Genomic DNA, 104,649 nt, shown 5'->3' on the forward strand with positions numbered 1-104,649 from the left:
TGTCTTTTATACAGGTAACAAGCTGAGATTAGGAGCACTCCCTTTAAGAGTGTGCTCCTAATCTCAGCTCGTTACCTGTATAAAAGACACCTGGGAGCCAGAAATCTTTCTGATTGAGAAGGGGTCAAATACTTATTTCCCTCATTAAAATGCAAATCAATTTATAACATTTTTGACATGCGTTTTTCTGGATTTTGTTGTTGTTATTCTGTCTCTCACTGTTCAAATAAACCTACCATTAAAATTATAGACTAATCATGTATTTGTCAGTGGGCAAACGTACAAAATCAGCAGGGGATCAAAAACTTTTTTCCCTCACTGTATTTCATACACTACACATTAGGTGCCATTTAAGGCTGAGTTGACCTGGGGCTTGTGATTAAACAGAGCACGCCACTCAACTTATGGCTTTATCAGGGCTTGGCTCAAGCAAAGCAGGAACCTAGCGTAAATTCTTATTATGTTCTAGGAAGACGGGTGTTGACATTTGGCGCAAGTAGAATCAAGTCTATGCTAGGAACCAGAAACATCCGAATTACCGTGTATATTTTTTTTTTATTTTGGCTTCCCCAAATTGCAATGCTGAGTTTCAAAACACGAAAATAGTGCTGTTGGTGTCCACGGCGTAAGTCCAAGAATCCATTCGGATATCTTGCTGGACCTTTCGCCAGGCTGTCGGGCAGCAGCAGAAATTATCCGGAAAAAATCCTGCAAGCGGCCTTTTACCAAAAACGCAGTTGTGTAGAGAGTAGTTTTTTTTGTTTTTGATCTGTTCAAGTTACATTTGTTTTAACCAGGGCAGAAGTCGAGAGGCATGGAATGTGTGATGATAAAGACTTGTAATTGATGGCCAATGACACACAAGGAGTATGTATTAGTAATAATGTATTATCCAAGACGCGTTTTCATTCGTTGGAAGGACATTTGGAGTACCTGGAGAAATCCTTCCACCAATGCGGGTATCAACACGTTGGTGAAAAAAATAAGAATAAAAAATAGAAATAATAAAATCTATTTTTTATTTTTATTCTTATTTTTATTTATTTTTTCACCTACGTGACTTTACCGAAATAACCAAAGAGTATGGATCCTTGCAGTCACGAAAACTTCAAATCTAGGATCAACACGTCGTTGACTAATGAACCCACTTGCTAAATTTCGATTTAAAGCTTTCGTGACTGCAAGGATTCATCTTCTTTGGTTCTTTCGGTAAAGTCACGTAGAATGAGAATAAAATAATAAATTGATAAAATAACACAATAATATTCTCACGACATTTCGGCCACAACACAAGCGGCCTTCATCAGGTGAAGGGGACGAGACTGTCTGGAGGACAGCGCTGGAGTGAGAAAGCCACGCTGAGATCACGACCTTTAAGCTGTGTGAGAAGAAACAAATGCTAATTCCTTTGTCAAGGCGCTTTGTTTCTTCTCACACAGCTTTAAAGGTCGTGATCTCAGCGTGGCTTTCTCACTCCAGCGCTGTCCTCCAGACAGTCTCGTCCCCTTCACCTGATGAAGGCCGCTTGTGTTGTGGCCGAAACGTCGTGAGAATATTATTGTGTTATTTTATTTTATCAATTTATTATTTTATACTCATTCTACGTGACTTTACCGAAAGAACCAAAGAAGATGAACCCACTTGCTGTACTGCCATATCTTGGGAACCTCCACAAGAAGACAATTGTTTTTCATATCGCGTCGTTCGTGCAAATTGCATCTCGAAACGTTACACATTTTGACCCGAACAAACATCCAAAGCTCCCAACAACAAAAAAACACGGGCATCTGAACAAAAGATACAGATAGCACGGTTACGTAAGACGGCGTTGTCTTTCATTGCCCCTGAAGTTTGTAACGCAAAGCAATCCAGAACCTGGGAGAAAACTCGTCTCGGGTGGCGGGGTGGGGGGGGGCAGGGGGGGTGGGGGGGGCGGGGTGGGGGGGCGGGGTTGGGGGGGGTGGGCGGGGTGGGGGCCAACGGTGGGCGGGAGGGGGGAGGGCGGCCCCTGCCCAAGGCCGCGGGAAACCCCGTCTCGCACTTCCGCCATCTTGGACCGATCCGGAAGAAGCCGCGTCCCCGGGCCCAGCGCCTCGGCTCCTCCTCCTCCTCTTCGTCTCCTGCTCCTCTTCGCTACCTCCTCCTCCTCCTCCACCACCCTCCTCCTCCTCGCTAATTGCTCGTCAACCCAAATTAGCTCCTTCACTACCTCGTCGCCCTCGTCAGCTCCCTCTTCATCGTCACTTTGGCCCGGTGAGCGCCGGTGCTGAGGTCAACCCTTCGCGGCTCCCCACAACCTCCCGTCTCGGGCTATGGTTCACACCACCTCATAGCCCCCGCCGCCGCCGCTGTTGTTGCTGCTGCTGTTGTTTTTATTGCGACTTCAGTTTCATTTCTCGAGGTATTAGTAGCGGCAGCTAACGCTAAGCGTCACGTTTTGATGGTGTTTCTGGGTTTGTTTGGTTTTTTGGGGGGAACATTTCCTCTGCGTCGTGTTTCTCCGCCCTGTTTTTGTGTTGGGTGCAGTCGGCCTCAGGCCGCTGACGGGCGCAGCTGAGGGCCTGGTGGCAACTGGCGTGGGGTTCGCCTCTGGTGTTAGGGAGCTGCCGATTTGGTTGGCGACGGTGAACAACAAACACATTTGTCGCGAGGTTGTGCCGTTCAGCGTTTGTCTGGATTGATGAGTCGGGTTCGGTTGGGTTTGTATTTGGGTCGGGCTGGATTGTTATCCGGTTCGGTCGGGGTCGAGTTCGGGTAGGTTGGGTCTGGGTCTGGTTCATTTGGGGCCAGGTTGAGCCCTCATTTGGTTCGGTTGTGGGGTGGTTTTTTTTGGTCTGGCTCAGTTCGGCCGGGACTGGTTCGTTTGAGACCCGGGTAGGTTCGGTTGGGGCCCGGGTTGGTTCGGTTGGGGCCCGGGTTGGTTCGTTTGAGGCCCGGGTTGGTTTGGTTGGGGCTCGGGTTGGTTCGGTTGGGACCCGGGTTGGTTCGGTTGGGGCCCGGGTTGGTTCGGTTGGGACCCGGGTTGGTTCGGTTGGGACCCGGGTTGGTTCGGTTGGAGCCCGGGTTGGTTCGGTTGAGGCCCGGGTTGGTTCGGTTGGGGCCCGGGTTGGTTCGGTTGAAGCCCGGGTTGGTTCGGTTAGGGCCCGGGTTGGTTCGGTTGAGGCCCGGGTTGGTTCGGTTGGGACCCGGGTTGGTTCGGTTGGGGCCCGGGTTGGCTCGGTTGGGGCCCGGGTTGGTTCTGTTGGGGCCCGGGTTGGTTCTGTTGGGGCCCGGGTTGGTTCGGTTGGGGCCGGTCCGGCTCTATTAGGACCGCTTCGGCTGGGTCGTTGTGGTTTGTTTTGTCGGATCTGGCCCAGTTGGAGTGGGTCGTGTTTTGATTGGTTTAATGTTACACTATTTGCAGACTGCTTTGTTGTGGACCGTATTGGTTTTAGTCACTTTCAGTTTTATCTGGGCAAGGTTGAGCCACTTTGTTGGGTCTGGATGGTTCGGGTCTGTACAGGTTACATTAGAGTAGGACTGGTTACAGGTCTGGTGCTAGTGGAAGTATTTTATCATCACGTTTGCAGAGCATAGGTTCACAGGCCTACAACGCAAAGCGGCCAGCATAAAACAGCACCCATTTGGCGAGACACATGGGAAAGAGGCGTATTGTCTGCTTATGTATATCGTCGGCTAAGATCAGGTTACCTAGTGGTTCAGGCAAGATAGGTTCCACCCTGAACAACCTGTTTCACCACTTGTCGTACTCGGGGTAGAAGGCTTGTCCATGGATGGGGCGGGGGGTAACAAGGGAAGGTGGTGATTCTTGGCAGTCATTCTCATAGTTTAGCAAATTTAAAGAACAGTCCCATTTTCTATAGCCTCGCAATGCAGCCATTTGTGGTTTTTTCAAGCACTGCCTGACAATTGATTGGCACACAGCTGCAGGTTAAAGGTGAAATGTTGGTTGTGGTGGTAACCCTGTGGTCTGGCAAAAAAAAGTGACACCAGCCATGTTGTTGTCACATGAGAATAGGCGGTGATTGAGCTTTCCGGTGCGATTTCAACTCTTCCCCCTTGTACAGTAGAATTTGGCTGAGGACTTACGTACGTGTTTATGGTGGACCCTGTGGTTTTTGGTGGTGTTCTGTTTGTGGTGTGTGTACAAGCGTGTTTCATTTTCATCAAAATGTGAGAAGTGACAGGCACGTGATAACTGTTCCATGGCTTAGTTTGTGATTTCCTATGTGTGTATTTGAGCGAGCGTGTGAGTGCGCTATCCTAGTTGCATTTTGCCAGATGGTCTTTTGTGTAAACAGCTTCTCTGTGGCTGAGCACAGCATATCGCCCGTCATGCGGCCACTGTAATTAGATTTCTGTTAGAGCGACACGCCCTGACAGTAGCTGCTGCTTCTTCCTCCTGCGCCATGGCGCCTTCAACAATGACTCAAACCGATTGTTTTAAGTTCTTGCCTTGAAAAAGTATCAATAAACGGAGGCATCGGGTGACTGATCAGGTGACTCCGTGGAAACCGTTGGATGAGCACGAAAAAACGCTCGCAGAATGAAAGGTCCCACTCCAATCATCGCCGTGGCCACTAACGACTTGACACACCGTGACTGTTGCAACACAATTGAAAATTATCTGTTAAGGTCTCCTAGTGGCACCGCGTTTCCATCAAATTCCATCCACTTGACACCACCACCTCTTCCTCGTCGTGCATGAATGTGTGTTCCTTTCACAAGCGCACTGCTACAAACCCAGCGACCCGAGTTCGATTTCCGCTCGTGGCCGATACCAATGATGAATATTTGAACTGGTCCTGGGCATTTCCTAGGTCGACTCAGCATGAAATGAATGGCGAGTGATATCTGAACCAGGCCTGGGTCCTCGCATTCACCAACTCGCACTGACCTGCCTGGTGAAGTATGGTCAGACTACCCCTGTGACCGACGTGACATGAGGCTGCTTTCATCCAGCAGTGAATTATTAAAGGGCTGTAAATAAAGTTGTGAGCACTGCAAACTTTGAAATGGTGCCAATTGTATAAATTTTCATTGAACATAACGTCCTCGTGCATTCTTCCTTGATGGTTAGTGATTGAATATCCTCGCGTACGTGGTTAATACGACTACATTTCGCCAAAGGCGATAAACACCACAAATGCCTGAGTGTGCAAGTTGTAGCACCCATTTTCCACAATGTGCAGCTGATCTGTAATGTTGCCCAGGCCTTGTTTCCTGTGGATGTGAAATCCTTATCCATTGTTAAATAATTTAGTTTTTTTCCCAGGTAACTTAAAGCGTCGCTAAAGAAAATGTACACACACACACGCGTCCTGTCATTTATGCTACAGTGTAATAGAACGTATATTTTAAGACCCAATTCGCATCTTAACATAGCCGACACATGTCACTTGGGCAGTTTGTCTCATTGTATTGGAAATTATGGCAATTTTTGTTTCCAAATTTCTAGCACATAGCACATTTTTGGCCCTGTAATAGGTACTTTTAAAAGTAGGGGAATTGTAACCGGGCTTTTGTGTTGTGCTAAAAGTGAAGTGAGTTTTGTGTCTGTGCTTTACAACACCGCCAATACGATCTCCCTTGTTTACTTTGTGGGCGCTTAATTTAAAACTCCCCACTGCTGCTTTACCCAATCGTGGAGGCGGTCGTAGTATGTGAGTGTGCGGTCGCCAAAATCCGGGTCGGTGTCAGGAGCCCCCTCTCCGCTGTAGCCCACTCGTGTTGTGAGTGTCACTGCTGTCTCCTCGCCTCGCCTAAACACGGCGAGGTGAACAGCTGTTACCGCAAGACATGACCCAGAAAAACAAACAGCGCCCGTAGCTACACACCTTAACTTGTTCAGGCCTGTGCGGCGTGAGCTTGAAGCTTCATTCACAAGAAAAAAATACTTAGTTTCGGACGTTTGTGAATTAAAATGTCATCCCAAGTTTCAGCATTTCGTTGAAATCGTAGATTAAGTCCATGTAGAGCCCATTTATCAGTTCACTGTTGGATGAGAGCCTTATACCATGCATACAGTGAGAGAGTTACCTGACCGTAACTTCTTCACGTTGGGCAGTGTGGGTTGGGGGTAGTTACAAAACAGCAGTGGATTTTGTTGCACTGCCCCCTACTGCCCACAATGCCTATTACACTTGTTTTTTTAGCTTTTTGGTAGCTTACCCCAAGCACCATGTAGGCCCATGTCTGCTTAGCTTCTGAGTGATCGGACAAATACCGTATGATTTGGCCAGAGAACAAATGTATATTTTTCGCAAACTGCTTTGTCAAGCTGAAAGGTACGGACAAGCAAGAATTATGTGTGTGTGGATATACACTGTGTCAGAAAGAGGATCAAATGAAATGGAGCTCACACACAAGCGTGTCCAAGGACGTTTTGCTCGGAGGGATGTTGTCCGGTGGTGGATATTAGTGATGGCGATAGCCAAAGGAAGGAATATGCCCGAGAGGATGTCCATTGGAAAGAGGGAGCGATTAAATTGGCACGTGCTCATGTACATGGAAAGATGGTGAAATCAGAGTCCGATGAGCTTTAAAGGCCTTTTTCACAGATGTCCAGTAGGGGCGGGTCAGAAAGTTACAATAGTAAACGATACAAAAACGAGTGCAAAATAGAGAAAAGGTGAGCAAGTCACTATTCATAATTAAATATAAATAAAGTATATCGAGTACAGTGGTCCCGCGGCCAACGGTATTGATTGGTTCCACAAAAACCATCGTTAATTGAAATTATTGTTAATGGAATATAGTAAATGCACGTTAAAGTCTTCATTTGTTCCAAGTCAATCGGAAGTTGATCCTTTTCACCCTAAAACATATTTAATCATATTTAAGCACGCAATTTTAATGAATAAACGTAACATATTGAACCATTAATATTATTAGAAACATGGATACATAATGAATAGAGCATAAAATATTTTTTTACCTTAGGGTAAGATGTGTGAATTAATTTCCTGCTTAATTTGCACAATAATTGTTTTCCTCACTTTCTCGTCTTTCTTCACCTTCAGTTTTTAGCGATCTTATTTAGCTTTTAAGTAAAAAAAACACGAAATATTCAAGAGCTGTTTCCATAAGCAACGAACGTCAAACATTGAAAAGCTAGCAGCCAGTTGCTCTCAAAACGCGAAAAAGGGCCTCGTTGATTGGCTGAGGTCTGCTGAGTCCTCTTAGGAGCGCTCCGATTGGCATAAATTGGCAGCCTCGTGATATTGTAAACATCGTTAATAGATACTCTTTTGTTCTTTCGGTAAAGTCACGTAGGTATAAAATTAAAATATATCACGTTTCGGGCGCAACACAAGCGTCTGTCATCAGGTGGGAAAGCATCGTCTGCTGCTGAGTCTACTGCTGAGGCAGCAGACTCAGCAGCAGACGATGCTTTCCCACCTGATGACAGACGCTTGTGTTGCGCCCGAAACGTCGTGTTTATTTGTATTTTATTTTCTACCTACGTGTCTTTACCGAAAGAACCAAAGAGTATGGATTCCTGCAGTCACGAAAGCTTCAAATCAAGATCGTTAATTGAGACAATTGGGACCCCTATGGGAGGCGGATCGTTAATCGAAATTTCGTGAATCGATAGGAGCGTAAACCGAGTTCACTGTGTACAATTCCCACAATCGATACTGCCACCTCCTGGTCGCCTCGCAGCACAGCAGGTTTGGGAGTTTTACAACTCTGTAATCAACCAACGCTTGCCAGGGGCGTAGCTATCGAGCATGCGAGCAGTGCATCTTCACTTGAGATCCATAGGCTGGAGGGGCACAAGCGCCGGCTACGAAAAGAGTGGGGCCCCATTTCATTCCCTGCACCAAAGGCCATACCTGCTATGCTACTCGCAAATTACTTATAATTATAATAACCAATAGCAACACTGCCCCCTACTGACAAACTAATGCAGACTTCCAGGCCGGTGCTGCGTCACCTTGTGCCGCACAGGGACAGCTGTCATCATTCGGTCTTCAAAAGAATGACAACTGAGCTTTGAAATTATTGAGATGAGATATAAGGCTCCCTGACATAAATGTAATTCAAATTTAATTGCTTAAAAAAATGCAAATATTTTATTAACTGTCTGCGCCACACTGTTGGTCCCGCTGTTCACGCTGCATGTCGGGCTGAACTTTGTGTGCTTGTGAACTTTCTCTGCATCAGGGTTGCAAGCGCCCCGTGCAAGCCAGGAGCAGTCATGGCCGCCGCTCCTTACAACTACTCGTACATCTTCAAGTACATCATCATCGGTGAGTGCCGTGCGGGCTCCCGCCGGCTCTGGCCTTATGGCGCCAGCGTTTATCGCACAGTAGCCCCCCCGCCCGCCTCTGTGTGATGATTAACTTTTTCCGCTGAGGTGCACGCGTTTCTCTAGGTGAGTAAACCGTGAGTGAATGCCTCTTGCTGTGCAAACAGGTGGCGATATTTAAACGGTGGGTTTCAAAAGTGACTCATTTTCATCACTTTCGTTTCCCTTAAACACTTTAGGCCATGCTTCATTCACGTTTGGCTGTAGCTGAATTGAGCCGACTCAAAGCCACACTAAACTTGAGCTGGTTCTGAGCTGGTCCCATGCATGCTTAGGATTTTCATGAGTTGAGCCTGAGCCACGCCATGGCTGGACCGCTCACTCGTTTTTCGTTCAAATGTACTCGGCGGCCAAGCCAGAGATGAGCCGTCACTAAGGATATGGCCCTTAAGTTTTGCAAGTAACTATGGATGAATTTCGCACGGAACATTTTCCTGGTCGCTGGTAGACTGGAGTAGGTGGAATGTGACCAGTAAGCCATGGCCATAGTGAGAGGAAGTCTACTGAATATTGTGTGCCTGGGTGTGGAAATATTTTCTGCGTTGCCTACCCGGACAGAGCTGTCAAATTCATCCTTGCATATTCCTGAAAACTCGACAGTGATTTTGTCAAAGCGAGGCTCAGGTTGATTGGACTTCCTTCCCATCTTGCGCCATGCCGTTACCGACGCTTGTTTGTTTTTACGACATAAAGTGCACGTGATTATCGTGATGTCACGGTCATACAAAAGCAGGAAAATTCTGTTTTTTTTGTTGGGCGCAAGTCGCACATTAAATCGGGACTCTTGCCTGGGTTTATAAAGCCCTCTGCCCTCGGGTAGGGGGAGTAGGAGCCAGCCTCTGGCGTCACGCCGCAACTTGGTGTATTTATAACACGCGGTAAAATTGCAGTGACTCATAACGACACGATTGAGTTATTTCCGCTGTTATTTCAGGGGAAGTGGGAACGGGGGCTGGAGACGAGGACGGTCGTGTTTGTCGCTCGTGTAAATTACAACAATCACGGACAGACTTTCTTGCGAATCGTTGACATGGCCGGGCGGTAGCGCCTTCGCCGCTCCTTGCAAAGATTCGCGATGCGAGTCCCACCGCCGCCCTGGTTAACGCTGCGGGTGGAATAACCATCAAGTGCCTCCGTGCCATTTGCTTCACAATGGACAATCAAAGATCCTTCAACGTTATATGAAAGAGCAGTGCCACGTGTGCTGGTGTCACGGTCTTTTCAAATCTCAATAGAGTTAGCCTACTTTGAAAAATGTATCCGCAGATTAATGAATTGGGATTGCACAAATAAACGTCGTCCCGTACTGAAAAACTACTGCAGACTGGGAAACGGTGCCTTTGTGATGGCTTTGCACAATAAGAAGGGCACAAATACCAAATCTACTCTTGATTTAAACCGATCTGAGCGCCACGCAGTCGCCTTGTGAAATCCGCAAATATGCCGTCGCCTTTAGTGCTGCTCCAGGCATTTTTGTAGTGCAGGCTTTGCCAGAGTGTGCGTCGTTGCTGACATTGCATCACCCTGGTTAATTTGCATGATTAGCAGTCGTCAGCGCTGGCAGTGATGTCATAGAATGTGTGCATCGTACACTGTAAGATTATCTGGGGTGCGAGTCTTCCGTGAAAGGTGCTGTATAAATATTGGGCTGTAACGATTTGTTGAATGTAATTTATCCCTGCATTCATGCTTCATGCAGTGAACCGCGTGTGCCCTTGTCCCCCATCCCCCCTCCTCCCGCACGTTTCAGGTGACATGGGAGTGGGGAAGTCCTGCTTGCTCCATCAGTTCACAGAGAAGAAATGTGAGTTCTGGGCTTAGCGATGGGATCACGAATGAGTACATGTAAACACACAACCTGGAGTTTATTCCCAGCTCTTCAGGACTACTAACATTTCATGTTGGCGTGCAACTGACATCTCTATAGCAAGGGGAGTCAGAATGTGTAATGAACCTTGTGTGGGTAAAAGGCAAATGAATGGCTCTTCTGTCAATGTTAAAGTGATTTCCAGCTCAAATCAGCATTGCGTTGGTGCGAATCTCATGTTTGCAGCCCCAGACCCAGTGGTGTAAATTCCACATTCCTGTGGCAGAAGAGAGTCTATCCATAGCAAAGCAATTGCTGACCTCCCCACAAACTGCTACTTATTCTATCAACTCCCTCGGGATGATGGGCTGAGGCAACCCCCAACCAGGATTTGAACTCTCAACCTACCGACTGTGAGCCGCTCACTCTACCTCTAAGCCCCCTGACTGGTCTGACCTTCCGCAAAACCCCCTTGAGTGGCTGTTGACAAGATAAGAACAGTTTGATAACAACATGAGTCTCCAGACTATTTTTCAGAAGCGTCCTGCGTTATGCTGTTTGGCCCATTCCATCAATGAGTTTCATGTAGGCGGAGAACCCGGGGGAAACTCGCACGCACAAGATGGTAGCACACGCACATAGATTCGGGAATCCACTGCTGTACTGCCATCTGCTTGACATCTTGTCAGCCCGAGCCTGGTACTCTCGTGTGCTTGTGCACATGTGTGATTGGATTTGTTTCGTTTATACTTGTACAAGACAAATATAACTTGTATAAACATCTATAAGGGCGCCAAGGTGGCTTGATGTTAACTACCTCGTCTGGAATACAGGAGGTCGTGGGTTCAATCTCGACCCTTGAGGCCTGTATATTTGGAGTTTGCATGTTCTCCCCGTGGTCATGTGGATTTTTCTCCGGGTTCTCCGGTTTTTCCCTCCACATTTTGAAAAAGAGCTACGTAGCTCAGTGGGCCTTACCTGGTCAAATAAAAAAGAGTTTTTAAAATAGTTTAAATGCTACCACAACTAAAGACGCTCGAAAAAGCTCTGCTTAAGACTAAAATAAGTAACGAAACATCGTGTTGAAAACCTCTTTTAATACAACCAGCTGTAAAAATCCCTGGATTAAGATGCTAAAAAGGGAATAAATCCACATATGTGCTTACGTGTGTTCGCAATGTGTATGTAGCGGTTAGCGCACTGCGGTATGAACCTGTGTCCCGAGTTCGATTCTTGCTTGGCCAACATCAGTGACAAACATCTAAACCGATTCTGGGCCTCTCCTTGGTCAACTCTGCCTTAAATGAGTACCTCGTGTGGTGTGTATGTATCACCACTTGTGAGGCAAAGGCAGCTGGACGTGGTGCCGGCCACAAACCCCCCCACGTGCGCCGTGTTGGCCTTCATAGTTGCTCGTTAACAGCACTTGCCCCCAACCACCTGTATAGGCTATCTGGGGGCTATTTGCATTTTGTCTCTGCTTGCACGTGTGCGTGCTCGTGTGCGTGCTCGCACGCGTGTGTACACGCGTGCGCTTGCATGCGTATGCTCGCTACATGCGCACGTGTGAATGTTTACCCTGCCGTGCGGCGCTCTCTCGTGCAGTCATGGCGGACTGTCCCCACACGATCGGCGTGGAGTTTGGCACGCGGATCATCGAGGTGTCCGGGCAGAAGGTGAAGCTGCAGATCTGGGACACGGCCGGCCAGGAGCGGTTCCGCGCCGTCACGCGCAGCTACTACCGCGGCGCCGCCGGCGCCCTCATGGTCTACGACATCACCAGGTGTGAGGCGTTTGAGACGGTGCCCCCAAATATGCCTTTATCGGATTTGATTGGAGCAGTTTGCTTCTAAGTCACAAATGTGTTTAGTGGCAAAGTCATTGTGGCAACTGTTTATGAGAAAATGGTAGTTGAAGGTTTATTGTCGTATGTTCGATAGAGAATGTTTTTGGGGGGGAAATAGAAACGAATGTGATATGAAACAGCTGCAGAGCATTATAATAAATATGACGAATGTCTATAATACAGTGTATTCACATGATGGATACTGCTCATGGTAGATATTTGGTGGTATTTGGCACCCAAGGTTGGTACTGAAACAATTCTCTTTGCTCATGAGCTAAGTGGGAGACATCTCATCAAGGTCAGGGGAGATGGGAGGGATGGTCGTGGAACTAACTGTCACAATAATTGTCATCATTGCCACTCACTGGAATTGCAGCCATCGTCACAGTCAGTGTCACCGCAGCTACCACCACCATAATTCTTGCCATCAACAACATGCCACCATCAACACCATTATCACCTGAACCACCATCGCAACTGTCACTAGACCATTGCTGCCATCATGTCCATCTTTACCAACATTGCCACCACTGCTTTCATCATCAGCACCACTGCGCTGCTCATCGTTATCAACAACATCGCCATCATTGTCATCACTATCAGCGTTTTCGCCACAAAAGATCACCACCGTCACCAATAAAATCGTATGTTTGTTCATTTTAATCGGCTAACAGTAATGATCTGTATCTGCTGTCAAAAAATTGTGATGGTTGCGTATCCAGCTTGCCGCTGTGCCATCACGAGTGTGTCGGTAGCTTTTGGTTTTTGATGAGCGCCGTCGTTGCAGGAGGAGCACCTACAACCACCTCAGCAGCTGGCTCACGGACGCTCGGAACCTCACCAACCCGAACACGGTACAGCATATGGCACACTCACCACTACTCACTTGCCAGCCCCAAACCTATACAGCGCACACCACTACTCGCTCACCAACCCCAAAACTATACAGCGTACATCACACATACACACCTCTCTCTCCCCTCACCAGCCCCGAAATGATAAAGCATACACCACACTCAACTCTCAACTCCATTCAGATATCTGAGCAGTGCATGAACCCCACATCGGTGTGGATCTGGCTTCTCTGCCCGCCCAGGTGATCTTCCTCATCGGCAACAAGGCAGACCTGGAGGCGCAGAGGGACGTCACGTACGAGGAGGCGAAGCAGTTTGCGGAGGAGAATGGTGTGGAAAGGCCGCTCAGCCACAAGCGAATCGCCACGATCGGACACTTGCAATCGACACACCGCCTACCGTTTGCTCGGCCATCGATCTCATTCCAATCGGCCGGGTGTTGGTTGCATAAAACAACTTGCATGCGATGGATGCACTTAGCTCTTGTATATATCGGGGTCGGCTAAGGGAAATTTTTCACTCGGTGTTTTCCGCAACTGGCCGCGGTGCGTAAGTTGTCACTGAATATTTACAGGGTAGTGTGAAGCCTGCAGTAGGTGGCGCATGACTAGTAGCCGCAGCCATCGTGAGAGGAACACCGGGTGTGGTTTTATGAGTGCGGAAGTATTTTCTGGGTCTCTGACTCTGACATTATTTGTTTTGGGGGAGAGGCAGAGTGCGTATCTGTTTAGTGGTTAAAAGCAAACTCGTCAGAACTACCTGTTCCCTGTTGAATAGGAATTTAGATACAACTGGTTAATAATATAAACTCATTATAATCATGTATTGATGTTGCACCTCGCACAAGTATTAAACACGGCCCAGAGGGCCAATGGAATTCAGAAGCACAATTGAACAGAGCACTGCACACAGTAGCATGGACAAACTCGGAATCTAAAGTAGTTTCCAAGACTAACCAACAACGTCATATAATGAACTAACACATTGTACAACTCCTGTATTATAGTGACATCCTTGTATGCAGTGTAGTATTGGTTAATAGTGTCTCTGTGTGCTGTCTCCGTGTGGTCCTCACAGGCCTGCTGTTCCTGGAAGCCAGCGCCAAGACGTAAGTGATGCCCTCACTTGGGGTTGTTTGTGAATGAGTATGAAGCGAGCTAAGTTCATTTCAATGAATGCCCAACCTAATAAACCTAACGACTGTTGTAGCTACACACTTACCGTATTTCCCAATGCTGGTGATCTGGATTCGAGTATGTGTTTTTTGTCACCTGAGATTAAAGGACGATGCGCTGCTTGCAGCCAGAATTCCAAATTAAAAGGTTCTTCATTTCCCGACATGTTGGATAGCACAATTGGAATGTAATTTGGTTGAAAGGCATTTTAAAAGGACAGCCTGTGACATGACCGAGATTTATCTACATGATAAAAGCTGTTTATAATTGTTAATTCCATTACTTGAAAAGAATGATATGCATTCCATAGGTCACCAATTCAATCTGCCCCGCAGCAGTTGAAACAAGTTTTTATTTTTTTAAATGCCTCCACCAGCAGTATAAAAGGGTGCACCGCATTTGATACAAATATGTACATTCGGCAGACTGTCCATTCCTCAATCAGGGACGATGGTCACTGCCTGAGACGTCAACCTATGGTATCTGCAATTGTTTTGTGGTTGGGAAAATTATGGGTGCTTCTACCTCTTCAAATTCATCTTTTGAACGTGGAAGGGTAGGCCAAAGTAGCCTGATTGAAAAGGCCATCTCGAGCTTCCTGTCGCGAGGAGGCCCTTAAAGCAGCAGTGGCGTGAACAAAAAAATGCAGAGCTGCACATTTTTTTTACATCATTATTTTAAACACTATCTTTTAAATTTTGATTTAAAGCTTTCGTGACTGCAGGGATTCATATTCTTGGTTCTTTCAGTAAAGTCACGTAGAAGGGAAACAATAAAATAATAAAAATATAAAACAATACAATTCTCACGACGATTCGACTGCAACACAAGCAATCATCATCAGGTGCGTTTACAGGGAACACAAGCAATCATCATCAGGTGCGTTTACAGGGAACACAAGCAAGCATCATCAGGTGTGGTTTTCACACCTGATGATGATTGCCTGTGTTGCAGTCGAAACGTCGTGAGAATTGTATTGTTTTATGTTATTATTTAATTGTTTCCCTTCTACGTGACTTTACCGAAAGAACCAAGAATACTATCTTTTAACACAACAATTTACAGTGACAGCTTCTGTTACTTATGGTGTTTTCGAGTAAGATTGGTATTTTGAGCGATGTGGTTGTGCTCCTGGAAGGTAATTATTTTACTCAAAGGCACAATAATTATTAAATATTTTTACAAAGCACCTTTCAAAAATGTCACACAGCGCCGAATTAAATGCCTGTAAACGCTCACGCAAGCCCATACCAGAACTCGTTTTGTAAGTGTCGACCTATTGGCCAGGTAAAAAAAAATCTGTTCTTCATTGTTTACAAAAAAATTTGATTCATTTACCAAGCTCCTTCTAGGTCCACCCGTTGGCTCGTCATCTCGAAAGTGGGGACCTTAGCCCCAGTGGCATGTCGGTATCCAACCTTGTCTTGAGTTCTACTGGCAATGAGACCAGACAAAGGACAGAAGGCCACCTCATTCAAACTGAATGATATCTTTCAGCCGGCAGGACTCACCGTTCACTCCAAACATAGTTTGTTATTGATCGAGCGACAAACCCTGTCCTTTGTAGGTTCATATACAGTGCAATATCACCATTTGAAATACACATTCGTTTACCTAACATGGCTGATTTCTCAGTAAAATTGGACAGCAACTTGTAAAAAGACACTCAAATCAGACCCCGTGGTGTCAAGTGCATTCTCCAACTCTTATCCACTGTCTCTCTGGCTATGCTATGAGGAAGGGCCATTGCCAGAAACGTCTCCAATTATATATTTTTGTTTATTTTAAGGCCACGGTGTTATTGAGTTTTTTGTAATAGATTGCGACCATCGGGGAAGATGAAACGACCCGAACATCGCAAATTCCTTGAGTTCTTCAGCAGTGGTATTTGTGATAGTGCCTTGGGCTCAGAATGTCACACGTTTACGTTTGCGTCAGAAGATTTATGTAGCACGCATTGCAACGCTAATGTGTTGCGTTCAAGCGGCTTAAAGGAAGATGCACCTCAAATAAACAAAGAAACCATACTTTCACAGATACCTTTTTATGCTGCGTCTCCTAAGTTTCCAGCTTTGTATTGGAGAGACTAATACTTGAGAATAACAGCCAGGATCTGTCTGTGGCTGCACACTGCGGGCGTCTTGTCCTACAGCTGATGTAGATGCAGAGCAACAACTACAACTTCACGTTCAGTTGGTTGAAGCCAGACAACCACGTCGGGAGGAGCAGCAGAGTCTCGTCGCTGTGATGGCTTCTGAAATTGTGCACTCCCAGAAGTCTGGCTGATGGAATGTGTAAAAAAATTATTTTTGTGGAAGGACAGAAATGGGAAGGCGGCCTATTGGCTGTGTATTAATATTATTGAGACAGGATAGTCTTTTATAAATACGATGACACTGCCTGAAAGAGGAAGACGTAGTATTAGACGGTGTTTGGAGCAATAAACCTCTGTCACAGCAGAGAGGAATCAATGGATCCGTCGAGCGTACACCACTGCCTGCACTTTATCGGACATTTTTGTTCCTCAGAATGGAGGGCAGAGTGGAGTGGTCTTACTAGTCGTGTGTATTGACAATACCTCTAAAAGTGAATGTTAAGGTTTTTTTTTAAATCAACGAAACTTGTGCATATCTATGAAATAGACAGCTATTTGTTGCTTGAGTTGCATCGTTTTTAACGCTTTAACACTAGGTTAACGGCGTTAACGCGTTAGCTCTGTAACTTGTAGTCAAGATAACTCGCGTAAAGATGACCTGATTGCTGTTAGGGACTCTGGAGAGAACCGGCCAAAAAGTGTCACCCAACACTTTCAGAAACAAACCAGTGCTGAAAAGGACTTTGTACAATTGTGGAAATGCATGGCGACCCCCTACGCTTCTGTACTTATAGTAAATATATCCGAGGAAAAACACACGTTTGGAAGTGTTGCACAATCACAAGTATGCACCATTTGTCTTCGCTGTTTGATAGAGCGTCGAGTGTTAACGTTTTCACGCTGTTTTTGCCCTTCCCACGCACCCCACCACCGCCTGTCCCAGGGGCGACAACGTTGAGGAGGCCTTCCTAGAGACGGCAAAGAAAATCTACCAGAACATCCAGGACGGAAGCCTGGACCTGAACGCGGCCGAGTCGGGCGTGCAGCACAAGCCGGCCACACCACAGCCCGGCCGCCTCGCCAGCGACGCTCAGCCTGCTAAGGACAGCTGCTCCTGCTAGGCCGGGGCCCCGCCCCTCCTCGCACTTGCCCTGGCCCCTGACTCCCACTCGTCCTGCCACGCCCCCCCCTCCCCCAGATCAACCCGGGCCCACCCGGCCGCCCGGGACCAAAGCTAGCTGCTCACATGCCACCTCCGCCATTCCCCCCCACCTGCCAGGCTTCAACGTGCATTCCATATCACCTCAGCATCTCTGGCCTCCCCACCCACCTCGGGTCTTCATCTCATCCCCCACTGTCTCCTCTGTGCTTCACTTCATCATTTCAAACGTCACCCGGAGGGACGTGCCTTGTGCGTGTCACCTACCGCGCTCTGGTCACCCGCTCTTCCTCCTCCCGCTCCTGCCTCACTTCTCCCCCCCCGTCATGCCCCCTCCCCCCCCCGTGCCCCTGACTCAAACAGCAGCTCCCTCTACTTCCTGTGTGCGAGGGCTGAAGGGACCACGGCTGGTTGTTGCTTGTCGGGGAGCTTTAATTCCCCCCTCGTTCCGTTTCCGCGGTAGGCCAACTCCCGCCGTTGCGTGTTCGCGTGCACACGCGAATCTGGATTGACAACAAGCGGCCGACTTTTATTTTCGTCCTTTAATCCGCGGCACTGCCGTCCGTCCCATCTGACGGACTCGCCGGCCGTGTACTCCCTCCCCCTCCGCTCGTGGTGCCTTGCACCAGCGCTCGTCTGCCGACACGCCGTCGTTACCGCACGAGCGTTGCCAGCGTCAGACCTTGAGCGAGTACGGGCGGCAGTTGCCGGTTCTGCGAGGTGACCGAGCCAGTGGGGGTTGGGGGGGGGTCATCACTGTTGTGTGCTGCGCATGTACATTACCGCCCTGGGTGAAAGTTACTGTGTCGATGAGTGTTTGCTTTCTGGGGTGGGGTACCCCTTTGGCGTGTAGCTGCGAGGTGGAAGAGTGTTTGTTGGTTAGCACCTTTGAAGCGAGTGGCTCGTCCACTGGTGGGGGTAGACCACACACGTATGTTGTACGCTAGCTGTACTAAAGAGCGTTAACTGCTTGCAATATGCTTGGCGCGGCGTGACACGTTTTAAATGAGTCCAAAATAATAGTACCGTTATTTTTCCGTTGTTGCACTGGAGGTGTTCTTGATGATTTGTATTTTTATTTTTTTGTTTAAATTTTTTTGGTGTTGTGTGTATGTTGTTTTTTTCCTCTCTCTCACCGTGCTCTGCTTTTAAAAAAAAAAAGAAAATGCGTTACGAATCTGCGAGAGAGGCATTGTGCAGAGGGAGGAGGAGGAGGTGTACTCAGTGTCTGCGGCAGCAGCGCCACCGCTGGGGCGATGCCCTGCGTATACCGGGGCCTCTTGTCCGTCGCCGTGTGGGGCCGGCCCGTACGGGTTTGATGTTGCGCCGTCGCCCGCTGGGCCCTCCGCACCATCCCCACCGCCGCCGCCGATGTAAAATTTACTCAAAACACTACGGCGCGGTTCACTTCCGCCCACGGCAATGAGCGCACGTTGCTGTCCGCATGTCTCGGGTTCCCAAAAGCTGGATGACTTCCTGCTCCCCACCACTTCCACCACTCCGTGTAATTGAGTCTAGTTCGAGCAATCCACTATTTTGTGAAGATTGATTGGCAGTCTCCTCGTCTCATGGCGCTGCCTTGTTAGCACTTCAATCGGCCCGGTTTTTGTGAGGTTTTGCGAGCCTCGATAGATCTATAATGTAAACTCCGCATGAGGCTCTGTTGTTCAAAGATGGCTTCGCATGGCGACATCGCGTTTACAGCATAAAAGCCACACCTTTTGCTTCCTGTGTACTGTTGTGTCAAGTAAAAAAAATATATTGCATACACGCACGACCGGCGGTCAAAAAGTTCTGAGATCCACACTGTCGAGACCAGAAATAAAATGCGGCCAAAAGCTGAAATGTTACGATTGTGCGGAAGGGCAAGGCAACATTTTTATAACATTTTCCAAGCAATAGCCAGCTCTCCTCAACCAGTCATATCTCTACCCATAATTGTAACGAACTGGCCAATCAGCAGCGAGTACGAGTCCCACCTATAAGCCCAACCACTCCATACTTTGCCAGACCCCCCCCCCCTTGTCAATGTGACCCTCGCTTTTCAGTTTTGGTGTCCCCAGCTCATGCACCTCGCCCACCGCGCAAACGCTAGGGATATATTTTTTAAGAGCCGGCCTTCACCGGATTAACTTGCAAGTTGAGGTGGAATTTATAGGTGGAGAAGGTTGGTCAATTAAATTACAATACGGAAATAAAATTAATATATATCGACCAAAGTTTATCATCTGGTTTCGATTCTTTAGACTTTTTGACGGCCTCGTTCGCAAGGGTGCTGCTCTTTATTGGATTGCTTTGGTCGCCGCCCTCTTACCCCCTCTCCTGGTCCCCCTCCCCTTTGTCTTTCTGTTCCCGGGTTACAGTGTCTTAAGATTTGCACCCGTGTACCACTGTACAAAACTTGAGGCGTGTTCCGCTGTACATTGTTATCTTTTAAGGAAGTGGTCTATAGTAGAACGATAATGACGATTATATTCATAATTTCCCATAACCCCACATGTTTTGAGTTTAACAGACCGTGCACATATATATGACACGTGCCCTGAAGGTGATTAGACATGTGCCTGTTGTGTTTCTCTGCGACTTTATTCATTAAACCAGGAATTATATTTAGCGGATATTTGTACAAAATGCAATCTACAGGGAGGCGCGATTGTGTGTTCCCCTTCCCCGGGTCATTTTGGCTATCGTTAAAGGCCGGAGCTGATGTCACACTAAAGAGTGGTGGTGGGGGGGACATAGGTTTGAGTCCACACCGTGGTGAGTGCGCGCCACGGAACGGCGCACGTGAGCGCCGCCGGTCGTGTCCGCGGTATGGCTCTTTAAACATCCAACAGTGGAGTGGAAAAGGTCGTACTGTGAAATAAGGTGGTCGTGTTGCGTTGCATTTCTGTCTGTGCTTCATGTTAATGTGACTTGTTCTGTGTGACATTGAGAGTTACTCCTTTATAAATTCCGGAAGATTACATTGTTCAGAGGTCGAGGTTAGTTGGGGAGCGGAGCACACTGGTCACCCAATACGAGCCCTAACCAACCATCTCGACTCCAACCCCAGCGACGAGTCGACAAGGCGGCAGGCATCGATGTGTTTATCAAAGTAATTTATTACGCTCGTGTTATCCGCATCGTACCGTGTTTGCATCAACCATTTTTTTCTGCGACGAAGGTTGTGCGGAACGCTTTCACGTGACCCCTGCAGCCCCTCGAGGTGCTACATTCACCGCAGAATTACCCCCAAAACTATTCCTAAAGCACCACCGAGAAGCGTGACAAGTCTCTTTTCAAGTTTGATGGAAATTAATGCTCTCCTACCGATCCAACACGAGTACTCGCCTTGGCTCACTCACAACCTCACCAGACGTGGCCCCTAACCCAAATCTAGTCCACCAGACCGTGGTGCTGTTCCCGATCCGATTCCCACCGCTAGCTCTTCACACCGTCCCATATTATCACTCTCTTTACTTTTTGGTGTTCACACCTCTTGCATGCGTGAGGTGGCTTTTTATCGTGCAAAATACTACCGCTCTGGAGAATAGTGGCGCAGTCAATCGATAGAGCTGCCCATTTTTAAGCGCCGTCGGTCATTATCCTTCCGTGGTTGCGCAACGTCTATCACCATTGCTGTGCAAGTCACGCGAACAATAATGATTGGTTGCTGCTGCTTTATTATTCGGAGCAGCAGTAATTTGCCACGGCAGATCCTGATTTAATAGCAGTGGCTTAGCGCCTTTGCCCCCCCTTCCCATCCCCGGTGGTGATTCGTACAAGAACGGTGGCGTTTTATATTAACGCGCGATTACGACAAAGGCTGGGAGGATCGGGGCGTGTCGTGGGGGTGCACGGCACGTTCCACATTGGGGGGGGGGGGGGGTTAAATGCTGCACGATGTGTGGGTGGTTGGGAGAGACGGGAACTCCTTTGTCTCGTGAGAATGAAAAAGTGAGCGTGGTATGTAAACGCGTGGCGTCAGGGCTCGGGACGTCGCCGGGGCTCAAGAGGGCCATCGCCACCCTGGCCCAAATTAACTTGTGCAGGAAGAAACTCATGTTGATGGGGCACCCGAAAGTCGTCGGGCTAGCCGAGTTTGCCCCCCTCTTCCCCTCCCACATATGGTTGGTGATGGAGACATTTGTACTCGTTACAAAAACTGACAATAATGAAAGTTCTTCGAAATTGATCTACCCATTTTACCTATTTTTTTTCCCACTGCACAACCGAGCCGTGGCAAGCCAGCGCAGCTCAGGAGGGGCCAGGTTTTTCCACTGCAGAAACCGAGCTGTGCCGATGACGGTATGGCTAATCCCTGGTAATGGTCCTGCTTGGATTCGAGACAAATTTAGGTGTCTTGTGGGGCCAGATTATCACGGTTTGGTTCTGGCTTAGCCTGGCAAAAAAACAGTGGAAAATTCCCCGATCGTTTTGGTCCCATGCTGGTGTGGCTTTGTTGCGCTAGTGGATAAATGGGTATTACGTCTCGATGGGCTCTTGCCTGGTTACATTTCACACGCGGGCTTTACGCCTCATGCTGATGCCACCAAAACTCGCACGCGTGTCTGCGCCCCGGGATCTCGACTCTCGTTAACGCTCTGGCTCATCGTCCTGAAGGAGACAGGACCCCGCAGTGTTTTTTTCTCCCGAACAAGGCAGTGGCTGAACAGGTCGGGGCTGGAGCCGTGGCCCCAAGCCTCGTATTGGGCTGGTCATCGTGCCCAGGGCCAATGTTCGCTCGCATAAAAACCAGTGACGTCGTTTTCAAGCGTGCAGGCGGTCCAATAGCACTGGCTCATGGGCGCGAAGGTATCAAAGGAGGGGAGGGGGGCTATTGGACAGGGAGATGGTGGTCGGGGCTCATTTCATTCTTTTCACCAGGGCCCGTTCCACGACGCTACATTACTGCATAGAACCTATCGAGTAGACTTCAGTTTGCCATCTTAAGCAGAGAAAAAAACACACTTTTATGCAACCGGCCACAGTACAACAGCCTTGGTTCTGAGCATGTTAAGCCGCCTGTTTAGCTGTGTCACAGGACTATGATTTAGTCTGGTTTTGAGCTGTGTTCAGGTTAGAGGCACGGTTCGTGGCTATTGGTCTCACCTGAAGTTGTGCTGAATTTTCCCAGAGATCAGCCCTGGACAACTCAACTCAGCCTTCATGTCAGGGTCAGAGCTGTAGCTGGAGTTGTCACCCTGGCATGGTTCATGACAACGGTCATGGGGGGTTTTGGGGGGTTTTAAAGAACATCTTAAAAACCATCGGATTTAAGCTCGTTAAATATTGCTGCTGTCAGTGCTCATGGGGCATTAGCTTGCCTCCGGTGTCGGCAGGACTTGGCTGTATCAGCTCGGGAGGGAAAGGCGATGTGGATAGACGCTGCCATTGCTGTCAACACGAGACTTAAACACTGCGTTGATGGACATGTGTACAAGAGGCTGCCCTGCCGACCCACCAGTCCTTCGGGAGCAGAGATGGGCAACGGTTAAACGTTTTGACAATGGGGTTATTTGGGAGTACTCCCCGTATCTTCCAAGCCATCTTGGTCCGTGTGGAAGAGTTGACCGATTACCTTCCTGTAGGAGCTCTCGATTGAAGGTCCGTCGGGCCAGGAGTGACACGAGCAAGCAATGCATCTCGATGTATCAATCATCTACACTGCAATTTTGGCAACTTTGTCAGCGAACACGACGAAATTCCTCCGCTCCCTCCCTTTGATGAGGCGGGATGGGTCCACACCTGGGCGACCAGGTGGTTGCACGTCTCGGCGCAACCGGATCACTAATATGTGGACGTCTCTGGTTGTGGATACGTCCACATACGAGCGGTTGAGTTGCGCGCAGCCATGATCCGCTCGGCTAACGCACCCGCTTCGACTACGATCAGTTCAAAATAAATTGATTCCTGTTAACAGTGACCAGGGGAGTCGAACCTTAGCACTCAGTTCCCGTGCGTTCACGTGGGTCACACTGTGCAATGCATCAGGCCCTGTCTCTTTTTTAGACTGTTCGTTGGTACTTAATGATATTTAGGGACGGTATACATATATAAATATTTACATATACACGTATGCTTTGCTGTAGGTCTATAGGTCCCGTATATAACACGTGACCCCATCCCCTTGTATGGTAATGACGCTGGTTTTCTCTGTGTTTGACACGGCATAATTTGGCTTTCTGTAATTAAATCCCCTTTCGTTGCTGTTACGCTTAAGTGCATCGAATGATTCTACTTAAATTTGCTCTTGATTTGTAAATAAATAATAAACCACATACGAGAGTGCTTCATGGGGAAGGAGTTGTCCCTGTTTCTGTGTGCATTGGGAGTGTCATCATCATCTCGACCACATCCAGGCATTATTGTTACCAACTATTATCACCATCATTGTCATCATCTGTACCATCACCGTCATTCCACAACAACAGCCATCGATATTATCACCACTATCATCTACTACCACCATGATATAATTGTACTTAACACAAATCCACCACCTTCGCCGTGATCACTATCATCTCGACCACAACCACTGCCATCATATACCATCACCATTTCTACCAAAAGCACCACCACCACCATGAACATCATATTCTACCACCACTAATACAACCACCACAATCATCTCCCGTCATCACCCCCATCATCATCAACCACCGCCATCCTAACACGTGGACTCTTTGGAGGTATATACGTATCCAAGAGGGGGAGTTGATGTCATGCACCGTATGACCCTGATCTTCAATCAGCAGCGTCTACCTCCCCTTATTAAGGCAGGTGGTAGCATATCGTCATGATAACATTTTCTTTTGTATTCGCTTCGATATTTTTCTCCCCAAGTCATCCCCATTGTGCCATCGATGTTTTGCCACGAAGTGAGTCCATTTGGACATCTCACGGAGTAATGCAAGTATGTTGAACTTCTTTCGCACCGTACATAGCCAACCGTGCTCATCAGTTGTGCGGGGGAAGGACATCAAGTGCGAACCGTCGTGTTAGGCAACGTCTCTTACATCTTCCCCGCTGCTCTGTTAACTCAGCTCATCTCTCCCGCCGGGGGTTGATAAACATTTACAGTACTACATTGTATGGAAGTCAGCGGTGGATACCCGATGCGTAAGACTCGCTCACGCCACAAGAATGTGGCACTTGCACCACTTGCCAAGGTCCGTAAAGAGTAGCTGAGCACCAATGCCTCAGTGCGTGATTTGACGAGAAAATCGCCTTGACTTATAGGTCATCAGTGAGCCACGCATCGCTACAGACCGCCCGCGACGTGGAACATTCACGACCGATGTGTTTTCCGGTTGTTCCGCTGTGTTTTGTTCGGCGTGATGTCCGACGTTGCATTCCACGTCCCGAGATCTTCCCCAGGAACTGAGGGAGGAGACGGGCCCACTACTTTTTCAGAGGGGCCATTGTTTGAAACGTTGCCCGTTCGGTAAACGAGCTGAATGGAGAGCTCCACCGAACCACTCCACCGTTATGTCACCTAAGCAAGAATGAGGAATTAAATCTTGACTTAAAGCTTTCGTGACTGCAGGAATTCATATTCTTTGGGTCTTTCGGTAAAGTCACGTAGATAGGTTAAAAGAAAATAAGAAAAAAATATTTTTGGTTATTTTCTTTGAACTCATCACCGTCCCATCGCAAGATCCTCTATTCAATAAAAATAAAACCAAAAAACGAGGTTTTTTTTGTTTTCTTTGAACCTATTTACGTGACTTTACCGAAAGGCCCAAAGAATAAGAATAAGGAGCGACCTTTGAGCCGAGCGAGGGATGCGACTCATTGGAGGAAGCGGGGGGAGGACGTGGGGGAGATGGGGCGGGGGAGGTCGTAAAAAGAGGTGGTGTTAAGGAGGCTACCCCCCACCTCCCCGTTCTCCTGTGACCCACCGCTCTCCTCTGCTGTCAAATTATTAGGGCTGCTGCCCCTCGACTCCTCGTTCTCCTGTACCCCCCCCCCCCGCTCTCCCCTGCTCCCCCCCTCGCCGCTGCTCCTCGCAGAAGCATGATTCAAATGTCGATACTACCCACTTTATAATCACAGCGAACTACGCAGGCTCACGGGCTAACGTGCCGCGGCAAGCGCGCACACGTGGGTGAAATTACACACCCGTGCGCAAACAGAAACCACAGCACACGGGCTCACGGATTAACGTGCGCGGCAAGCATCCACACGTGGGTAGAATGGCGCACCCGTGCGCAAAGAGACCACAGCGCGCGGGCTCGCAACCCAACGGACGCGGCGAGCTCACACGCGCGGGCAAAGTACACACTCGTGCGTAAACACAGAAACCACACGACACGGATTAGTGTCTACCGGTACTTTATTCCATATTTAATTAGAGTTAATCTACCCGTGTCAGTGTAGACCAGCAGGACAGATCTAACCTATCTCTCTACTGTGTAGGGCTCAATTTGCCTAGTCTCTCCCTACTCCCCTTCTACGGGGTTTTCTCCTCAGACTTACCTCTTCTCTCTATACTTACGCTCCGACTTCGAGGGGTAGGGAGCCGCGGATAGGCGAGGCTGCACGTGGCTTTGGCTGGGAAGACTGGACTCGGCTACCCTCTGACTCGTCACGCGGACGTTCAGGTGGCAGGGAGCTGACAACTCCTCGATCACCCTCTCCAGTTCACCCCCAGCCCCCTTTTATCCTCTTACATCAAAGCTAACGGTCTTGGCCAGTCGGGTCATCCCCCCTCTCCGACGCCCCGCCCCCCCCCCCTTCTTTAACTAAGTGTACTGCCGACTTAATAAGCGAGCCGGTGCCGTATCATAGCCGTTAACCCGTGGTGCATCACGGGTAGAGACGTTAACCCGCGGTGCATCACGGGTAAAGACGTTAATCCGTGGTGCATCATGGGTAGAGACGCTAACCCGCGGTGCATCACGGGTAGAGACGTTTAACCCGCGCTGCCCCACTCCCCACATGTCTGCTGGTCCGTGTGTGTCTTGGGCATTTCCTCACTCCGGTTCTCAGTGGGTTCGCCGTGGTCATTTAATTCTAAGTTAAGCCACAGCGCCGGAGTGCCATTTGGCCTGGGGGGGGGGGGCTGCCAATTCCCTGGCCCTGAGAAACCGTGGAGCACCCCCACGAGGGGGTCTCTCTGGTAAAAACTCAGGGCAGGTGCCCCCTCCACACGAGGCCCTACGTGAGTGTGTGTGTATGTATGTGTGTATGTGTGTGTGTTTATGTGGGGAGCGATAGTGTAGCGGTTAGCGCGCTGCGCTATGAACCTGGCACCCGGGTTCGATTCCCGCTCACAGCCAACACCAGTGACGATTATCTGAACCGGTCCCGGGCCTCCCCTAGGTCGACTCAGCCTCAAATGAGTACCTGGTGCGGTGTGTAAACATCGCGACTAGGGAGACAAAGGCGGTCGGGCGTGGCGCTGGCCACCCACCCCCTCGTGTACCGTTCCGGCCTTCATAGGTGCTCGCTAACAGCACTTGCCCCTACAGTCTGTGAAGGCTATATGGGGGACCTTTGTCTTTTGTGTTTATGTGGGGAGCGATAGTGTAGCGGTTAGCGCGCTGCGCTATGAACCTGGCACCCGGGTTCGATTCCCGCTCACAGCCAACACCAGTGACGATTATCTGAACCGGTCCCGGGCCTCCCCTAGGTCGACTCAGCCTCAAATGAGTACCTGGTGCGGTGTGTAAACATCGCGACTAGGGAGACAAAGGCGGTCGGGCGTGGCGCTGGCCACCCACCCCCTCGTGTACCGTTCCGGCCTTCATAGGTGCTCGCTAACAGCACTTGCCCCTACAGTCTGTTAAGGCTATATGGGGGATCTTTGTCTTATCTTTGTTTATGTGGGGGTGGCGGGGGAAGTGCTGTGATGGCAGCCGGGGGGCTTCTCTGTCGCAGCACCCCCGTTGCAGGCACGGCTCCCACGGAGCAGCTTCGTTGTCCTGGCACCACAGTGGCGCAGGTTATGGGTAACGAAGGGAGGGGGTGGCGGTGATGGAGGGAGATATGTGGTGGCGGTGATGGAGGGAGATATGTGGTGGCGGTGATGGAGGTAGATATGTGGTAGCAGGGAAAGGCTGCAGTGGGAGGAGGTGAAAGGTGATGGGAATCTTTATTTAGACTGCAGGAGGAAGCCGATGAGCTGTGAAGATCCTTTAGTCGGGTCATCTTTTGAAACAGATGCCCAGTGATGGGAGAAGACTGTAGGAGGTGGGAGGTGGTTGGGCGAGGTGGTGAGAGGAGGTGGGACGAGGAGGCGGCACGTGGTCGGAAGAGGTGAGTGGTGGTGGTGATGGCATGGCGTGGGAGGTGATTCGTTACTTTATATATTTGTTTTTATGATTTATTCAAATATTGACATGGGTAATCCGTGAGGTGGAACATTTCGTTTGCGGGGGCGATAAATGGCGCGTTGCAATTACGCACGCGGTGACGACACGTGGGAGGTGGGATGCGAAGTTGTTGAGGGGGAGGGGGAGGTTGAGAGGTGGTGGGGGGGTGATGACGAGGCGGTGCCACCCATTTACCTGTTTGAGTCGTGGGGTGAGGTCACTCAGGTGATACGCGAACTTGAGTGGAGACGTTACCTGGATTAGCGATGGGCAATCGACGGATCAACTTAAAGGTATGTGCTCTACAGCCGAACTCATCACCGTCTTATCGCAAGATCCTTTATTCAACCACTAGTAAGAGAACGTTCGAGTTTCCCTCGTCACGAGGGACACCTGGGCTTCCGTGCTAAGGATGTCCACGTAAATCATTTCTTGTTTTGCGGAATACATATCGATTACAGCATTTGAAGAAGTGTAGTCGTCGGAAATAAAATGGATTCACTGGTTATAAGGCATCCATCACACGCGTGTGTGTGTGCGTGTTACCAGACAGCGGATGCTGCTCTATTCGATCTCCCGTCGCGGCAGTTGAAACATCGGGCACAGTACCCCCTCCTCCTTTCTCTCCGCATCCGTCCGCTCTCGCTGATGTCTGTGATCGGTTAAAAGTACGTGCGGTGTAGGGAAAGTGTGGGCGATACCCACCTCTTTCAAGACGCATGCGGCCTCGTGGAAGAGTTGGCCAACTACCGTCTATGGGGGCTGTCTCGAGCTCTTTCTAGTCGAGGCCCCTTCCACCAGCAGTGGTATGGGAGAGTAGTTGCAGGGCCGCGCCTGTATCTGTGTAAACCAGACGAAACACCCGACAACATTCTGGATATTTTGCGCACTGCGCTATGGAGTCTGCTCAGCCTGAATTCGATCCCGGGCCACGGCTCCCGCCACGAGTGTCGGGTGAGTGGGGGAGAGAGAGAGGCAGAGAGAAGGAGACAGAGAGAGAGAGACTTTGACTTTTAAACCAATTTTATTGCTGCCAGCAGCAACAGCCCTGAAGCCACTTTTGATACGGGGTCACCTACATCGAGTACAGCGACGTCGCCATTGCAAAACCGCGGCACGTGCGCCACACCGCCACGATCAACGCGAGCGCCGCGTCGTCACGCACATCGCAAACTTACAGTCGACCGGTCAAAACGTGAAAGCCAGTGCACCGTTTGTCTTGGTGCAGAGGGCCTGACCGGCCCCCCAACGTTCAAGGAACACGGCGTGCGTGTCCCCGGCAGCTGACCAGCCACCACACTCACGACCCCTTAAGATAAGAGCCTTCCACCCCCCACCCCCCCGTGACCGGAGGTTAACACCCCAGAGCCCCCAGGGGTGGGGGCTGAGGGGGAGGGGGACCCCCCCCCCACCACCACTTCCTAAGACTCCTTAAGATAAGACCTTCCAGTAGGTCCATTCCAGCCTTGTGTAGGTCTACAATCTTGTCCCTGACATCCTTGGAGAGCTCTTTGGTCTTGGTCATGGTGGAGAGTTTGGAATCTGATTGATTGATTGCTTCTGTGGACAGGTGTCTTTTACTGGTAGGAACGAAGTTGTAAACTGAGTGTACCAGGCTGCAATAGATTAATGTGTCCGTCCGTCCCCTTTCAATACTTTAACGAAGTGAAATCTCGTGCTGTTGGGTGTAAACAAATGCAATGTTCCTACCAGCCCACCCTACAAGGACCTGTTATACAGGTAACAAGCTGAGATTAGGAGCACTCCCTTTAAGAGTGTGCTCCTAATCTCAGCTCTTTTCCTGTATAAAAGACACCTGGGAGCCAGCAATCTTTCTGATTGAGAGGGGGTCAAATACTTATTTCCCTCATTAAAATGCAAATCAATTTATAACATTTTTGGCATGCGTTTTTCTGGATTTTGTTGTTGTTATTCTGCCTCTCACTGTTCAAATAAACCTACCATTAAAATTATAGACTGATCATTTCTTTGTCAGTGGGCAAACGTACAAAATCAGCAGGGGATCAAATACTTTTTTCCCCTCACTGTAGCTCGGACCCCCTGGGACCCTCCCCGAGGCTCTCGTGAATGCGGTTGTAGCGGTCCAGGGCGGATCCCGTACCCTGCGTCGGTCGGTCCAGTCTTCCCCTAGCCGGCGTCGCAAGGGACTGGCGTGTAGTGTAGCCCGGAGTGGGTAGAGTCCACTAGAAGGGAGACTGTCTCTCCCTTAGGCAATCGAGAGTTGAAGGAGTCGTACCCCTCCGTGTTAACAGAGTAGTGTGTAACAGAGTAGTGTGTAACAGAGTGTTAAGAGTTGTTATAATAAACGCGTTGCCTCCAGCAGACGTCTCCGTGTGGTTAGTTACAGGACACAACACCTGAACCAAGGGTTGGTGTGGCCAGAACGACGCCCGGCCGCCTTTGTCTCCCCGACATTGCTTAGTTAATTAAGGCTGAGTCGACCTAGGGGATTCTCTGGTAGATACAAGCCGTATCCAGAAATCGCGCCCGATGCAATTCGCGCACGCCGTTAATCATTGCACCACCGATCCCCAAAAGAACGGATGCGCAGCGACTGACGGTTATACAGCCGCCGGTTACGTTACCACGACCGTCACCAATCATGAACTGGGTTTGTTTAGAGAACACATTCCTGGGTCAACACGAGGAGCGGGGGGGGGGGGGCGTTCGTGTAGCCGCGTGGCAGAACTGTAGACGAGGGGACATGACGCGAGTCGCTGGGTTTAGCCACGTGGATCTTAAAGATTCCCGTGGCGTCATTCGCAAGAGTAGGCCATTGAGTGCCCCGCGTCACGCTACGCGTTTGCAAACTTATCGATACCCGTAAATCACTCAAATCAGGATTACACACACAACAGCAGCAGCATCCCCGCCCGCCCCGACTGTGAAACAAAAAGGCGCCTTCCTTCGTGATGATAATGATGACGATGATGGTAATGATGATGGTAATGATGATGGTCATGATGGTGGTGGTGATGATGATGATGATGTTGGTGATGATGGTGATGATAATGGTGGTGATGATCATGGTTTTGATAACGTGGGCGCGAATACCGCAGCGTGTACAAATCTGTCACAGTTGACAATCATCAATCAACTCGAACGTCGGAGTCATTGACGCGCGCGAAGGTCGTGGTCGTGTGTGCGGAGGAATGTGCCGAGACGGCAAGTTTATTCATTATTATTGGCCAGATTGCAAGGTCTCCGTGCAACTGAACCGGAATCACACACAATCCATTCACACCCACGCACAACAAACCAATGAAAAGTGAACACATTACAAACATATATTCATAAAAAAGGGCCTTTGCCCGAAATGTCGGCTATTATATTTGTTTTCTTTTAAGACCACACACACACGGTATTACGGACGCATGTGTTGGGTTGAGTTGTACGTATGGTGAACTTCTTTCGCACCGTACGTAACCAACCGTGCTAATCATAGGTGCAGGGAATCGACAAACTCATACAGAATGTCGCGCCCAACCGGGACCCCCAAAGCATAAATAGACAGAAGCCCAAGCAGCACCATGCCTGGCTCGACTGCTGATGAGACACTGAAATGTCGAAACCGGTCCTTGCTTGCAAGATGGATAGTTCTCAGCATTGATTCCAGCAGCACCATGCCTGGCTCGACTACTGATGAGACACTGCAGTGTCGAAACCGGTCTTTGCTTGCAAGATGGATAGTTCTCAGCATTGATTCCAGCAGCACCATGCCTGGCTCGACTGCTGATGAGACACTGAAATGTCGAAACTGGTCCTTGCTTGCAAGATGGATGGTTCTCAGCATTGATTCCAACAGCACCATGCCTGGCTCTATTGCTGATGAGACACTGAAATGTTGAAACCGGTCCAGCGTTTTTCCTGGTCTTGAAACAATGCTGATGAAATGATGCACTCCCATCAGCCGTGCGTACGGCTGATGGGATGTGTAAGACATTTTTTTGTTAATTCTTATTTTGTACGTGTAGAGTCGGAGATATGTGAAGGAGGAGACCAACTGTCTGCTTATCTATCGTGCTCTTTACTTTCTCCACAACGACGCTCACGCTTATTGAGAATTGGACTTCGGTGAACACTCGTCAGCCAGGCCACGTGCGGTGACGTCATAGTCGTTATGGCGTCATAGTCATTATGACGTCACAGGGGGGGAGAATAACTCAATGGAGAAGGGGGTCTGAGCAGAGCTCAGCGGGGCACGTGAACACGACGGGACAATTGCGGCAGAGGATGTGGACCCGGGGCGGATGTTTGAAGGCGGCACGGGATCAAACAGATGTGGAAATAGAGAGGCGGACTCGAGCTGGGTGCAAGTTTGATTACTTGAATTTCGATTTAAAGCTTTCGTGACTGCAATGATTAATCTTCTTTGGTTATTTCGGTAAAGTCACGTAGAATGAGAATAAAATAATAAATTGATAAAATAAAATAACACAATAAAATTCTCACGACGTTTCGGCCACAACACAAGCGGCCTTTATCAGGTGAAGGGACGAGACTGTCTGGAGGACAGCGCTGGAGCGAACACAGCCAAGCTCAGATCGCGACCTTTAAGCTGTGTGAGAAGAAACAGAGCGCCTTGACAAAGGAATTAGCATAGAATTTAGCATTGAAATAGCTGAGTGAATGGCTTGTGACTGGTCACTAAAAAGATCTACAAAATCCTGAATAAACACAAGATCCAGGTCCCATTCAACACAGAACATAAAAACCGTGATCTGGTTCCATCTGTCAAAGATGCTGTTCCAGACATACAATACCCGGGCGTTTACAAACTAAAGTGCCTCTGTGGTAGTAGCTACATTGGAGAAACCAAACGACATATCTCAGACCGCATTCCGCGAACATAAAGCAGACTTGAAACACGGTAGAACGAACGCCTCTGCCGTGGCAGATCACTGTTATAATTCAGTGGGCTCACATGACATTGACTTCTCCAAGACGGAGGTTCTTTGCAAACCAACGGGCTACCATTCGTTCATGAGGCCATTCACATATACAAGCACAGAGACAATTTCAACCGAGATGGATTCTGGCTTAGTAACCATTGGAAAGATGTTTTAAACCATTTCCGTTCTTAATTGTATTTTACGATGACCTTCAGACCGCAGCTCTTTCGCTGGCATTGACTCTTAATACCTCTCACACCACGGTTTATGGTATGGTTTACAACATGGAGTATAACAGCACCTCGCAGCTGTCTCTCTCCCCCTCCTCCGTTCCGACCAATAATGAACTCGTCCGTCTGAACGGGGCTCGTAGCTATCCGTGGTGCTAAAAGTTGAGGGTAAGAATCCACCCATTTTTTCGCCATATAGTATTGTGATATATAACGACTTATTGTTGGTAGCTTAGCTGATTGGAGAATATATAGAGTTTATTGATAACATTGAGGTAATTTATATTTTAGTTTTTTTATTGGTTTACTATATAGCAGTGGTTCTTAACCTGGGTTCGATCGAACCCCAGGGGTTCGGTGAGTCGATCTCAGGGGTTCGGCAGAGCCCCCGCCACGGAGGTCCGGACACACTTGAATTATTGTGTAAATTTGTGATGACACACACGGCCCGCTTGGCCATCACTGGCTGCAGATGATCATGCTACACTGCTTGGCCAATCAGCGCTGCGGGGAATTTAGTGCGTACTCAGTAGTCAACGTGTGACTGTTGTTGTCGTAGGTCGTGTGATTTCTTTAATATTTTATCCATACTAACTATGTCGGGCAAAAGAAGAAAGTGGTCGGACGAATATGTACAACATGGATTCTCATGTATCACGGAACGTGATGGGAGTGAGCGTCCTATCTGCATGATTTGCAACGCCAAGTTGAGCAACTCTAGTCTTGCACCGGCAAAACTAAAGGAACACTTCTTGAAGCTGCATAGAGACGGGGAATACAAGAACACAACACTTGCTGAATTCAGGGTGAAGAGAGCCAGATTCGATGAAAGGGCCACTCTGCCTGCTCTTGGATTTGTACCTGTTAACAAACCGATCCTGACAGCATCGTACGAAGTTGCTTACCTGATCGCAAAGCAGGGCAAGCCACACACCATTGGTGAAACACTTGTGAAACCAGCTGCATTAAAGATGGCGAATCTGATACTCGGAACAGCGGCCGAAGGTAAATTATCCCAAATTCCCCTTTCAAATGACACCGTCAGTGACAGAATAGAAGACATGAGTAAAGACATCTTGGCTCAAGTAGTCGCGGATCTGATTTCAAGCCCGGCAAAATTCAGCCTTCAACTCGACGAAACCACAGACGTTTCTGATCTAAGCCAGCTTGCTGTTTTTGTACGTTATGTGAAAGACGACATGATAAAAGAAGAGTTTTTATTTTGTAAGCCTCTTACAACAACAACGAAGGCAGCCGATGTGAAGAAGCTTGTGGATGACTTCTTCAGAGACAACAATCTTTCATGGGATATGGTTTCTGCAGTTTGTACGGACGGAGCTCCAGTCATGCTGGGAAGAAAGTCTGGTTTTGGTGCGCTAGTAAAGGCCGATGCACCACACATCATTGTGACGCATTGTATTCTGCACAGGCATGCGTTGGCAACAAAAACCTTACCTCCAAAAATGGCAGAAGTATTAAAAACTGTGGTGGAATGTGTGAACTATGTGCGAAAAAGTGCTCTGAGGCACCGCATCTTCAGTGAGCTGTGTAAAGAAATGGGCTCTGAATTTGAGGTACTTCTGCTCCATTCTAATATTCGGTGGTTATCCCGGGGACAGGTGCTGAATCGTGTTTTTGCCATTCGTGTGGAATTAGTCCTGTTTTTGCAAGAGCACCAACACTGCCATGCAGATTGCTTCAAAAATCCTGAGTTCATTCTCATTTTAGCATACATGGCTGATATATTCGCAGCTCTCAATCATCTCAATCAGCAGATGCAGGGTGGTGGAGTCAATATCATGGAAGCGGAAGAACACCTGAAGGCTTTTCAAAAAAAGCTACCGTTATGGAAACGACGAACAGAGAACAATAACTTCGCAAACTTCCCGCTTCTGGACGACTGTGCAAGTAAGATCGAAGATGTGTCTGGAATCGGAGATATTTCTGTATCCACGGAACTGAAGCAAACAATTGCCACGCACTTAGATGAGCTTGCAAAGTCTCTCGACGGATATTTCCCTACAAGAGAGTCATATCCAGCATGGGTGAGACAGCCGTTCACGTTTGCTGTTGAAACAGCAGATGTCAATGATGAATTCCTCGACGAAATCATTGAAATTCAGCAGAGCCAGGTTCAACAGCAACTCTTCAGAACAACAACGCTCTCAACGTTTTGGTGTCGACAAATGAACAAGTATCCAGTTATTGCTAAGAAAGCCCTGGATTTTTTTATACCATTTGTTACCACATATCTTTGTGAGCAATCCTTTTCGAGGATGCTGGACATAAAAACGAAGAAAAGGAACAGACTTTGCTGTGAAAATGACATGAGAGTGGCACTTGCCAAGGTGAAGCCACGCATATCTGAACTGATCTCTCAAAGGCAACAGCAGAAGTCACATTGATTTCCAGGTATGTAATTTGTTGTGAGTGTATGCATTGTGTTGGTTTTATTCTTTGAACAAGGTAATGTTCATGCACGGCTCATTTTGTGTACCAGTAAAAAACATATCTATGTCTTGAATTTGAAAAAAATCACATTTTATTTTTCACTAAAGAGGGGTTCGGTGAATGCGCATATGAAACTGGTGGGGTTCGGTACCTCCAACAAGGTTAAGAACCACTGCTATATAGTATTCATTATATAGTGTAGTGTATACCCAGTTACTGTTAATAGCTCAGCTTATTTAAGAATATATTGAGTACATTTATTCTGTGGATGTGTATGCTTTGACTTTAACATAGCCATTTTTGTGACCAGTCACAAGCTAATCACTCAGCTATTTCAATGCTAAATTCTATGCTAATTCCTTTGTCAAGGGGTGCCTCTGTGGATGTGGATGCTTTGACTTTAACATAGCCATTTCTGTGAACAGTCACAAGCTATTCACTCAGCTATTTCAATGCTAAATTCTATGCTAATTCCTTTGTCAAGGCGCTCTGTTTCTTCTCACACAGCTTAAAGGTCGCGATCTGAGCTTGGCTATGTTCGCTCCAGCGCTGTCCTCCAGACAGTTTCGTCCCTTCACCTGATGAAGGCCGCTTGTGCTGTGGCCGAAACGTCGTGAGAATTTTATTGTGTTATTTTATTTTATCAATTTATTATTTTATTCTCATTCTACGTGACTTTGATGACTTGATTTGTGTCTGGCAGCGGTGGTGGTGGTGGCGCTACGCTGCTGCTGCTGCTGGGCATTCACGACCTCTCTTATTGCACAACCACTCGCTCAGATGTGGACAAAGCGGCTGCAGGCAATAACTCAGTTGAGCGATGACGTCCAGAGCAACTTGGTTGATAAATACTCTCGACCCTGAGGCTGTGGATGTGAGTGATGGAAGACGTGGGACGTAAGGGTTTTGGATATTTTCCCTGTCAGCATATATCGCGGTTGTGATGCGTGCCTGTGAGTGTGCACAGACAGCTGATCTGAGCCAGTTTCAAACAAAAAAAGCGTTGTGCCCTAACCAGCCCAAAGGGCTCCGTATTTGTGAAGACATCATTAGGACTACGCCAAATGTCAGATCTGTCTTTCTGTGTGTGTCTCTCTCTCTGTCTATTTGTCTCTTTCTGCGTCGTTGTGTCTCTCTGTGTCTCTCTCTGTGTCTGTCTCTTTCCGTGTGTCTCTCTCTGTGTGTCTCTCTGTCTGTGGTTTCATTAATCAACCTGGTTTTATTAACCTCTCATTAATTTGTCTTTATATATAGATTGTTATATAAATATATAATATAAAAAACAACTAAAATAACAAGATACGACGTTACATTACAAGATATAAATGGGACAAGATTGGTCTTCAAGGAAATAACGGGGGTTTTGTTACGAAAGCAACAGATATTTACCGGAGGAAATCTCCAGTAAACGAGCTAACGTTGGGCCAACATCGGCACGTGGTTAGAGCCGACCAGCCACAGCGCCGCCCCAACCTGGAGCGACGAACCCCCACGTGGAGGCCCAACTTCGAGCACCTTCCCGGGACCACGCCGGTGTCGTCCCGGCGTTCCAGAGACGTCGACGTTCGGGTCGAAGGGGCGAGCGGCCCAGCCCAACGCGCCGGCTCGGCTCGGCGTAAGAGCGGGCGAGGTGGAGGGGGAGCAGCCTGGGCAGAGGCAGGCGACGAGTCGCTGGGACCCAACACGCCCCCTTCGTCTAGCAGAATCGGGATCGTTTTTTTTATTATCAGGATCAGAATATTTATTTACACTGGAGGAATCCGATGTCATTGGGGTTTATTAGTAATACATCGGCATTTTGCGACCCCCCCACTGCCACTGTGTAGCATATTATTACGTGCCAGGGGCTCTAGGAGATGATAGGACAATAGTCTGAGTCCATAATCGTACACAGCACACGACTTCCCTGAAGGCATTCACCTTCAGCGAGCGCGATGCAGAGGAGGGGGAGAGAGACAGCTGCGAGGCCCTAGTATACTCCTCCTCTGTTCCGACCATGGACGAACTCGTCCGTCTGAACGGGGCCCGTAGCTATCCGTGGTGCTAAAGTTGAGGCTTAAAGGCCGTGATCTGAACGTGGCTCTTTCACTCCAGCGCTGTCCTACCAGACAGTCTCGTCCCTTCACCTGATGAAGGCCGCTTGTGTTGTGGCCGAAACGTCGTGAGAATATTATTGTGTTATTTTATTTTATCAATTTATTATTTTATTCTCATTCTACGTGACTTTACCGAAAGAACCAAAGAAAATGAATCATTGCAGTCACGAAAGCTTTAAATCGAAAGGACAACTCCTTACCTACTAACAAGTCCTTACTTACTAACAACTCTTTACTTACTAACAACTCCTTACTTACTAGCAACTCCTTACTAACAACTCCTTACACACTAACAACTCCTTACTTACTAACAACTCCTTACTTACTAACAACTCCTTACTAACAACTCCTTACACACTAACAACTCCTTACTTACTAACAACTCCTTACTAACAACTCCTTACACACTAACAACTCCTTACTTACTAACAACTCATTACTTACTAACAACTCCTTACTTACTAACAACTCCTTACTTACTAACAACTCCTTACTTATTAACAACTCTATCATTTTTCATTGCTGGAGGTGTTGCCCCCCTTGCCTGAAAATCCTTGCTCCGCCATTGAGGGGATCCCCATGCAATAGAGAGCATAACACATCATTAAGACCTTCCTGTGGAAATAATGAACCTTTACCTACGGCACACGAGGTGAATGGGGTAGCCAGCACCACGCCGGGCCGCCTTTATCTTTCCAGTGCTGATGTTTTACACACCCCCATTAAGTACTTTACCCATTTATTTAAGGCTGCGTCGACCTAGGGGGTGGGGGTGGAGGCCCAGGACAGGTCCAGATATTCGCTGCCACTGCGCGAGTCAGGCTCGCTACTCGAGTCAATGCCGGGCGAGCTGCCACGGGATCTCACACCACGGGATCTCACACCACAAGCGTCTCACACCACGGGATCTCACACCACGGGATCTCACACCACAAGCGTCTCACACCACGGGATCTCACACCACGGGATCTCACACCACAAGCGTCTCACACCACAAGCGTCTCACACCACGGGATCTCACACCACGGGATCTCACACCACAAGCGTCTCACACCACGGGAACTCACACCACGGGATCTCACACCACAAGCGTCTCACACCACCGGATCTCACACCACGGGATCTCACACCACGGGATCTCACACCACGGGATCTCACACCACAAGCGTCTCACGCCACGGGATCTCACACCACGGGATCTCACACCACGGGATCTCACACCACAAGCGTCTCACACCACGGGATCTCACACCACAAGCGTCTCACACCACAAGCGTCTCACACCACGGGATCTCACACCACGGGATCTCACACCACAAGCGTCTCACACCACGGGAACTCACACCACGGGATCTCACACCACAAGCGTCTCACACCACCGGATCTCACACCACGGGATCTCACACCACAAGCGTCTCACACCACGGGATCTCACACCACGGGATCTCACACCACAAGCATCTCACACCACGGGATCTCACACCACGGGATCTCACACCACGGGCGTCTCACGGCCGCAGCGTGTAACCCCCCCCCCCCCCCCCCCCCCCCCCATTGTGGTCGACTCGACAGGATGCGGCGATAATGTTTCCTCGCGTTTGTTGAACTTAATTCCTACCGTACGTAGCCAACCGCGCGCAGCCTCCGATTAACACGGTTTGGCTACGCACGGCGCGAAAGAATTTGAGCAGACATGCGTACGCACGGCAAACTTAAACGCGCAAAAAAGCAGTTCTAAAGAAGTTCGCTTTCCATTTAGATGCAAAAGTGCACAGCTGCTCCAGTGGCTTTCGAACATCGGAAGGAAGCAGCGCGTTGTGGACGGCTTCAGAAGCGCATCTGAGAGGGCGCGACGCGGTGACCGCCGCCTTTGTTCCATGGGCAGCCACAATTCGCTGCTGCTGCTGCGAGGATGACGAGCGGAGTTCGCGTGGTTGATGATTTGCGCTCCTTAACGATGATGCACTTGACGTCAACCCGTGTCAAGCTACCACTTACGTCCTGCCGTCTACAGCTCTCCCTCTCTCTCGCGCCCTGAACTCTCCCTGGTTTATCTGGCCGTCTTCTCATCGCCAGATAGCCCCCTTCGGCTCGTACCCCCATCTCGCCCCTGAGCCCTTTCCAACGACCCCACGCCTCGCGTTGTCAGCCTCGCGGCTGCTGTGAACCCATCAAAGGCGTTGCGCTGCGCACGCCACCTGACTCGCTCGCGGGGGGCGGGGGGCGTCGCTCGCCATGAGGGCAGTGCCACCGGTGTGAGTGTCACCCCACCGGTGTGAGTGTCACCGGTGTGAGTGTGACCCCACCGTCACACTCACACCACCGGTGGTGTGAGTGTGACGGTGTGAGTGTGACGGTGTGAGTGTCACCCCACCGTCACACTCACACCACCGGTGGTGTGAGTGTCACGGTGTGAGTGTCACCCCACCGTCACACTCACACCACCGGTGGTGTGAGTGTGACGGTGTGAGTGTCACCCCACCGTCACACTCACACCACCGGTGTGAGTGTGACGGTGTGAGTGTCACCCCACCGTCACACTGACACCACCGGTGTGAGTGTGACGGTGTGAGTGTCACCCCACCGTCACACTCACACCACCGGTGTGAGTGTGACGGTGTGAGTGTCACCCCACCGTCACACTCACACCACCGGTGTGAGTGTGATGGTGTGTCACCGGTGTGAGTGTCACCAGTGTGAGTGTCACTCCACCGGTGTGAGTGCCACCGGTGTGAATGCCACCGGTGTGAGTGTCACTGGTGTGAGTGTCATTGGTGTGAGTGTCACCCCACCGGTGTGAGTGTCACTGGTGTGAGTGTCACCCCACCGGTGTGAGTGCCAGATTTGTCACGCCGCACAAATCAAGTCAACTAAGCCCGATACCGTGGAAACTACCGCGGACTGTGGGAAACACAGCAGCCCCTTCCTTCGCGATGATGACGACGACGCCGCGAGTCTTGCCTCCATAAGAATGATGATGTGTCTATGGGACCCTTTGGACCAATATTGATAATGGCAAAAAGGTCCCATAGATGTCATTGCTCAGCCCGAAGTTAAAATAGTTCTGATATTTGCATTGCCTTTGTACTGTTTGCCTTTTGGCGTTGTTCTCTGGTCTCAGGCTGGTGAGACTCTGGTTGGTAGCGGTCGATCAGCTTCAAAGGCAATTCATAACTTATTTTCAAACCATGTTTGCCTTGGGTTCGGTATTCATTTTATGTTTGAACATATTAACACCTCCTGTGCTATTGCCATAAAGGGTGAAGCCTATTCTTATTATTGCACCATCAACGACGAAGTGAATACTAGCCGCACTCATCTGCATCGAAGGTGATTCATCTGCACATTGCGTCCACAGCTCTGCCACTTCTCTCTTTCTCTCTCTCTGGCGCCCGATCTCTGCTGCGCCTCTCTCGCCTTGCACCGATCTCCGTGTTCCCGGCGAGTCGCGCGACCCTTTCGCGGTCCGTGCGTTGCTCGGTGCGGGGGGAGCCCCCACCACTGCCCTCGCGGGCCGCCAGCTGAAGAGGCCGCACCGCGCATGGAGCACACTGGCGTCCTGCCCACACTGGCGTCCTGCACCACACTGGCGTCCTACCCACACTGGCGTCCTGCCCACACTGGCGTCCTGCACCACACTGGCGTCCTACCCACATTGGCGTCCTGCCCACACTGGCGTCCTGCACCACACTGGCGTCCTACCCACACTGGCGTTCTGCATCACACTGGCGTCCTACCCACACTGGCGTCCTGCCCACACTGGCGTCCTGCCCACACTGGCGTCCTACCCACACTGGCGTCCTGCATCACACTGGCGTCCTGCATCACACTGGCGTCCTGCATCACACTGGCGTCCTGCACCACACTGGCGTCCTGCATCACACTGGCGTCCTGCACCACACTGGCGTCCTGCATCACACTGGCGTCCTGCCCACACTGGCGTCCTGCACCACACTGGCGTCTTGCCCACACTGGCATCCTGCCCACACTGGCGTCCTGCATCACACTGGCGTCCTGCATCACACTGGCATCCTGCCCACACTGGCATCCTGCCCACACTGGCGTCCTGCACCACACTGGCGTCCTGCCCACACTGGCGTCCTGCACCACACTGGCGTCCTGCACCACACTGGCGTCCTGCACCACACTGGCGTCCTGCTCACACTGGCGTCCTACCCACACTGGCGTCCTGCATCACACTGGCGTCCTGCCCACACTGGCGTCCTGCCCACACTGGCGTCCTGCATCACACTGGCGCCCTGCATCACACTGGCATCCTGCCCACACTGGCGTCCTGCCCACACTGGCGTCCTGCCCACACTGGCGTCCTGCATCACACTGGCGCCCTGCATCACACTGGCATCCTGCCCACACTGGCCAAGCAGACGAGGAGTTACCTCTGCACGAGTCTCTTCCTCTCTCTCTGCGTCACAACATACGAGTATTTATTTGGACATCCCATCGTGAATTTAAACTTTTTTCTATTCAGGAGAGACACGTTACTGAGAAGCAGGGCTGTTTTTTTCAGGAGGGTTCTTGTTGTATTGGAGGTTTTTTTTATTTTAAGATGTGTTTGGCCAATTCATGACGAGTCGTGTCGTTTATTATCATTCACGTGGGAGGAGGAACCCCCCACGCCTTGTGCGACAGGGTAACACTCCATCCCCGTACAGACGGAACAGATGGCGAGTATCCCCCTTGCTGTACCGCCTTCTACCTGGCGAGCCGGGGGTACGGCTCCTCCCCGTCGCCCACGTGAAGGCGAGCTTCACACCCCATCTGTGTGTGATCCACCAGCCCAAGCTGCTGCCTCCACAGCGCTGGGCTACTCTGGATGGGTGTCGACATCGCGCACCTCGGGTTGAGCAACTGACGGCTCAGGTGGTCGCTGCACGTGGCAACGAGTCGATAACGACTCCGGTGAATGTAAACAGATTGTGACACAGCGTGTTTGTGAAGGGCGACACGGGCTTAAACAGACACCATCGCCTGCAAACAGTCGCGTACCTCGGGTTGAGCAACTGACGGCTCAGGTGGTTGCTGCACGTGGCAACGAGTGGATAACGACTCCGGTAAATGTAAACAGATTGTGACACAGCGTGTTTGTGAAGGGCGACACGGGCTTAAACAGACACCATCGCCTGCAAACAGTCGCGTACCTCAGGTTGAGCAACTGACGGCTCAGGTGGTCGCTGCACGTGGCCACGGGACTATAACGACCCCGGTAAATGTGTGGTGACATCGCGGGATGTCTCTGTGCAGTACTTGCCCTAGAGGGGCACGGCGTGCGGTGTAGCGACATCGCGGACACCACAGCGGTGTGGGTGCAGTACCGGCCCTAGAGGGGCCCGGTGAGCGCTGATTGATAGCGCTGGGTGGCACCACGCTTGGCGTGCAGTGCCAACCCCTACAGGACAGGGTGTGGGAGTGCCCGCCGTAGGCACGATGTTACTCAAGGCCATGGCACTCTGGTTGACCCGAGAGGCGCAGCTTTCTTGAACCAAAAAAGAAGCTATGCCTTAACTTGTGGGAGCAAAAAGCCTGACACGTGTTTGAGGTGTCTTAAATCAAACTGTTTCATTATTTCTTAGTTGCACAAAAACAAGCGTTTTCTAAAGTTATATCATCGCCTGTTCACGTACTGTATCACCCCGTCGCACGTACTGTGTCACCCCGTCGCACGTACTGTGTCACCCCGTCGCACGTACTGTGTCACCCCGTCGCACGGTCAAAAGACTGTATCCACTCGCTCCCCATCGGCTCTTCTCGTAGCCCCCCGTTTATACTGTAAAAACCAGAAGTGATGTCATGGGTTCAACCAACGGAGCGTCTAACTACAGGGGGGTTTCTACACAGTTGGGATATTCCAAATCAAATAAAACCAGTCCGTCAACAAATGTATGACGGATGTACATCAAATGTATATATAGATATAATACACTCACTTTATGTCTTATGGCTCTTACAACGTGACCGGTTAAGTCTACAAAGGGGCACCAAGTGGGGGCTCGGGGTGGTCACGTGGTCGGGTTTCCAGATCCTGCTCGAGGATTCTGGAAGGTGGGCGTGGCCAAGGGCCAAGCCGGGCACGCCGCAGAGGATCTAAGCCGGGTCCCCAGAGTGACCGGCGTTGTTGTTCATCCTGAAGAAACTTTCGTCTACGTTCTACCGAGTCTCCAACACGTGGACCTGGACCCGAGCTGTGGTCCTGGTCCATAGTATCAGTTACGTTGTGACGAGTGTAGTTAGCCTGGTGGCCACCACCCGGCTAACTACACCCGGCTAACTACACCAGTCACGTTGTAATTAGTGTAGTTAGCCTGGTGGTCACCACCATAGATTGTTATTCTGTTAAGAGATAGTTACCCCGTGTGTTGGAGTAAAATCAATGTGTTTCCTCCAAGTATACGTCTGCGACTCAGTTGAACTCACTACAAATGTAAAACGATTGAGACAGTGCGTTTGTGAAGGGTGACCCGGGCTTAAACAAACACCATCGCCTGCAAACAGTGCAGTCATAAAAAAACGCGATCGTAAAGTATCAATAAAACAGAGTGCAAAGCTACACAGATGAAGACAAGGAACTTGGGTAGCTGTGAACACATCGCACAGGGTACTCGTTTAAGGCCGAGTGGACCTAGTAGGGGCTCAGGACGGGATGTTCGTCACGGATGTTGGCCGTGGGCAAAATTAAACATTTTGGTCGGCGGGTTCACAGTGAGCGAGCACCGCACTATAAATCTTGTCTCCGGCCACCCGACTTCGATTCCAGCTCACGGCCAATATCGGTAACGAATATCTCGCACCAGTCCTAGGCCTTCCCGGGGTCGACTCAGCCTGAACTCGGAAGCTGGTACGACCTCACGTGGTGCTGTCCACTCCACCCTGCCTGTTAACAAGCGTGGCAAAGGCCATGCCAGGCACCTTTGTCTTTGCGACACCAGAAAAGAGACAGCGGGTGGTGATGGATCATGAGTCACGACGTCACAGCTATCCTCCTGTTAGCAACAACTCTCTCATCTCCATCCGAATCTTAGCTTCATCTGAATCTTATCTTCAGCTCCGTCATCCGTGTCCTGCTCGTCTCCCTCCCTTCCGGGAGCACATTGCACAATGAGCTGATTTGCATACCCTTTTACAGGACTGTATTTGAAAGGTGCCATGATGCACGTAGGGGTGAGTGGGTGGGTGCATCGGTGGGTGGCTGAGTGGGTGGGTGCAGCGGTGGGTGGGTGAGTGGATGGGATGGTGGGTGAATGGGAGGGAGGGTGAATGAGTGGGTGGATGGGTGTGGTGAGTTGGGGTGAGTGGGTGGGGGTGGTGAGTGGGTCGGAGGGTGGGTGGGTGGGGGTGGTGAGTGGGTGGGTGTGGTGAGTGGGTCGGAGGGTGGGTGGGTGGATGGGGGTGGTGAGTGGGTCGGAGGGTGGGTGGGGGTGGTGAGTGGGTCGGAGGGTGGGTGGGTGGGGGTGGTGAGCGGGTGGGTTGGTGGGGGTGGTGAGTGGGTCGGAGGGAGGGTGGGGGTGGTGAGTGGGTCGGAGGGTGGGTGGGTGGGGGTGGTGAGTGGGTGGGTGGGGGTGGTGAGTGGGTGGGTGGGTGAGTGCATGGGTGCGGCCCCGCCCCGCCCCGCCCCGCCTCGTCCCGCCTCCCCCCGCCTCCCTAATCCCATGACCGCGACTTCACCCCGCGAGTTGTCTCTTTGTACGACTGTAGCCGCCTTGCAAAACCTGATAATTGTGATTACACTGCAGTGTGTTTACGAGTGTCGTTTACCCCCCTCTCCTCGTATTGTCACTTTATTTTCCAGCTGATTATCGTGGGCTGCTCACAGCCAATCGCGTTCTTCCGGCGTCAACGTCTGTGGTCACGCGAATGCAGGCCGATTGAATAACCACCGGGACAAAATAGTCAAAATGATCATCCATAATAGAGGTTTCCTTTATGGATGTGGTCACCACATCTACGCCTCTATATAAGAAACGAAACAGGTGGACCTCTCCATAAATCTGGCTGTCTTCTGATGAAGCTAGTTGTAATTACTGGCGAAACGTCGTACTCAGATTGTAAATGTTGTGGCTTGGCTCTCCAACACTCCGGTGTGCTGTACTAGTGACGAATTGGCCACGTTCTGTTTACGTGACAACCCTTACTAGTTGGCTGTGTCGGGTGGTGGCGAGTTTTAACGATACATTTAAATAATTACGCGATCTAAGCCAAAAAACCTCTTATGGATGATATTGGTCGCGAAAGCCTACGTGTTAATCATGATAATATCAACGATGTGTAGTTTTGTATGTAGCATCGTGGCTAATTAAAATTGCATATATCGCTAATCGCTGAGAAACCACGGACGAAGCTGAAAGGCAGCAACGGCAGCAGCTAGGAGGCGCGCCGGTGCTACCAACAATTGCCGGGGCTCTGCAGTCCTCTGCATATTAAGATGTTTTCAGCCAATTAATGAGAGTTTACACACGTGGGGGTGGTGGGGAGGGTCGATTGGGAAGCGGCAGGTTGGTACTTAGTGCACTGCGCTACGACCGGCGACCTGAGTTCAATTCTTCCTCCTCCTCGACCCCCTCCACACGCAGAGTCTCTCCGCCCTGCTGCTGCTGCTCGGCGGAGCGGCGACGCTGGCCACGCTGCTGCTGTCCAGCCTGGAGCCCGCGTGCCGCCGCCGCCACGGCCCCGCCGCCCCCCTGTGGGCCCTCGCCTTCCTCTCCGCTCTCCGCCTCGGCGACGCCTGCGGACACTCCCGGCCGCGGCCGCTGCCGAGCTACATCGGCGTGCCTCGAGGCGAGGTACGCCAGGCAGGGCATGGGCCGCAGGCCCCGGGGTGGGGTTGGGGCGGCCCGCCGGAGATTCACGTAACTGCGTTGAACTTCTTTCGCGCCGTACGTAGCCAACCGCGCAAATCGGAGGCGCGGGGGAAGCACAACAGCACTCAACACAAAAAGCAGTTGTAAGTAAATGGGCTTTCGATCCAGATTGAAAAGTGCGTCGCTCCCAGTGGCTTCCTGATATCGGAAGGGAGAGCGTTCCAGACGGCCGCAGAAGCGCATCTGAAAGCGCCGCGCGATGAAGCGGCGACCGCCGCCTTTGTTCGATGACAGCCACAAGTCGCTGCGAGGATGACGGCCTGAGTTGGCGTGATGGGCTACGCTCCTGGTAACTCGCCTGCGACTCTCAACCACTCTACCTCTCTGTCCCCTTAATTGTGTGCTGTGAAAAGGGGTTATTGCCTGAAACGTCGACTATGTTGTGTAGATGTCCTTCTTAAACCCGCGGTGTTATTGATGCATTTGTTGACTTTTTGTTTAAATCCGTAAAAGCATTAAGACTTCTATTAAACACAACCGAGACGCAAAGAGAATCATAGGGCCCATAGAGACGCATAGAGATGCATAGAGACACATAGAGATACATAGAGACACATAGAAATACATAGACACATAGAGACACATAGAAATACATAGAGAAACATAGAGACGCATAGAGACACATAGAGACACATAGAGATACATAGAGACTCATAGAGACACATAGAAATACATAGACACATAGAGACACATAGAAATACATAGAGAAACATAGAGACGCATAGAGATACATAGAGACACATAGAGACTCATAGAGACACAAAGAGATACATAGAGACACATAGAGATACATAGAGACACATAGAAATACATAGAGACACATAGAGACACATAGAAATACAAAGAGAAACATAGAGACGCATAGAGACGCATAGAGACACATAGAGACACATAGAGACTCATAGAGATACATAGAGAAACATAGAGATGCATAGAGATACATAGAGACACATAGAGACTGATAGAGATACATAGAGATACATAGAGACACATAGAGACTCATAGAGATACATAGAGACACATAGAGACACAAAGAGATACATAGAGACACAAAGAGATACATAGAAACACATATAGATACATAGAGACACATAGAAACACATAGAGATGCATAGAGACACATAGAGATACATAGAGACACATAGAGATACATAGAGACACAAAGAGATACATAGAAACACATATAGATACATAGAGACACATAGAAACACATAGAGACACATAGAGATACATAGAGACACATAGAGATACATAGAGACACATAGAGATACATAGAGACACATAGAGATACTTATATACACATAGAAATATATAGAGACACATAGAGATCCATAGAGATACATAGAAACACAGAGATACATAGAGACACATAGAGACACATAGAGACACATCGAGACACATAGAGACACATAGAGACGTTGATGACAATGATGACGATGATCATCACGTTGATAATGATGACGATAATGATCATGCTGATGATGATAACAATGATGACAGTGATGATGACGACGATGATGATGGTGAACATCATGGAGATCTTGACTTAAAGCTTTCGTGACTGCAGGAATTCATCATTCTTTGGGTATTTCGGTAAAGTCACGTTGATAGGCTGAAAAGGGTAAATTTGTTCAGCCTGATGACGACCGCTTGCGTTGCGATCGAAACGTCGTCGTTTTTTATGAGTTTTTGTTATTTTCTTTGAACCTATCTACGCGACTTTACCGAAAGACCCAAAGAATATCATGCTGATGATGATGATGACGATCATAATGATGACGATGGTGATCATCATTCATGTTGACGACGATGACGATCGCCATCATCATCATCATGTTGATGATGACGACCGTCTTGATGATGACGACGGTCGTCTTAATGACAATGACGATGACGACGACGACGACGACGACGATCACGCGATCTCCCCCACGTGCCCCCCGTGCAGCCGCTGCGCCTGCGCTGCGGGGACTGCGCCCTCGTGTCGAGCTCGGGCCAGATGCTGGGCACCGGCGCGGGGCGCGACATCGACGGCGCCGAGTGCGTGTGGCGCATGAACAACGCGGTGCTCGCCCCGCGCTACCGCGACGACGTGGGCGCCCGCGCGAGCGTGCGCGTGGTGTCCCACACGAGCGTGCCGCTGCTGGCGCGCGCCGCCGCCGCCTTCTTCGGCAACGGCAGCGACAACACGCGTGAGCACGGGGGGGGGGGGGGGGGGGGTAGGGGAGGGGGCGGGGAGATACCTGGGGGGGAGGGGGAGGTGGAACACACCTGGGGGGACCTTGAACACGTATATAAAGAGCGTGGAGATACCTGAAACACACCTGGAGGTAGGTGGAACACACCTGGAGGTAGGTGGAACACACCTGGGGGGAGGTGGAACACACCTGGAGGTAGGTGGAACACACCTGGGGGGAGGTGTAACACACCTGGGGGGAGGTGGAACACACCTGGAGGTAGGTGGAACACACCTGGAGGTAGGTGGAACACACCTGGGGGGAGGTGGAACACACCTGGGGGGAGGTGGAACACACCTGGGGGGAGGTGGAACACACCTGGGGGGAGGTGGAACACACCTGGAGGTAGGTGGAACACACCTGGGGGGAGGTGGAACACACCTGGAGGTAGGTGGAACACACCTGGAGGTAGGTGGAACACACCTGGGGGGAGGTGGAACACACCTGGGGGGAGGTGGAACACACCTGGAGGTAGGTGGAACACACCTGGAGGTAGGTGGAACACACCTGGAGGTAGGTGGAACACACCTGGGGGGAGGTGGAACACACCTGGGGGGAGGTGGAACACACCTGGGGGGAGGTGGAACACACCTGGAGGTAGGTGGAACACACCTGGGGGGAGGTGGAACACACCTGGAGGTAGGTGGAACACACCTGGAGGTAGGTGGAACACACCTGGGGGGAGGTGGAACACACCTGGGGGGAGGTGGAACACACCTGGAGGTAGGTGGAACACACCTGGAGGTAGGTGGAACACACCTGGAGGTAGGTGGAACACACCTGGGGGGAGGTGGAACACACCTGGGGGGAGGTGGAACACACCTGGGGGGAGGTGGAACACACCTGGGGGGAGGTGGAACACACCTGGAGGTAGGTGGAACACACTTGGGGGGAGATGGAACACACCTGGGGGGAGGTGGAACACACCTGGAGGTAGGTGGAACACACCTGGGGGGAGGTGGAACACACCTGGGGGGAGGTGGAACACACCTGGAGGTAGGTGGAACACACCTGGAGGTAGGTGGAACACACCTGGAGGTAGGTGGAACACACCTGGGGGGAGGTGGAACACACCTGGGGGGAGGTGGAACACACCTGGGGGAGGTGGAACACACCTGGGGGGAGGTGGAACACACCTGGAGGTAGGTGGAACACACTTGGGGGGAGATGGAACACACCTGGGGGGAGGTGGAACACACTTGGGGGGAGATGGAACACACTTGGGGGGAGGTGGAACACACCTGGAGGTAGGTGGAACACACCTGGGGGGAGGTGGAACACACCTGGAGGTAGGTGGAACACACCTGGAGGTAGGTGGAACACACCTGGAGGTAGGTGGAACACACCTGGAGGTAGGTGGAACACACCTTATTTTAGTTTGTTGTCCTTCCCCCGCACCGCCAACTAGCACGTTTGGCTACGTACGATGCCGTTGGCACGAATGGCGCCGCATATAAAACATAGGCATTGCTACTTATCGGCAACATCACCTTCTACTCCACCCCACCTTGCAGAGGGCAACGCCACGTACGTGATCTGGGGCCCCCGCAAGAACATGCAGCGTGACCCACCGGGTCCGGTCTACCGCACGATCCTGGCGCTGAAGTCGCGCTTCCCGTGGGCGCGAATCTTCACGCTCACCGACGAGCAGATGCAGCGGTGCGACGAGATGTTCAAGAACGAGACGGGCAAGGACCGGTGAGACCCAGCGGGGGGGGATGGGGGGGTCACGAGTGGGGGGGGCGGGGGTCCAGAGACAGGGCTGCACCGGTGTTCCCGCGGGGCTCCGGAGCGTCAGCAGCCCCGTCCTGGGGGCCCTCTTTTTGCGTGAGGCCTGGGAATAAAAACCCTGCAAGTGAGAAAGGGTTCACAGGTTCCAGGTAAGCATCATCAGCAGCTGTGATCTATCCACCGCTGGATGAATGCCTCACTCACCGAGCCATCGCCACCTCTCGGGGTCCTGTCACGATCCGCCATCGCCGATTCTCATCACGATCATCGCGCCACCCCCGCCGTGGATGTCCTCTCGGACGCGCTCGCACCTTCAGCTGCCGCTTCATCGCTAGTCTCGTCCAAGCCCCTCTCACTTCTCCACTCGACTGCCGACCATCAACGTCCAACGACGCACGGCAGAACCGCGTGGTCAGAGTTAGCGCCTACCTCACAGAGGGCCTGGTACTGATGATGATGTGAATAGCCCTCCTCCTTCTCTCCTCCTCGTCCTCCCTGCCCCCTCTCCCTCCTTCCCTCCTCTTCGAGTTGTGGTGTGGCATGGTGTGGTGTGACGTGGTGTGGTGTGACGTGGTGTGGTGTGGTATGATATGGTGTGGTATGGTGTGGCACGGTGTGGCACGGTGGTGTGGTGTGGTGTGGCGTGGCGTTGCGCGGTGTGGCGCAGGCTGAAGTCGGGCGCGTACCTCAGCACGGGCTGGTTCACCATGGTGCTCGCCATGGAGGTGTGCGACAGCATCCACGTGTACGGCATGATCGACGATGCCTACTGCAGGTGCCTCACCATCACTCACCCTCCCTCACTCGCCCTCACCATCTCTCACTCACCCTCACCATCACTTACCCACTCACTCACCCTCACAATCACTTACCCACTCACTCGCCCTCACCATCACTTACCCACTCACTCACCCTCACAATCACTTACCCACTCACTCGCCCTCACCATCACTTACCCACTCACTCACCCTCACAATCACTTACCCACTCACTCACCTTCACCATCACTTACCCACTCACTCACCCTCATCATCACTTACCCACTCACTTACCCTCATAATCACTTATCCACTCACTCACCCTCACAATCACTTACCCACTCACTCGCCCTCACCATCACTTACCCACTCACTCACCTTCACCATCACTTACCCACTCACTTACCCTCATAATCACTTACCCACTCACTCACCCTCACCATCACTTACCCACTCACTCACCCTCACCATCACTTACCCACTCACTTACCCTCATAATCACTTATCCACTCACTCGCCCTCACCATCACTTACCCACTCACTCGCCCTCACCATCACTTACCCACTCACTCGCCCTCACCATCACTCACAAATAACCCTGCGCCACAAGTGCCCAGTCCTCACCCCCATTATATTTTCTGACTGTCCCGAGCCTGCGCCTGGCAGGGTTAACCGGGGCGGTCCGGTGGAGGTCTAACCGCTAACATCCGCAGCTGCCCCCCCCGGGCTACAGCCCTGACCACGTGGCCGTCTCTCTGTTGCCCGCATGGTCCGCACAGCCGGCCCGATCACCGCACGGTGCCCTACCACTACTACCAGCCCAGCGGCAGCACCGAGTGCCAGGAGTACTCGAGGCAGGAGCACGCGGGGGGCGGTGCGCACCGCTTCGTCACGGAGAAGGCCGTGTTTGGGCGCTGGGCGGCGCAGAGGAACGTTCGCTTCTCACACCCAGAGTGGCCAGCTGACGGCCGGGTTTAGAACTCCTCCTCCTGGTTCCTACTCCTCCTCGTTCTCGTCCTGGCCAGATCCTGACCTCTTCTTAATCGGATCAGCAAAATCAACTTCCTCCGCCGCAAGAGACGCTTACGACCATCTCAGGACCAGCTGATCACATCGTGACTGTCTCTCTACGGATCTTCAGCACTTTGCCAGATCATCGTAATGTTTTGAATTAAAGTGTATTGTATTTATTGTTTAGCTGCTTCAGAAGCAGAATATTTATTTTTACTACAGGAGGAATCCGATGAGCTATGAAGCTCTCTCTTTAACATAGGTCCAGTAGGGGCGGGAAAGAACGTTACAATAACAAACACAAACACGATAGGAGTGTTCAGTACAAGAGAGGTCAGCAAATCACACAAACAACAACAACAACACTAAACCATCCACATCCTGCCAGACAAAGCCCACTGAGCTATTCACTTTCATTACAAAAGTGACCTGGCCACAGATGATAGCTGGGTAAAGAGAGCACTTAAACGCAGGCACTTCCACGTCCGTGTGTGTGTGTCCGTGTGTGTGTGTACGCGCGCATCCGTGTGTATGTGTACGCGCGTGCGCGTTCGTGTGTGTGTGTCCGTGTCTGTGTACGCGCGCATCCGTGTGTGTGTCCGCGTGTGTGTGTCCGTGTGTGTGTGTCCGTGTGTATGTGTACGCGCGCGTCCGTGTGTATGTGTCCGTGTGTGTGTATGCGCGCGTCCGTGTGTACGCGCGCGTCCGTGTGCGTGTGTACACGTGTGTGTGTACGCGCGCGCGTCTTTGTGGGGAGCGGTGGCGTAGTGGTTAGCGCACTACGCTACGAACCCTACCACCCGAATTCGATTCCCGTTAACGGCCAACACCAGTGATGATTATCTGAACTGGTCCTGGGCCTCCCTTATGTCGACTAAGCCTCAAATAAGTACCTGGTGCGGTGTGTAAACATCGCCACTGGGAGAGACAAAGGCGGTCGGGCGTGATGCTGGCCACCACCGACCTCGTGTACCGTGCCGGCCTTCATAGGTGCAACTCGCGAGCAGCACTCGCCCCAAAAGTCTGTTAAGGCTACAATATTTGTAGGTGAGGAGCGGTGGTGCAGTGGTTAGCGCATCACGTGACGAATCCCGAGACCCAGGTTAAAATGCCGCTCACGATCGAATAACAGTGAACGTCCCTGGGGCCTCCGCTAAGGTTTACTCAGCCGTAAACGAGTGTGTAAGTAAACGAGTGTGTAAGTAAACAGCAGCAGCACTGGGGAGACAAAGGCGGTCGGGAGTGATGCTGACACAATAAACCACACCACTAGTGCCGCTTACCTGTTGTGAAGTATGGCCTGTCACGTGACGCTAAATGGGCCTCGCCGTGCTGGTGAAATCCAAGCAGATACAAAGCCGGTCCTTGATGGAAATACATTGTTTGCAGAACCCCAATTATTGTACGGTGCTTTCAACCTGCGTGTTTTATATCTTGCCGATGGAACGCATCCTTGTCGTTTGTATTCAACGACTCTTCATTACCCTTTAAAACTTGCCTCGCGAGTATCTCTCTCAGCCGGCTAAAGCCTCCCGTAAGTCACGTGACTCCTGTGCCCCCCCCCCCACTCTGCATCCCTCCCCTCTCCCCGCCCCCTTTGAAAACAGACGCTGCTCCTCCGTGCAGCTCACTGCTTGCTGCTCGCTCCTTCCTTCTCTCTTGATGCCCTCTCATCATCATCATCATCGCCAGTTCATCATCCCCGACATCTTAGCCCGATTATACCTTCCCTCCCTTCCTCCTCCTCCTCCCTTCCTGCACCACCGCTCCTCCTCTCTCCCTGCTGCTCATCTCGAGCCGTTCCCTCCTCTCTGGGCCTTACCTGGTAAGATACAATAGATAATATTGTAGTTTTATTCCTAGATATGTTTTAAATTGTTTACCTTCCCTTTACTTGGCCCTCCCATCGTGTCTGTGTGTTGTTTGTTATTGTCACGTTCTGACCCCGTGCCCCTACCGGACATCTGTGACAAAAGAGCTTCGTGGCTCATCGGATTCCTCCTCCTGCAGTATAAATACTGATTCTGATTCTTTGTCCGACTTGGGGACTTCCATCCCGGCCTCCCGCCCCTCTCCCGGTCTGTTCCTTTCTCCCATCCATCGCGTCCTTGACTCCACTCCCCTTGCCGGGGTGTTGCCACGAGTAAAAGATCATGATATGTTTATTTTATGTGTTCTAATCATGGCTGTGTTTTCTCTGGCGTTGAGCCAATCCATCATCATTCACATCACCATCAGCAGCAGCAATGTCGTCATACTCATCATCACCACCGTCATCATCAATCGTAATCAGAACCATCAACATGATCATAATTCACCACCATCATCACCATAACCACACCTACTATAATCACCCAGGAATGTCTTTCTTTAACGCTCTTGACGTCACTCCACATCGACCAGCCCCCCTCATTAATAATCATGAGCAGGTGTCGTCCTCCAAATGGACCTCCCCCTCATTAATAATCATGAGTAGGTGACGTCACTCCACATGGGGGGGGCGAGGCGCCTCCTCCCCCCTCGGCGTCAACTTACAACCCTCACTACAAAGGCAGAACCCTCACGTCACGTGATCTCTGTAACGCTGTTGAGACATCAAAGTAAAAAGGACGTCGTAATGAACAAGGGATTATAATCTTAACATGAAATAATAGGTCTGTGTCACCGCGCCCTTACAAAGTGCACACGCATTGATGCAATGGATATCACGTCGCGGTCTGCTTTTCGCTTGCAAGTTTCAGATTTACTCCAATAAACCCGTCCATGGACGGGCTAAAGGCGAGTTTATAATAATCATCGTCGTTTTCAGTTACTTGCATCGTCGCTACCAGCATCTTCATCGCTAATATTGATCATCAGCAGCATCGACAGCGGCATCCTTCGGTCGTAGTCATCAACATCGGAGCCACCAGTCAGAGCCACCACCGTCAAAGCCACCACAGTCAGAGCCACCACCGTCAGAGCCACCACCGTCAGAGCCACCACAGTCAGAGCCACCACCGTCAGAGCCACCACAGTCAGAGCCACCACCGTCAAAGCCACCACCGTCAGAGCCACCACCGTCAAAGCCACCACCGTCAGAGCCACCACCGTCAAAGCCACCACCGTCAGAGCCACCACCGTTAGAGCCACCACAGTCAGAGCCACCACAGTCAGAGCCACCACCGTCAGAGCCACCACAGTCAGAGCCACCACCGTCAAAGCCACCACAGTCAGAGCCACCACAGTCAGAGCCACCACAGTCAGAGCCACCACCGTCAGAGCCACCACCGTCAAAGCCACCACCGTCAGAGCCACCACCGTTAGAGCCACCACAGTCAGAGCCACCACAGTCAGAGCCACCACCGTCAGAGCCACCACAGTCAGAGCCACCACCGTCAAAGCCACCACCGTCAAAGCCACCACAGTCAGAGCCACCACAGTCAGAGCCACCACCGTCAGAGCCATCACAGTCAGAGCCACCACCGTCAGAGCCACCACCGTCAGAGCCACCACAGTCAGAGCCACCACAGTCAGAGCCACCACAGTCAGAGCCACCACCGTCAAAGCCACCACCGTCAGAGCCACCACCGTCAGAGCCACCTCGTGACCTCTGCACCGCTTGACCCTGGGACCCCCACTGACGTTTGGACCCTTCGACTTCTGAATCACTTGCCCCCTAGGACGCCTGTGCTAGGTGGCCATTTCAGACTGAGTCGACCTAGAGGAGGCCCAGCACCGCGACCGGTGTAAATAACGTCGCCGCTGAGTGTTAGTCGCGAGCGGGAATGAAACTCGGGTGGCCGAGTTGCGTAGTGCCGTGCACGAACCGCGACGCCACCTCCACCACGACAACAGTCGAACAGACGCGCAGCCTAGCAGGCTGTGAGCGAGCACCTGGGGCAGGCAGGAACGGAGGGAGCGAAGTGGGAGCGAGGAATAGAGGCAGGGACGGAGGATGGTGGAGGGATTCAAGAGGGATGGGGGAAGAAGGGGATGAGAGGGAGGAGGAGTAGTACAGTAGGGATGGGAGGGATGACGGAGTCACAGGCTGGGCACGGAGAGCGAGAGCCGCGGTGATGCACACACGGGGCAAGGATGGAGACGGGGACCAGGAGGAGTGGGAGGAGAAGGAGTGGGAGGAGGGGGAGGAGACGGGGACCAGGAGGAGTGGGAGGAGACAGGGACCAGGAGGAGTGGGAGGAGAAGGAGTGGGAGGAGGGGGAGGAGACCGGGACCAGGAGGAGGGGGAGGAGACAGGACCAGGAGGAGTGGGAGGAGACGGGGACCAGGAGGAGTGGGAGGAGAAGGAGTGGGAGGAGGGGGAGGAGGGGGAGGAGACGGGACCAGGAGGAGGGGGAGGAGACGGGACCAGGAGGAGTGGGAGGAGAAGGAGTGGGAGGAGGGGGAGGAGAAGGAGTGGGAGGAGGGGGAGGAGACGGGACCAGGAGGAGTGGGAGGAGACGGGACCAGGAGGAGTGGGAGGAGAAGGAGTGGGAGGAGGGGGAGGAAAAGGAGTGGGAGGAGGGGGAGGAGACGGGGACCAGGAGGAGTGGGAGGAGCAGTTGAAGAAGCGGGGAGGAGGGCGGAGGAAGAGAAATCGGGGGTGAGAGAGGAAGAGGATGGGGAGGAGGGGGAGGTGGAGGGGCAGGAGGTTGAGGAGGGGGAGAAGGAGGAGGGGTTGTGGATGAAACGCGAGCCTCGCGCGTCACGTGGCTCGCTGAGAGCGCGACCCGCGCGGAGCGAGGGGGATTGTGGGACGTGGCTGGGAGCGCAGTAACGGAGCTCTGCGAGGAGGAGGGAGAGGAGGAGGAGAATCCGGGCCGCTCTGCCTCACTCCCTCCCTCTCGCTCACTCCGTCTCTCTCGCGCTCCTTCGCTCGCTCGCTCGCCCTCCCGGCATGAGGCGATGGCACCCAGACCCTGCACCCCGAAGGTAGGGGCTTCCCCTATCCCCTCGCTCCCCTTATCCCCTCGCTCCCGTTATTCCCTCCCCGAATCCCATCGCTCCCGTTATCCCCTCGCTCTCAGCATCCCCTCCCTTATCCCCTCGCTGCTCGTCTCCCCACGTCCCCATTATCTCTCTTCTACCCACCCCTTTAATCGTCCCTGTACCTCGACATCCCGGCGTACCCCTCGCTGCTCCCCGTGCACCCCCCTCATGTCGGACCCCCTCGTCCCACCGATCCCTGCGCTGACAGAGTCAGCTGCTGCTGCTGCTGTGGGGGGCTCTGGGCGGAGGCGAGGGATCATAGAATGTCGGTGCCGTGTACTCAGCCCCTGTGTGTGCCGTGTACCCAGTCCCTGTGTGTGCCGTGTACTCAGTCCCTGTGTGTGCCGTGTACCCAGTCCCTGTGTGTGCCGTGTACCCAGTCCCTGTGTGTGCCGTGTACCCAGTCCCTGTGTGTGCCGTGTACTCAGTCCCTGTGTGTGCCGTGTACTCAGTCCCTGTGTGTGCCGTGTACCCAGTCTCTGTGTGTGCCGTGTACTCAGTCCCTGTGTGTGCCGTGTACTCAGTCCCTGTGTGTGCCGTGTACTCAGCCCCTGTGTGTGCCGTGTACTCAGTCCCTGTGTGTGCCGTGTACTCAGCCCCTGTGTGTGCCGTGTACCCAGTCCCTGTGTGTGCCGTGTACTCAGTCCCTGTGTGTGCCGTGTACTCAGTCCCTGTGTGTGCCGTGTACTCAGCCCCTGTGTGTGCCGTGTACTCAGTCCCTGTGTGTGCCGTGTACTCAGTCCCTGTGTGTGCCGTGTACCCAGTCCCTGTGTGTGTACTCAGTCCCTGTGTGTGTACCCAGTCCCTTTGTGTGCCGTGTACCCAGTCCCTGTGTGTGTACTCAGTCCCTGTGTGTGTACCCAGTCCCTGTGTGTGCCGTGTACCCAGTTTCTGTGTGTGCCGTGTACTCAGTCCCTGTGTGTGGCGTGTACTCAGTCCCTGTGTGTGGCGTGTACTCAGCCCCTGTGTGTGCCGTGTACTCAGTCTCTGTGTGTGCCGTGTACTCAGCTCCTGTGTGTGCCGTGTACTCAGCCCCTGTGTGTGCCGTGTACTCAGTCTCTGTGTGTGCCGTGTACCCAGTCCCTGTGTGTGCCGTGTACTCAATCCCTGTGTGTGCCGTGTACTCAGTCTCTGTGTGTGCCGTGTACTCAGTCTCTGTGTGTGCCGTGTACCCAGTCCCTGTGTGTGTACTCAGTCTCTGTGTGTGCCGTGTACTCAATCCCTGTGTGTGCCGTGTACTCAGTCCCTGTGTGTGCCGTGTACTCAGTCCCTGTGTGTGCCGTGTACCCAGTCCCTGTGTGTGTACTCAGTCTCTGTGTGTGCCGTGTACCCAGTCCCTGTGTGTGCCGTGTACTCAGTCTCTGTGTGTGCCGTGTACTCAGCTCCTGTGTGTGCCGTGTACTCAATCCCTGTGTGTGCCGTATACTCAGTCTCTGTGTGTGCCGTGTACTCAGTCCCTGTGTGTGGCGTGTACCCAGTCCCTGTGTGTGCCGTGTACTCAGTCTCTGTGTGTGCCGTGTACCCAGTCCCTGTGTGTGCCGTGTACTCAGCTCCTGTGTGTGCCGTGTACTCAGTCCCTGTGTGTGCCGTGTACCCAGTCCCTGTGTGTGCCGTGTACCCAGTCCCTGTGTGTGCCGTGTACTCAGCCCCTGTGTGTGCCGTGTACTCTGTCCCTGTGTGTGCCGTGTACCCAGTCCCTGTGTGTGCCGTGTACTCAGCCCCTGTGTGTGCCGTGTACTCAGCCCCTGTGTGTGCCGTGTACTCAGCTCCTGTGTGAATGCTCCCATTGTGAGTCGCCGGGTCCACACGAGCAGCAGGCCAACGCATCCCTTCTCCCCTGTCGCTCCACCGGCCACGACCCCCCACACGTTGCGTCGGCGCGACATCGAGCAGTGGATTGACGCGCGGTCTGTGCATTGCGCGCCCTGTAACCCGTCCCGTGAGTGAGTGAGTAAGTGAGTGAGTTCGCGAGTGAGTGAGTGCGTGAGTAAGTGAGTGAGTGAGTTCGCGAGTGAGTAAGTGAGTGAGGAAGTGAGTGAGTGCGTGAGTTCGCGAGTAAGTGAGTGCGTGAGTAAGTGAGTAAGTGAGTGAGTGCGTGAGTTCGCGAGTGAGTGAGTAAGTGAGTGAGTGAGTAAGTGAGTAAGTCCGTGAGTGAGTGAGTGAGTAAGTGAGTGAGTAAGTGAGTAAGTAAGTGAGTGCGTGAGTAAGTGAGTGAGTTCGCGAGTGAGTGAGTAAGTGAGTGAGTTCGCGAGTGAGTGAGTGAGTAAGTGAGTTCGCGAGTAAGTGAGTAAGTGAGTGCGTGCCTGAGTGAGTAAGTGCGTGAGTGAGCAAGTGAGTGAGTGAGTTCGCGAGTAAGTGAGTGAGTGCGCGAGTAAGTTAGTGTGTGCGTGAGTGAGCAAGTGAGTGAGTGAGCGAGTGAGTGAGCAAGTGCGTGAGTAAGTGAGTAAGTGAGTGAGCAAGTGAGTGAGTGCGTAAGTGAGTGAGTGCGTAAGTGAGTGAGTGCGTGAGTGAGTGAGCAAGTGCGTGAGTGAGTAAGCAAGTGCGTGAGTGAGTAAGTGAGTGAGCAAGTGAGTGAGTGCGTAAGTGAGTGAGTGCGTGAGTGAGTGAGCAAGTGCGTGAGTGAGTGCGTGAGTGAGTGAGTAAGTGAGCGAGTGAGTGAGTGCGTGCGTAAATGAGTGCATCAGTGCGTGAGTGAGTGAGGAAGTGAGCGAGTGAGTGAGGGCGTAAATGAGTGCATCAGTGCGTGAGTGAGTGCGTGAGTGATTGAGTGCGTGAGTGAGCAAGTGAGTGAGTGAGTGCGTGAGTGAGTGCGTGAGTGAGTGCGAGGGTGAGTGCGAGAGTGAGTGCGTGAGTGAGTGCGTGTGTCCCTAACAGCACTTGCCCCCAGAAGTCGGTTAAGGCTGTACGGGGAATCTTTGTCTTTGTGTGTCGGCCTTCACAGGTGCTCGCTAATAGCACTTGCCCCAACAGTCTGACAAGCTATACGGGGGGCTTTGTTACGTGTCGTGAGCAGTCCGGTATGCTTGAGCTTGTCTCTGTACTTTATATGTTGAACTTCTCTCGCACCGTGCGTAGCAAACCGTGCTAATCGGAGGTGTTGATGATACATGAGCCTCGCTTATGAGTGAGTGTGAGTTGTGTGTGAGTGAGAGTGTGGTGAGAGTGTGAGTTGTGAATGAGAGTGTGAGTAGTGAGTGTGAGTAGTGAGAGAGTTGTGAGAGCGTGTGAGTTGTGAATGAGAGTGTGAGTTGTGTGTGAGTGAGTTGTGAATGGGTGAGTGTGAGTTGTGTGTGAGTGAGAGAGTTGTGAGGGAGTGTGAGTTGTGTGAGAGAGTAGTGAGTGAGAGAGTGTGAGTTGTGTGAGAGTTGTGAATGAGAGAGGGTGAGTTGTGTGAGAGAGTAGTGAATGAGAGAGTGTGAGTTGTGTGTGAGTGAGAGAGTTGTGAATGAGTGTGAGTTGTGTGAGAGAGTGGTGAGTGAGTGTGAGTTGTGTGAGTGAGAGAGTGGTGAGTGAGTGTGAGTTGTGTGAGTTGTGTGAGTGAGAGAGTGGTGAGTGGGTGTGAGTTGTGAATGAGTGAGTGTGAGTTGCGTGAGAATAGTGAGAGAGTGGTGAGAGAGTGTGAGTTGTGAATGAGAGAGTGTGAGTTGTGTGTGAGTGAGAGTGTAGTGAGTGAGTGTGAGTTGTGTGAGAGTAGTGAGAGAGTGTGAGTTGTGTGTGAGTTGTGTGAGAGAGTGGTGAGAGAGTGTGAGTTGTGAATGAGAGAGAGTGAGTTGTGTGTGAGTGAGTTGTGAATGAGAGGGTGTGAGTTGTGTGAGAGTAGTGAGAGAGTTGTGAATGAGAGTAGTGAGAGAGTTGTGAATGAGAGTAGTGAGTTGTGTGTGAATGAGAGAGTGTGAGTTGTGTGAGAGAGTGTGAGTTGTGTGAGTGAGAGAGTTGTGAGAGAGTGAGTGTGAGTTGTGTGTGAGTGAGAGAGTAGTGAGTGAGTTAGTTGTGTGAGAGTAGTGAGAGAGTGAGTGTGAGTTGTGTGTGAGTGAGAGAGTTGTGAGAGAGTGAGTGAGTTGTGAGAGAGTGTGAGTTGTGTGTGAGAAAGTAGTGAGTGAGTGTGAGTGAGAGTTGTGAGAGAGTTGAGTTGTGTGTGAGTGAGTGGTGAGTGAGAGAGTGTGAGTTGTGTGTGAGGGAGTAGTGAGTGAGTGTGAGTTGTGAGAGAGTTGTGAGTTGTGTGTGAGAGAGTTGTGAGTGAGTGAGTGTGAGTTGTGAGAGAGTTGTGAGTTGTGTGTGAGTGTGAGAGTGTGAGTTGTGTGTGAGAGAGTAGTGAGTGAGTGAGTGTGAGTTGTGTGTGAGTGAGAGAGTTGTGAGAGAGTTGTGAGAGAGTGAGTGAGTTGTGAGAGGGTGTGAGTTGTGTGTGAGAGAGTAGTGAGTGAGTGTGAGTTGTGAGAGAGTTGAGTTGTGTGTGAGTGAGTGGTGAGTGAGAGAGTGTGAGTTGTGTGTGAGAGAGTAGTGAGTGAGTGTGAGTTGTGAGAGAGTTGTGAGTTGTGTGTGAGAGAGTTGTGAGTGAGTGAGTGTGAGTTGTGAGAGAGATGTGAGTTGTGTGTGAGTGAGAGCGTGTGAGTTGTGTGTGAGAGAAGTGAGTGAGTGTGAGTTGTGAGAGAGTTGTGAGTTGTGTGTGAGTGAGAGAGTGTCAGTTGTGTGTGTGAGAGTAGTGAGTGAGTGAGTGTGAGTTGTGAGAGAGTTGTGAGTTGTGTGTGAGTTGTGTGTGAGAGAGTTGTCAGTGAGTGAGTGTGAGTTGTGTGTGAGTGAGAGAGTGGTGAGTGAGAGCATGTGAGTTGTGTGTGAGAGTAGTGAGTGAGTGAGTGTGAGTTGTGAGAGAGAATGAGTTGTGTGAGTGTGAGTTGCGAGCTGCGTGTATGGGTGCGCGCGTGTGGAGCGGTAGTGTACTCAACTACAGTATTGTCTTTTATTGACCAGGTAAGGCCCACTGAGCTGTATGCTGGGCACGATGAGGCCCTGGGCACTGCTGCCCATGTCACTGCGTTCGTTTCACGCGGTTCTTCTTCCAGCCGCTGGACAGATGCCGTGACTGCTGGGAGCGTTCATTGTTTAGTCCGTGCCCTCATTCGAAGGGCGCGCGCTCTGAGTGCCGCAGATAAGCAGATTTAATTAGAAACCATTGAAGAAGAACACACCAAGGTGAAGCATAAAGATATTACAAGCGAAAATGCCTTCAATAGTTTGTGTTACTATGATGGTCATATCGGATGAGGCGGCTTTAGCAGGATGCCGGTAAATGCCATCGAGATTAAGTCGCCGTTCTGACGGGACGACCACGTGGTGAGCGCCACGTCGCTCTCGCTCGGTTTCACCTTAAATATTAGTTTGACTTTTGTTTCAGGTTGCGATAAGCCTCGCTTACAACGGCTCGACGACTTCGTCGCCACCGACAATAAATTGCAACGAGCAGCCAACAAATGACGCTGCAAAAAAAGAATGGGAAAAAATGTTTTTTAATGTTTTTTTTTAATTTTCTAAAATAATAAATGGAAACATTACTGCACGGAAAAAAAACAAGTTGCCATATTCCCCCAGTTTACCTGATGTATTAGCATTGCATAAGTGGTCAGGACGAGGGCTACGTGGCTGCTCTTTTAAGCTAAATTATAAAAAGAACACATTTAGCTCCTGATCGCATCGTGAATCAACGTCTTGTGGAGATTGAAAAACGGCGAAATGCCCGTGCCAGGTCGAATGATCGATTCAGTTTCCTTGTGGATAGATCGCTGTCCACAGAAACGACGTTGTTGTTGTGCGGGCCAAGGCGTTTGTTGCTGTATATCCAGCAGATATTTAAATAATCAGTCTGCGAGGAATTCCTGTAGTTCCGGCACTTGTATGCAGAGAAATAACAACAGATATGCTCAAATCCCAAATAGCTGACAAGCTGATCAGCAGCTTTAAGCAAGCTTACATTGCTCTCAGGATGTTTGGTGTCGTCTTGGGGACGAATTGTGAATGTAAGGGAGCGTTCTTTTAACCAAGCTACAGCTGATTTTAAAAAAGGTCTCCGATCAACCACAGGACAACGCCGCTTCTGTCGTCCCTTGCACTGCTACTCTCTTGAGAATGACCCCCTCGGCCGTCATTGACGGGTGCTGCTCGCTCAGAGAACCTCCGATTGGCACAGTTGGCTATGTACGGTGCGACAAACGTTCAACATGAATACGTACAACAGCCTGCTAAAGGGCACGTGGGGCGGGATCCTTGTGTGAGTCTGAGTGACACAACGCTGTGTCGCTTCTCCGGGCCGTACTTGCTGTTGCTGTTCGGCACGATGGATGTCCGACGTTTCGCTCCACGTGATAACGGGACCTTCAGAAACGTTGTGACTACGGCTACTGTATATAGATAGGCGTCACACTGTATTCTCCCTTAATTTAAAAACGAGCAAAACTTGGGTGGGTGCCGGGAAGTTTTGTAATCCGGTGTCGCTGCGTGCGAGAGAGAGATCATCATTTGTGTGACTTCATTGACACCAGGGGGGGGGGGGGGGGGGGTAGGGAGGGGGTGCATGCGTCTTACTTTCCCGAGCGTCTTGTAGCCCGGACGGACGCACGCGGTATTGGACACGTGGAATGGGAACGCGTATCCCTAACGCGGTGCAGCTGTGGTGGTGGTGCTGTGGTAGTAGTGGAGCTGTGGTGGTGGTGGAGCTGTGGTGATGGTGGAGCTGTGGTGATGGTGGAGCTGTGGTAGTAGTGGAGCTGTGGTGATGGTGGAGCTGTGGTAGTAGTGGAGCTGTGGTCATGGTGGAGCTGTGGTAGTAGTGGAGCTGTGGTGATGGTGGAGCTGTGGTGATGGTGGAGCTGTGGTAGTAGTGGAGCTGTGGTGATGGTGGAGCTGTGGTAGTAGTGGAGCTGTGGTGATGGTGGAGCTGTGGTGGTAGTGGAGCTGTGATCATGGTGGAGCTGTGGTAGTAGTGGAGCTGTGGTGATGGTGGAGCTGTGGTGATGGTGGAGCTGTGGTAGTAGTGGAGCTGTGGTAGTAGTGGAGCTGTGGTGATGGTGGAGCTGTGGTCATGGTGGAGCTGTGGTCATGGTGGAGCTGTGGTCATGGTGGAGCTGTGTTAGTAGTGGAGCTGTAGTCATGGTGGAGCTGTTGTGGTGGAGCTGTGGTGATGGTGGAGCTGTGGTCATGGTGGAGCTGTAGTCATGGTGGAGCTGTTGTGGTGGAGCTGTGGTCCTGGTGGAGCTGTGGTGGTGGGGGAGCTGTGGTGATGGTGGAGCTGTGGTCATGGTGGAGCTGTGGTCATGGTGGAGCTGTGGTAGTAGTGGAGCTGTGGTAGTAGTGGAGCTGTGGTCATGGTGGAGCTGTGGTAGTAGTGGAGCTGTGGTAGTAGTGGAGCTGTGGTCATGGTGGAGCTGTGGTGATGGTGGAGCTGTGGTCATGGTGGAGCTGTGGTAGTAGTGGAGCTGTGGTGATGGTGGAGCTGTGGTCATGGTGGAGCTGTGGTGATGGTGGAGCTGTGGTGATGGTGGAGCTGTGGTGATGGTGGAACTGTGGTAGTAGTGGAGCTGTGGTGATGGTGGAGTTGTGGTGATGGTGGGGCTGTGGTAGTAGAGGAGCTGTGGTGATGGTGGAGCTGTGGTAGTAGTGGAGCTGTGGTCATGGGGGAGCTGTGGTCATGGTGGAGCTGTGGTAGTAGTGGAGCTGTGGTCATGGTGGAGCTATGGTCATGGTGGAGCTGTGGTGATGGTGGAGCTGTGGTAGTAGTGGAGCTGTGGTCATGGGGGAGCTGTGGTCATGGTGGAGCTGTGGTAGTAGTGGAGCTGTGGTCATGGTGGAGCTGTGGTCATGGTGGAGCTGTGGTAGTAGTGGAGCTGTGGTCATGGTGGAGCTATGGTCATGGTGGAGCTGTGGTGATGGTGGAGCTGTGGTAGTAGTGGAGCTGTGGTCATGGGGGAGCTGTGGTCATGGTGGAGCTATGGTCATGGTGGAGCTGTGGTAGTAGTGGAGCTGTGGTCATGGTGGAGCTGTGGTCATGGTGGAGCTGTGGTAGTAGTGGAGCTGTGGTCATGGTGGAGCTGTGGTCATGGTGGAGCTGTGGTAGTAGTGGAGCTGTGGTAGTAGTGGAGCTGTGGTAGTAGTGGAGCTGTGGTAGTAGTGGAGCTGTGGTGATGGTGGAGCTGTGGTGATGGTGGAGCTGTGGTAGTAGTGGAGCTGTGGTAGTAGTGGAGCTGTGGTAGTAGTGGAGCTGTGGTAGTAGTGGAGCTGTGGTAGTAGTGGAGCTGTGTTCATGATGGAGCTATGGTCATGGAGGAGCTGTGGTAGTAGTGGAGCTGTGGTCATTGTGGTACTGCGGATCCGCGCTATTCTGACGTCTGTGCAGGAGGGGCGGGGTGTCAGCAGGGGGGTTGCCGAGTTCGATTCTCGCTCACGGCCAACACCGGTGACGATTATCCGAAGCGGTCTTGGGCTTCCCCGAGCCTCAAACGAGTACCTGGTGCGGTGTGTAAACATCGCCACTGGGGAGACAAAGGCGGCCGGGCGTGGTGCTGGCCACCCACCCCCTCGTGTGCCACCGTGCCCGGCCTTCATAGGTGCTACTCACTAATAGCACTTGCCCCAACAGTACATTAAGGCTATACGGGGGATCTTTGTCTTTGGGTGAATTGAGGGGGTTGGTGCAAAATTTCGCAATCCCGCATCCGGCCCGTCGCATGCCACCACAGCCCAGAGTGTGTGAGTGTGGGTGAGTGTGTGGTTGGTGAGTGTGTGTATATGAGTGTGTGTGGTGGGTGAGTGTGTGGTTGGTGAGAGTGTGTGATCATGTGAGTGTGTGTGGTGGGTGAGTGTGTGAGTGTGTGAGAGTGTATGTGGTTGGTGAGTGTGTGTGGCTGGCCTGCCTACGATCCATCCTGGGTTTAACCAGGCTGGATTGTGTGAGGAGCTCACAAATCCTTGAAAGATCTGGGCAAAGTCCCATCGGTGAGCTCCTCCTGCAGGCAAGGCTGCGTTGGCTGAGTCATGTAGCCCGCATGCCCGAACACCGCATGCCGAAACAGCTTTTGTTTGGCCGGATTGAGGGGGCTAAGCGGGCGCGGCACGGGCTAGAGAAGAGATGGAGTGATGTGGTACAGGAGGACGTGGAGCTGAGTGGACTTGCCGATGACTGGTACCAGCGGTGTCAAGATCGGCCTCTGTGGAGGAGGCTCGTGAAGGATGCTACTGGGCAGTTGGAGGCAGTCGCCCTCCAACAACAACGGAGGACGGAGGAGCGACGCTCAGAACAACGAGCGGAGCGCCGGGTGGCTAAAGCACAGCAGGTTGGCACAGTAGGGGGCACAGGTGGTGCATCAGCCAGTTATCTCAGTCAGTCGACCCGTGGCACTTGGGTCTGCCCCGTGACCTCCTGCCAGCAGGCGTTCGACACTTCACGTGGCCTCAGGGTGCACATAGCCTGGCACACGCGTCGTGGTGACGTCACCGCCACTTAGTGGCGAATGGCGGTTGTTGTTGTTGTTGTGTGTGTGGTGGGTGAGAGTGTGTGTGGTGTGTGAGTGTGTGAGTGTGAGAGTGTGTGGTTGGTGAGTGTGTGTGGTTGGTGTGTGTGGTGGGTGAGTGTGTGAGAGTGTGTGGTTGGTGAGTGTGTGTGGTTGGTGAGTATGTGTGGTGGGTGAGTGTGTGAGTATGTGAGAGTGTGTGTGGTTGGTGAGTGTGTGAGAGTGTGTGTGGTTGGTGAGTGTGTGTGGTTGGTGAGAGTGTGTGGTGGGTGAGTGTGTGAGTGTGTGTGGTGGGTGAGTGTGTGAGTATGTGAGTATGTGAGAGTGTGTGTGGTGGGTGAGTGTGTGAGTGTGTGTGGTGGGTGAGTGTGTGAGTATGTGAGAGTATGTGAGAGTGTGTGTGGTGGGTGAGTGGGCATGGGCGTGTGTGTGGGCATGGATGTGTGTGTGTGTGGGCATGGGTTTGTGTGTGTATGTGTGGGCATGGGTGTGTGTGTGGGCATGGGCGTGTGTGTGGGCATGGATGTATGTGAGAGTGTGTGTGGTGGGTGAGTGTGTGAGTATGTGAGAGTGTGTGTGGTTGGTGAGTGTGTGTGGTTGGTGAGAGTGTGTGTAGTTGGTGAGTGTGTGTGGTGTGTGAGTGTGTGAGTATGTGAGTGTGTGTGTGGTTGGTGAGTGTGTGTGGTGGGTGAGTATGTGAGAGTGTGTGTGGTGGGTGAGTGTGTGAGTGTAAGAGTGTGTGTGGTTGGTGAGTGTGTGTGGTTGGTGAGTGTGTGTGGTGGGTGAGTGTGAGAGTGTGTGTGGTGGGTGAGTGTGTGAGTATGTGAGAGTGTGTGTTGTGGGTGAGTGTGTGTGGTGGGTGAGTGTGTGAGTGTGCGAGTATGTGAGTGTGTGTGTGGTTGGTGAGTGTGTGTGGTGGGTGAGTATGTGAGAGTGTGTGTGGTGGGTGAGTGTATGAGTATGTGAGAGTGTATGTGGTGGGTGAGTGTTTGAGTATGTGAGAATGTGTGTGGTTGGTGAGTGGGTGTGGTGGGTGAGTGTGTGAGTGTGCGAGTATGTGAGAGTGTGTGTGGTTGGTGAGTGTGTGTGGTGGGTGAGTGTGTGAGTGTGCGAGTATGTGAGAGTGTGTGTGGTTGGTGAGTGTGTGTGGTGGGTGACTTCATGCCAGCAGCAGCGATGTGCTTCAATGTCGAGCTCTGATGCCGGCCACGACTAAAGGGCTTCAGCAGAGAGAGAGAGAGTTCGTGTCGCCGCTGTTCCTCCTCCGTCGAAGGAGCGCTGACTACCACAGTGGGTTTGCTGTGCGCCCCGTAGTTTGGTTTGTGTGTGTGGGCATGGGTGTGTGTGTGTGTGTGGGCATGGGTTTGTGTGTGTGGCCATGTGTGTGTGTGGGCATGGGTTTGTGTGTGTGTGTGGGCATGGGTGTGTGTGTGGGCATTGGGGTGTGTGTGTGGGCATGGGTTTGTGTGTGTGGGCATGGGTTTGCGTGTGTGTGTGTGGGCATGGGTGTGTGTGTGTGGGCATGGGTATGTGTGTGTGGGCATGGGTTTGTGTGTGTGTGGGCAGGAGTTTGTGTGTGTGTGTGGGCATGGGTTTGTGTGTGTGTGTGGGCATGGGTGTGTGTGTGTGTGTGGGCTTGGGTTTGTGTGTGTGTGTGGGCATGAGTTTGTGTGTGTGTGTGGGCATGGGTTTGTGTGTGTGTGTGGGCATGGGTTTGTGTGTGTGTGTGGGCATGGGTGTGTGTGTGTGGGCATGGGTTTGCGTGTGTGTGTGGGCATGTGTGTGTGTGTGTGGGCATGTGTGTGTGTGTGTGGGCATGTGTGTGTGTGTCTGTGGGCATGTGTGTGTGTGTGGGCATGGGTTTGTGTGTGTGTGTGGGCATGGGTGTGTGTGTGGGTGGGCATGGGCGTGTGTGTGGGTGGGCATGGGCGTGTGTGTGGGCATGGGTGTGTGTGGGCATGGGTGTGTGTGTGTGGGCATGGGTGTGTGTGTGTGTGGGCATGGGCGTGTGTGTGGGCATGGATGTGTGTGTGTGTGGGCATGGGTTTGTGTGTGTGTGTGGGCATGGGTTTGTGTGTGTATGTGTGGGCATGGGTGTGTGTGTGTGGGCATGGGTGTGTGTGTGTGGGCATGGGTTTGTGTGTGTATGTGTGGGCATGGGTGTGTGTGTGTGGGCATGGGTTTGTGTGTGTATGTGTGGGCATGGGTGTGTGTGTGTGGGCATGGGTGTGTGTGTGTGTGTGGGCTTGGGTTTGTGTGTGTGTGTGGGCATGAGTTTGTGTGTGTGTGTGGGCATGGGTTTGTGTGTGTGTGTGGGCATGGGTGTGTGTGTGTGGGCATGGGTTTGCGTGTGTGTGTGGGCATGTGTGTGTGTGTGTGGGCATGTGTGTGTGTGTGTGGGCATGTGTGTGTGTGTCTGTGGGCATGTGTGTGTGTGTGGGCATGGGTTTGTGTGTGTGTGTGGGCATGGGTGTGTGTGTGGGTGGGCATGGGTGTGTGTGTGGGTGGGCATGGGCGTGTGTGTGGGCATGGGTGTGTGTGGGCATGGGTGTGTGTGTGTGGGCATGGGTGTGTGTGTGTGTGGGCATGGGCGTGTGTGTGGGCATGGATGTGTGTGTGTGTGGGCATGGGTTTGTGTGTGTGTGTGGGCATGGGTTTGTGTGTGTATGTGTGGGCATGGGTGTGTGTGTGTGGGCATGGGTGTGTGTGTGTGGGCATGGGTTTGTGTGTGTATGTGTGGGCATGGGTGTGTGTGTGTGGGCATGGGTTTGTGTGTGTATGTGTGGGCATGGGTGTGTGTGTGTGGGCATGGGTTTGTGTGTGTATGTGTGGGCATGGGTGTGTGTGTGGGCATGGGTTTCCTCCGGGTTCTCCAGCTTCCTTCTCCCACAGCTCAACCCACAGCCACAGTGGTACCGGCATTGGCCCAACAAACATTGAAATGCCGAGACAAGTGACTGCAAAGTGAGCCTCTTGAACGAGAGCCCTGAAGGACTCGGCGCGAGGCTTTCCTGGCTCGCTTCCGCCGGGGCCCTCTTATCCTGAGTGGCTCCCCAGCACAGGCAGCTCCTGTTGCGCCTACACCGTCAAGCATTCACACCCTGGGCACGCAGAGACAAAGATGACCCCCAGCGTAGCCTGCGACAGACTGTCGGGGAAAAGTAGCTGGTCGCGAGCAGGCCCGCACCGGCAGACAAAGGGGGTGGGTGGCCAACGCCACGCCCGACCGCCTTTGTCTCCCTCAGTGGCGATGTGTACACGTATAATGACGTACTAATTTGAGGTTGAGTCGACCTCGGCAAAGGCCGGGACCGGTTCAGATAATTGTCGCGGGTGTAGGCCGTGAGCGGGAATGGAAACACACAAACCCCAGCAGGCCATCCTCTCCCAGTGTGCAGGGATGGTGCCCCGCTCCATCACGTCTCACACTCGTGCTGCTCGTGGACAGGAGCCGTGTTGGTCGCACTTCTGTCATGGGAACTGGCAGCAGGCGCAGCGGCAGAAGTTCAATTTAATCGAGGGACAATGCGAGCTGCTCACTTTGAGTTCCTGAACAAGGTTCCCGGCGCGCGGAGCGAAACGTCGAACAACGTGCTGAGTGAATGGCGATGGTGCGGCGCATGCGGTGGGAGTGGGTAGCGAATGCGGCTGCGAAGGGCACGTGACTCAGTAGCACCCCCGCTCGGGGTGAGGAGTGTCAGGGTGAGGGGTGTCAGGGTGAGGAGTGTCAGGGTGAGGGGTGTCAGGGTGAGGGGTGTCAGGGTGAGGGGTGTCAGGGTGAGGGGTGTCAGAGGGGTGTCAGGGTGAGGAGTGTCAGGGTGAGGGGTGTCAGGGTGAGGAGTGTCAGGGTGAGGGGTGTCAGGGTGAGGGGTGTCAGGGTGAGGGGTGTCAGGGTGAGGAGTGAGGGGTGAGGAGTGTCAGGGTGAGGAGTGAGGAGTGTCAGGATGAGGAGTGAGGGATGAGGGGTGTCAGGGTGAGGAGTGTCAGGGTGAGGGGTGTCAGGGTGAGGAGTGAGTAGTGTCAGGGTGAGGAGTGAGGGGTGAGGAGTGTCAGGGTGAGGAGTGAGGGGTGAGGAGTGACAGGTGAGAGGTGTCAGCGTGAGGAGTGTCAGGGTGAGGAGTGAGGGGTGAGGGGTTTGTGTTTACAGTGGGATGGGTGTACAGTGATGTGTGGAGTTGGACTCAGCTGGCAGTCAGGCTGAGGGCGAGGTGAGTGGTTAGGGGTTAAGGGCTAGAGGTTAGGGGTTAAGGGTTATGGGTTAAGGGTTAGGAGTTAAGATGTAGGGGTTAAGATATAGGGGTTAAGATGTAGGGGTTAAGGGTTAGGGGTTAAGGGTTAGGGGTTAGAGTTTATGGTTAGTGTTGGGAGTTTTACGACTGCAAAGTTGAAGACGCAGAAGGACCAATCTCAAGTCTCAAACATCACGTTCAGCTTCGATCGTGTGCAGAGTTTGGGTCTCCATGCGAGTCTCTCTCAAACCATAGACGGCAGAGTGAACCCATCACCACTCACGCCAATCATTCATCGGCAGCAGCTTGCAACACATTCACCCGGTGTGTGTGTCTGCGTGTGTCTGCGGGTCGCTATGAGAGTCTCTGGGTCTCTATGCGAGTCTATGAATGTCCCTGATTTTGAGCCAGCTCATCGACCCTCAGGGATTGATCAAATTGCCACCACTTAGTGGGGAAGTCAACAGTGGTTGTAGTGGTGTGGGTGAGTCGAGTGGTGAGTTTAGTGCTGGTGTGGGTGAGTCGAGTGGTGAGTTTAGTGCTGGTGTGGGTGAGTCGAGTGGTGAGTTTAGTGCTGGTGTGGGTGAGTCGAGCGGTGAGTTTAGTGTTGGTGTGGGTGAGCCATGTGGTGAGTTTAGTGCTGGTGTGGGTGAGTCGAGTGGTGAGTTTAGTGTTGGTGTGGGTGAGTCGAGTGGTGAGTTTAGTGCTGGTGTGGGTGAGTCGAGTGGTGAGTTTAGTGTTGGTGTGGGTGAGTCGAGCGGTTAGTTTAGTGTTGGTGTGGGTGAGCCGTGTGGTGAGTTTAGTGCTGGTGTGGGTGTGTCGAGTGGTGAGTTTAGTGTTGGTATGGGTGAGTCGAGTGGTGGATTTAGTGATGGTGTGGGTGAGTCGAGTGGTGAGTTTAGTGTTGGTGTGGGTGAGTCGAGTGGTGAGTTTCGTGTTGGTGTGGGTGAGTCGAGTGGTGAGTTTCGTATCAGTATTGCTGAACCTGTGTGGTGGACAGATAGATGCACACAGGTACGGGCACACACGTTGACACACAGACGACGGACAGACACACTGATGGAAAATAAATATCATCCAAGCAGCTGCCTTATCACAGGCAACGCCACACACACACAAACACGGGGGGCGGAGAGGGCGTTGACTCTGCTAATCAACTCCAGCAGCAGCTGCTGCAGCTGGAGAGGCTCCAATTCAAGTAGCTTCGTCACGAGGGTTTCTCCCTTCCGCTCTCTCGCCCTCCTTGCCACGTCGTCAGCCCTGCTGCACTAATTGCTGCCCCTCGTGGCGTGCACTGACGCGCCTCTTCCTGGGACCCACGCCGCGCCTGCAGCGGTGGCCCCTCGTGGCACCGTCACGGGGTTCAAAGTTGCCCACCAATTCTGGCCGACTCACGATTCCGTAAGGGGCCGTCCATAAATTACGTCACGCACCTAGGGGGGGGGGGGGGGGGTGAGAAATGTGACGTCACATGAAAATGCGCGACTGTAAATAACAACAACACGTTCTACTTAATTAAATAGACTTTTTAATAAATGTTTTCTCCTACAACATCAGAGTGCAGCGCCACATTAAATACGCACTACAATGACAATAGTTTAAAGCGATTTGAAGCATGTTTTATATTTGGGGGAGGGGGGGGGGCAGAGCTTTGTGACGTCATATTTGAGTGGGGGTCTGGCTTTTTGTGACGCCGTGTGACTAGGGGGGGGGTCAAAAATCGTTCAAACTCGCGTGACGTCATTTATGGACGGCCCCTAAAGAGCAGATGTTGTGCTACGGGAGACTGACATTTTTTTGCTGCCAGGCTCCGCGATTGTGAAATCCCCTTCCTCGAGTCTGGCAGTTTTTATTTTTTAAATCGCCGAATGAAACTCGGCTCGCTGTTACAGCGGGGGGCCTTCTCCCGGAACGTAAGCTTCACGTGAAACGCTTTTGAGGCCTTATTGCGAATTGCGTGATAGAAAGCCACGATTATGTTGTTATGTGTTGTTGTTCTTACAACTCAATTTGGCGCGTCTGTAAAACAGGCCGGGTCGGCCTAGCGGGACGGCGGAGGACCGGTTCGGATGTATCGTCGCCGATGTCGGCCGTGCATGAGCGGGACTCGAACTCGGGTGGCCGGGTCTGAAGTGCGGTGCGCTCATGGCTCCGATACCGCGTGTAGGAACACGTTCTCTGTATAGGAACATGCCCTCGTATAGGAACACGCGCTCCGTATAGGAACACGCGCTCCGTATAGGAACACGCGCTCCGTGTAGGAACACGCGCTCCATGTAGGAACACGCGCTCCGTGTAGGAACACTCGCTCCGTGTAGGAACACGCGCTCCGTGTAGGAACACGCGCTCCGTGTAGGAACACTCGCTCCGTGTAGGAACACGCGCTCCGTGTAGGAACACTCGCTCCGTGTAGGAACACGCGCTCCGTGTAGGAACACGCGCTCCGTGTAGGAACACGCGCTCCGTGTAGGAACACTCGCTCCGTGTAGGAACACGCGCTCCGTGTAGGAACACGTTCTCTGTATAGGAACATGCCCTCGTATAGGAACACGCGCTCCGTATAGGAACACGCGCTCCGTATAGGAACACGCGCTCCGTATAGGAACACGCGCTCCGTGTAGGAACACGCACTCCGTGTAGGAACACGCGCTCCGTGTAGGAACACTCGCTCCGTGTAGGAACACGCGCTCCGTGTAGGAACACTCGCTCCGTGTAGGAACACGCGCTCCGTGTAGGAACACTCGCTCCGTGTAGGAACACGCGCTCCGTGTAGGAACACTCGCTCCGTGTAGGAACACGCGCTCCGTGTAGGAACACGCGCTCCGTGTAGGAACACGCGCTCCGTGTAGGAACACGCGCTCCGTGTAGGAACACTCGCTCCGTGTAGGAACACGCGCTCCGTGTAGGAACACGCGCTCCGTGTAGGAACACGCGCTCCGTGTAGGAACACGCGCTCCGTGTAGGAACACGTGCTCCGTGTAGGAACACGCGCTCCGTGTAGGAACACGCGCTCCGTGTAGGAACACTCGCTCCGTGTAGGAACACGCGCTCCGTGTAGGAACACGCGCTCCGTGTAGGAACACTCGCTCCGTGTAGGAACACGCGCTCCGTGTAGGAACACTCGCTCCGTGTAGGAACACGCGCTCCGTGTAGGAACACTCGCTCCGTGTAGGAACACGTGCTCCGTGTAGGAACACTCGCTCCGTGTAGGAACACGCGCTCCGTGTAGGAACACGCGCTCCGTGTAGGAACACTCGCTCCTTGTAGGAACACGCGCTCCGTGTAGGAACACGCGCTCCGTGTAGGAACACTTGCTCCGTGTAGGAACACGCACTCCGTGTAGGAACACTTGCTCCGTATAGGAACACGCGCTCCGTGTAGGAACACTCGCTCCGTGTAGGAACACTCGCTCCATGTAGGAACACGTGCTCCGTGTAGGAACACTCGCTCCGTGTAGGAACACGCGCTCCGTGTAGGAACACGCGCTCCGTGTAGGAACACGCGCTCCGTGTAGGAACACTCGCTCCGTGTAGGAACACGCGCTCCGTATAGGAACACGCGCTCCGTGGGCACACAGTGGAGTTCATCGCTGAGCTCGGCTCAAGGCGACTTCCCGCTCAAGCAAGAACCGAGGCAATGCTCATTTCCTTTCTATGACCCCCAGTCAGGAATGCCATTTCCACATTGCAATGGCAGGGGGCGAGTCTATCCAAAGAACAACCACTCCCTGATTAAACCACGATTATCAAGGTTGGTGAATTGGTGATCCCAGCCGGCTCACCGCTTACTGTGCAAAAAACCGATAATTAACTTTGGGGTTTCACTCAATAATGTAATTAACTAGTAATTAATTAATTAATCGTCCAGGAGAGCCACGATGAGTCGTAAGGCTCTTTTTGAGGAGGCTCCTGCTGCTGCTACGTTGGGTTTTTATTTGTAAGATGTTCAGCCAATCAATGTTGAGCTGTGTTTATTATTGATGAGTTAATGACGTGTCGTGTTTATTATTATTATGAATCACGTGAGAGGAGGGAACCGGAGCACCCAGAGATAACCCCACGCTTTGCGCGAGGGGGAAACACTCCATCCCCATACAGACCGAATAATAAACAGATGGCGATTATCCAACTTGCTGTACCGTCTTCTACCTGGTGAGCCGGGGTACGGCTCCTCCTCGACACCCACGGGAAGGAAGTTTCACACCCCCATCTGTGTGTAATCCACCAACCCTCGCTGCTGCCTCCACAGTGCTGGGTGAGAGGCAGCCACATGCATCAGCGTGGCCACCACCACCACTGCCCAGACGAACACCACGAGCACAGGGCTCATGGGAGAGTGCAGGTCCTTGCGTGTGGACACGCGGTCACGTGAAGGGCTCTCGGAAGTAGCTCTGTGATATCTATTTCCACGGCGATTCCTCGAACATGGGGCAATGCGCTCCTCTGCGGCTCTGAATGGACACTTCGTCTCGTGTGGTGTGATGTGATGTGGTGTGATGTGATGTGGTGCGGTGTGATGTGGTGCGGTGTGATGTGGTGCGGTGTGATGTGGTGTGATGCGGTGTGGTGTGATGTGGTGCGGTGTGATGCGGTGCAGTGTGATGCAGTGCGGTGTGATGCGGTGCGGTGTGATGTGGTGCGGTGTGATGTGATGCGGTGCGGTGTGATGCGGTGCGGTGTGATGTGGTGCGGTGTGATGTGATGTGGTGCGGTGTGATGTGGTGCGGTGTGATGTGGTGCGGTGTGATGTGGTGCGGTGCGATGTGGTGTGATGCGGTGTGATGCGGTGCGGTGTGATGCGGTGCAGTGTGATGCGGTGTGATGCGGTGCGGTGTGATGCGGTGTGATGCGGTGCGGTGTGATGTGGTGTGATGCGGTGCGGTGGTTGCGGTGCGGTGGTTGCGGTGCGTGTGGTGCAATGTGCATGGTGTGGTACGTGGCATGAGCGGTGTGGCGTGTGCGCATGGTGAGTGTGGGGTACGTGGTGTGTCCGGTGTACGGTGTGGCGTGTGCGCATGGTGAGTGTGGGGTACGTGGTGTGTCCGGTGTACGGTGTGGCGTGTGCGCATGGTGAGTGTGGGGTACGTGGTGTGTGCGCATGGTGAGTGTGGGGTACGTGGCGTGTGCGCATGGTGAGTGTGGGGTACGTGGTGTGTGCGCATGGTGAGTGTGGGGTACGTGGCGTGTGCGCATGGTGAGTGTGGGGTACGTGGCGTGTGCGCATGGTGAGTGTGGGGTACGTGGTGTGTCCGGTGTACGGTGCGGTGTGTGCGCATGGTGAGTGTGGGGTACGTGGTGTGTGCGCATGGTGAGTGTGGGGTACGTGGTGTGTCCGGTGTACGGTGCGGTGTGTGCGGTCCATGCTGACGGTGTGCGGTTTGTGCGGTGCGACTTGTGCAGAGGCTCTGCGCCCTCATCTGCATCATCACGACCTTGTTGCTGTTGGCTTGGGCTCTCCGGATCTCCGACTTGCAGGTGAGCAATGGGGCTCACTCGCACCCTCGCCATCGCCCTCAGCAATCGCGCTCTCATCTGCTCCGGAGTGATTTAGCGACTCGTCGATTTTCATCCCAGAGGTAGTTCTGTAGTATCCCCTTCCAGGGGCTGTTCGCTGACACCAAGGAGGGTCGCGTTGCTCTGCGCCGATAGCCCAGGTGGGACAAACCTCGCTGCTGGGCTGCTGGCTCTCCGATGCGTGTTCGGGTCGCACCGCGTGTCGCCCGGCACGATGTCTGGCAGGAAACGAGAGATCGCGCCGATCGTCGCCGTGCGACAACGCGAGCGTTCCAGCCTTCGCAGTAACGCCGCGAATTTTATTTTTGAAGGTGATTCCTCCTTCCTCCGCTGTCCCCGCGGAGCTCACCGAGCCTCAGCAGCGTCGGCAGCAGCTGATGAAACAGGAGCAGCAGCATCAGCAGCAGCAGCATCAGCAGCAGCATCAGCAGCAGGGGCGGGTGGAGGAAGCTGGCCCCGAGGATGCATCGGTGCCCTCCGATCACGGCGCAGGGCGCAGCCCGGAGTCCACTGCGGCGCGACACCGACCGCCCGGCGCCACGCAGCACCGCAGAGCGCCGCCCGGCAGGCCTCCCGAACGAGGGCAGCGCGGCACCACGCCTGGCGCCAGACAGCCGCTCCCCGCCAGGCCTCTCCGCGGCTACGTGGGCGTCCCGCACGGGGAGGTGAGCGGGGCGGCGCCGCCGCGTGACGCCGCCGCGTGACGGCGCCACGAGACGTCGTGCCGCGTGACGGCGCTTACGATTTATTGCGCGACGAAGACGGCGACGATAACGATCGCGACTCCTCCGTGTGCCCCCGCGCAGCCGCTGCGCCTGCGCTGCGGGGACTGCGCCCTCGTGTCGAGCTCGGGCCAGATGCTGGGCACCGGCGCGGGGCGCGACATCGACGGCGCCGAGTGCGTGTGGCGCATGAACAACGCGGTGCTCGCCCCGCGCTACCGCGACGACGTGGGCGCCCGCGCGAGCGTGCGCGTGGTGTCCCACACGAGCGTGCCGCTGCTGGCGCGCGCCGCCGCCGCCTTCTTCGGCAACGGCAGCGACAACACGCGTGAGCACGGGGGGGGGGGGGGGACCTGGGGGTAGGGGAGGGGGCGGGGAGATACCTGGGGGAGGGAGTTTTCTTGCCGCACGACGATAAAAACAAAGACCCCCCCCCCCCCTACTGTGGCCTACCCAGGCTGTTGGGGCAAGGGCGATGTTTGCACACCGCCCCAGGTGGTCATTTGAGGCTGAGTCAACCTAGGGGAGGCCCACGACCGGTTCAGATAACAATCGTCACTGGTGTCGGTGGCCGTGAGTGGGACTTGAACTCGGCTCGCCGGGTTTGCAGCGCAGCGCGCTAACCACCCCCCACACACACGGATACCAACACGGACGTGTGAGCCGCGCCTCCTCTGCGCCCCCCACCCTCGCCCCCTGCAGAGGGCAACGCCACGTACGTGATCTGGGGCCCCCGCAGGAACATGCAGCGCGACCCCCCGGGCACCGTCTACCGCATCCTGCTGGCGCTGAAGTCGCGCTTCCCGTGGGCGCGAATCTTCACGCTCACCGACGAGCAGATGCAGCGGTGCGACGAGACCTTCAAGAACGAGACGGGCAAGGACCGGTGAGACCCAGCGGGGGGGGGGGGAGGACACGGGACAGAGGGAGGGGGGAGCGATTGAGATCCCGAATCAGATATTTGACGTTGCCTGTGCTGGATTCGGATTCTCTGAACTATTGGTTCTGATGATCCGAAACCCTGAGACGGATTTTAAAGATCCCTTTGCCAGATCTAGATAATCTGAAACACCATGTAGTAAAACCCTACTCACGGAGCGTGGCGAGTAGAGGTCATAATCCCACTTTGTGAGTAAATCCGATCAGCTCCAGCGCTGCGCACATCAACCTGCCCCGCCAACCTGCCCCGCCAATGCTGCCTTTGCTGCTGCTGTGTGGGTTGTCGCGGTTGTGCTAACCACAAGGCTGTCTAGGCGGTGCGTCGTGGTCGTTGTTGGGTTGTCTTCACGCGTCGTTCGGCACGACGCCCGGCGTTTGGCTCCACGTGCCGGGAGCTTCGGTGCAACGCATCTCCTCATCCCTCATTCCCCTCCCCCCACCCCTCCCGCAGCCCGCCTCTACTTCATCTTCCATGATTAATTAATTAACGGTCGTAAGTCCGCGCGGTTGCCGCCCGCGTGCTCGCTCGCTCTCGTAGCGCGCGGGCCGATCGTCAGGAAGGGAGGCCCCGCTGGGTTTCGCGGAGCCCAGGCTGCGGTAGTTGTGCTGTCTGGCGCGACGGTGAGCGCTGCTGCGTGCGGTCCCACCAATGGAGTCATTTTAAGGTGTCACGGTCACAGATTTGGTCCCAAGCTGAAGCCAGGTACAGTGCGTGTATCGTGAAGTGCTTTGCAAAATGAGTGCTCTGTAGAGATGATGATGATGATAATGATGATGATGTGAACAAGCACTCACTCCTCCCCTCCTCCACCTCCTCGCGTCGTGGTGTGGCGTGGCGTGCTGTGGCGTGGCGTTGCGTGGTGTGGCGTGGTGCGGCATTGCGTGGTGTGGTGTGGTGTGGTGCGGCGTGGCGTTGCGCGGTGTGGCGCAGGCTGAAGTCGGGCGCGTACCTCAGCACGGGCTGGTTCACCATGGTGCTCGCCATGGAGGTGTGCGACAGCATCCACGTGTACGGCATGATCGACGACGCCTACTGCAGGTGCCTCACCATCACTCACCCACTCACTCTCGCTCACCATCTCTCACTCGCACATAACTCTACTACAGATGCCCATTCCTTATTCTCATTGACCCTTACTCACTCCCCCACTCACCCATAACTCTACTGCTTCATCGATAACACTGTGGCCTTAAAAATAAAAGGTATATAATCGGTACCGCAGTGGACAATGGCCACTCTTCAGAGCACATAGAGAGTGAGCCGGTACCAAATTCCCCCGCAAGCTCTGTGGTCCCTTATATATTAAGGTGTAATCAACACGTGGGAGGAAACCAGAGCACCGTCATCCATACAGATGGAACAGGTGGAGTCCACAATAAACTGATCAAAGTGAATTACAGTCGTTTATAAACTGTACTGGATCCGTTGGTTTTCACTTACGTTGACTCTAATTGGCCAACATAAAAAAAAACCTGTACATCACTACAATAATAATGTGGGCAGCAGCACAATCGCTCGGTGCAATGTGATATTTGCGCGGTATAATCTGACATTTGTTTTTATATAAATAGAAATCTAATTTCCTTATCCCTGCGAGCGACGTGCCCTGCCCACGCTCACGCATTTTCACATAGAGCGCGACGGTCGCGGGGCTGGAACTCAAAAAAGCAGACAAAGCACAGCCTCGGTGACGCGAGGAACACGCACGCCGGCACACCCGCGCCCGCCTGTGCATCCAATGAGCGTGCGATGGCGCAACAGTCAGCGCTTCACTGCGCTACGAACCCGGTGACCCATAGTTCGAGTAATAATGGTGCCAATTGTGATTTAACCGGTCCTGGGCCTCCCCTAGGTTGACTCAGCCATAAATGAGTACTTGGTGCGATTGTGTAAGCATCAACACTGGGGAGACAAAGGCGGCCGGACGTGGTGTACTCCGTGTCGGCCTTATAGGTGGTCGCTAACGGCACTTGCCCCCAAGAGCTACGCGGGGGATCTTTGTCCGTGTGTTTCTCGTCTCATGCTCTCTCCAGCCGGCCGAACGCACGCACGGTGCCCTACCACTACTACGACCCTCAGGGACGAAACGAATGCAGCGAGTACGCGGTGCACGAGAGGGCGCGCACCGGCGCTCACCGCTTCTTCACCGAGAAGGCCGTGTTCGGCCGCTGGGCCAAGCGCCACCGTATCGCCTTCTCCCACCCCACGTGGCCCGCACCCCCGGCCTGAGCCTCATCGTCCTGACCGGTGGCCGGATCCGGAATCATACAAAATCCCGAACTGGATTTTTGATGATACCCGTAATGGATTTTGTCTGATTATGAAATCCATCCCGGATCCAGATTATCTGTAATCGCCTGCCTGATCCTGATCATCTGAACTATCGGTGAGATCTGGCTGATCTGAAATCCTGAGCAGTTTTTTTTTAATGATGCCTGTGCTGGATTTGGACTCATTGGTTAAATTCTGATGATCCAAAACCCTGAACTGGATGATTAAGATTCCTTTGCCAGATCTAGATCATCTGAAATACCATCCAGATCCAGATTATCCCAAACACTGAACTTATTTTTTTATGATTCCTGTGTGGAATCTGGAGGAATTTTACCCTTAACCAGATCTTGGTGATCTGGACTAGATTACGATCCACTGCCTCTGCTCTGATCTGGATGATACGTGAGTCAGGATCCACATAGCCCAAACCCTGAGCCGGGTTTCATGTGCAGGCCAGCAACAACAGCAGTAGTTCTCTTCACCACTGGAGATGAAGTTGATTTGGAGGGGGGGTGGGGCGGGCGGGAGGTGTTTTCTCCCGTCCCTCTGCTTCACCTCTGCCTTCGCAGTCGGCATGACGACCACCTCAAGCGAGAGCCGGAGAGGCCGCCGCCCTTTCCCGGGGTCACGACCCCGACCGCCTGTGGCTCGCCTCTCCCGGTTCTCGACAAAAAACACACAAAACAACAAAAATGCCTTTTTATTTCACCTTTACGTCACTGCTGCCACTCGGTAACCCGTCGCGGGTTACGCGACGCACAGCCGATTTACTCCGCAAACTGAAGAACAATTTTATTGACTAAAATTTCCGGTCCACAACCCCCCCCCCCGCGTCCATTGTCACTTGCCTGTGACGCACCCACAGGGTCCGGTGGCTGTGTACCTCTGACTCCAACCTCACCGAGATGCTGCAAAGGAGGGCTGGGGGCCGGCGCTTACACTCACATTGACACCACCGAATTTACACGGGGAAGCCACAAGCACTAGTTGGAGGGGCCTCGCATCTAATGCGGAGATGGGTGGGGATGGAATTATTTAGGTTGGACCCAGATGGGTGGAACAGCGGTTGGGAGTTTCTGAGTCCACGTCGCATGGGTTTGAATCAAACCATCATCAATAACATCATCATCATCAGTAGTCGTTGGCTATGGACCATGTAGTATCACGGCCATATACATAATGAATATACAGTATATGGTCGTGATGATGAATTGGTGACAATGACGATGGTCATTATCAAGGAAATTCGATGATAACGGCGATGCTGGCAGGATGTGACCGCTGTTGTCCACACCACGGGCCGCCAGGGGGCGGACGTCGCCCGCAGTTTCTTGGTGGCGCCGCTCCGTAGTGGCGCCCCCTTCACAGCCACAACGAGAGGCGGACGGATCCAATTACCGCCCCAACTTCTCACGTGCCGCAGGGATCCGTTATGTTTGTAGGCCGCGACTGAGACCACAGGGCTTGCATAGCGGCCCCGCCGGGAAGGGCGCGCCTCACCCGGCAGGGCCGTCGTGCCCAGGCGGGTAACTGTTAGCGCTGGTTACCCAAGCGGGTAACTCTTAGTTCTGGGTAACGCTTTGATCAATTTCGCCGGATTTTCTCTCGGGTAAGTGCCTAAGAGCAGCACAACTTTCTACTCGCGTTGTATTCGTATTGGATCACATCTGCGATAATTGCTTGCTGTGGGCCGATTTTGAGACAGCGGTGCTTGCGTAGCGGCTCTGCCGGGGAAGGCGCACCTCTGCCGGCATGGCCGTCACGCCGGCAGAGGTGGTGGGAGTCCTATATTACAGTTTTTATTTGTGTCCAATTTGTTCAAAACCCTTGGATGAATTTCACCAGGTTCCTCTACGTTACGTCCCTAGCACTACCCAACACAACTCGATGCCAAGAGTTGTGTCGTTGCTGGAGCATCGTCCAAGCGTGACCCTTCCTCCCTCCTCACTCTTTTCAGACGTGCAACGACAACGCAATATTCGTCAAGAACGCCGTGGCCTATCGTAGGCGACGTTTCGGACAATGACCCTTGTTCACAGCACAAAGAGAGCGGATAAGAGTTGCAGACAGCACTTTATTCTATGCTGGATATCTGTGAAGAAAGAGCTTTACAGCTCATCGGATTCCTCCAGTGTAAAGATTCTGATATACGTCCAGGAGGTTCCATACGCTGGCTGGCCCACGAGTCGCACAACCAGTGGACTCAGCCATCCATAATACCGGCGAGCTGGACTCGTAACGAATTGGCATGTTCTGTTTACACGACAAACCTTACTAATTAGTTGTTGCGGGTTTAAGGTCACATTTACGCGATCTAACCGCCGCAAAAAAACCTGTGTTATGGATGATATTGGTCGCGAAAGCCTAAGTGTTAAACTAATCACCATCTGTTTCGCCCTTCGAGCAACGCGCGGGTTTCCTCCGGGTGCTCCGGCTGAACACATCTTACAAAGAACGCAATGCAGGACCCTCGTGAAAGAAAGTGTTACTACTTAGCGTGGCCCTCCTGGATAGATAAATAAGCAAAATATTAATTTGGTCCCGCTGAGAATTACATAATAAAAAATGTGTCCTGATTAGCAGTATTCATACCCATTTGCTGTCGACCCATACGGTTTATCCGTATTCTTGTAAAGGGCACTTCAGTTTTCAGGTCCATACAGCGTACATCCGTTTTAATATGGACCAAACAAAATTGTACACAGTATTTATGTTTCTCCCTTGTGATGGGACTTTGTAGGGTGAGCGTTGAGTCTGAATTGGTCTGTATTAAGTTAGGCACTGATAAGGGATTGACAGCTAATGCATACCATCCGCTTAGTGATTCATTCCTGGGCTTAGTTCTCATGAGGATGTGTCGAGGTTGTTATTGTTAATTGTACTTGTGTACCAGTGCCAAAGCAGCAGCAGCAAAAACAACACGAAACCACGTTGACAAAGACAGCCTGGGCCACGGGGCGCGGTGGTGACGACCGGGCGTGGTGGGGCTGCGGCTCTGCAGGTGGCAACTGCCCCCCACGCCATCACCAGGTGGTGCTAAACCCCGTACGTGCCTATGAGAAAGTGTTAGAGAAAGTGTTGTACTTCAGTGGCTGGCTGTTGCCGCTTTTAGGCGAGTGCCAAACTGTGTAGTCTCTCCGATGTGTTGTCGCGTTGTTTGGTGGATGATGTGCGATTGTTTCGCTCCACGTGCCGGGGAGTGATTTTTTTTACGCGAACTGAACTGATCAGCTGTCCGGGTTACCTCCGTTTCCGCCCTCGAACATTCGAGCGAGCAGCTGTATCCGGGCACTGCGGTTTGCTCCCGGAGAAAGCAAATCAGCAACTTCAAATAGTGTAAAAGATCGAAGCGGCAACACCGCTTCTGCTTAATTCAGCTGCTGAAGAAGCTGCCGGCACACAGGACGGAAACTTCGTAGACTTCGTACCCAGCCACACACAATAGTAATAATAATACCACTGTGTGTGGTACTGTTATTATTACCATTGCCCAACGCAAGATGAGGCGGGGTGATAAGTTCAGGCATGCCCTGGCCCACCCCTCTTCCACCCACGAAACCTAGGTGATTAATGGAATGGAGGAACCCGTTAATTGGAAGGGTGGCCTGCACGTTTGACAGAGCTGATTTAATTAAGGGCTGACACGTCCGGGCGTGATGGATGCGCCCAAATGTCCGGCGCATCCAGCGCTGTGTCTTGCCTTGGCAGCGTGTAAGTGGCCATGGGCTCGCTGATGGGACCTGACCATCACGATGACCCATATAACACTCAACTTTATTTGGGCTGTCTGTAACAGTGCACTGCTTTGCTGATGAGCCCCGGCGATCATGAAGACACGTGTGCTATACATATAGGAATACTGTACTGGCCTTGGTAGCACGTAAGTGGCCATGGATCACTGACGAGACAAAATGACCATGACCCATATAAGACTGACGTTATCTTGGCAGTCTTTAGCTTTGATAATTAAACGGTGATCATGAAGACACAGCACTCGAGTGTCTGTGGAGGTCTGTATGTGGATAAAGTCTGCTGATGAACTCTAATAATTATGAAGACACTATAATGCCCCAGTGTGTCTTCGGAAGTATATAGCTTGCTGATGAGTTAGAATGATGAGGAAGACCCATGTAACCATCCGTGCTTGTCTTGGCAGTGTGTAAGTGGGCATGGCCTTGTTGATGAGCTCTGATGGTTATTAAGACACAACACTATAGTATATTATTGTCAGCCTGTAGCTGGGCATAATGCATTGATGAGACTCAAGAACTACGAAGATCAATATAACACTCCGTGCTTGCCTTTGCAGCATATGAGTAAGCATGGCATGCTGATGAGCACTAAAGGTTAAGAGGACTCCTATAACAAAGGTTTTCCTTGGCATTCTACAGGTGGGCATGGTCCTGCTGATGATTTCTAAGGATTACGATGACCCATGGGAAACACGAGCACATTTTGATTCGTAATAATTTTCTTTTGGTTTAGATCGTGTAGGTATAATGTCAGCGAGAGCTGAGCTTTGTTCACGCCTGATGATGCTGGATATAATCTCCAGAGAAGCATCGTTCATGTGCAGTTGTCAACATGTTGCTTGGATCTTCCTTCCTACCTCTGGTCTGTGCTGAAAAACCAAATCACTCGGCCACAATCGCCCACGTGACAACGTGAGTTGATTGGCTCTGTCGCTCGGTGTGGGGAGGGTTACGGTTAATACGATTCACATTTTTACAGGCACGATCTCACCCAAAGTAAACTCGTTACGAATCGTAATATTGTTGGCGAAAATCCGTCGAATATAAAAGAACCACAAGGCTACGTGCAGTCTGTACAGGCTACGTCTTACGTACTTTGCCTTGGCAGTCCAAAGGTGGGCATCTCGACCGCGCGTCTCGCACGCTCTCGGCCAACTAACGCCTTCCTTTGAAGAAAGTGTCCACCGATAGTATTTAACATATTTATAAATATTCGTGTTGTCGATGGTTGGAGCCCCATCGAGACGACTTCACTCCGTGTGGGAGGCACACACCCAGCTGTTACTATAACAGCTGCAATCAGGGCTTCATTTCTCGTGGGGTGTAAAAAAAATTGCCGGAGTTCAGCCCCGGACAGCTCCGATTGAAGTCCAAAATTAAGCCCTGCGTGTGATATGTATTTTATAACTTAATATGATACGAATGACCTTGCAGTGTTTTTTTGTAACTTGCCCGTGGAATGTAATAAAAACATATACATCGTATTCTTCGGCTGATAAGACGCTCTGGAAAGTCAGACGCACTCTAAAATGTGTGCCCCTTTCAATAAAGTTATACAGATCTGGTCACACACACACACATAACAAAGATCACCCCTATAGCCTTAACTGACTGTCGGGGCAAGTGCTGTTAGCGAGCTCCTGTGAAGGTCGGCACGGCACACGAGGGGGTGTGTGGTCAACACCACGCCCGGACTGCCTTTGTCTCCCCAGTGGCGATGTTTTCGCATCGCACCAGGTGCTTATTTGAGGATAATCGCCACTGGTGTTGGTCTTGAGCGGGAATCGAACTCGAGTCGCTGGTTTTGGAGCGCAGTGAGCTAACCACTGCGCCACCGCTCCCCACACATACACAATAACACACGCGCACATAGCTACCGGACTCGAAAGACGGCAACCAACATTGGCTTTAAAATACTGCACATGGGAAACGGTCAGTCTTATAATCCGGAGAATACGGTAAATAGTAATTTTGTAAAAATGAAAAACTATTTAATATTGACGAACAATATTATTTATTGGCTTGTGATTCTTTTTTTTTTAAACGAATTCATGGAACACCGTGCGCGTTACGGGTGGAACGTTGCTCAGCGCGCTTCTCCCGCTGCACCTGCGGTCCAGAGTTCGCCGGTTCGATCCCGCATCCCGGCGCGGCAGTGAAAACAATGTGGGGGGGGGGGGGAGTTGAGTTTCTCAAATCCCGCACCACCACCCCGGCCTCGCCGTCTTTGTCCACCCAGCGGTAGGGATAGCTTCACAATTTGGAAGAGGAGGCCAAAATTGCTCTCCTCTTGGCGGGTGGGGGAGGTGCTCTCATCTAGAGATGCTTTTAGTGGGGGGCTGCCCCTTCACCCGACCCGACAATCTGTGCCTGGAATCCGTCAGCGTCGCCTGAACGATTTTCTTTTTTAGAAATCCGGCCGCTGCCGCCGATTTTGTCGCGGCTGCGTTCCGCTGTGCGGTTAAAAGAGGCGCTCGCTAACTCTCGCCTGCTCGCCAGCCCTTTAGGAACGCCACGTCTCTTCTCTCACCACACCTGCGAGTTCCAAGTTGGACTCCCTGGGTGTTTGTGTTTTTTGTATATCTCTCTGAAGGACCGTTGTAATGAACCTTGTATTGCATTAAAATGATGAAGGTTGACTCCACGTGCTGTTGGTGAGTTGTTGTCACTCCGTCACGTGGGTTGTCAGTGAGCGCCCGGCCGCCTTTGTCTCTCTCCCGTGCTTTGTATGGTTCATGTGGCGCAACAGCTGTAATGTTACACTCAAGTGGTTTAGCCAGCGTCAGCAGTCGCGGAGTGGTGTATCGCTGTTATGGTGCATCGTCCTTCATATAGATGTGTGAGTTTGCGGGTCTCTATGTGAGTGTTTCTGTATATGCATCTATAGAGCTCAGCACAGTGCAATTCGATGGAATTTACATTTTGAAAAACACCACATTTAACATAAGCTCTCGAGTATTCAGCAACCAGCCTCGCCTTCCCGCCCACCCCAACTCAAATCCGCATCCCACCCCACGTACATCGAACTCCATGCCGGGTCTCCCGCAGCGTGCTAATTTCTTTGTCAGAACACCTTGTTTGCTCGCACACAGGTCCGATGTCTGAGCGTGGTTGTGTTTCGCTAAATTCTCCTGTTTGATGAGTACTATGTGCCTCGGTGAATGTATATGCTCTAACTTTAACATAGCTATTTCTGTGACCAGTTACAAGCTAATCACTCAGCTATTTCAATGCTAAATTCGATGCTAATTCCTTTGTCAAGGGGTACCTCTGCGGATGTGTATACTTTAACTTAGCTATTTCAATGAGCCATTTCAATGCTAAATTATATGCTAATTCCTTTGTCAAGGCGCTTGGTCTTTTTCTTCTCACACAGCTTAAAGGTCGTGATCTAAGCGTGGCTTCTTCCACTCCAGCGCTGTCCTCCAGACAGTCTCGTCCCTTCACCTGATGAGGGCCGCTTGTGTTGTGGCCGAAACGTCGTGATTTTTTGTGATTTTATTTTCACCTACGTGACTTTACCCAATAGAACCAAAGAGTATGGATCCTAGCAGTCACGAAAGCTTTAAATCTAGAAGGGACGAATTGTTCACGTTGGAGATCCCGCCCGGGCCCCGTGGGACCCCGTAACAGGGTTTAGGTGGCAGACTCCTTTTAATTGACGCGCTTTGCAGACAATTGCTCACAATTTACTACTCGAGAGCGGTGAGCGGTGACGCGAACGTTCGCTTTGTTTGACCAGACGAAAAGTCAGGCGATCGGGGACATACAGCGTCTGCAGCACTGTGGAGGCAGCAACGAGGGTTGGTGGATCACCGCACAGATGGGGGTGTGAATGAATCTCTGTCTCCCCCCGAGGGCGTCGAGGAGGTGCCGTACCCTGCCTCGCCAGGAGAAGGCGGCACAGCCGGTGGACCACTCGCCATCTGCTTGTCCCGTCTGTACGGGGATAGAGCGTTGCCTCCTCGCGCAATAATAAACACGACTCGTCATTCATTGGCCGACGAGCGTGGACGAGTAGGCCAAATACTCTCCTCTATAGAGGGGCTCTTCAGACCCTCCACAAGTGGAGGCACTTACGCCAGCGGTGGCATGAACAAGAGATTGCAGAGCTGCGCCTCTACCCGTGGGGGCTCACGGGGATAGTGACGTCACGCAAACACATTGAGACAATCCTCGTCACCTCGATGACGTCACCGATCCCGGCGGGATGACGTCACCGCGCTCTCCGACTACGCCCGCCCCCGTGAGAGATGCACGCCGAGAGGAGGGAGAGGCAAGGGAGAGGGACGGGGTACGTAGGGGACAGCGGAGGGAGATTCGGGGAGAGATAAGAGAGAGATAAGGGAGGCGGGGGGGACAGTAAGGAAGGAAGAGGGAAGCGATAAGAGAGACGGAGAGAAGGTGGTAAGGGGGAGAGAGACGACAGAGAGAGAAGGGCGGTGGTGCTGGTGGTGGGGGGAGAGGAAACGGGAGGGAGATACAAGGAGAGATAAAGACACGCGGAGAGTGAGAGGAAGAGCCAGAGACCAAGTGAGAGAGATGAGGACATCGAGGAGCGGAAGGGAGAGTGTGAAAGAGAGAGAGGCAGAGACACGCGGGACTGGAGTGAAGACAGCCTGTGAAGAGACGGGGAGGGAGACGGAGAGAACAGGGAGAGAGGAATGAGGAGTACGACGGAAGGGGGACAGCAATAAATAGGAAGAGCAGGGAGAGAGAGAGTCAAGGAGACACGCAGAGCAGGGAGACACGAGGAGACAAGGAGAGAAACACAGAGAGAGGGAGGCGGTGACAGACGTGAGACAGAGAGCCACGGGGAGGGAGAGATCGGGAGAGACAAGCGGAGAGAGCGTGGCACACGAGAGAGGAGCAGGGAGAGTCGGCGTCTGCGCTTCTCCGCCCTCCGTCAAGTCCCCTCGCTACTCCGCTCTTCGTTTCGGGGGTCTCCCCAGCGCGGAGCAGCAAGTGGACCAAGGGGCTCCATCTGCCCGGGTCCCCTTGGCACGCTCCTGCCCTCTCCTCCTGCTGCTCCTCGCTTCGGACCACGACCCCCGCGGGTTCGGGGGTCGTGGGCCGAGCGGGTCGTGGGGGTATCCTTGCCTGGGCCCCGATGCATGGGGTTCCCGGAGACCCCGGCCGTGCCGACCCCCTAGGAGCCCCGCAGGGATAGGAGGCGCCGCGCCATGGCCGAGCGGGCTCACGGTGAGACCCCCACGGACCCCCAGAGGTCTCCTAAAGACCCCCCCTAGGAACCCCGTGTACCTTCTTAGACCTCGTTCGGATCCCGTGTACCCCCACAGACCATCCCCCTCCCCCTCATACCCCCTAAGACATCATATCCACGCATCCCCTCAGATTCCGGAACCCTTTGGGAACCCCACAGACCCCGGCCGATCCACACACGCCGCGTATCCCCTCAGACTCTCTCATACCTCGTGTACCCCCTCAGACCCTTAATGCCCCCTTATGCCCCGTGCACCCCTCAGACCCTTAATGCCCCCTTATGCCCCGTGTACCCCTCAGACCCTTAATGCCCCCTTATGCTTCGTGTACCCCTCAGACCCTTAATGCCCCCTTATGCCTCGTGTACCCCTCAGACCCTTAATGCCCCCTTATGCCTCGTGTACCCCTCAGACCCTTAATGCCCCCTTATGCCTCGTGTACCCCTCAGACCCTTAATGCCCCCTTATGCCCCGTGTACCCCTCAGACCCTAAATGCCCCCTTATGTCTCGTGTACCCCTCGGACCCTTAATGCCCCCTTATGTCTCGTGTACCCCTCGGACCCTTAATGCCCCCTTATGCCCCGTGTACCCCTCAGACCCTAAATGCCCCCTTATGTCTTGTGTACCCCTCAGACCCTAAATGCCCCCTTATGCCCCGTGTACCCCTCAGACCCTAAATGTCCCCTTATGTCTCGTGTACCCCTCAGACCCTTAATGCCCCTTATGCCTCGTGTACCCCTCAGACCCTAAATGCCCCCTTATGCCTCGTGTACCCCTCAGACCCTTAATGCCCCCTTATGCCCCGTGTACCCCTCAGACCCTTAATGCCCCCTTATGCACCGTGTACCCCTCAGACCCTTAATGCCCCCTTATGCACCGTGTCCCCCCTGAGACCCTAAATGCCCCCTTATGCCTCGTGTACCCCTCAGACCCTAAATGCCCCCTTATGCTTCGTGTACCCCCTCAGACCCTTAATGCCCCCTTATGCTTCGTGTACCCCCTCAGACCCTTAATGCCCCCTTATGTTTCGTGTACCCCCTCAGACCCCCTTAGGACCCCACACGGTGGGTTTGGGGGGTCGTTTTTGCTAAGACCCCGTGTGTGTCTGGGACCAGGTTTCCACCAGATTTCACTATTTTCTTCCAAATGTTTGCTTGTAAATACATACACGTAGCGATTTAATACAGATCACGAATGTGTCCCACGTGATTAGCAATTGTCCTTCAAGGTGATGAGCTTCGCAGCAAATGTCCGTTTAATGATTTACCGATTCTTGTATTTACAAGTGTATCAGTGTATTATGTGTGTGATCCGTGTGTGTGATCCGTGTGTGTGATACACTTGTGTGGATGGTTAATCCGTGTACTGGTTGGCCTGTGTACTGGTTAGTCTCGGTCACAGTTAATCTAGGTCACAGTTCGTCTAGGTATTGGTTAGGCTGTGTGGATGGTTAGTCTGCATTCTAGTTCGTCTGCATACCAGTTCGTCTGCATACCAGTTCGTCTGCATACCAGTTCGTCTGCATACCAGTTCGTCTGCATACCAGTTAATCTGTGTACCAGTCAGCCTAGGTGCTGGTCAGTCTGTGTACCGGTTAGTCTAGGTACCACTTAGTCTGTGTACCGGTTCGTCTAGGTACCAGTTAGACTGTCTATGCTTAGTCTGTGTCCCAGTTCGTCTTACCGGGTGGCCGTGGTACCGGCTGGCACACGTCCCGGTAGTCCCGGCCACTGGTCAATGTGCGTACCGGGTGGACTGTGCACCACCCAAGGATTCACGTGAAGATTGAGAGCCGAGCGGAGGTCGGAACGGTGTCCGTTCTCGCGCTCACCCCCTGGGTATTTGGATAAATGTGACACCAACATTGTTTTACTTGACTATAAGAATTTAGGGAGGCTGAGCTTTTTTTTGGGGGGGGGGCAGGGAGGTGCCAGGGGGAGGGGGGGACTTAGCAGTTCGCAAGGGGCTATGGGGAATCCGTATCATAATCATCAGTATCACCAGGAGGCGCTTAGTGATACTGATGACAAGGCTGATGATGCTGCTGATAATACTGATGCTGCTGCTGGTAATACTGATGCTGCTGCTGATGATACTTCTGATGTCTCTCGCTCCCCCCCCCCACCTCTCTCGTGCCCAGACCCCGCAGCTCCCCCTGAGTACGCACAGGCGGTGGGGCCCCCCATCCCCTCGGCCCCCGTCCAGACCCCTTCCCAGACCCCCCTTGGCCCAGGGGGGCCCTACCCCGGCCCCCCATACGCCCCCGCTCCCGTGAGCCCCTGCCCGGCCGCCTCTCCGGGGTTCCCACAGCCGGGGTTCGCCGCACCGGGACCCTACCCGGTTCCCTACGCGGGGTTCATGCCAGCCTACCCCGTCGGTGGGGTCAGTGTGTACTTACACTCTTCACTGTCGTCGCTCATCACCACTCTTCTTCACGAGCATAATAATGATTTGTAATATTATTATTCGTTTCGCTTGCATATAGCGGCATCGTCATTCATTCAAGCTCCATCTCAAGACGTAAGTAGTATTTGTAACGCGCGGCTCAGATTTCGCACGGAGACTCGGGGTGGTGGGAAGCACAGACGGTATCCACGCGACCCACAGTTGCTCAAGCTCGGTGGTCCTACAATTGGGATGTCCGGCAAACTATTAATGAGTGATTATACACGTGGGACGAAAGGCCCGGAGTAGCTGCGTTGGGGGTAACACTCAAACTCCATACAGACGGAACAGAGATGCAGATTAACCCGCTTGATGTACTGCCTGCAAGCCGGGAGATTGCGACCTCGACGCCCACGGCAAGAAGGGAGTTTCATGAGCGCGTGCGTGATTGGCAAACCCTCGCTGCCTCCACAGCACCGCACTCCATTGCAGAGCGGCTGTAGCATTACCACCATCGACGCGTTATCTCAGCCCGTTTTTGTCCATCTCTCTGAACCGGGGAAGGTAACAGAGAAAGGGGACACGATACGAACGACAATTCGAGTCGCGCTGCCACGTGGAGGCCGTGCTCGAAGGGTTTAGGCCTCGTCGCCATGCCGACGGTGACATCACGCGCCACGTGCCGGCCTTGCGCGCGACAGAATCCCGTCGACGCCAATTCAATTGTTCCCCTCCCCCCTCGACCACGAAAGTTGATATTGTATTGATATTGGCAGAAAAAATGCATCAAATGTTTTATTTTACTAGTGTAATGGTGGCGGGGGGGGGGCTATTTTCGGGACCCCCCCCCCACCTCCCCTTAGGTAGTTTCTAGAATCTAGATCAGTACCAAGCCATCGTCTCATCGCGTGCCCCGAGCACGCGTTGTCTTTCCCTCTCGCTGTAACCTCGACAAGTCGGTCACCTCTCCGCTGCTCTTCGCAATAAGTCCCCATTTGTCACTCCATCAACGCGGCTGATTCTCGGCGTTCGTAAAACTCCGCGTTTCCACACGAGTCAGCATTCGTTACGTTACTGGCTGTCCGTGAATACTCATGACACAAGCACATACTTTGCACACGCGTACATATATGACAAATATAATATATCTACACGCGCAGATATATACACACACACATACACGTGCGGGCACGCGAAAACGCACACTGAAATAATACGCAATGGAATACGTACACACAGACGAGTAAGCCAACTGCACAATGAACTGCACGCATACAATATGCACATACGGAAACACAGACAAGATAAAGATCCCCCCTATAATCTCAACAGGTTTTTTGGGCAAGTGCACGCAACAAAGACACAGATCCCCCGTATAGCCTTAACAGACTGTTGGGGCGGGTGATGTTAGCGAGTAGCACCTATGAAGGCCAGCACGGCACACGAGGGGGTGGCTGGCCAGCACCGCGTCTGATCATGCACATTTTCAGTTTCATTTATTTGGTATAGCCCTGTGAGCCATTCGGCTCTTGAATCGGGTGCAACCGCAACAAACAAAAAACAAAAACACGACAAGAAAACATCTTAAAGTGACTATGTGACTGCGCAAACAGAAAAATACAGGAAAAAACAGCAAAATCTTCCAGAAAAAGCACCGTACACCAACGTTGTGTGCAGAAATCCCAGTGGGATGCAAGTCAAACAACAACAACCACAAGACAACTTAGACTAAGGCCATCAGTCTAACTCTGTACTACAACAAACAAACATGGCGAAACCAAAAAACGTTTTAGAAATCACCAAAATAAAGCCATAAAAGCAATGTAACAGTAACCATAGGAACTGTGACCGAATTTTCACAATAAACGACATAAGCAACATGTAACACCAAACCCTAGAGCCATAGCTGGCTGCATGAGTCACTCCACAACAGCAGGAGCATCAGTAGGAGTATCAAAAATTTTCAATCCACCACATACAGACGCCCACACAGATACACACCGCTGGATGAGTGACCACTAACGCTGACCCTGCCCCCACCCCTCTCGCAGGGGTTCGTGTCGGGGTACGGCGCGGTCCCCGTCGGCACGACCGCCGTCGGCCACGCTCAGCCGCTGCCGCTGGGCCTAGGGGGCGGGGGGGTCCCCTCTGTGGGGATCCACGTGGGGGGCACCCTCCTGGGAGGCGAGCCCCGGGTCCCCCCCCACGACTATCTGCCCATCGCCGTCTTCAGCACCGTGTGCTGTTTCTGGCCCACGGGGGTGTTCGCCATTCTCAAGGCCGTGCAGGTGGGTAGCCGCGAGATGCACCGAGTCTGGCGATGGCATCCGCCGTTACTTCCAAGGTGTGCCGGAGATGAAGGCGGTGAGGCCGAGCGTCGTATGAAGATGACCATCGCTCGCTGTGATTGCTGTGATCTAACCCTGGCATTGCTTGCATAACATTGACAATGGAACGATGTAGATGGCAGGGGGGCGCTACAAGGATTGAGAAATGAGTGACAGCGATAGAGGGGTACTTAGAGATCACGAAAGGGTATGGGAGGGACGGGAAGGAGTGGAGGGGTGAGGGAAGGAGAAGAGAATGGGTAATAGAGAATAGGTGAGCTTTAAGAGAGGAGATTAAGGAGGGGGATTTATGAATGTGGCGGTGGTGGTGATGATGATGACAAGGATTCTACTGCTACTGCTGATGAGGATGATGCATCTTCTACTTTTGATAATCATGATATTAATGCTGCCTATGATGACACCACTACTTCTGGTGACGCTGCCGAATCTGCTGACGATTCCTTTTGCCTCTCCCTCCCTCTCCCCACCACCACCACCACGACCGCCACCACCATCACCACAGGCGCGTGCGGCCCTGCTGCGTGGCGACGTCCTGGCGGCCGAGATCGCATCTCGCCAGGCGCGGAACTTCGCCTTCATCAGCCTGGCCGTGGGCATAGCCGCGCTGGTGCTGTGCGCCATCGTCACCTGCGTGGTCGTGATCGCCTCCCGTGGTCACGAGGAGGCCCACTGGGCGCCGGGGGGTCACTAGCCGGGCCCGTCAAGGTCGGTGCGGCGGGGAGGAGGCCGGGGGGGAGCGGTCTCACCCAACCCCCCCCCCCCCCCCCCCGAGGACCCCTGAGACTCTGTGGCACGGAGCCGCACGGGGCTGCTTGTGGCGAAGGCTCGCCGTTCGAGCCCGCCGGCTACCCCGGTTAGGGAGCCGCGGGTGTAGAAGGTAAAGAGGTAAAGAGGTAGAGGTGCAGCCCTGCAAGTGCTCGCTCACGCCACTGCCGGCAGAAAGGGCCTCCGCTGGGCAGACTTCTCGGAAGAGGTGGAAGTACCCACACTTTACCCTACCACTCACGCGACCTGCCGACTCGACCGCCTGCGGAGGGAGGCGGCGTGGGGTGAATTTAAGAAACTTGCGATCGTTGTTTCGTCTGCCGTGCCAGGAGGTGGAATCGAGCCAATGCCCTCTGGGCCCTGCTCCCCATTGCACAACTGCGGGTTTATTAACAGCACAGATATTTGTTGTCCCCTCCGACGGTGGACGTGTGTGGTCCCGTAACATCATTGGGAAAAGATGTGACCACGTGTGCCCGTGTCACGGTCCACATTTTATAAAGTTTGATAACTTCCTCGCCAATTACTTTATTGGGGAAAAAAGCACGTAGCAACATCGCCACCTACTGGCAGAGTCATGCCCGTGTGCGGGCCGCTTCTGCGTGCACCTTGTACCACGCAGAGACAGCTGCTACTTGCGGTCCCCTAGGCTGGACTGCAGCAGGGCCTTGGAACGGTCGAGATGAGATGCAACGCTAGGCGCTTTGACTTGCCGAGGCATTGCAGCAAGTCCTGGACCCTGACCCGTGTCTGACACCCGCCCCCACCTCCCTCTTGGACTAACAACGGGCTCAACCCACGTCTACGAATATCTGGGGCTTCATTTCAAACTAATCATTTTACAGCGCACTGGTAAACTGGAGCGTGTGGCATGTGACGGGTAACTATAGAAAGCCATAGCAATAGGGTATACTGGATGTGGTGTGCCAGGTGGTGAAATTACATTGCAGGATCAGCAAGCGGGATAGACCCAGCTGAGATTAAGCCCTGCGAGCGCTTGCACAGAAACAACCTTGGCAACTAGCACGCAGACGTCTCAACATGGTGACGTCACCACGGCGCTGGTGCCAGGCTATGTGCACTCAAACACGCGCACACGCACACAGACGCCCGTACGCACTACCACGAAGCATCCCTGGACTCTAACTCGGCGTCCGCCAGTTCCGCAGCCTCCGTGTTGGCCTCTCTCCCCTTCTCACCTGTGAGATCTGGCCAGCTGGATTTGACCCTGGCTCCCACCACGGTGCGTTGCTTGTACAAAGCCCTCACAATAAGACGACTCTCACGTGCACACGCAGCCAGCAGAATACGTGCGTTATGCTCATGATGATGATTGTAATGTGGTGCATTTTAATTTTATTGATGTATTTGTTCGTTGGCTGCAGGGCAGGACTGTTACCCATGCACACCTGTGCACACCTGTACAGATCAGCTTGCGTGCATTTGTATATTTCATGATGTATAGGTGGTGTGTGTGTCCTGTGTTCCCACGGTTAGCCGGGTAGCCTTTACAATGGGCTGACTTGCATTTATGCATTTGAGAATGTATCTTATAGAGAACCCTCATTACATCCGTTACAGAACCATCGTCTCATCCCACACAGAACCCTCATTGGGGTGCCTTAGTTTGGCTCGATGAACCCTCATTGGGGTGCCTTAGTTTGGCTCGATGAGGACGGCAGTCTTTGTAACCCCAGCGCGCACGCCAGCGTTGGCGACGAGCCCGACTGTCGCTCTACCGATCGCACGGTTGAGTCGTCATGCGGCAATGCGGCCCACGTGCTGATGCGTACTCGATGTTGACTGTATATATAAACTGTATAGAGTACTATAGGCTGTCAGTGAGCAGGTAAGGGTGGCATGTGGTGGCATGCATATTTTGTTGTCATTCCCCCGTACCTCTGATTAGCACGGTTGCCTATGTACGGTGCGAAAAAAGTTCAACACACGTACATCCGGTGGCTGAATTTGGAATGAGAAACGAAACGGTGGGATTTTAACTTCAATTGGAGATGGGGTATTGGGTCGGGGTAGCGTTATGGATAAGGGTTATGATTCGGTATGGGGTAGAGGCTGAGTTAGGGGGTAGTGTTAGGGGGTAGTATTCGGGGTGTAGTGTTGAGGGCAAATGGAGGGTTATGGATACAGTTACTGGTTGAGTTAGCTTCGGCATAGAGTTATGGGATCGAGGCAGGGTAGGAGTGCGTGCAGGATTAAGGGTCGAGGTAGCGTTTGGGATTGCTGTACAGATGGGGTTACAGATAATGGTTGGGTTGGAATACTGAGTAGGGTTGGGCTGGGGAAGAGTTTGAATTATGGATGGCATTAGGGTCAAGTGTCGAGGTTGGGTTTTAGTTATGAAGGAATAGGATCTGGTTATGGTTATAGGGTTCAGGTGAGGGGGGCGGGTAAAGGAAGGTTGAGGGTTAGTACGAGGGTTGGCCTCACAGGGAGGGTTTGTGCTCTGACCACCCTCAACCCTCTCGACAACCACGGTGAGGGGCACCTCCTCGTGGCGGCTTGGGGGGGGGGAGGGCATCGCTTCCTTGCCTGTACCGCATCTCGTTATCAGTTGACTATACTTCCCCACGCTGGTCAGTGGGGGTTGGTGGATTGGGGGGGGAGGGGGGGCACAGTCTCGTTTATCGGTGGGTATTTAATGTGCGCACTTTCATTTTTTAATGTTTTAGTCGCTATTTAATATTTTATATTTTTCAACAAATTCTGATCGATAGCGGTGACGCGGAGCTGTGATGGGTGCGTGGGGCTCATGTCGGCCATTCTCTATCCGCTGCTGGATGTGAGTATACATATACAGTTAACAGGCTATAACACAATATTAGAGGTTGTACTCCCTGTTGCGTCGGAGGTAATCTACTTTGAACTCGAGCTGGACTGTAATTCGATTACTTAAGTAATTGGATTTACTCTACCAATTATTGCTTGGATTCATCGATACATCATACGTGAAAATCATTCTGGGGGGGGGGTATAAAAATCCCAACCCTGGTCCCACGTGTGCCACTGGACGGGAGGCCCACAGTATCGTCAGCCGTGCTACGCTGGGCGTGGCTTGTAGGGGGTTTCCAGCCTTCGCGAGGCAGGACGTGGGGGGCGGCCACCATCTTTAAAGGGGCACCAGGAATCGACCACGAGAAAACAAAAAGTTTTATAATTTAGCTCGATTCATCTCTCTCATCGTGCCATCTCGTGCACTCAGCCAGGGGAGGTCACAGCCGTGGAGGCGTAGCAGTACAGAACGACGATTCATGTTTCTGCACTACCCCTCTCCTCTCCGGCGTGTACCCCCCTCTCTCCCCGCAGCCTGTAACCTATAACACCTGTTATACGCATGGTGGTCGCCCATACAAGCATTGTCGAGGCTGAACGTGGCTTAGCTTCCTTCCGAGCTGTGGCGAGCTCGGGTTCATTTTGGGGAACTTGCCTGCAGGTAAACTACTATTATTATTCACGTGTAACGAGGATTCATTACAATAATAAATGTTTACACACAATACAAGTGGTTTAATTTATGCTGAAACGACGGTTGCCAAGCACAGGCACGCAGGCCAAAACGCCGAGCAGGCGGCAACAAACGGCACGACTGAAGGTGGACTGGATTCGAGTGTACCCACGCGTTTCTTGAATTGAGCGGCCGGGTACGAGTGATGTAAGAGGTTGGGAGATGATGCTGCTGATGATGACGGGAGGAGGGAATTCCCAAGTGGAGCAGTTGCGAGGGAAGAGACAGAAGGAGAAGTGGGGTGACCCATAGTGTGGTGAGTGGGTGGGTGAGTGAGTGGGTGTGTTGTTGTGACCTGTAGTGTGGTGAGTGGGTGAGTGAGTTAGTGGGTGTGTTGTTGTGACCTGCAGTGTGGTGAGTGGGTGGGTGCGTGAGTGTGTGTGTTGTTGTGACCTGCATTGTGGTGAGTGGATGGGTTGTTGTGACCTGCAGTGTGGTGAGTGGGTGAGTGAGTGGGTGAGTGGGTGTGTTGTTGTGACCTGCATTGTGGTGAGTGGGTGGGTGCGTGAGTGGATGTGTTGTTGTGACCTGCAGTGTGGTGAGTGAGTGGGTGAGTTAGTGAGTGGGTGTGTTGTGACCTGCAGTGTGGTGAATGGGTGGGTGTGGTGTTGTGACCTGCAGTGTGGTGAGTGGGTGAGTGGGTGTGTTGTTGTGACCTGCAGTGTGGTGAGTGGGTGAGTGAGTGAGTGGGTGTGTTGTTGTGACCTGCAGTGTGGTGAGTGAGTGGGTGTGTTGTTGTGACCTGTAGTGTGGTGAGTGGGTGGGTGAGTGAGTGAGTGGGTGTGTTGTTGTGACCTGCAGTATGGTGAGTGAGTGGGTGAGTGAGTGAGTGTGTTGTTGTGACCTGCAGTATGGTGAGTGAGTGAGTGGGTGTGTTGTTGTGACCTGCATTGTGGTGAGTGGGTGGGTGCGTGAGTGGATGTGTTGTTGTGACCTGCAGTGTGGTGAGTGGGTGGGTGTGGTGTTGTGACCTGCAGTGTGGTGAGTGGGTGAGTGGGTGTGTTGTTGTGACCTGCAGTGTGGTGAGTGGGTGAGTGTGTTGTTGTGACCTGTAGTGTGGTGAGTGGGTGGGTGAGTGAGTGAGTGGGTGTGTTGTTGTGACCTGCAGTATGGTGAGTGGGTGAGTGAGTGAGTGTGTTGTTGTGACCTGCAGTATGGTGAGTGGGTGAGTGAGTGAGTGAGTGTGTTGTTGTGACCTGCAGGGTGGTGAGTGAGTGGGTGTGTTGTTGTGACCTGCAGGGTGGTGAGTGAGTGAGTTGGTGTGTTGTGATATGCAGGGTGGTGAGTGGGTGTCTTGTTGTGACCTGCAGGGTGGTGAGTGGGTGAGTGAGTGGGTGTGTGTGTTGTTGTGACCTGCAGGGTGGTGAGTGAGTGGGTGTGTTGTTGTGACCTGCAGGGTGGTCAATGAGACGGTGAGTCTGGTTGATCGACTCCTCAACACGGGTGTTGTAATGCGTGAGTGTGAAGTGAGCGGGAGCAGTAAGCAGGGTAGGAGTTCGTGTTAGAAGGGCGACAAGGAGGTGACTGACCACCGGTGAGCGAGCTCGCGAGTGACTGGAGCGAATCGGTGATGAGTGCCGATTCATCCATCACCCTGGCCACTGCCGCTGCTCCTCTCCGCTGAGTGTGAGAGGAGAACCCCGCAGTGGGGCAGAGCGAGAGAAGATTCAAGACTCGCTAGCTGCAGCGGCTCTCACGAGCCGTGCTGTCCGGTCTTCTTGCAACAAAAATCCATGCTGCTTTATTTTACATGTTTAATTCGTTATGGATTTTGCAACAGTGAAAAAGCACTATTAATAAATAATATGTACCTTTGGCTCTTAACATTACATCAATTGCCTTTTACCCGAGTGAACAGGGAATATTAGGAGAGGCTGAGAGTGGGGCGTTATTGGTGCCCCCTCCCCTCTTCCCTCGCCCCCTCCCCCTGCTGGGTTGAAACCGCCAGCGAGTTGAAGGTCTCAGCTCGGTTACCATAGAGACACATAGAGACCCATAGACATACATAGAGACCCATAGAACCATAGACTCACGTAGAGACCCATAGACATACATAGAGACCCATAGACTCACATAGAGACCCATAGAACCATAGACTCACGTAGAGACCAATAGACATACATAGAGACCAATAGACTCACATAGCGACCCATAGACTCACATAGAGACCCATAGACTCACACAGACCCATAGACTCACATAGAGACCCATAGACTCACATAGAGACCTACACTCACATAGAGACCCATAGACTCACAGAGACACATAGACTCACATAGAGACCCATAGACTCACGTAGAGAACCATAGATTCACGTAGAGACCCATAGACTCACATAGAGACCCATAGACATACATAGAGACCCCATAGACCCACATAGAGACCCATAGAGTTGCATAGAGACCCATAGACTCTTACAGAGAACCGTAGACTCACGTGGAGACCCATATACTCACATAGAGACCCATAGACTCACGTGGAGACCCATAGACTCACATAGAGACCCATAGACTCACGTAGAGAGCCATAGACTCTCACAGAGACCCACAGACGTACATAGAGGCCCACAGGCTCACATATAGACCCTTGGACTGTGTTGTAGTTAACGTGGGTTCTTAAGTGTAGCGAGTTGATGATCTTAACCCGGTCACCAATGACCGCACATACAGAAATGATCGGGTTATTTTTGGGTTCTGCACCCAGTTTGGTTCGTAAGATAATATCGATGTGACTGTCACGTGACGAACATTTATCTCTACAGCAGGGTCGGTGGCATAAGTACTGCCCGCTTCTGTGGAGACCGGAGGTCACGTGGAGGGATCTCAGAAGTCGCTCTGTGGCATCTGCTTCCACGGACTGTTGTATACCACAGTGGGGAGGGTTGCACTGCTGTTGTGCGAGATTTCCGAATGGACTCTTCTGGACGTGGCACCGAGAGCACAATTGGGGTAACAGGGGGGGGGATGGGGAGATCTATCTGCATCACGTGACTTCCATAACCACTCCTTGGGTCACGTGTGAGAACCAACGTTGGTCAGCGAAGTCGAGGTGACGTTTGCCTGTCAACTCACGCAGGCCATGAGACAGTGGGTGGACATTCCACATTACTGTTGTGGGCACCAGTATAATTATAGAACAGGCACGGCTTCCTGTAGGGTAGGTGCTCGCTTTATCGATCCTGGATCGATGTGATGATGATTTTGAATTATATTATTCGTTGGTGATGTTTTGACAAGACTGGTGGGAGAGGCGTGTGACTATGATTCCATGATGGTGATGATAGTGGTACATTCATGATGCTCATCCATTCGAGCTGTGGTGGTACTACTCTTCACTGATGATGATGATGTGTCATGATGATATTGTTTAGATATGATTATTGATATTGTTCAGGGATAATTGATTCTATTTGATGATGATGATGATACTCTGTATTCCATGATTACACCATTTCACCATATTGATAAATTCTGGAGATATTGTTGAATGGTGATTATAATTAATTACTCAGATTATATAATCAATGACGTAATTCATGGATGCCGTAATTATCTGTAATATTAAGCATCGGTGATCAAATTGAAAGATATCAATCAATAAAAACGATACCACTAAGTGATGGTAATATTATATGAATAATATCAGTGATGAGTAAATTAAACAATTGAGCTATACAATGCTTATATATAATTTAATCGTTTTAATTCCGTGGTAATGACGATGATAAACGTAATATGATTTAATGCTGATATTCAATCATGATTTTACATCATTGAGTTTACATCAATGCTATTCCATAATACTGTAATGACATCATGTTACGATTATAATCAGTGATGATGATGGATGACGTTATCATTCAATAAAAGTCAGAGTGATCTACTGCGGCTCAAACTTGCATTGCGACATCGTTACCCATCTCCTGTTCACAGCCTTGCAGAGCCACTGGTGGAAATTCCACGTTCCTATTCTGGGACTGAGTGATCCATAGGACAACCCACTGTCGACTTCCCCACAAGAAGTGGTATTTATTTTATCGACCCTGGCAGGGATGATGGCCTGAGTCACCCCCCCTCCCGCCCTTCCGCGCCAAACAATTTTTAAATTCGTAACCTTCAAGTGTCTGCTTTGCTCTACCGCTGGGCCAGTTCGTACTGGTGCCAGTACGAACTCAAACGATGACTACAGCAATCACGTTAATGTCAGGAGGCGACCCATTAACCTTCACTTGACCTTGCCCCTCGAGTCTCTAAGACGCGTGCCCGACACATCCATCCCGCGGGTCGCATCGCTCGCGGCGACATGAAATGAATACAGCAAATCAACACGGACAGGAGCGAGGGGGGCACACAAATGTTTATGATATCGCATTGATCGGCGCGTGCGTGTGCGTGTTGTTGTTGTTCCTGCGAGCCGGGCAGGGGTTCCGCCACCGAGACGACAGCAGCAGCATCCCGGGCTGGAGTGGCGAGCGAACGCGGTCTCGGCGAGAGAGCCACACCGTGGAGATCGATACGCGGACCAAAAGTGTCAATCGAGCAGCAGCAACAGGGTTAATGATCAGTATGTATGCGAACTTCTTTCACGCCGTACGTAGTAGCTCTACCGCGCGTGGGTTGGGTGCCCCCCCCCCATCCCTACAGCCCCTGGATCTCTGGCGCAGTTGCACCGCCTGCACACTTATAGGTTTGCTACGCCACTGCTGTTATTGATTACACATTCCATACATCACAGCAATAATCAATACCATACCAACAGACTCGCTCAACCACAACCACCACACAGCCAACCACATCTCTCACCACACGATCACACCCCCAAAACCACTACAAAGACAAAGATCCCCCGGAAAGTCTTAACATAAATACACATACAACATAAATATACATACAACAAACATATACATACAACATGCGTATACATACAACATGCGGATACATAAAACATGCGGATACATATAACATGCATACACATACAACATGCATATACATACAACATGCATACACATACAACATGCATATACATACAACATGCATATACAGACAACATGCATATACACACAACATGCATATACATACAACATGCATACACATACAACATGCATATACATACAACATGCATATACAGACAGCATGCATATACACACAACATGCATATACATACAACATGCATATACGCACAACATGCATATACATACAACATGCATATACAGACAGCATGCATATACACACAACATGCATATACATACAACATGCATATACGCACAACATGCATATACATACAACATTCATATACATACAACATGCATATACATACAACATGCGTATACAAACAACATGCGTACACATACAACATGCATATACATATAACATGTATATACAGACAACATGCATATACATACAACATGCATATACATACAACATTCATATATACACAACATACATATACAGATAACATGCATATACACACAACATGCATATACATACAACATGCGTATACATACAACATGCGTATACATACAACATACATATATACATACAACATGCATATACATACAACATGCATATACATACAACATGCATATACACACAACATGCATATACATACAACATGCATACACACAACATGCATATACATACAACATGCATATACACACAACATGCATATACACACAACATGCATATACATACAACATGCGTATACATACAACATGCGTATACATACATGCATATACATACAACATGCATATACATACAACATGCGTATACATACAACATGCATATACATACAACATGCATATACACACAACATGCATATACATACAACATGAATATACATACAACATGCATATACAGACAACATGCATATACATACAACATGCATATGCATACAACATGCGTATACATACAACATGCATATACATATAACATGTATATACAGACAACATGCATATACATACAACATGCATATACACACAACATGCATATGCATACAACATGCATATACATACAACATGCGTATACACACAACATGCATATACATACAACATGCATATACACACAACATGCATATACACACAACATGCGTATACACACAACATGCATATACATACAACATGCGTATACATACAACATGCATATACATACAACATGCGTATACACACAACATGCATATACATACAACATGCATATACATACAACATGTATATACACACAACATGCATATACATACAACGGACTTTTTGGGCACCAATCAAGGCCGGAACGGTACACGAGGGTGTGGGAGTGGGTGGCCAACACCACGCCCGACCGCCTTTGTCTCCCAAGTGCTGATGGTTTACACAGCGCACCAGGTACTCATTTAAGGCTGAGTCGACCTAGGGGATGCCCAGGACCGGTTCAATATAGTCCCCATTGTTATTATTGTTTGTGAGCGTGAATCGAATTCGGGCCGTCACCGCTCCTCGCCCAACCGCCCCCATCACCACCTCTCGCTCTATAACATTCCGAATCAACACCCTCCCATCACCAACCACCACCATCACGTGTATTCACCACCGCCTCCATTGCACCCTGTGGTCACGGCGAGCTTTGCCGAACTCCACGCACAAGAACGCAACGCTGGGGAGATTAATGCGGCCGGTTCATCCACCTCGC

At 52.1% G+C, this 104,649-nt stretch overlaps 3 protein-coding genes across 5 annotated transcripts; all 3 read left to right on the top strand.

Moving 5' to 3' along the window:
* Positions 1–2,034: 2,034 nt before the first annotated feature.
* Positions 2,035–23,528, top strand: RAB14 (RAB14, member RAS oncogene family). The gene is made up of 8 exons (XM_032958638.2): positions 2,035–2,253; positions 8,170–8,255; positions 10,065–10,118; positions 11,727–11,904; positions 12,755–12,821; positions 13,064–13,151; positions 13,899–13,929; positions 17,035–23,528. The coding sequence occupies exons 2-8, from the start codon at positions 8,204–8,206 to the stop codon at positions 17,210–17,212; spliced, it is 648 nt and encodes a 215-aa protein (XP_032814529.1). The 5' UTR covers positions 2,035–2,253; positions 8,170–8,203; the 3' UTR covers positions 17,213–23,528.
* A 145-nt stretch (positions 23,529–23,673) lies between these two features.
* On the top strand, positions 23,674–86,390 carry LOC116944835 (alpha-N-acetylgalactosaminide alpha-2,6-sialyltransferase 3-like). Of its 3 annotated transcripts, XM_032958636.2 has the most exons (7): positions 56,499–56,765; positions 75,945–76,019; positions 76,370–76,723; positions 76,865–77,108; positions 77,483–77,666; positions 78,651–78,758; positions 79,754–86,390. In XM_032958636.2, exons 1-7 carry the CDS (start codon positions 56,739–56,741, stop codon positions 79,947–79,949), a joined length of 1,188 nt encoding a protein of 395 aa, XP_032814527.2. In that variant the 5' UTR covers positions 56,499–56,738; the 3' UTR covers positions 79,950–86,390. The 3 variants fall into 3 exon arrangements, with proteins under 3 accessions (XP_032814528.1, XP_075924972.1, XP_032814527.2); XM_032958637.2 differs by lacking the exons at positions 56,499–56,765; positions 75,945–76,019; positions 76,370–76,723; ... (2 more) ...; positions 78,651–78,758; positions 79,754–86,390 and adding exons at positions 23,674–27,844; positions 45,827–46,036; positions 48,063–48,306; ... (1 more) ...; positions 50,750–50,857; positions 51,620–54,270; XM_076068857.1 differs by lacking the exons at positions 56,499–56,765; positions 75,945–76,019; positions 76,370–76,723 and adding exons at positions 27,705–27,844; positions 45,827–46,036.
* Positions 86,391–86,490: 100 nt separating this feature from the next.
* On the top strand, positions 86,491–101,875 carry PRRT1 (proline rich transmembrane protein 1). Its single transcript, XM_032958635.2, has 4 exons — positions 86,491–88,948; positions 91,110–91,351; positions 93,406–93,642; positions 94,208–101,875. The coding sequence occupies exons 1-4, from the start codon at positions 88,930–88,932 to the stop codon at positions 94,394–94,396; spliced, it is 687 nt and encodes a 228-aa protein (XP_032814526.1). The 5' UTR covers positions 86,491–88,929; the 3' UTR covers positions 94,397–101,875.
* The last annotated feature ends 2,774 nt before the right edge of the window (positions 101,876–104,649 follow it).

The sequence above is a fragment of the Petromyzon marinus genome, chromosome 22 (assembly GCF_048934315.1).
Source record: "Petromyzon marinus isolate PM22_M1 ecotype Great Lakes invasive population chromosome 22, UKy_Petmar_22M1.pri1.0, whole genome shotgun sequence".
NCBI lineage: Eukaryota > Metazoa > Chordata > Hyperoartia > Petromyzontiformes > Petromyzontidae > Petromyzon > Petromyzon marinus.

Bases quoted from the DNA above. Each gene is read 5' to 3' on its own strand.
- RAB14 (XM_032958638.2), top strand. From the start codon at position 8,204: ATGGCCGCCGCTCCTTACAACTACTCGTACATCTTCAAGTACATCATC. The intron at 8,256-10,064 runs GTGAGTGCCGTG...CGCACGTTTCAG, and splicing joins CTTCAAGTACATCATCATCG to GTGACATGGGAGTGGGGAAG. The intron at 13,152-13,898 runs GTGTGGAAAGGC...TGGTCCTCACAG, and splicing joins GCAGTTTGCGGAGGAGAATG to GCCTGCTGTTCCTGGAAGCC.
- LOC116944835 (XM_032958636.2), top strand. From the start codon at position 56,739: ATGGCACCCAGACCCTGCACCCCGAAG. The intron at 76,020-76,369 runs GTGAGCAATGGG...TTATTTTTGAAG, and splicing joins TCCGGATCTCCGACTTGCAG to GTGATTCCTCCTTCCTCCGC. The intron at 77,109-77,482 runs GTGAGCACGGGG...CGCCCCCTGCAG, and splicing joins CAACGGCAGCGACAACACGC to AGGGCAACGCCACGTACGTG.
- PRRT1 (XM_032958635.2), top strand. The intron at 91,352-93,405 runs GTCAGTGTGTAC...CCCCTCTCGCAG, and splicing joins CAGCCTACCCCGTCGGTGGG to GGGTTCGTGTCGGGGTACGG. The intron at 93,643-94,207 runs GTGGGTAGCCGC...CCATCACCACAG, and splicing joins CCATTCTCAAGGCCGTGCAG to GCGCGTGCGGCCCTGCTGCG.